This window comes from Podarcis pityusensis (genome assembly GCF_964106645.2).
Source record: "Podarcis pityusensis genome assembly, chromosome: 13".
Classification (NCBI taxonomy): Eukaryota; Metazoa; Chordata; class Lepidosauria; order Squamata; family Lacertidae; genus Podarcis; species Podarcis pityusensis.
In genome coordinates this window covers 31,174,361-31,282,308 of record NC_138038.1, presented here as the reverse complement: position 1 = coordinate 31,282,308, position 107,948 = coordinate 31,174,361, and the positions used below count along the sequence as shown (strand labels likewise).

Sequence of the window (107,948 nt, the reverse complement as noted above, 5' to 3'; positions counted from 1 at the left end):
GTTGTCAAAGGGGTGTGTAACTGAGGGGAAGTACCACCTTGTTTAAGAACCAAAGTATTAAGCAGCAACAGCTGTGAAACAACTGAGAAAGAACTGAAGTGAAATAGCATTATAATCTGAAGTATCCTATGTTTTACCCACTTTGTGTCATAAACTTCCTTTGTTTAATAAAATCCTTATTGATTATTTGATCAAATCCTGCCTGAAACTCCAAATTATTAAGTTTTCCCTCACACAAGTCCCCCACAAGATAATCTGGGGTAGTTTGTAGGAATTCGTGGAATTGGTGTTCTGTGAAGTGGGTGCACTATATTTAAGTGGAGGCAGGTCCAACAGCACCGGGGGGAAAGTGCCATTGCGCTATCACACAAGTCTACACAAATATTTAGAGGATTGATGTGAATTTTATTGTTATTTTAACTTTCCAAAGGTTTTAAATTATTGTTATCAATTCTTGGTATTGATAATTTTATTGTCTTAAGCACTTTGAGGTTGTTTTTACAATCAAATGGTGTATAAATCTTATGAAATAAAGAAATATAGCAAATCTGGATGTGTATTTTGTGTAGGGGGTGATGCAAGAGCTGCACAACAAGCCCCATGATCTCTGAAGGGTAAAGACACAACTTCCTTTAGAATGGCTGCATGTTCAGTCAGTGGGAAAAGAACATAATAGGCGTTAATGGCAAAATTGGGGTGAGATTCATCCAGCCCAACTCTAGTCACAGAAATCTAAGGGTGGTTGTTTGCTTATCATATCTCTACCATCAACATTTGCAAATAAATTTACACAATAGATGAATAACAATATGATCTTACTTACTTTCTCTATTTCTAATTATCAGTTGCTCCCTGTTGTTCAGCTCAGGCCTCAAAACAATAATATAACATTTGGGGAAAAAGATGCAGCCCAGTAACCCAGCACTGGAAGCCAAGATGGAGAAAATCTCCACAGCCACCATGTATTTTCCTTTGGTGCTCAAGTAGGTTGGAACAAAGGACAACCAAACACTGCAAAACACCAACATGCTGAAAGTGATGAACTTGGCTTCATTGAAACTGTCAGGTAGCTTCCTGGCTAGAAAAGCCACCATGAAACTGAGAATGGCCAGGGAACCCATATAGGCTAAGACACAATAAAACATGGCAGCTGATCCCTCCTTACATTCCAGTATGATTTCCACATTCAGTGAGTCCATGTTCCTATCTGGGAATGGCGGGGAAGTACTTAACCAAAAAATACAAATTGCAGCTTGAATAAAGGAGCAGGAAAAGACAATAGAATTTGCCAGGCCTTTCCCAACCCATTTTCTCATGCTAGATCCTGGTTTGGTTGCCATGAATGCCAGAACCACGGTGATGGTCTTTGCCAAGACAGAGGACAAAGCTACAGAGAAGATGATGCCAAAAGTCATTTGTCGGAGGAGGCAAATAATCTTTCCAGGCTGTCCAATGAAGAGAAAAGAGCAGAGGAAACAAAGGAGGAGAGAGATGAGGAGGATGTAGGTCAGAGTCTGATTGTTGGCTTTGACTATGGGAGTGTTATTGTGCTTCATAAATGTTCCAAGTACTAAAACTGTGATCAAAGAGAGAAAAATGGCCAAGACAACTAATATGATCCCTAAATTTTCTTTGTAAGAGAGGTAACTTAAAACCTTGGGAATACATTGAGTTTGGTAATTGTTGGGATACTTATCTTCTGGGCATTTGACACAGGCGTCCATATCTGAAAAGTACAAAAAAGGACACAAGCAAATTGAATAATTTCCCAAAATAAATATAAAGAAAAATAACAGTAACAACAGCAACAACCCCCACAACAAAACAAAAACACTACACAATATCACAGCCCAGCCTAAGTGATAGGCCCTGCCCTCCCCCATTTAAAAGTAGTCATGCTTCACTTAGCCATATAGCTTCTGGCAATGCACCTTTGAATACTGACTTCTTTAATCAGAACACTGGCATTTCCCAAGCAAAGAGCCTGAATCTTTCAAGCAAGGGTGGGAAATGGGATAGTAGTCTAGTCAACAAGGCTATGTTTTATGGGGGTGAGAGGTCTGGGGTCTGACACTATGCACAGCATCCACAGTTTTGATTTACCTCATCTTGCTGACCTCTAACCATAGACAAATAAAAGGGGGGTGTTAATTTTATAGTTATTTTTAATCTTGCATATTATAAAAGGTAAAAAGGTAAAGGACCCCTGGACAGCTTTCAGGCCAAGGGAACCAGCATTTGTCCATGGACAGCTTTCTGGGTCATGTGGCCAGCATGACTAAACTGCTTCTGAAGCAACGGAACACTGTGACGGAAACCAGAGCACATGGATAATCCTTGCATGCAACAGCCACTGTTTCAATACAACTTATTTCACATTATTTTCTCATGTATAATGAGAATATGTATAATGTGCTTTTGACTTGCCATTTATATTATTTGTGGAATATGTTTCCTTTTTCATCAACTAAAACTTATTCACTGGTGTTCTGTTGATATATTGCAAATAAGACAACCCCGTAACGAGTGATTGATTGTTAAACCCTTCTGGGAATTGTAGCTCTGGAAGGGGAATAGGTGTCTCCTAATAAATCTCTGCACCCTTAAATTTCAGTCCCAGAATACTTTGGTGGAAGCTACAATAGTTTAAATGGGACACTGGTGGCTCTGTGGGTTAAACCACAGAGCCTAGGGCTTGCCGATCAGAAGGTCGGCGGTTCGAATCCCTGCAACGGGGTGAGCTCCTGTTGTTCGGTCCCAGCTCCTGCCAACCTAGCAGTTCGAAAGCACATCAAAGTGCAAGTAGATTAATAGGTACCACGCTGGCGGGAAGGTAAATGGTGTTTCCGTGCGCTGCTCTGGTTCACCAGAAGCGGCTTAGTCATGCTGGCCACATGACCTGGAAGCTGTACGCCGGCTCCCTCGGCCAATAAAGCGAGATGAGCGCCGCAACCCCAGAGTTGACCACAACTGGACCTAATGGCCAGGGGTCCCTTTACCTTTACAATAGTTTAAAAGGCTGTAAATGTGGTCGTTGAATGTCTTACATTGTATCCTATCCATCAGGTAGCAGATAAATGAAAGAGGACTTTGTCTAGATAGCATTTGAAACACAGGTTGGTCTGGTTGGAAAGAGGAAAGGTAGCCTCTAACCTAGCCATGTAGGATATATGTTGAAGATGTACTATGGCTTCAGATAGGGCCTTCTCAGTGTTTATGGCACTCTCTGGCAAAGGAGGTCACCTTGCCACTTCTTATATAGACAGGCACCACCACAGCTGTTGAATTCCAGATGCCACGATCCCTTAGTCCTATTTACTTACTTACTTTACTATTTCATTGATAGGCTCCCTTTCTCCCAAGGATCTGGAAAATTCTGTTCTGTGAACTGACCTCATAAATACTCAGGGGATATCCAGTACATTCTCCAAGCAAATATAATACATATGTATGCTATGGAAATTTATTGGGATCATGCATCCTACCTTTCTGGCTAGAGATCATCCCTTCTGGACATGGAGCACAATCATAGCAGCAAAATTTCTCTCCTTCCCTCTTTTTCCTATTGTAGCCAGGATAGCAGTGGTCATTGCACACAGAAACAGGCATCACCTTTATGGGATAAGCAATAAGAGTTTAAGTGCTCTTCACTTTCCACCTACTTCAAATATGTGAGTAGGTCCAGCTCCCTCCGCCCCACTCCTGCAAGCCATTTCCACCACCTCCATCTTGTTGGGGGGCTTAATGTATACAGCTAGGAGTCTTCTCTAATGCATTTCTAGTTATATCAGCCATGTCAATGGATTTAGAAGCACACATGAATAGAGAAGGCTCCCTGCTGCACCAAGCCACCAAAATATGTCATAGAAAGCCATTGAGAGCACAATGGACGATTGCAGCCAATAGACTTATTTCCACTACACCCATCAAATGATTCCATTCATGGGATTAAAAAACCGAAAAGGGTCCAAGTATCTTGAAGACTACTGTTCTGAAAATAATGAGCTATTGAAATTGATGGTATTAGAGAGTCCAATCGTGATTTTAAAAGGGGAGGTGAGATGAATTTGGAAGGGAACTTGAGGGGCTTGTCATAGCCTGCGTCAAAGATGAGACAAACTCGAAATAAGAATCTGCAAGAGAAGATATAAACTAAGAAAACCGAAGCAGGGAAGGAAGGAAGGAAGGAAGTCTGGGCGTGAACTTACGCATTGTAAATAAGATGACATAAAATGATGATTGTAAAAGATTAAGTTTTATTTATGTTTGTGAAAAAAACTAATAAAAATATTTGGGGGGGGAGATGAGACAAACTTTACATACTATCAAAAAACAATATTTATATAGACATGAAAAAGATGTCTAATAACACATCAAAGTCTTTTTCACCCAGGGATGATCCATCCCATTCTCGCTCACAGAATCAGGAATGGGGAAAGTATATAATGTAGAGACATTCTTTCCCTATAGGATAGCTTTATATGCAGAACAGCAGGAAAGTTACAGAATACTTTTTGAGCTAAAATAGTGTCAACTGCCAATGGGATTTTTAAAAATCTAAATTATTTTGGGGGACTAAATTTGGGGGCACAAGTTGAGAGAGAGAATCTCTCCAAATGCCCTATTCCTTGAGCACAACAAACAGAGTTCAGTTTTAAACAATCATAAGGTTGGATAATATGCAGGTCTGAACACTTGATATATTTTAACCTAGTCTTTGAGTGTCTTGTTATTTTTTAAGATTTCTATTGCAAGGGTCATTGGTAGCAAACAATAAGAACTGGACATTCTGAACTTTGATCTTTTTATTGCATAGTTACAAAGAAAGATGGGAGCTATGCATTTAACCAAATGTCTCACTTGATTGAAGGTTGGGTGCCATGTAATTTCGTCTTCATTAAGGGTTAACTCTTTGCCAGGAGGAGCCTGGGGTTCAAGTCTTCCAATTTTTACTCTTACCACTGAGCCATTAGAGAACATCATCCAGTTTGTAACATCAAAACCAGCAACTAATTCTCCATTGTCATCAAAATGCACAGTGTCCCCTGCACTGTTGTTGAATAATAGGTTACTCAGAAAGTGATGGATCTAGTTTGGAAAAACATATGAGCAAAGGGACAACAAAGTCTTGAAATGATTTCAACGAATGTCACAAAGGCTTATCTCACACTTTTAAATAAACGTATTTCTGGTGACTTCATCTACCTGCAATTCTAATCCATTTTTGTTTGTTTGTTTGTTTGTTTGTTTGTTTGTTTTTAAACCCACTATTTTATTATATGAATGCCTATAATCCAAAATAAAATAAAAATACAGCTGCAAACATTTTTGTGTGGTAATGAATTATTCAAGTATACAGCTCCTTTCTCCCCTTAATCTAAAGTTATCTGGGTTTTATTATTCTTGTGTTTTTAAAGTATTGGGTTGTAATTACCTGCCATGGTTGCACATTTTGAAATACCAGCCTCTCCCCTTCTGCTATTCTTCTCCTTATGGAGTTCGATTTGTATATGGCCTGCAAAGCATGTGCCACTGCATAGACAGCATTGTAGACATTGTAACTATGGCCAGTCATGTGCATTTCAAAGAGAATTCCGGGAAGGGTCTCCAGCTTCTCCTCTCCAGTGCAGGTTTTCATTTCATCTTCCTCCTCCCTCCCTTGAGAAATGTTTAACGAACAGCTGAATGCTGGTTCCCAGAAGTCTTGGATAAAACCATCTCCTTTGGCCCATGTAGGTCTTAATATCTGAACAAACTTTTGGAATCCTAATGGCTGGTTTGAGTGAACTGTGAAGGATATGGAACCATGGAAAGTTTGCATATCCCAGTTCTTCTGTAGTGCATGTGCCGCAAAATCCCAGTGGGATGTGACAATCCACACTTTACCCAGAGGTGGAAAGTCACTTAAGGGTGCTACAAAAAACAATGTTATTAATATCTGAAAGCATGGATGTTCTCCATAAATAAAAAATACACTGGGGTTTCTCTCAAAGACAACTATATAATTTTTCCAGTTCTGGAAAACATAGTCTATCATCTCATCCACATAATTCCATTTTGGTATTCTTATGGTGAAGGCATGGCAGATGCCATTCTGGGAAAGGATTGGCACAATTGTCTGTAAAAACCTGTCCCCTCTGTCATCATCCACAGCCATGAGCCCAATCCATGTCCATCCAAAATGTTGAAGTAACCTCACAACTCCCATTTGCTGGTGAGCTTCATTTGGGACCATCTGGTACAAAAATGGTAACAGCATATTAACACCTTGTAATGGCAAAAATGATCCATAAGTGAGCTGGGGGCGGAAATGTTAACGTTAATTTTAAATCCTAGAGTTGCAGGAAATCTGGTAGGCAATCTCTTCCAACAGCCCATGGAAATCCAGAGTTCAATGATCTGCCCGAGTCACTGCGCACCCTCTGGTTGAAGAACTTCACTGAGAACACACACCCCTTAGTAATTATGTATTGCAATGGGCCACTTGGTTCAGATGCCAGATTGAGAGGTTTGTTTTGATAACACACTGAGCTGCCACCAGCGTATGTCTACTCTCCTGCCACTGCTCTGCCTCAGCCCCAATTGCACTGTCAGGAGAAACACCTGCCACAAGGTGCGACTTCCTGAGTTAATGCAGCTTGTAGCATCCATGTTAGGTGTGCCATGTGGACAGCTGACTAGGCTGGTGAGCACCTAGAGCACCAACTAGGCACCAGCCACACAGAGATTTAATAACAGCTATGTTGATAGAGCCCTCTGTTCGTTCTATCTATCTAATTGAAAAACAAACAAGCATTACAGCCCTTAATGAATCACAGTATATAAAATCTAATTGTGAGTTTGGCGACAATTCTGTCTACCAATAGCTTTGCTTACTTTGACTTACTTTGACCCATTGGCTCTGCCTGCCCCTGATTCGGCTTGCTCTTAGATGCCCCACCTGTACAAATGAGCACCACCATTATTGCACATCTGGAGTAACAATGTTTCTTGTTAGCCTCCTGTTCTAAACATGCACTACTTCTTCAAATATTTCTTCTATAATTTATTTGGTGTACTCTTGATCATCGCTGTTGCCCTCCTCAATCTCCTCAAATATGTCTCTAGCCTTCTTTTGCTACACCACAGAGAACTGCGCAAAGTACTTCACATGATGCTGACTAGTGCAGAGCAAAGTGGTATTATTGCATTTTATAACATACAATCTATGGTTCTGTGAATGCAGTCTAAAATTGCAGTAAATCTTTTTGCAAGCATGATATGCTTACTCATATATCACTTTTGATCACCTGTTATTCTTGGGGGTTCTCCTTCATTTTCCTAAATGAAATATGTCTCATTTGCCTCTATTAGATTTCCTTATGTTAGTTTCAGCCTAGTTTTCCACTGCATCAACATCATTTTGAATATTATTCAAGCCATCCAAAGTGCTAACTTTCCCTCTCAGGTTTAGTCATCCACAAATTTATAAGGATTATCAACTTTGTCTGGCTCATTGAACATTTTTTTGAAGATGAGCCCTGAAGCAGCCCAGTTTAAATCCCTCCCAACGTTGATGAGGAACCATCAATGCACACTCTTTGTGAACAGTTTTTTGATGTGGTCAGAATCCACCAGATTGTATGGTTAATTTACATGTAACCTATTTGATAACCAAAATAAGATGGAAACTTAAATCAAATAGTTTGTTGAAACCCAAATAGTGTACAGGCAACAACCATTTTGTGCAGGGGTTGTGTTTCTGACCCATAAGCCCACTCTGCCCCACTACTCCCCATTATGCCCTTGCACCCATTCCACCCCATTTTCTGGTTGTGGCTATGCACACAGTTGCACATCAGTTGGATGTGTGTTGATTGGCCACACTTTTATTGGTTCTTGCCTGTACCACGGTTGTGAAATCTCATTCACACAGCTTACTTGTGGAGTCTTGTAGATTGCTGAAAAGATGGCCACACTGGCAGAGATTTCAGAGATACACCCTCCAATGAGTGCTATCAAATTGTTCTGTTTGTCACACTTGAAGTTAGGGATAAACCCATGTTGTGTGGAAAGCAGGTTCATTGTCACCTTATAAGTCATCCTTGCAGCATAATAGCTATTGAGGATGTGGAACCCTAAAGAAATATTTGATAAAATGTTGGGATTCTCATTGATCTCCTTGACAGCAAATGCTAAGGCCAGGATGTGCTGATAATTCTTTGGGACTGAACTGTAATGAGAGTTAAAGCTGTTTAATAAAGCTATAATAAGAATCACAGCAAAAGCATATTTGCACCCTACCTCAGCACTCAACTGCAAACGACCAAGTTTTTGATTGCTCCGGATTATAGTTTTGGGCTAGCAAACCATTTCAAATTTTCCCCAGATTTTGGCACCACACAGGGCACTGATGAAATTTGAGACCCTGAGGTCTGCCACTGGGGAAAAGAAACATGTTGTTATCTCTATAATATGGCACTTAGAAATTGAAAACTAAAAAGATGTGGGGTTTTGTGGTAAAACTGAATAAAGGTTTAATCCACCAAGTTTTCTTTTCTATAGGAGTAAAATAGAAAAAGCACAGAAGCCATTCATTTTTACTTGGCTTCTGGAGGAATCTTACAAGTTTAGGGGGTCCAACAATATATTGTAGAAAATGATAAATAACAATTCCAGTCACACTTTTTTCACACTACAACTAAAGCACATCATTCCTCGATGACTTGCTCCAATCATGACCAAGTGAGAGATAGAGATGTCTTACAAAGGTTCGTCAATCATCGTCTGTGAAGGCTGTTCCATGAATGAGAGAGTATTATAGTGGAAGAAGACTTGAGAAACTATCTCACCGATGAGAAGGTCTCCGGACTGATAAAATCCATGAGGAGTAGGGAGCGGATCATCAAACATGCTGAGATTAATACAATGTGTGTTGCATACAGTATGACACAGCAAGACAAGAAGGAAGGCCACCACTAGCACGATCCTGTTCATAAAACTTCCCCTCCAATGATAAATTCCCATATTTCAAGTGTTATCAGTTTTGTTACAGTCTTGATTGAATGGTGGATGATTTTGTTGCTACATAAATTTACAGCATGACTAGTTAGGTAAACTGTGAACTGGTATCCTATTTGTTTACTTAATAATAGCTCCTTGTTCATCAGTGTTTCAAACAGTGCTTTTTCATCCTGAGAGAGAGAGTATGAATTACAAAGTTATTGCTGTTTTCTTTCTTTGAAAAATACCACGTGAATCTCTTTTGGTAACTCATTCCCTTGATGGGCAAAGAAGCAAAATTATAACCATGTGAATTCTCTTTCGGTTTGCCCAAGTCTGTGAGGTGGAAGTCAGCAAGGAAAAGGAAGTATGAGGAACAAATATTCTCACAGGATCACTTTTTCTGGTTAAAAATCATGGTGGAATCAGTTGTTGAAAGCATAACCTAACATATAAAAGGGTATGGTAATGTCTGACCCCTACATAGCCCTAGATCCAATTCTAAAAAGCACAAGGGTTTTATTGCTCTTTTCAGGTGTTTATTTTTGGCCTTGCTTACTGGCTCTGGGTGTCCATTGCGTCAGAGAAAAGCAGCAATTTTGATAATGATATGCATGGTTATCATTTCTCCAGTGTGTTTGAAGTTGCAGCTAGCATGACAAAATTGCTAATGGTTATTTTCCTGGATTCTGCAGCTATTATTATCTTCCTTAAGAGATAATTAGTTGCCAGTGAGATTTTGCTCAGATTGTATTGCCTTTGCCAAGAATCAGCTAAGTTCACACAAATGTAATTCATATTTGGCATAAATCTCACTCTGGGCATCACTGGTGGTTCAGGGCTTCGAAAGTGGGTGTCAGGGACTGGGTGGACAAGGAAGAGTGGTGGCAGCCAGTGGTCAAGGAGGCACCGGAGGGGGGAGGGGACTTTGAACCAGGTTCAGATGGATGGGACAGCCTGAGGGTGAAGGCTTGAGCCAACCATGGACACTGATAAAGAAGAAGCAGGGGCTGTGTCTCCTGCTCTGCAATACAGTCCTGATTAGGCTCCTTCCCCTCCCCCATTCTCAGCACAGGGACAAAGAGGAGAGAAAAGCCTAAAACAATTAAGAAAAACTGAGTCACAGTGAAAAAATGCAATGATGGAGGCATAAATAAGGAGGAAGAGGGGCTGGAATTTTAGCTTCTGCAACTCACTTGCTTATCTGATAGATGTGCCTTGATTACTGAGCAATAAAATTAATTACTGCAAGCACTGTGTCTGGTTCTGCTTACAGTGTCGGACCACAGACAGAAGCCCTTTTCTGGCAGCCTGACAGTGGGATCTCAGAAGCCTTCTATCGTCTGAGATCTTGGGGGCAACAATACACTGTGGCATGTTGCAAGAGGGAGGAGGTGAGGCCTTAAAAGGTCTTGCTCACATTGCCCCTAGCAAGCTTCACACCCACCCTCGGTGTTACAGCCTCACTAGAACATTTCAGTTGCTGGTTGACAGGGTCAGAACCGATTCCCTCCCCCCCCCCCCAATAGGTTCCTTGGTTGGTGTTTTTTCACATTTCCCTCTGTGACTTAAGGCTTACTGCTGTTAAATGATGACTGGACCTCTGTATATTGGTGGAACCAGCATTGGGCAGAATCAGCATAGAAAAGGGTGCCTGCAGGATAGATTAGCCATGGCTGGGCTGTCACATAGTCAGATCCTGGACACCTGACCTACACCACACCAGGGCTCAATGCTGGGTGATTCCCAGAGAGGGCATTTAGGCCATTCCCAACTCTGATAGAGGACCATTCCTTCAGGAAGGGCAGGTGCAATGGAAAATTGGATTCTTGCCTTACTGCCATGCCAACCCCACTTTCTGCTGCACTCAGTAAATATTTGGCTGGATTGTGGACCTACGCACAGTGTACGACTCATGGGGAAAGACTGAAGTATTAACAGGATAACAAATTAACACAACTATTTTATGGAATTAAAATTTTATTTGATTACAGGTGTAGATAGGCTTTGGTTCAGGAATTGTGCATGTATCCTGAATTAGCCTTTGGGTTGAAGGTGGAAATTTGCTTAAGGTTGTGCCTGGGTTAAGGACCACCTCAAGACAGGTCAACTAAGCTGCCTACTCACCAGGCTGCTATTAGAAGTTCTATAGCCCATCTGCCCTCCACTTGGCTTCAGGACAGAAACTTTCACCCAGACCCCTGTGATATTATGCCTGCATGGGGTCAAGGTGATGCTCCAAATTACCACCACATCCAAAATTGAACAAGGACTCCACCCAATGACTTATCCGCCAAAGGACTGGGAGGTGGCTTTGTAAAGAGTCTTCACTATGGCTGACCATCACTTGCCAACCAGAGATTATGGGAAATTAATGATTTTGCTTTTACTTCCTATGGTACCATGTCAGGCCTGCCACACCTTTACAATACTTGGAATAGCAGTAATTCCCCTCCCAAAGGATTTTCATCTTCAGCAGATGACTTGCCAACACCATAGTGCATCTGAAGAGAGACAGAGGCTGCCTACTGCAAATTCACATGGAGGAAGAGTTGGAGGAGGAGCAGGCTTCTAAAGCCAAGTCCCCCACCCATACTTCCCTATTGGCTGTGCAGTGTTCACATCATTACCCTTAAACACTTCCCTTCAGAAGCAACTAGTGCTCCTGAGTCATGTTTATTAAGAGAAGGTGAGGGGGAAGCTCCCTTACATGCAGGACAAACATTATAATGTGCTATGGAAACGACAAATCCAAGGGATAAGAGCACCTCTGTTTAATAATTATAGCTTTAAACAAGCTTTCCAACTAGTGTAGACATTAGGCCTGTTTCCCGGTGCCAACTACAATTTTTTAAAAAATTAGAGCTGCGTTAGCTACCATATCTTGCAAGAACACTGGTTTTTAGTTGTACTGTGTATGGCAATTGGAATGGTGATTTATGAAATCATCACATGTCAATTAGGATGTTATCTCTTATCAGATCCAGTTGACTTATTTCATCAGATACACTATTCCAAAGCAACACATGGGTAAAATTTTCCAAACCATGACAGACAGAGGGGAAAAAAGAATAAGCATTTTTTCCAATTCAGTTTCAACCCACTGCAATAAAGGCTGGTCTTGAATACAAAACAGAAATTGGCTTCAAGGACAGATGAAGGGAAAGCAGAGGACATCAAATTGTTCCAGAAATAATTCTGGAACCCTGTGGAACTAGAATAATCTATGTCAGCTAATTTACAAAGCAGATGCATTAGTCATCTCCTACTGCAAATATATAAAAGCCTGAGAGTGGAAGTCATGTTGGAAAGTTACTCTGCAACTTTGGTCCACACTAAAGGTTGCAGAATGTCCACAAGCATCAGTGAACATTTCTCTTTATTATGTGATCTCTTTTGTTCAGTTCTGGCCTCAGCAAAATAATGTAACATTTAGGGGAAAAGATGCAACCCAGCAGCCCAGCACTGGAGGCTAAGATGGAGAAGATCTCCACAGCAACCATGTATTTCCCTTTGGTGCTCAGATAGGTGGGGAAAAAGGATAACCAAACACTGCAAAACACAAGCATGCTAAAAGTGATTAGTTTGGCTTCGTTGAAACGGTCAGGTAATTTTCTAGCCTGGAAAGCTACAGTGAAGCTCACAATAGCCAGGAAGCCCATGTAACCCAGGACACAGTAGAACATAGTCACAGACCCCTCATTACATTCAAGTACAATTTCTTCAGTCACTGAATTCATGTCAATATCTGGAAATGGAGGATTAATTGCCAGCCATATGGTACAAATAATTCCTTGAACAAGAGAGCAGAGAAGAACAATGGAGTTGGCCACCTTTTTCCCTACCCATTTCCTCATGCTACTTCCTGGCTTGGTGGCCATGAAAGCCAGAACCACCGTAATGGTTTTTGCTAGCACAGAAGAGACAGCCACTGAGAAGACCATGCCAAATGCAACTTGACGGAGGAGACACATCACCTTCACAGGATGGCCAATAAACAGCAAAGCACAAGGGAAGCAGAGCAGGAGGGAGATGAGGAGGGTGTAGGTGAGGTTCCTGTTGTTGGCTTTGACAATAGGAGTGTCACGGTGCATTATAAAGGCTCCTAGCACTAGAGCAGTGATCAAGGAAAAGAAAAGTGCAAAAATAGCTAAACTCATCCCTAAAGGGTCCTTATAAGACAAGAAGGTTATTAGCTTTGGAATGCAGTGATCTTTTTCCTTGTTTGGATAATGATCTTTTGGGCACATTGTACAAAATTCTGCATCTGAAAAAAGAAGATGAAAAACATTTTCAGATCTTGCTTTTTGCAGTTGTAGCCAAGAAGCTAAGAATTGCATTTAGGAATAGCATTTCCTATTTTTAAAATAGGATTTCCCATTTTTCAATTTTTCCCTTTTTAAAATCAAATGTGATGTCTTCCTTTTAAGACAAAAGTGTGTGTTTGTGTTAATGCACAACTTTCAAGGTAAGCTCTGCACCCAGCTCCCCCCCCCCCAATGTCCTGACATCACACACTCAACGTTTGCCCCCACAATCATCCTCACAACCTGGTGCCTCCAACTTACTCTAAAATATCCTCACAGCTTGCACTGCCTAGGAAAAGAAAAGGGCTGCAGAAAAAGACATTACTCATTTATCTGGTCAAATGCAGCACTCGAGCTCCTTCTTTTGGTGGTGAGAATCACCATGAATTCAAAAACTATTTCCCTTTAAGAAAGGTACCTAGTATTGTGCGCGGATGCATTTCTTTCATTTATTTGTTTCCATGGTGAAAAGTGCCCATAACTACTATTTTGAGTTGGTTGATATCAGGATAGTTTCCAGGAATACTAGGTAAAGAATTTCTCGGCCAGTAATAACTACTATCTTCACCTACAAACCACTTGAACTAAGAGGACCTTTGTGCCATTGCTACCATACTCTTGACTAGATATACCCAACGGTGCAGAAAGCTAGACGACTCTAGGTGCTGCATATTCTACCTTTCTCATGAGATATCTTCCCTTTTGGACATGGAGCACAATCGTAGCAGCAAAATGGCTCCCCCTCTTTTTTCTTCTTCTGGTAACCAGGTTGACAGTTGTCGTTACAGAGTGAAAGGGGCATGACCTACTCAGGAAATGTGAATAATTAGCATTGAGAATATGTATTTATCAAATAGCATGATAACATCACTATCCTCACAGTATTCTCCTTGGATTCTGTCATATTAGTGCAGGTGCTCATGAGGTGTTAAGCAGTGTCTTGAACTGGGATAGCCAGTCTTTGTACCTTCTGTGCTGGTAGCATTCCCTGTCTTCATTAACCGAGTCAGACTAGATTCCATAAAAAGGAAGTTGGAATAAAGTAGGGATGAAGAGAACTTAGAGGAACTTTCTTGTTTTAAACAATGGCAGGGGTTTGTTTGGGTATATTGAATGTATATGCACAACACACCCAAAGCTTCTCCTTCTCTAACTGAACTAGGTAACTGAAAGGCTTGCTCTCCAGACTCTATTCATCTTAAAGATACAGTCATATGTATCAGCATAGGCTGCAGAATAGAAGAGAGGAGGAGTCAGGGAAATGTGTGGTGGTTTGTGTGCAAGGGAGAGTAGAGAAAAGAAAGGTGGAGGGTGGAGAAAAAAAGGAGTGAATGTGAAAATTGAGGGTTAAAGTGAGTTGCAAAAAGAAGGGAAAACAAGGAGTGTGAATGAGCTTGAATATGAAAGCTGGTGTATCAGGGTCTGAATAAAAGCTCCCAATAAGAGCAGTCTACTTGAAGAATGGAAACAAAAATGAAATGTCTTGTCTTTGTCTTTTTGTGTCACAAGTCACCGATAAAATAAACACAGCATTAATTAAAAGCACATATCATTGTTATAATATAATATCTTTTAAAAATGTACAGAAAAATGTTTATATTTTCAACAGGAAAATTGGAATATCCTATACACACTCCATTCATCACAGTGGGACTTCTTTGCAAGCATAAAAAAAAGCTTCACATTTTGCCAATATATACATGCTGAGATAAAGACTACAGAAACATACTGAGGAACTGACAAACGATTGTTTCTCCTCTTCCTCCCTCCTTTTGTTTTATGGCAGCTAAAGGCAATAGTGATGTCCTACCTGGTTAAAACTTCTAGGCCATACAATGGCGTCTTCATCAATGCTCAAATGTTTGCCATGAGGAGCCCAAGGATTCATTCTTCCAACTTTCACTCTAACAAATGACTTATTAGGGAAAGTAATCAGATTTGTAATATCAACCCCCATTGTCAATTCTCCATTGTCATTCAAGTGCACAGTTTCTCCTGCAGTGTTGTTAAATGACATGCTCCTCAGAATAAGATGAAGCTAGGTGGGATGGAAAAATAAATCAGTGTTGGAATTGCATTAGTATCCAAGATATTTCCTCTAAACTTGCATCCCATCCCATTCACTTAGATTTGTGGGTGGATATTTGTTCATAGGGTTAAATACACCCTGTGAATCACAAATGCATTTTTAAATTTGTGACAAAAGTTCCCCAGAATTCTCTTCCCTTAGAAGGAAAGCAAACCCTTCTAATGCATTTGACATTTGTTGAAAAAAATTCTCTTCTACCTTGCCTTCCCAAGATTTCAGCACTTTATAATTCTTCATTTTAAAATGTTTTTATGATGTTTTCTTATCTTTATTATGTAGGGAAATGATGCTCCACTCATACTACTTTGTTGTTGTTCATATTTTGATGTTTTGTAATATTCAGGAAAGGGTCATATATGTTGAAATTTAAATGAGAGAAATTCCATTGGTTTCTGATGTCCAAATGTCAATTTCAAATTACACAATTAAATTCAACAGCATTGAGACTTCATGAGGAATGGTTACAGATCACATACTCTTGACACTTACAGCCTTCTCCAACTGATGACCTCCAAAAGTTTTAGAATACAGTTTCCATAATTTCTGACCATTGTCCCTGCAGACTGAAAGTGATGGGAGTCATGGTATACACATCTGGAAGACATCAGATGGGTGAAGGCTGCATTAAGATCTTGTGCTCTCATGGTGAAGGCAGATTGCTGTGAAAACTACTACCTTCCATGGCTGCATAGTTTTAAGCTGTAGCTTCCTTCTTTCCACCGTGACTTTAGATTTGAAAATGGATGAGTACATGGCATGTACTGAATTTGCCAGAGCCTGTACAGCATTGTAGATACTATAGCTATGGCCAGTCATGCTCATTTCAAAGAAAGGCCCAGGAAGATTCTGCAGCCTCTCTTCTCCAGTACAAGTGTCCACATCATCTCCATTAAAATGGGAATTTGGAAATGAACAGCCAAATGCTTGCTCCCAGAATGGTCGGATGAAGCCATCTCCCTTCATCAAATGAGGGTTTAGCTTTTGAAGAAAATTTTGGAATCCTGGCACCTCCTGTGAGTGGGCTGTGAAGGCTAAGGCACCATGGAAGGCTTCTATATCCCAATCCTTGTGCATGGACACGGCTACAAGGTCCATCTGGGCTACCATAATCCACACTTTACCAAATGATTTCCCATACTCAGATTCTCCTTCATGCAGCAGTCCTCTCAATGTTATCATGGTCAAAGTTTCTCCATAGACAACAATAGTGTTGGCTTTACTTTTTGTAACATCTGCAAATATTTTGTTCCACTTTTCTTGCAAATTTAAGAAGTCACCAAAAAAGGCATTTATAGGAATTTTCTCAGTGAAGGCAGCACAGATGTTGTTCTGAGAAAGTATTGGTAGTAGATAGCTCAAAAATAATTCTCCTGTTTCGTCATTCATCGTCATTAGACCCACCCAAATCCATTTGAAATGAAGAAGTAGCTGGACAATTGCCTTGTACTGATGGGTTTCAGTTGGAGCCAACCGATACAAAGGCAGTGAATGAGACTGATCCTTCAGCATGGGGACAAAATCACCGTAGGTGAACTAAAATGGGGAAACATTCAGGAAGTTGTTTTACAAATTGATTTGTAAACCTATAGATGTGTTTGTGTGATTTTATGGAAAACTGAACATTCTCTTTAAAATTAATATAAGATGTGAGTTGCTTGTGAAGACTGCTCAGAGACTTCATTCAATGTAAAATGCTCCCCTATACTTTAAGGAATGGATTTAAGGAGACGTGGATATATTTATTTATTTATTTATTTATTTATTTATTTATATTTAATAATATTCTATGCTGCTCAAAATAAGTATTAAATTGATTTACAGAAGGAAGAATAAAATGCACATCACGAAAATTTAAGAGCAAAAGCAGGGCTTCTTCTCAGCCAGAACTCAGTTCCGGTTCCTCTAAGGTAGGCACCATTGCCATTAATAGAGAGCAAGGGAAGTATTCGTGGTGAGTTCTGGCACCTCTTTTTCTGGAAAAACAGCACTGGTTTCAGCCCTGAGAAACTTACACTTTATCCATTTACAGTTACATTACTACTTAAAAATGATTTATGAAACTTTTCTAACTGCCCACCTTTACTTTCCAGAATTCTTTGAATACTGGCTAAGATTTCAATGTTTGTGCTACATTTGTTTTAATAGAATATACATCTGCACAAGCAACCACACGACACCCTCCCAGAAAGGCAATGGAAAGACAAATAATTTGACCCAGTTCTAAAAACCTGTGGAAATTTGTAGATGTCCAAGATGGCAGCCAAATGGTGGGATGTTTTAGCACCTAGTCCTCCTATGACTCCCATTAGGTTGTTCTGGACATCACAGGTATAATTGGGGACAAATCTGTACTGTGTAGAAAACAACTTCATTGCAACATAGTAGTTCCGCTTCTGACTGAAGTAGCTCTCAATGATGTGGAATCCCAAGGAAACATTAGGTAATATCTTGGGATTTTCATTAATCTCATTTACAGCAAATTCCAAAGCCAGGACCTGCCGGTAATTCTTTGTCACAACACTGGGGAAAAAAATAGATGATATGTCACCAGGAAATTTAATAAAAAGTAAAGTGGCTTGGTAACTGTTGTGCTTCATCAATAACAGAGTCGTACCTTGGTTCTCAGATGGCTTAATTGTCTAACAAATCGGCAGCCAAACATTGCAAACCTGGAAGGAAGTGTTCCGGTTTTCCTGAATGTTTTTCCAAAGCAGAACATCCAACACAGCTTCTGCAACCAATCGGAAGCTGCGCCTCGGTTTCCATATGGTTTTGGGAGTCAAACAGAATCCCAGAATGGATTAAGTTTGAGAACCAAAGTACCACTGTATATGAATTAGTTGATAGACTGCTGAGAGGATTGCAAACTTGCAGGACCATATAGAACTGCAATATATAGAAAGTCATAGTCTGTATACATTATTACACCCTAATCCTGAGGCATTATATTGGGCATTTTGGGATTAAAAGACATCAGTTTAAAAGTCATTTTAGAATGATCAGACTATATGTGAGATTCAGCAAATCATTTGTAGTTGAATGGATATTTTAAAAATGATTAATAGTGTCCTCTGAAATACACTATGTGCATCAGCCCCTCCAGTGTCTATTGATAAACATTCACATGTGCGCTATAAAATTCCTTTAAGGCTGCAGATAGTTTAGCCTCAGGTGACAACCGTTGGCATAATACAGAAAAACAAAAGAGCCTTACATGGGAAAGCTAGTATCAAGAGTAGGGTATTCAGTGAAGGAAAATGAATCAAAAAACAGTATCATCTGAGAGACAGCCCCACCAATTATGAGATCGCCTGACTTATAATACTTATGAGGAGTATAGAAGGGGCCATGGACAGCACATCTAGCAGCATGTTCCTGGAACTCACTGTGAGGTATCTGCAACAGCATTAGAAACATCTCCAATAACACTGTCCCAATTATGGTCATTCCCCTCTCAGTGCAGATGCCAGATTTTCCACCTTCTTTCATAACAACAGGTATGTACAGCAGTCTGTCTTGAAAAGCAGCAGCCTCTGCTGATGCAATATTTGGAGCCTGTATCCTCTATCTATATACATATACCAGAAAGCTATATAGAACTGGAGCATGCTGGAGCTTACGTCCTTAGCTCCAGTTTTGAACACCAAGCAGGGTTTTTGAAAACATAGCTTGGCCTTTGTTTGCGTGTTGTTATGATTCAGATTCTGGAAACCAGGAGGTGGCTGGTCAAAAGGAGAAAAACATGGCACATCTCCGAGACCTTAATGACAATCACAATGTATGCAATTGAGAATGGCAAAACCTGTAATTAGCCTCCCCAGAGGAACCAGACACTTGGTGACATTATGTCTAACATACTTGCAGGAGGGGGGGGGGAATGTTGGCCAAAACAACCACAACCTTCCCTGTGTTCCTAAAGGTAGCTAAATTTCTGCTATTTTCTTGTCATGGTTGGGCAGGGAGATTCCACAAACTGTTCAGAAGACTTAATGTACAGTAATGGTGGAAAATTGAATCCAGCCAGTGCAATAGACATTCGCCCTCGCAGGCCAACTTTGACAGGGGCCACCCACATGTCCATCAGCTGACATCATAACAATAACATGTGTCATCTTCAAAGGGTCCACTGAAAACAGAGCTTCACAGGAGCTCAAAAATGGGTACCTGACTGCACTGATTCCCCCACCTAATGAATGTTTTTTGGGGGGGTGGATCTTTAAATACTTCTATTGGCAAAGCTCTACTTATTTTAAGAACATCTGTGTATAGTTGTCAGACTGCTCCTGTGGCTGCTATTTATTATATTGACAATTTATATACCACTTAATTACAACTGTCTCTAAGCAGTAAATAGCAGACTCTGCATAATGTACCCTCATTGATTTGGCATACCTTTGACCTTCATCCTTGCTGCCACTGGAAATAGTGTGTGATGGCAGGGCTGACTGCTGCCTTACCGCCTGTTTCAATCTAAGCTTTGGTCATGTAACCATGTGATCAAAGGAAGTCAGCAGTTTGTATTAAAATTAAGGTCTTATTAAAACCCTCCCTAAGTGCTGCTATATTTTCCCAGGATTTCAAAGGCGGAATTGTCATTCAGAGGGAATTCATGAAAGGTGGCACTTTGTCCTGGATCTTGGGCAAGCCAATTGAAAAATTGCAGGGGTTTTTTGGCATTTTTGTTAAAAAAAAAAAAGGCTCAAGAACTTTCAGAGTGGCCTGGTTTTTACTTTTTGAAATATGGCAACCTTCCCCTCCCCATCCTGGCCAGTTTAGTGATGAAATTTTGCTTTATCTGAAAACGGTACAAAACCAGGCTTCTAAACACATCACTCTGTAGCCCCCCCCCCCCCCCACAGAAGGAAGCACCAAATAATCAAGTTGTAGTGCTTTTTGCTCTGTGGAAATTTCAAGAGGTTGCCTGCTTTTAGCATTCCAATTCAGATACCAAGGATCATTGTGTAAGTTCTGCGTTGCCACAAGTACACCTGCCCAATGCGCAGATTAACACACTCAGATATCAGATTCAAACCTCAGCTTCTCCTTAAAGCCCACATGGTCACCTTGAGCCAATTACAGCCTCTCGGCCCAACCTACGTACCTCACAGTATTGTTCTCACAGTGGCAAACCCAGTGCCTACAAGCAGGATCTGAGCACAGGACAGAACCCAGACTTGGATCTAGAGTAGTGAAAGTTGCACTCTGCATATACAAGATGCTTTTCTGTCCCCTTCCACGTTATAGCACCCTAGGCCTTGAAAGTGGCACAGTGAGATGCAGTAGTAATAAGAGTTGGTAGAAACTGAATGAGGCACAGCCCATACAAGTTGACATGCCCAATTTTTTAACACATCCTAAGCAGTTGGAAGGAATCCCCCAAAAGTACAGAGTAGCTTTTATGAGACACAAGGGACTGTTCTGGGGAGAAGACTGGCACTCCCATCTAGGGCTTGGTTAGCTTTGTGACTACAGTGGTACCTCAAGTTAAGTACTTAATTCATTCTGGAGGTCCGTACTTAATCTGAAACTGTTCTTAACCTGAAGCACCACTTTAGCTAATGGGGCCTCCTGCTGCTGCCGTGCCGCCGGAGCACAATTTCTGTTCTCATCCTGAAGCAAAGTTCTTAACTCGAGGTAATATTTCTGGGTTAGCAGAGTCTGTAACCTGAAGCGTATGTAACCTGAAGCGTATGTAACCCAAGGTACCACTGTATAGCAAATGCAACAATAGCTAGTATCTCTTGCCATTATGTGAGTGTCTGCTGCTACTCCTTTGCTTCCCTCGCTGCCTGAGAAGGAATTATGGGTATAAGTCACTTCCAGATGTCTACTGAACATTCATCCCAGTGGCTGCTGCCTGGCACCAGCAGTGTATTGTGCAGTGCCACAACTGCCGCCCACAAGAAGGTGAGCAGTGTTTCGCTGAACCATGCCTCACACAGTAAAGCATAAGAAGACTTCCAGTAGCAGGAAATAACAAATATGGCAGCCACTTGTAACATCAAGATGAAGTTCTTAGAACACTCCCAGACTGCTAGAATTAAAAGGGAGATGGAGGCTAAAAGTAAAGGGAAACAGACTTTGATCGTTGTCTACAACAAGGCTGCCAAATTAGGAAAGACACTCAAGCAAAATGCATTGGGGCCAAACTGGACATGACATTACACACATAACTTTCCCTGTGTGATGTTATATACCGGTATATAAGGGGGGGAGGACTAGGGCCTGTGCTCTTGCTGCTTTCCAATGCCACCTAATCCTAACTAACCCCCACACCCCATTGCCAGCCCCAACCCCCTTCCTTTACACCTCACACAAACTTCCATATCCTCACAGCTCCTTCAAGTTCCCTCATATCTGCACAGCACTTCTGTGTGTCTCCAGATCCTGCCTTATTCCACCCTCTGCTCTTGTTTAAAACCTGCCTTCTCATTCCCTCCACTCGCCTCCCCTGACCTCATGCAAATCCAGGACTGTGGTTCAGCACTACAAATCCTTCAAGGCAGACTGTTTCATGACAGTTATACATTTTTATGTATATAGGAAGAAATGGCAGCTATACAGGGACGACCCAGATAAGACAGGGATCGGTGCCAGACAGAGGGTTTTTAAAAACAAAACAAAAAAATCTAGAGGAGCAGGGCTACCTAGGAACTACGTTAGGGACCCCAGACTTCAAAGTACAAACCCAGATCCTCTGGAGGAAGAGGTTTTCAGGCCAGAAACAATTGTACACATGATTTCTAGTTTTGTGCTGCATGAGAAAGTGTCCTTTCTCCAGAAGTTATGAAAGCTGAGGCTTGCTCAATGTTTCAGAGAACCGTCCATTCCGTTCGGGGGAAAACAATGCTGATAGTGCAAAGTAAATTGAGGACTTGTGAAAGATGGAACTTTCATTTATGAAAAGAGAAGGAAACGTGACATTCGTCATTGAATTTGCCTTTATTGAGATGTTACTGGGTTTCTTTGTCTTTCTTAAGAAACAGTCAAAGGAACACAAATGCAAGCAGGCAAGTAGGCAAGGATTCTTCCTGCTTTGAAATGGTATGGACCCCTTTAGGGCAGTAATAATAATAATTGTTGTTTAATCGTTTAGTCGTGTCCAACCAACTCTTCGTGACCCCATGGACCAGAGCACGCCAGGCACTCCTGTCTTCTACTGCCTCTCGCAGTTTGGTCAAACTCATGCTGATAGCTTCAAGAACATTGTCCAACCATTTCGTCCTCTGTCGTCCCCTTCTCCTTGTGCCCTCAATTTTTCCCAGCACCAGGGTCTTTTCCAGGGAGTCTTCTCTTCTCATGAGGTGGCCAAAGTATTGGAGCCTTAGCTTCACGATCTGTCCTTCCAGTGAGCACTCAGGGTTGATTTCCTTAAGAATGGATAGGTTTGATCTTCTTGCAGTCCATGGGACTCTCAAGAGTCTCCTCCAGCACCACAATTCAAAAGCAGCAATTCTTCGGTGATCAACCTTCTTCATGGTCCAGCTCTCACTTCCATACATCACTACTGGGAAAACCATAGCTTTAACTATACAGACCTTTGTTGGCAAGGTGATGTCTCTGCTTTTTAAGATGCTGTCTAGGTTTGTCATTGCTTTTCTCCCAAGAAGCAGGCGTCTTTTAATTTTGTGACTGCTGTCACCATCTGCAGTGATCATGGACCCCAAGAAAGTAAAATCTCTCACTGCCTCCATTTCTTCCCCTTCTATTTGCCAGGAGGTGATGGGACCAGTGGCCATGATCTTCATTTTTTTTATGTTGAGCTTCAGACCATATTTTGCGCTCTCTTCCACCCTCATTAAAAGGTTCTTTAATTCCTCCTCACTTTCTGCCATCAAGGTTGTGTCATCTGCATATCTGAGGTTGTTGATATTTCTTCCAGCAAGCTTATTTCCAGCTTGGTATTCATCTAGCCCAGCCTTTTGCAAGATTAATTCTGCATATAAGTTAAATAAGCAGGGAGACAATATACAGCCTTGCCGTACTCCTTTCCCAATTTTGAACCAATCAGTTGTTCCATATCCAGTTCTAACTGTATAATAATAATAATAATTTATTTAAACCCTGCCCTCCCTGGCCAAGACCGGGCTCAGGGCAGCTAACACTGTATATAAATACAGTAAAAACAAAAATAAAGAAGTTGATTAAAATGTAAGTTAAAATACAGTTTAAAATGCAGCTTAAAATGCAGCTTAAGGCAGTAGATTTTTAAACCAGTTTTGCTTACCACAGAAGAGGTTAGAGAATTCAATATACAGAGAGATTCATAAGAAACTGAGTTTATTTTTAAACCTTTGGAGTAGTTAATTTGATTATTCATTACTCTAATTTGATGTCCATCCATATGTTGTTATCTCATTTAGGGAGCTGTCCTATGTTCCCCTAGAGCAGGGGTCTGCAACCTGTGGCTCCGGAGCCGCATGTGGCTCTTTTACACCTTTGCCGCGGCTCCGGGGCAGATACTAGCGAGGGGAGGAGGCGCATTGTGCGCCCCGACACTCCTCACTGTGGCGGGCGCTGTACTGGCTGTGATGTCGCATGGGGGCGGTGCGTGCGTTAGTCACGCACCGTCCCGATGTCACCTTCCCGCCCGCTGTCAGATTGTGGCTCCAGAGATATATTTGTTTTAAATGTCGCAATGGTTTTGTGGCTCCCAGTTGTTGTTTTTTCTTCGGAAACGGGTCCAAGTGGCTCTTTTTGTCTTAAAGGTTGCAGACCCCTGCCCTAGAGGATAGCTGAGGGGCCCTAGGACACTGTGGACTTGCCTTGCCATGGGTGGTCAGTGGGTGAAACTATTTGTTAATCACACAGGCATCTTCAAGGCCCTGGTGGTACTTTTCATGATGTGTGGTGTACATTCTAGTTGAGTTTCTAATATACATATAATTAAGAATTCTCGAGAGACTTGGTTCTCTTGATTTGCTTTAATCCAATCACTTATTTGAGATGAATTTCCCTTTTCTGGAGTGAATTACCCATTTGCCTATATATTGAATTAGATAATACTTTTGTCTCCATTCCTAATTGCTTCAACAGCACATCTTGCACCAGGTCCTGGGTATCACTTAAAACTAAGCCCAGTGTCACCACTGCTCAGTTTAACTGTTCTAGGGCATAGTTGTTTAGGGTATTTAGAAACTGTATGTCTTTGTTGTGACTGGAACACATGGGTAGCCAGTTTATGTGAGAGTAATTGCAGTCATTCTGTGGAATGCCCTTCCATCAGATGTCAAAGAAATAAACAACTATTGGACTTTTAGAAGACATCTGAAGTCAGCCCTGTTTAGGGAAGTTTTTAATGTTTGAAGCTTTATTCTGTTTTTAGTGTTCTGTTGGAAGCCGCCTAGAGTGGCTGGGGAAACCCAGCCAGATGGCCAGGGTATAAATAAATTACTACTATTACTATTACTATTACTATTACTATTACTATTACTATTACTATAACATTTGCTTTCTTGGATGCCTCATTTATTTCCTTTGCCTTTTCCATTTCCATTTCAAACTGAGCATTTTGGTCATGGAGATGATAACACATATCTGGTACTAAATTACTCTTGGGGCCCAGTACCACTACCAACCACAACAATTCTGTGCAGGAATCTGCCCTTTCGGGATTTTTAGCTCGTTGGACTCTGTCCTCTGTGACATGCAGAACAACATTACCTGCAATAAACCGTTCCCTGCCCTCCCTGTAGAGCTTGTGTCCAGAGATAAGCCTGTCCCAGTGGTTCTCTCCAGCTTTCCTTCAAACTTTTGTCAAAAGTGCCTGAACGCTGTTGCCGTCAGAGCATGTTTGTGGTGATACAGAATCGGTATCAGTTATGTTGACTGCAACTCTTGATTTAGGGTTGCATGTTAAGATGTGGACAAATTTGGATTCAGCAGGCTGAAAAACATTTTAAAAAACACAAGCTAACAAATCCCACTCAGCCTCAAATCTTGGGAAATAATCTGTCTACATGTCTTTCTGCCAGGGTAAACAAAAAGCAATTATTTGTTCAGAATTAGGAAATTTCTTGCTTCCTGTCCCATCCCCATACAAATCTTTTATTTTCCAGTGAAAAAAAGATACTTGTCTACATTGCAGCATTCTCAGCTGAAATTTGCACAATGCTCTGTGAACAGCTCAGGATATGTCTGCTCCTAGCTGATTTCCTGTTTTGTATAGAACTACTAAATGCCATACAGATCTTAGATTTCAATGTTTGTGCTACATTTGTTTTAATAGAATATACATCTGCACAAGCAACCACACGACACCCTCCCAGAAAGGCAATGGAAAGACAAATAATTTGACCCAGTTCTAAAAACCTGTGGAAATTTGTAGATGTCCAAGATGGCAGCCAAATGGTGGGATGTTTTAGCACCTAGTCCTCCTATGACTCCCATTAGGTTGTTCTGGACATCACAGGTATAATTGGGGACAAATCTGTACTGTGTAGAAAACAACTTCATTGCAACATAGTAGTTCCGCTTCTGACTGAAGTAGCTCTCAATGATGTGGAATCCCAAGGAAACATTAGGTAATATCTTGGGATTTTCATTAATCTCATTTACAGCAAATTCCAAAGCCAGGACCTGCCGGTAATTCTTTGTCACAACACTGGGGAAAAAAATAGATGATATGTCACCAGGAAATTTAATAAAAAGTAAAGTGGCTTGGTAACTGTTGTGCTTCATCAATAACAGAGTCGTACCTTGGTTCTCAGATGGCTTAATTGTCTAACAAATCGGCAGCCAAACATTGCAAACCTGGAAGGAAGTGTTCCGGTTTTCCTGAATGTTTTTCCAAAGCAGAACATCCAACACAGCTTCTGCAACCAATCGGAAGCTGCGCCTCGGTTTCCATATGGTTTTGGGAGTCAAACAGAATCCCAGAATGGATTAAGTTTGAGAACCAAAGTACCACTGTATATGAATTAGTTGATAGACTGCTGAGAGGATTGCAAACTTGCAGGACCATATAGAACTGCAATATATAGAAAGTCATAGTCTGTATACATTATTACACCCTAATCCTGAGGCATTATATTGGGCATTTTGGGATTAAAAGACATCAGTTTAAAAGTCATTTTAGAATGATCAGACTATATGTGAGATTCAGCAAATCATTTGTAGTTGAATGGATATTTTAAAAATGATTAATAGTGTCCTCTGAAATACACTATGTGCATCAGCCCCTCCAGTGTCTATTGATAAACATTCACATGTGCGCTATAAAATTCCTTTAAGGCTGCAGATAGTTTAGCCTCAGGTGACAACCTTTGGCATAATACAGAAAAACAAAAGAGCCTTACATGGGAAAGCTAGTATCAAGAGTAGGGTATTCAGTGAAGGAAAATGAATCAAAAAACAGTATCATCTGAGAGACAGCCCCACCAATTATGAGATCGCCTGACTTATAATACTTATGAGGAGTATAGAAGGGGCCATGGACAGCACATCTAGCAGCATGTTCCTGGAACTCACTGTGAGGTATCTGCAACAGCATTAGAAACATCTCCAATAACACTGTCCCAATTATGGTCATTCCCCTCTCAGTGCAGATGCCAGATTTTCCACCTTCTTTCATAACAACAGGTATGTACAGCAGTCTGTCTTGAAAAGCAGCAGCCTCTGCTGATGCAATATTTGGAGCCTGTATCCTCTATCTATATACATATACCAGAAAGCTATATAGAACTGGAGCATGCTGGAGCTTACGTCCTTAGCTCCAGTTTTGAACACCAAGCAGGGTTTTTGAAAACATAGCTTGGCCTTTGTTTGCGTGTTGTTATGATTCAGATTCTGGAAACCAGGAGGTGGCTGGTCAAAAGGAGAAAAACATGGCACATCTCCGAGACCTTAATGACAATCACAATGTATGCAATTGAGAATGGCAAAACCTGTAATTAGCCTCCCCAGAGGAACCAGACACTTGGTGACATTATGTCTAACATACTTGCAGGAGGGGGGGGGGGGAATGTTGGCCAAAACAACCACAACCTTCCCTGTGTTCCTAAAGGTAGCTAAATTTCTGCTATTTTCTTGTCATGGTTGGGCAGGGAGATTCCACAAACTGTTCAGAAGACTTAATGTACAGTAATGGTGGAAAATTGAATCCAGCCAGTGCAATAGACATTCGCCCTCGCAGGCCAACTTTGACAGGGGCCACCCACATGTCCATCAGCTGACATCATAACAATAACATGTGTCATCTTCAAAGGGTCCACTGAAAACAGAGCTTCACAGGAGCTCAAAAATGGGTACCTGACTGCACTGATTCCCCCACCTAATGAATGTTTTTTGGGGGGGTGGATCTTTAAATACTTCTATTGGCAAAGCTCTACTTATTTTAAGAACATCTGTGTATAGTTGTCAGACTGCTCCTGTGGCTGCTATTTATTATATTGACAATTTATATACCACTTAATTACAACTGTCTCTAAGCAGTAAATAGCAGACTCTGCATAATGTACCCTCATTGATTTGGCATACCTTTGACCTTCATCCTTGCTGCCACTGGAAATAGTGTGTGATGGCAGGGCTGACTGCTGCCTTACCGCCTGTTTCAATCTAAGCTTTGGTCATGTAACCATGTGATCAAAGGAAGTCAGCAGTTTGTATTAAAATTAAGGTCTTATTAAAACCCTCCCTAAGTGCTGCTATATTTTCCCAGGATTTCAAAGGCGGAATTGTCATTCAGAGGGAATTCATGAAAGGTGGCACTTTGTCCTGGATCTTGGGCAAGCCAATTGAAAAATTGCAGGGGTTTTTTGGCATTTTTGTTAAAAAAAAAAAAGGCTCAAGAACTTTCAGAGTGGCCTGGTTTTTACTTTTTGAAATATGGCAACCTTCCCCTCCCCATCCTGGCCAGTTTAGTGATGAAATTTTGCTTTATCTGAAAACGGTACAAAACCAGGCTTCTAAACACATCACTCTGTAGCCCCCCCCCCCCCCCACAGAAGGAAGCACCAAATAATCAAGTTGTAGTGCTTTTTGCTCTGTGGAAATTTCAAGAGGTTGCCTGCTTTTAGCATTCCAATTCAGATACCAAGGATCATTGTGTAAGTTCTGCGTTGCCACAAGTACACCTGCCCAATGCGCAGATTAACACACTCAGATATCAGATTCAAACCTCAGCTTCTCCTTAAAGCCCACATGGTCACCTTGAGCCAATTACAGCCTCTCGGCCCAACCTACGTACCTCACAGTATTGTTCTCACAGTGGCAAACCCAGTGCCTACAAGCAGGATCTGAGCACAGGACAGAACCCAGACTTGGATCTAGAGTAGTGAAAGTTGCACTCTGCATATACAAGATGCTTTTCTGTCCCCTTCCACGTTATAGCACCCTAGGCCTTGAAAGTGGCACAGTGAGATGCAGTAGTAATAAGAGTTGGTAGAAACTGAATGAGGCACAGCCCATACAAGTTGACATGCCCAATTTTTTAACACATCCTAAGCAGTTGGAAGGAATCCCCCAAAAGTACAGAGTAGCTTTTATGAGACACAAGGGACTGTTCTGGGGAGAAGACTGGCACTCCCATCTAGGGCTTGGTTAGCTTTGTGACTACAGTGGTACCTCAAGTTAAGTACTTAATTCATTCTGGAGGTCCGTACTTAATCTGAAACTGTTCTTAACCTGAAGCACCACTTTAGCTAATGGGGCCTCCTGCTGCTGCCGTGCCGCCGGAGCACAATTTCTGTTCTCATCCTGAAGCAAAGTTCTTAACTCGAGGTAATATTTCTGGGTTAGCAGAGTCTGTAACCTGAAGCGTATGTAACCTGAAGCGTATGTAACCCAAGGTACCACTGTATAGCAAATGCAACAATAGCTAGTATCTCTTGCCATTATGTGAGTGTCTGCTGCTACTCCTTTGCTTCCCTCGCTGCCTGAGAAGGAATTATGGGTATAAGTCACTTCCAGATGTCTACTGAACATTCATCCCAGTGGCTGCTGCCTGGCACCAGCAGTGTATTGTGCAGTGCCACAACTGCCGCCCACAAGAAGGTGAGCAGTGTTTCGCTGAACCATGCCTCACACAGTAAAGCATAAGAAGACTTCCAGTAGCAGGAAATAACAAATATGGCAGCCACTTGTAACATCAAGATGAAGTTCTTAGAACACTCCCAGACTGCTAGAATTAAAAGGGAGATGGAGGCTAAAAGTAAAGGGAAACAGACTTTGATCGTTGTCTACAACAAGGCTGCCAAATTAGGAAAGACACTCAAGCAAAATGCATTGGGGCCAAACTGGACATGACATTACACACATAACTTTCCCTGTGTGATGTTATATACCGGTATATAAGGGGGGGAGGACTAGGGCCTGTGCTCTTGCTGCTTTCCAATGCCACCTAATCCTAACTAACCCCCACACCCCATTGCCAGCCCCAACCCCCTTCCTTTACACCTCACACAAACTTCCATATCCTCACAGCTCCTTCAAGTTCCCTCATATCTGCACAGCACTTCTGTGTGTCTCCAGATCCTGCCTTATTCCACCCTCTGCTCTTGTTTAAAACCTGCCTTCTCATTCCCTCCACTCGCCTCCCCTGACCTCATGCAAATCCAGGACTGTGGTTCAGCACTACAAATCCTTCAAGGCAGACTGTTTCATGACAGTTATACATTTTTATGTATATAGGAAGAAATGGCAGCTATACAGGGACGACCCAGATAAGACAGGGATCGGTGCCAGACAGAGGGTTTTTAAAAACAAAACAAAAAAATCTAGAGGAGCAGGGCTACCTAGGAACTACGTTAGGGACCCCAGACTTCAAAGTACAAACCCAGATCCTCTGGAGGAAGAGGTTTTCAGGCCAGAAACAATTGTACACATGATTTCTAGTTTTGTGCTGCATGAGAAAGTGTCCTTTCTCCAGAAGTTATGAAAGCTGAGGCTTGCTCAATGTTTCAGAGAACCGTCCATTCCGTTCGGGGGAAAACAATGCTGATAGTGCAAAGTAAATTGAGGACTTGTGAAAGATGGAACTTTCATTTATGAAAAGAGAAGGAAACGTGACATTCGTCATTGAATTTGCCTTTATTGAGATGTTACTGGGTTTCTTTGTCTTTCTTAAGAAACAGTCAAAGGAACACAAATGCAAGCAGGCAAGTAGGCAAGGATTCTTCCTGCTTTGAAATGGTATGGACCCCTTTAGGGCAGTAATAATAATAATTGTTGTTTAATCGTTTAGTCGTGTCCAACCAACTCTTCGTGACCCCATGGACCAGAGCACGCCAGGCACTCCTGTCTTCTACTGCCTCTCGCAGTTTGGTCAAACTCATGCTGATAGCTTCAAGAACATTGTCCAACCATTTCGTCCTCTGTCGTCCCCTTCTCCTTGTGCCCTCAATTTTTCCCAGCACCAGGGTCTTTTCCAGGGAGTCTTCTCTTCTCATGAGGTGGCCAAAGTATTGGAGCCTTAGCTTCACGATCTGTCCTTCCAGTGAGCACTCAGGGTTGATTTCCTTAAGAATGGATAGGTTTGATCTTCTTGCAGTCCATGGGACTCTCAAGAGTCTCCTCCAGCACCACAATTCAAAAGCAGCAATTCTTCGGTGATCAACCTTCTTCATGGTCCAGCTCTCACTTCCATACATCACTACTGGGAAAACCATAGCTTTAACTATACAGACCTTTGTTGGCAAGGTGATGTCTCTGCTTTTTAAGATGCTGTCTAGGTTTGTCATTGCTTTTCTCCCAAGAAGCAGGCGTCTTTTAATTTTGTGACTGCTGTCACCATCTGCAGTGATCATGGACCCCAAGAAAGTAAAATCTCTCACTGCCTCCATTTCTTCCCCTTCTATTTGCCAGGAGGTGATGGGACCAGTGGCCATGATCTTCATTTTTTTTATGTTGAGCTTCAGACCATATTTTGCGCTCTCTTCCACCCTCATTAAAAGGTTCTTTAATTCCTCCTCACTTTCTGCCATCAAGGTTGTGTCATCTGCATATCTGAGGTTGTTGATATTTCTTCCAGCAAGCTTATTTCCAGCTTGGTATTCATCTAGCCCAGCCTTTTGCAAGATTAATTCTGCATATAAGTTAAATAAGCAGGGAGACAATATACAGCCTTGCCGTACTCCTTTCCCAATTTTGAACCAATCAGTTGTTCCATATCCAGTTCTAACTGTATAATAATAATAATAATTTATTTAAACCCTGCCCTCCCTGGCCAAGACCGGGCTCAGGGCAGCTAACACTGTATATAAATACAGTAAAAACAAAAATAAAGAAGTTGATTAAAATGTAAGTTAAAATACAGTTTAAAATGCAGCTTAAAATGCAGCTTAAGGCAGTAGATTTTTAAACCAGTTTTGCTTACCACAGAAGAGGTTAGAGAATTCAATATACAGAGAGATTCATAAGAAACTGAGTTTATTTTTAAACCTTTGGAGTAGTTAATTTGATTATTCATTACTCTAATTTGATGTCCATCCATATGTTGTTATCTCATTTAGGGAGCTGTCCTATGTTCCCCTAGAGCAGGGGTCTGCAACCTGTGGCTCCGGAGCCGCATGTGGCTCTTTTACACCTTTGCCGCGGCTCCGGGGCAGATACTAGCGAGGGGAGGAGGCGCATTGTGCGCCCCGACACTCCTCACTGTGGCGGGCGCTGTACTGGCTGTGATGTCGCATGGGGGCGGTGCGTGCGTTAGTCACGCACCGTCCCGATGTCACCTTCCCGCCCGCTGTCAGATTGTGGCTCCAGAGATATATTTGTTTTAAATGTCGCAATGGTTTTGTGGCTCCCAGTTGTTGTTTTTTCTTCGGAAACGGGTCCAAGTGGCTCTTTTTGTCTTAAAGGTTGCAGACCCCTGCCCTAGAGGATAGCTGAGGGGCCCTAGGACACTGTGGACTTGCCTTGCCATGGGTGGTCAGTGGGTGAAACTATTTGTTAATCACACAGGCATCTTCAAGGCCCTGGTGGTACTTTTCATGATGTGTGGTGTACATTCTAGTTGAGTTTCTAATATACATATAATTAAGAATTCTCGAGAGACTTGGTTCTCTTGATTTGCTTTAATCCAATCACTTATTTGAGATGAATTTCCCTTTTCTGGAGTGAATTACCCATTTGCCTATATATTGAATTAGATAATACTTTTGTCTCCATTCCTAATTGCTTCAACAGCACATCTTGCACCAGGTCCTGGGTATCACTTAAAACTAAGCCCAGTGTCACCACTGCTCAGTTTAACTGTTCTAGGGCATAGTTGTTTAGGGTATTTAGAAACTGTATGTCTTTGTTGTGACTGGAACACATGGGTAGCCAGTTTATGTGAGAGTAATTGCAGTCATTCTGTGGAATGCCCTTCCATCAGATGTCAAAGAAATAAACAACTATTGGACTTTTAGAAGACATCTGAAGTCAGCCCTGTTTAGGGAAGTTTTTAATGTTTGAAGCTTTATTCTGTTTTTAGTGTTCTGTTGGAAGCCGCCTAGAGTGGCTGGGGAAACCCAGCCAGATGGCCAGGGTATAAATAAATTACTACTATTACTATTACTATTACTATTACTATTACTATTACTATTACTATTACTATAACATTTGCTTTCTTGGATGCCTCATTTATTTCCTTTGCCTTTTCCATTTCCATTTCAAACTGAGCATTTTGGTCATGGAGATGATAACACATATCTGGTACTAAATTACTCTTGGGGCCCAGTACCACTACCAACCACAACAATTCTGTGCAGGAATCTGCCCTTTCGGGATTTTTAGCTCGTTGGACTCTGTCCTCTGTGACATGCAGAACAACATTACCTGCAATAAACCGTTCCCTGCCCTCCCTGTAGAGCTTGTGTCCAGAGATAAGCCTGTCCCAGTGGTTCTCTCCAGCTTTCCTTCAAACTTTTGTCAAAAGTGCCTGAACGCTGTTGCCGTCAGAGCATGTTTGTGGTGATACAGAATCGGTATCAGTTATGTTGACTGCAACTCTTGATTTAGGGTTGCATGTTAAGATGTGGACAAATTTGGATTCAGCAGGCTGAAAAACATTTTAAAAAACACAAGCTAACAAATCCCACTCAGCCTCAAATCTTGGGAAATAATCTGTCTACATGTCTTTCTGCCAGGGTAAACAAAAAGCAATTATTTGTTCAGAATTAGGAAATTTCTTGCTTCCTGTCCCATCCCCATACAAATCTTTTATTTTCCAGTGAAAAAAAGATACTTGTCTACATTGCAGCATTCTCAGCTGAAATTTGCACAATGCTCTGTGAACAGCTCAGGATATGTCTGCTCCTAGCTGATTTCCTGTTTTGTATAGAACTACTAAATGCCATACAGATCTTAGGTTGACCCAAACTTAAGTCACGATGAGGAAGCACTGTATTCCATAATTGCAGATTCATCATAATCCACTCTGAAGGGAACAATAATTGCAAACTCAGGAACATCTAGTGCATTTAAAAAAATACATGTCACTGGTTAGGCACGTTTATCAAATATATATATCAGTGAAATATACGTCAGTCTCATCAATTAAAATTTAAGCAATTAAAACAATTTTTTATTGCTTTTCATATTACATGGAGATGCGCTGACAGCCTCATTCTACATGTACTGCAGAAAGTAATCTACTAGCAGGCATTATCTGAGGTTTCTGAGTTTTGGTGTTTGGTGCCTACTGATTTTACTTTATTCGTTTTTTTTCTGGAGTTTTAGCATTTCAACAGTACAGGAATGAAGGGCTGCTTCCTGGTGCTGTTGGTGTGAATAGGAATGTGTTTCTCTCATTCTGTAAGAGATTGAACTGGATGTTTCCAAGTATACATCTTTGATAGAGTTGCAAGTTAGGTGGATAACTGAAATGCCATGGACAATAGTATACCGTAACTTCAGCAAAGCATTTGACTATGTCTCCCATGAATCTTCTCCTTGAGCGTCATTGCCTGGCTGGAATGGGTCCTTGAATTCTGATAAATATTCTTTTTTTATATATAAATTTTTATTGGTTTTACAAAAATTTTTAAAACAATACAAACATATAAAAAGACATACAAACACGTATAGTTTCATGACCTTTTTTTCATAAACCTTCTTTCTCGGACTCCCCCATACCTCCCCTTTCTGCATCCCAATGTCCAAAATTTTCCAGCAACTTCTAAATAGTTCTGTCAAACATATGTCTTCTTAATCTTTCCTTCAGTCTAATCTTATATCGCTGTAACCCTTTCTTTCTCAAAACCTCGACATTCTAACATTCATCAAGTTTATAATAGTCCTTAAGATAGATTTTAAATTTCTTCCATTCTTCTTCCGCCGTCTCCTTCCCCTGGTCGCGGATTCTGCCAGTCATCTCAGCCAGTGTCATATAGTCCATCACTTTCATCTGCCATTCTTCCAGAGTGGGTAAGTCTTGTGTCTTCCAATACTTTGCGATGAGTATTCTTGCTGCTGTCGTAGCATACATAAAAAAGATTCTATCTTTCTTTGACACCAATTGGCCGACAATGCCCAAGAGAAAGGCTTCTGGTTTCTTCGGGAAAGTACATTTAAGTACCTTTTTCATTTCATTATATATCATTTCCCAGAAAGCCTTAATCTTCGGGCACGTCCACCAAAGGTGATAGAAAGTACCTTCAGTTTCTTTACACTTCCAACACTTATTATCAGGCAAATGATAAATTTTTGCTAGCTTGACTGGGGTCATGTACCACCTATAGATCATTTTCATAATATTTTCCTTTAAGGCATTACATGCCGTAAATTTTATACCGGTGTTCCACAACCATTCCCAGTCAGCAAACATAATGTTATGACCAATGTCCTGTGCCCACTTAATCATAGCCGATTTAACTGTTTCATCTTGTGTATTCCATTTCAGCAGCAAATTATACATTCTTGATAAATTCTTGGTATTGGGTTCTAACATGAATTCTGATAAATATTCTTACCTCCCTGGATGGAAGATAGAGGAGGGGGGTGCAGAAACAAACGACCTATATAAAGGTGAATTTTACATTCAAATGATAAATGGACATAAATCTGACACCAGGAATCACAAGACAGAGAAACCAGTAGGAGAACACTTCAATCTCCCAGGACATTCTATACAAGATCTCAAAGTAGCTGTCTTATTACAAAAGAATTTCAGAAATAGACTGGAAAGAGAAGTTGCTGAATTGCAACTTATTACCAAACTTAAAACCATGGAGAGACCTGGTCTGAATATAGACATTGGATTCTTATCTCATTATACATGATAAAGCTATTTTTAGCCATCTCACCCCTTGCTTTTTCCTGTAAGACCAATTGCAGTCGTTAACAGTCGTCAACAGGTTTACCACACCTATCAGCCAATCACCCATTCCCATCACCCTTCTGAGTAATACCCCTCCCCACTTTCTCACTATATATAAGGGTCTGGTGACTTCTGTTTCACTGTATCTGAAGAAGTGTGCATGCACACGAAAGCTCATACCAATAACAAACTTAGTTGCTCTACTGCAATGAATTTTTTAATTTTGTTTTTACATTCATTGATCTGCTGGCTTTTGCCTCCAGCAATCAAAAGGTTGCTCAGAAGGAAATGTGTCTTAGGGCTCAAAAAGGGTTGCCAATCGTACAAAAGGTGGTACTGATTTCATCACACACCATATTGGCCTGAATATAAGTCACACGTTTTTCCCCAAATTCCGACCATGAAAAGCTTAAATTTGCGGCCTTACAAAAATGGGCTTTTACGATATCACTGCTAAAACAGACATACAGTAAAACGGAACCAAATGTTTTATTGCCGATTTGCGAGTCTGAGACTGTTGTGAAATTAATTCTTATGTCATTCATCGCTTTCACTTGTGGGTCCTCTCTAGTACCCATAGGATTTTCTTCTACATTTGCCATTTACGAGTGGGAATGCCTGCGGAATTTTAAGGGAGCGGCTTATATTCGGGTATTCTCCCCGCCCCCTTGAATTTTAAAGGTGCGGGTGCGCCATATATTTGGGCCAATGCATTATTTTCATTGCCAGATTTATTGTTTCTCCTGAAGCAGGGGGGAAAATGGAACCAGCAGCAAATAGGCCACTAATGAGCAGCTTTGTTAAGAACACTGGTAAGCAGCAACAGAGATCAATCCATTAAATGTCCGGCATATTTCCCTAGAAGCCCTAATTGAAATATGGTCACATTCACACAATACATTTAAAGCATTCTGGTTCGCCAGAAGCGGCTTAATCATGCTGGCCACATGACCCGGAAACTGTATGCCAGCTCCCTCGGCCAATAAAGCAAGATGAGCGCCGCAACCCCAGAGTCGGTCACGACTGGACCTAATGGTCAGGGGTCCATTTACGTTTTTTATACCACTTTAACAGTCATGGCTCCCCCCCCCCCCAAGAATCCTGAGAACTATAGTTGGTTGGCGGGCTGATCTCACTGACCTACAGTTGCCAACACCCTTAGAATCATAGAGTTGGAATAGACCACAAGGGCCATCGAATCCAACCCCCTGCCAAGCAGGAAACACCATCAGAGCACTCCTGACCTATGGTTGTCAAGCCTCTGCTTAAAGACCTCCAAAGAAGGAGACTCCACCACACTCCTTAGCAGCAAATTCCACTGTCGAACAGCTCTTACTGTCAGGAAGTTCTTCCTAATGTTTAGGTGGAATCTTCTTTCTTGTAGTTTGGATCCATTGCTCCGTGTCCGCTTCTCTGGAGCAGCAGAAAACAACCTTTCTCCCTCCTCTATATGACATCCTTTTATATATATTTGAACATGGCTATCATATCACCCCTTAACCTCCTCTTCTCCAGGCTAAACATGCCCAGCTCCCTTAGCCGTTCCTCATAAGGCATCGTTTCCAGGCCTTTGACCATTTTGGTTGCCCTCCTCTGGACACGTTCCAGTTTGTCAGTATCCTTCTTGAACTGTGGTGTCCAGAACTGGATACAGTACTCCAGGTGAGGTCTGACCAGAGCAGAATACAGTGGCACTATTACTTCCCTTGATCTAGATGCTATACTCTTATTGATGCAGCCCAGAATTGCATTGGCTTTTTTAGCTGCCGCGTCACACTGTTGGCTCATGTCAAGTTTGTGGTCAACCAAGACTCCTAGATCCTTTTCACATGTACTGCTCTCAAGCCAGGTGTCCCCCATCTTGTATTTGTGCCTCTCTTTTTTTTTGCAAAAACAAACAAACTACACTTCCCAGGATTCTTCATGACTGCTAAAGTGGAATAAGGGTACTTTAAATCTGTGGATGTGAGCTTAATAGTAGCCCCAGAAATGCCCCAGGGCACTTGAGAAGCCCAGCGAATGTAATTAACCTCAGAAAAATGTAGAGGTTAAATCACCCAGAATTTTAGAAAGCCGCATAATGGTTCAGGGTCTCTGCAGTCCACTCAAAACCTTTTGGCAGGCCATATTTGGCCCGCTGGCAGTGGGTTACCTACCCCTGCTTTAAGTACCAAGAAGATGTGCCCTCTGTAATTTGAACCAATGACCAGTTTTGTTGCTGTGTCCTTAACCAAATGAAGCTTCTAGCCCTACATTGCAGTGGCATAGTTACCAGGGTTTATACAACTGTAGCTGCTTCACACATTTCAAGGAAGGGCAGCAGCTTGCCTAACAGCCCAAGCTGGTAAAATGTGCTACAAAGCACAGAAAACACTTGAGCAACCAACTCAAGTGAGTCTAACAGCACACCCATACTGTGAGCCTCCTTCTTCAGTAGAAATGAGTTGCCGAGCTGCCTTTGGGCATTGCCTCCACAAGTACAAGCAGTAGATTTCTCTCTAAGACCATTTTAGTTGAAGAAAGTACCCCCAAGGATTTTAGCACTCTAGGGAGTTGCCTAGTCTGCCATTTTAAGTTAGGCTGATCCTACCAAGAGTTGAGTCCTTGTGCTCAAGACAGGTTCTGGGCTCAAGTTCTGTTTCCATGAGCCCTTAGCACACCAGTTCATACTGTGAGAGAAGAAGGAGAAACTGTTGACTAGGATTGGTCTTTGCCAAAGCATTTGCACACGTCCCATTCATGTGATAGGTGAGAGAATCAGCTTCCTCCTGTTGGGCAATTCCCTCTGCCATGTTTGTGCATGGTTTGAAAGTTAGAGTTGTTGTTTTTTGACTTGCTTCTGCAAACAAATGCCTCGATCGCCAGGAGTTCCCTGTTTGATCACACCGCTTCAAAAAATGTCAACATGTTCGTGTTTAAGGCACTTTGGCTGACACAGTTCTCTCATCATCCCGTAAGCTACGGATACAAAGGAAGATCTCACTGGTCAATGAATGTGTGCATGAATAAGTAAGTGAATGAATTAACAGCTGCTTTTGTTTTGGTCCCCCTCAAGCAGATGAACTAATTTACCCCTTCATTCCTTATGCATCTACTTTTCTTTAATTTTATCTTTTTATTAAAATATCATGATGTGGATATATATCATCACACGTGCTGGTAGTGTTGATAAATGTATACTCTGCCTTTCTACAAGTACAGGAGGCAGCTTACACAAGATCAACACAGTACATGCAAAAATAAAAATATACCCTAAAAACAAAGCAAACAAGTAAAACCAAAAAGTGTTAAAAACAAGCAATGAAAAGCAAGTGTTTTAAAAGCAGATCACACAACTGAATATTCGAAATCATAGGACTGTACTGTCCTCCCCTCCTTTGGCTGACGTTTTCTCCTTCAAAATATGCGAGCAAATAGTTTGTTTCAATATCACAGCAATCTACCTTCATTTTTCATTGCACTACTTCCAATATTTAAAAAGTGGTGCTCACCCTCCAAAGAAGAAAAGGAAGATTACATCCTCTATCAACCTAATCTGTGTGGGAGAAGGAGTATGTTGTTCTTCAAGATACACACAAGTGTTTTACAACAGATACACAAATGAAATGTAATCAGCTGGTGAACCTGCAAGAAATGGTTCAGGTTGCACTTTTCTTTTCCTAGCTCCCCCAGAAGAAAGTAATAAGGGATGGGGAGAAATTGATTTCAATTTTCATTCAAAGCTGGATCTATCAAATTTGCCCTTTCTGAACAACATGAGAACCAAAAACTCAAACATCCTTCAAAATTCACCTATATCTGAATTTTGTGATGCAGTTCTCCCATCAGTTTTTACAAAAAATGCAACTCTTAGGAGAAAGTGTGCATACAAAGTGAAAATAACATTAAAAATGCATTATATGAGTTGAAATTACTTTACAAAAATGTGTGCATCAATCAGAACAGTATACAAATATGTGTTTATGGGGAGAAATTCACACCAAAAAGCTGAATAGTTTTCATGAGGCTTTAACAACAATAAAAATAGATTGCAGGTTGCTGCAGAAATTTGGAGAGCTGAATTTAAGGTTGGAAAAACAAGAAACAGAGAGGTGAAAATAACAGATCCTTCTATCCATGGTCAGAAGGCATACTGGAGTTGGCAGTCAGCAGGACCAGAGCCAAAAGCCAGTGGGGAGATCCCTTTTGTTGCTCTCCTTCCCTCTCTGTCTGTCTGCCACCACTTCACCTCTTTACTCCATCCTCTCTCTTCCTAAGCAACCAGCACAGGGAGCGCTTGGCTTCTGAGCAGGTTGCCAAGAAATGGACTTCACTTTCTCAGTGCCCTGCATGGAAATATAGTTAGTTGGTGGTTCCCCACACTTTCCCTAGAAAACCCCACTGGTTCTCCTAAGTTTCAAAGACAGCACAACTTGTAGTGAAGATGACTGAAAGTTATTGAGTGAATGAATTGGTGGGTAAGAAACATAGGAAGCATCTTGGTCCATTGGTCCATCCAGCTCAGTATTATCTACAGTAACTGGCAGAAGTTCTCCAGGGTTTCAGGCACAGGCCTTTCCCACCCCAACCTGAAGATGCTACAGCTTGATCCTTGGATCTTCTGCATACAAAGCAAATGATCTTCCACCTCTGAGCTGTAGTCTTAATATGGTGCAATACTAACTGAATAAGGACTATTACAACTCCTCATACTCTGGATATTGCTACATATTGATGTTGGGCAATACTGGTGTTTAAGCTTTCTTCAAAGCTGCAAGCTTCCCTCATTCCTCAAAGTATGGCACATGTTATTTCCTAGAGGGAGAAAGGCACCCTTCAGATGCTCAGAGGCACTTGTGTTATTCCTTCACATATTCCATAAAGGATCCCTGGCACTAGTAACAGGGCTGAGACTTGACTCAAACAAAGCCCCAACGATACACTCAGGATTCAGCTATAAAGACCCTTAGAGAAACACTGAAGCCTTGCGAGAAACCAGCCATTTGAGGGAACCGAAAGTTGTTTCACAATGTCAAAATGGTAAAAACAGCAGTGTCAGCTGTCAGCCAAGTTACACTGGATTATGCTCCTCCCTCTCAGTTTCCACCAGCCCCTTCCGAGCATTTTGCCTCCCAACCTTTGCCCGTGGCATTGACCTGTGTGCGTATCTCATCAGGACAAGCTGCAGCCCAAATGTTCAGGATCTGAGCACTCCATTCAAGTGAGAAACCTCCTCTCACCTAGTTGAGTCCCTAGGACCTATGGCTGCCTGCACTCTCCCCTTTTCGGGGAACTCTCTAGGAAGATGGCTGGGACAGGTGGCGATGGTCCTTATTCTCTTGGTATCTCTTTGGGGTGAGTTGAGCCTTGTCGTCTCTTTTAAGTTGCATATTAGCAAATGGGTGCCTGCAACTCTTTCTGTCACTGCTGTTGTTCCACCATCAGTGCCTACAAAATCCCACTGCTTGGCTGTTAAAGATCCAACTAGATCAGCAGTGGCTAGAAGATGGTTGCAAGGGGAATGATGATCCACTGGACTAATTCTGGTGGACCATATGGTGCCTGCTGGTTGCTGGAGCTCTTGGAAAGAAAGATGAAGTCGGTAGCTTTTTGTCTGATCCAGCAAACCTGATAGGATGAGAAATTGGATTGTGGTCTACTTTTGGCTGGTCTGGTGTCTGATAGTTATAGGGATTCTTGCAAAGAATGCTTGACTTGATGAATGAAACTTTTTTTTGTACTTAAGCACAAATCAATACTCTGGATTCAGGAGTGCTTAGTTATACCCTACTATTAATAAATCTTGAGTATATAATCTGGCTTTTTGCAATGCATTGGTAGACTGCAAAGGCTCAATCATCACAGTATATAAAAAAACCAACCATGAAAATCTAAAGTCAGCCCTCTCCAGGTTTAGTCTTATTTAGTCTTATTTCAGGATAAGTGAAAAACAAACTGATGGGTATATGAGCATGTGCAGCGTGTTCTCACCACTAATTAACTTTTGCTCCTGTAGGATTCAGATAGAGCCTTCATTAAGTGCTGCTGCTATAAACTGAAGACTAGGACATGTTCATTTTATCTCCAGTTATAGAAAGGGAGACTGTAGATTAGTACAGTGGTACCTCGGGTTAAGTACTTAATTCGTTCCGGAGTTACGTACTTAACCTGAAATGTTCTTAACCTGAAGCACCACTTTAGCTAATGGGGCCTCCTGCTGCTGCCGTGCCGCCGGAGCACAATTTCTGTTCTCATCCTGAAGCAAAGTTCTTAACCTGAAGAACTATTTCTGGGTTAGCGGAGTCTGTAACCTGAAGCGTATGTAACCTGAAGCGTATGTAACCCGAGGTACCACTGTATGAGGAAAAGTAACTTGTGTGTTCCTTCTTAACTGGGGGAAGAGGGAGAGGTAGACCATATACGCTAGCCATGTAAGTCGTTCATAGGGTGGCTACATGTCCTTACATGTCTTTTCCCCAGGCACATTATGAGAGCAGCAAAATAACCAGACTGAACAACGGTGATGGCATAAAATCAGGCCAATTCTTTATTGACAGCAGCAGTCAAGGCAAGGGTTGGCATGGCATCAGGTCCCAGGATCAGTTCATCATTCCACAAGCCCCATGTTGATGGAATGGATCTGCTGGTTTTGGATCGCTCCAAACCTGTATAATGGGAGTCGTCCAGTGTTGAACCTTGCCGTGGTGCAAGTCAAGCAAGCAAATTCTCACTGGGGGACCAGGGTGCAGATTCCAATACTGAACCCACGCTTAGGTTTGCCATGGTCAATTCTCCCCTCAGGCCCCTTATGGGGGTCCCCCATACAATGCTGATCCTGACCAATGCCATTTCTGCCCTCATACAAACAACGTTCTTCCACCTAACAAAGAAAAAACATAATTTCACTGAGGGAAAAGTGGGAAAAAACAACCCCAACCAAGTGCCAATCAGTTTGAGAGAGAAAAGTTCCTTTCTGGCCCTGTCAACAAGTGACTCAGAATTGCTCAACAAAGGCTCTAACCTGAGGGTGGGCAGATGGGAATCTCTCAAAGCAAAATGGCTGTGAGCTCCAGCGGAAGCAGCCTTATATATGCTTTTCCCTCCCCTCTTCAGCAAGGGCTCATGGGACAGCTTTTTCCCATGAGCCCATCACACAGAGAAGATACTGGGCAAAACCTTGCCCAATGGAGTATATAATGGGTGAGATTTTCTATCTCACATACCCCACAAATGCAAAGTCTTAAAGGGATTTAGCATCTGCTCAGACCAACCATCTGTGTCTGGTCAAGCATTCTGACAAAGGGATGTTCCAGACATCGGCGAACTATGTCTCACATGGTAAAGCATCAGAGCCAGTGTGGTGTAGTGGTTAAGAGCAGTGGACTCATAATCTGGCGAACCGGGTTTGCTTCCCCGCTCCTCCACATGCAGCTGCTGGGTGACCTTGGGCCAGTCACACTTCTCTGAAGTCTCTCAGCCTCACTCACCTCACAGAGTGTTTGTTGTGGGGGAGGAAGGGAAAGGAGATTGTTAGCCGCTTTGAGACTCCTTAGGGTAGTGATAAAGCAGGATATCAAATCCAAACTCTTCTCTTCTTCTAATGGGCTATAACAAATCTGTCAGCCACTAGTGACATTTAGACTGGCTTCCTGGGACACTTGCTGGGATAGAAATAAGGAACACCACACAATCAGAATGGAATCAGATCAGGCCACAACTTTGTTGACTACAGATGAAAAGGTTTAGCATAGGCAATGGGTAACCATTTACTTCTGGCCAGCCTGCCAGAAATGACATCAAGGGTCAACTCAGCAGTGGGGATTCCTATGACTTGCATCAAATAGTGGGATCCCCACAGGGGAGCACTGTGGCCCAAGCCCCCATCTGGACATATGGACAGAAGCAACTCCTTCCCAGATCCCTTTAATGGGGTAGCCTTGTTCAGGTGGGGGAGGCAGAAGCTACAACCTCCCCTCCATCCAAGACTAAGGTCGCCCAATGCCTAAACCACCAAAAGTTGTGATGATTGCTATAAGATAGGCAAAACCATTCAGACCAGTGCAAATTTGTCTGATGGGCGAATTCCAACCAAGCCCTGAATACAGCAACCAACATTGCCATAGCAAGGCCAAAGCTGTTAGGAAAGTATTGTTGGGTTGGTTGATCCAATGAGGAGAACCAGGTGTCAGGACTGGCACAAAGTGCCTTACATCTCCAGGGAGCAGACCTGAGGGAAATCTAACTGCTCTGTCAGGACATCCCCCAAGGGCAGTCATATAGGGAGGACCCAGATAAGACGGGGATCATTGCCAGAGGGAGGGTTTTTAAAAAACAAAACAATCTGGAGGAACAGGGCTACCCAGGAACTATGTCGAGAAATCCAAACATAAAGGTACAAATCCAGATGGAAGAGGTTCTCAGGGCCAGAAACAATTGTACACCTGTAGTTGCTTTCTAAAAGGGAGTGGAAGGCTCCAGGGAACAGCGCTGGTGTAGAGAAGAGCAATCACCTCTTGTTGGAGCTCACCATTGCACTAAAGCTTTCCGGGTTTGCTACTAGTGTACTAATAATGTTAGCAGGGTTTCAGAGCAAGGTCTCTCATAGATCAAATCAGTCAGTGAGCTATGCTCATCTTTTTCTAGTTTTGCACTGCATGAGAAAGTGTCCTTTGTCCAGAGGTTATGAAATCTGAGGCTTGCTCAATGTTTCAGAGAACCATCTATTTTGTTTGAAAAAGAACAATGCTGATAGTGCAAAGTTTTTTGAGATGTTGCTGGATTTGTTTGTCTTTTTTTTTTTTAAATAGTCATAGGAACACAAATGCAAGTCGGTAAGAATTATTTCTACTTTGGGCAGTAAGCTTATAAACCAATCTTGCTTACCGCAAGGAAATTAGGAAATTCAATGTGCAGAGAGATTCCTAAGGAACTCAGTTTATTTCCAAACCTTTGGAATAATAAATTTGATTGTTCATTATTCTAATTTGATGTCTATCCATATGTTGCTATCTCATTTAGAGAGCTATCCTTTGTTCTGTTGAAGGATAGCTGAGGGGCCGTAGGACACTGTAAACTTGCCTTGCCACTTGCCTTTACAGAGGCCTTCTCAAGGTGGTGGAGGAAAGCTCTGTTGGTGCTTTTCTATGCATGCAAAACCAGAAATGGGAGCAGGACAGAAGAGGCTATGAATCTGCCTTACCTTTCTCCAGACTGGCCCCAGGCCGATTGTGAAAAGATGCCAGACCTAGAGCCGTTGTTGTGAAATCCCTCCAATTGTCATCAGTGGGACGAATTTTTGAGAATGGATGGAAAAGAGCAGAAAAGGCTGCCTCCTCACACTCCACCTGGCCTAGCTGGTGTGAGCCATTGCAACTCTGGATGTTGTGGTGGTCCTGTAGTAATTTTTCCCCCAACCAGGAAGCTGGTTGGATTGCTCTACCCATTAATCAACTTTTGGGGGGGGGGCTGATTTTCCTCATTTAAACTCTGCATTTTTTTCAAGATGTCTCTTTTGCCAATATTTATCCATAACATCCTTATATTTGTCATCTTTCAATATTTTAAAGCTAAAGAGAGATTGAAAGATCAAGAAGTAGGCAGACAACTGAAGGAAAAAACTCAACCAAAGAGTAAATCACAGTTGACTACCACCCCATGACTTTGCAGATTTTTTGCAGTTTCGACTATATACATATGCAATTAGCAGAGGCACATATTGGCTAAAACCCATTACAGTACAGTGGTACCTCGGTTTTTGAATGTCTCCATTGATGAATGTTTTGGAACTCAAATGCCATAAACCCAGAAGTAAATGCTTTGGTTTTCGAACACTTTTAGAAGTCAGACGTGCCACACGTTTTCCATATTGAGTTTTCCATTAAAAAATGCTTCCGGAAGTAAATGCTTTGGTTTTTGAACGTTTTGGAACTCGAACAGTCTTCTGGAATGGATAACGTTCGAAAGCCAAGGTACCACTGCAAGCCAAGGCAGCCTGAGGGAAGCCTGCCATAACCACTGCTGGGAGGCAAGCTGAGGAGAAGACAGAAAAATAAGAGGGAAGGTGGTGTTGAATTGTTTCTTTAAATGTAAAGGTTCATCATTGTTCCACCTGATGTGTATGTCTTTAAGGGGCCAGAGCAAGGGCCAGAGCAAATTAACGAGACCCAGCTTTGCAGCTGTGAAACATAGCAGGTGCTGCTGAGTTGTATTGATTAAGCTGTGTCAGCAATTGGGTGTAGTATATAAGGAGCAGCACCTAGCTCTCCCATTACCCTGGGGGATGGGTTAGTGGTTGGGTCTGGTTTGTTGTTGATGTATTTAGTGTATAAGGAGTTTTTGTTTTTGTAATTAAAACCTTGTTTAAGTTATTTTTGAGTCCCTTTTTAATGCATGGTCTCCCCAGCAAGCTCTCTGCAGCGCTACCATACTGCAAAAAGCCAACAGGTGGTTCCTCCACCACACATGGAAGGGAGCTAGGCAGACAGGAATTCACCTGTGAGGGGTGAGAGCAAGTGAGCAGGTGGGTGAGCTGAGGCAGCCTCTGGGGAACTTGCTGTGGCTGTTGCTGCCTTGGGAGCTAAGATGAAGGTAGGGTCAGAAAGGCTGAAGGGGATGGCTGGTGTCCACAACAGGAAGGGGGCTAGGCAGGCAGCAATTCTCTTGGATAAAAATACCTCTGCTGCACAGAAACTGCTTCCCAAGATGGGCCTCACCTGTTCCCCCCCTCATAACACTTCAATTATATCATCTTTTATATACGTGTGTGTGTGTGTGTGTGTGTGTGTGTGTGCAAATTGGACTTCAGAATAGAAGCAAAAGTGTGTGTGAGAGAGAGATAAGTGGAGATAAGTTGTCTCTGTGTGTGTGTGTGTGTGTGTGTGAGAGAGAGAGAGAGAGAGAGAGAGAGAGAGAGATGCAAATGTATGGATGTGTGCCTGGGGTGGGGGAATACATGTTCAGTGTGTATTAAGGAGAGAAAGGAAGGGGGGATGCATGCATGTTTGTCTGAGAAGCAGGAAGAGATGTAGTGTGTGTGTCTGTGTGTGTGTGTGTGTGTGTAAGAGAGCTAGAAAGTTAAGGGGAAGTAGTGTACTAAGAGAGAATTCCTTGAATACAGGAAGGAAAGTGTACCATGTTAGGCTGGCACAATGTGGTCAAATGATTCATGATAGCAGGGAGCAGGGGGGAAGTGGGGTGTACCAAGGTTACAAAATCACAGTGGGAAGGGCTAGTGGGTCTGTACCAAATGGGAATTTCAGGGTGGGGTCCCAAGTAGGGAAATAAGAAATAAGAAGAAGTGGTATACCAATTGTGAATCACCCAGTAAGAGAGGGAGAGAGAGGAAGAGGGAATGAGAGGAAGAAGGAATGAGAGGGAGGGAGGGAGGGAGGGGGAGAGAGAGAGAGAGAGAGAGAGAGAGAGAGAGAGAGAGAAGGAGGAGGAGGAGGAGGAGGAGGAAATGTAGTGTACAAAGGATATCAGGCATGGAGTAGTGGAAAAGACAGTGGGGCAGGGGAAATCATGCTGCACGTGTTCAGAGGAGCCTCTTAAGCAAAATCACATACAAAATGTGTGTGTATTATGAGAAATTTGCACTGAAATGCTGGTAAAATTACATGACTTTTTGTTTTATTTTTGGTTGTTTTTGTTGTTGTTTTTTTTTTAAAAAAATCAGTGTGAGGTGGAGGAGTGAATTTAAGATTAGAAAAATGAGAAACCGGGAGTAACTGAAATTTACCATTTGCCTGTCCCTACTGGAAAAGTAGATAATGGCATAGTGTGGATAAATGCCAAATGTCTATGTTCTGTGCTTTGGAAACGAATACTGTGACCTCTCCTGATGTCAGAGTGTAACTGTCAAAGTTCGGAGCCTTGTGCTGTTAATATGTTGCAAGCCTCTTTAGCAGCAGCTACTTGCTGACAGTTTATCAACGGGGGTGGGGGCAGAGCGAGAAACACAGGACAGTTAACTGTCAATTGGAAGAAATGGTCAGTTGATGAGGGACATGGGAAGTGAAAATAAGAGAAAACTGAGTTGGATATCTGAAGCCTGAGTATTAAGCTATTCCATCCTGGTGCCAAAACTTCATTATTATTATTATTATTATTATTATTATTATTATTATTATTGAATTTCATTTATTAAAAGACTGAGAAAAGAGGAAAGGAAAAAAGCAAGTGAATGAAAAAAAATACTGTTACAATACCATCCTTTAATATACAGATGTGTATGTTCTTATTATCCTAATATACATATAATTATCAACAACTCAGTATATTCTGTGTAAACTCATTCTAAATGTCATTGTATTTATCCAAAGAAAGTCTGCATCCATAAGCTGTCAATATATGAATCGTGCAAAAACTTCACTTTGTTGGTGAAGGTCAGCTAAAGTCAGCTAAGTTAAGGGGGGAAGGCAGGGCTGCATTCAGACCATTTCATTTTCCGGATGTTTACTTGCCTAATAATTTTCATGTAATGTGCAATCTTCCACATGATATAAAAGCTGCTTCTGCAAACCCAGCGGAAATTTCTATTCCACCTTAAAGAGCAGACATGGAACTGTTACATGTCACATGTCTGTTTACATTCCAGCACTGTTTTGGTGTCGTTAGAGGAACTTCCGCTGTGTTATTGCTTTTGCTTTTGGACTCTCTCGCGAGAAGACAAAGAGGCGACTTGTTTCTTTGTCTTGATTTATGATTAATAAATCCATAGTTGTAGTATGCTTCCATAAGCCTCACGCCTATTCTGTGTGCGCAGTTTGCTCTGCTAATATAATGTGCCCTGGCTTTGAAGCCTGGGTCGCTGATTTACTTCGGAGCAGAGGCCGATGGGTCTTCACAGCGGGGCGGCTGGAAGGAGACGACCCAGCTGGGGCTAGCCAGCTGGCCTCACGGCCCTCTGCATGTCGACACTATGTTCATTGCTTCCAGGGGGAAAAAAATCCATTTGCAACCCTGTTAACCTCAAAAAATCATGGGATGAAAATTGGGGCCGTATGCTGAGCACACAGTTCTTTCCCACCATTTTCAGGGGTGAATTGCAGAGAAACAGAAGCACACATGTGTCACACGCCACCCACTGGTGAGAATGAAATTTAGTGCAACATGGTATAGCGATCAAAAAGACATCGTTCCACAATGCAACAGGAAACGCAGTGTAAAAGGAATGTTGTAGAATGGGACAGAAGCACTAGCATTATAACCTCAAGTCTGAATGCTGAGAAAGAGACAGACAGACAGACAGACAGACAGACAGACAGACAGAGAAGCTCAGCTAGGTTAAAAGAAAGAGAGAGATAAACAATAAAATAAATAAAATAGAATCATTGCTATTCATCTCATTGTGTAGTAACACTCCAGCCAACTGCTCGCTACTGCTACGACACCTTATTTATTTTGCAGCAGTGGGAAAGGTGTAACTAACTGAAGGAAAATATATTTTGGAGCACAATCTGGATCATTTGACTGAGAAATTAAAATTAAAGTAAAAGTTAAAGTCAATTTAAAATTAATTAAAATGGCTAATCTGTTGGGATACTGCTGGGGAGACGGGGGCATCAGGCAGATCCCCAGCTGGCTCCAGCCACCGGCCGGCAGCCGGATGATTCCAGTCTCCCTTGGAAAACATCAATAAGCAACACGAGCCTCAGATATGTTTAGCGACCCGTGCACACTCTATCAGCAGAGTGTGTAAATCTTCTCACAGCAGAAGAGGCGGACAGAGAAATGTGTAAGCATAAAGTACAGCATTTTATTCAGCATAGTTCAGCAACAGAGGAAAACATGTCTGTTTCCCTTCGTCTCCAGCAAAACAGCAGTAACACAAAAGCTATATACAAATGGAAGTTCCCAGCGAGTGCTGGAAGTAAATAGGCATGTGACACACAAATGTCATGCCTGTACCCTTTTAAGCAGTGGGAAAGGTGTAACTAACTGAAGGAAAATATATTTTGGAGCACAATCTGGATCATTTGACTGGGAAATTAAAATTAAAGTCAATTTAAAATTAATTAAAATGGCTAATCCACTTTCTGAAACTTGTGTACCTAGGTGGTGGAGCTTGGAGTTCACCTCCTGAAGAACCAGCCCAAGCTGAGATCAGGCTGGTGAATGGTTCGAGTCGCTGCAGTGGGAGAGTCGAGGTGCTCCATAATGGAGAGTGGGGCACTGTTTGTGATGACAGCTGGGGTATCGAGGAAGCCAGAGTAGTATGTCGGCAACTGGGCTGTGCAGCTGCAATATCAGCCCACCGTGAAGCATATTTTGGAAGAGGAGTTGGTCGCATCTGGCTAGATGAACTCAGATGCACAGGGACAGAATCAGGCCTCAGTCAATGCCCAGCAAGGGCTTGGGGAGACAATGACTGCCATCACGGAGAAGATGCTGGCGTTCTTTGTTCAGGTAGGTTATTCAGCAAGGTAAACACATGTCCTTGATCAGATGTGCATCCCTACATGCCCATGGAGGTGTGAATTTCAAAATTTGTGTTCTAGAGTCACAGCGCATCATGGGGATGTTGCAGTGAAATGCAGGGTAGCAATCAAATGCAGAGTCCAATCTGGGTAAAAAAGTAGAATTGCATTTATTGTTACAAAATCAAAATGGGGTTAATCAGTGTGATTAAAATGAAAGCTGCCTGAGACCTTTCTCAACATGCAGCCATAGGGATAGGATGCATGGTCTGTATGCCCCTGAGCACAGGCACCATCTTTTCTGTAAACCATGTATTTTTTAATCTAGACGTCTATTTTGCCTTAATCAAGTCTGCAGCTTTATGTAAGTAAACAATAGTTTTATATTGTTACATTACAGACTTCTGTGTTGCTATTTTATTTATATAGGGATAAATAAAGGGGAAGCTCCAGTCTCCCAAAGGCATCCTGGATAATTTTAGAAAGCTGCACAGCTTTGTCCCAAGTTTCCACATTAATGCTGCAAAGGGTGGTATATATTTTTTAACTCTGCTAAACCAGATGCTAATCTTACTCAAGTGAGTAAGAGGAAGAATAATAAATAAATCATATATCCTAACCTACCTTCCAAATCCATCCCAACACATGAAGCCACTGACTCCACCCCACCCCCTTAGTCATAAGGTGGTGAGGATGGTTACCTTTTTTGCCTTCAAAATGTAAATAGAGCTGGAGGAATGTAATGTAAATGTAAATAGAGCTCTTTCAGCTCTATGTGCTTTTCAAAGCTCAGATTAATTCTAATGAGTCTCATTTTTACCCAGACCCCTTGGACAGTGAGGTGTGCATGCATCCTCTCTCTCTCTCTAACTCTTATGGGAGGGCTCTGATCTGGGGAGGGTGGAAAAAAGTGAGGGGGGAAGTCACACCCACAGCATTCATTCAATATAAAAAATTTGCCTTGGACCTAGAAAGGTTGATAACCCTTGAGTTACTTCATGGAGGAGATACGTCAGTCAGGGGTGATTAAAAATGGCAGATAGAAACCAAACAACAGTGTCCGCTGGTGATGCTATGTCTCTAGAACTCTGGGAACACACCAAAGAAAATGGATTCCATCAACACCCCATGTTCAACATGCACAAGGAATCTGATGGGTTACTGACAAAGGTGAAATACTGAAAGGAACATTGGTTTTGCTGAGAAGGTGAATTATTATGTTTTTCCCTTTTCTCTCTAAACAGAGGTGAGACTGACAGGTGGTTCGTCTCCATGTACTGGCAGGGTCGAGTTGCTTCATAACCAAAGATGGGGAACAGTGTGTGACAATGGATGGGACTTAGCTGATGCCCATGTTGTGTGCCGGGAAGTAGGCTGTGGAGCTGCTCTAAAAGCAACTCTTGCAGCTAAATTTGGACAGGGATCTGGCCCCATCTGGATGGATCAAGTGAATTGCACAGGGGATGAAGACAGTCTAAGGAAATGTCCACCAAAAACATTGACAGAACACAGCTGTGCCCATAGCAAGGATGCTGGTGTGGAGTGTGAAGGTAATAATCTATGGATTTGTACAACTAAGGAACTATGAAAATTTAAAATAATAATCACATACTCTGTCCCCGAGCCTGGAGAATATATATTTCAGCTACTCATTTAACCATGGGAAAGTAGTGCCTAGTCTAGAACTAGCAGCTAAATGACATATAACCTTAACAGCATCAGGAACCCAAACTGGAGTGAGACCATAATATGGGTTGTGGTAGGAGAGCTTTAATACTCAGATGTTTGAGGCCCCTGCACTATGAATTGCTTTGCAAAAAGAAGAAGGGGGAAAAAGAGGGATATATATATATATATATATATATATATATATATATATATATATATCTTCAATGCTAATTGTTGGAGAAATCCTTTAATTCCCGTATGCCATGAAGTTTGGGCCAAGTACTCTTTGGTGAAAGAACCCCAACAGAGATGTAACATGGCAAAACATGTAACAAAATAAAGCATGGAAATATAGGCTGTAAAACCTTTAAAAATGTGCCCCTCCAAGTAAGCTCCAAAGATGACCTGCTTGAAAGCTTCTTCCAAAGTTTCCTACTAATCCTATCATAGAAAAAACAAACATGTTTTTAAAGCTATGAATTGGTTTACTTACAAACTTTCCTTAGGTCACACTCATGTGCTTTTCCATACAGCAGTCAGATGGGTTGCAAAGGCAGTAAAATGTAGCTTGGTTACAAAATGGTAAAAGCTCCTAAACTATTGGCATAGGGAAATGCTAATTTTGGACTCCATTCTGGTCTGAAAGAAAAGAGGCTGGTGAAAGCCATGCGGCTAAGCTGGAGCAATCAGCTCATATGTCCTCACACACCGAAAAGGTAGACTGAAGGAAACAAAGACTTAATTGCCCATTTTATCCCAAGGTGAGGGGAAGTGACATAGCTAAGTCTGGCTTTAACTTCTTTGTGCATTAATTAGACTTAAGCATTTGGTTAAATGAGGCTGGTTATTCCACACTCATTACAGGCTTGCTCCTCAAATCTAAATGGGTACCAGAATGAAGGGCAAAGGGTGGCTGGCCTGTCTTCATTAGCTTCTTACACTTGCTGATTCCAGGAAATTAGTTTCTAGTACACCACTTAATTCACACAGTTAATTAACACTCCAAGCATTGATTAAATGCCAACATATACTAGATCCAGGAATTTAGGGAAATACAGCACTCACAAACTCTGGCACCCACAGACTCATAACACTGTGCATATCTGTAGGCATCCCAGAGAATCAAAATAAGATTGTGGTAGTAGCAGAGGACAGGGAATTGGTGGAAACAGTTATGCATGAAACTAACTCAAAAAAAAATTGCCCATTATTTCTCAATGTTTTCCTCATTCTCAGAACCCCCTGAGCTCAGATTAATAAATGGCCCCAATCACTGTTCTGGGAGAGTTGAGATCCTGCACGATAAACTCTGGGGGACCATATGTGATGACGATTGGGACCTTGATGACGCTGCAGTCGTGTGTAGTTATCTTGGCTGTGGAACTCCTATATCAGCCCCACGAGGTTCTCGTTTTGGAGCAGGAACTGGTCCCATTTGGCTGGATGGCGTTAACTGTACAGGGTCAGAGACTGCCATCAGCAAATGCCAAGCAAAAGACTGGGGAGTACATGATTGCACCCATACAGAAGATGCCGGTGTTGTATGCGCAGGTAAGGCACACTTTCCCCCAATCAGAAATGAAGCAAAGAGCATGGGAGGATATTATTGTTCAACTATTTTGTATTAGTGGATAATCCTCGCCAATAAGAGTCCAACAAGTCTGTACTTCAAAGAATGGAATCATACAGTGGGGAGGGGTCTCTTGTAAGTCATCTAATCCAAACCTATGCTCACTTCCCCCCGCCCCAAGGTGTTTCAGTGATATTATCCACCTATTCTTGCTCAAGGAATTCTCTGCAGGATTACTTTTTTGGTGTTTAAACTCTTTTTTTGTCCCATCAGAGCTTCGCCTAGTGGACGGCACAACTCGCTGCTCAGGGCGGGTCGAGGTGTATCACAACAAGCAGTGGGGAACAATTTGTGGTTCTGATTGGGATATGAATGATGCCCATGTCGTGTGCAGGGAACTGGACTGTGGACAACCCGTAACAGTGTCAGGCAGTGCACGGTTTGGCCAAGGATCTGGTACTATCTGGCTAGACAGAGTTAACTGCACAGGAAAAGAAGCAGCTCTGAGTGAATGCCAAAAAAGACCCTGGGGAGAGCATACCTGTGACCACAGCAGGGATGCAAGTGTGGAGTGCTCAGGTAATTTTGTACTATGTGATGTAGTTCAAATCCATTCTTCATTACAGTCGGGTACTCTACCAAGGTAAATTATCTAGATGAAAGCTCTGAAGGAAGTAGGTTGTGGCCTAAAAAGATGGCAGAAGTGTTTGGCAATCACCCTGAAAGACAATGCAAGTATTTAAAATAGTGCCAGTTCCACCAAAAGCAATTGCAAACTTCAGCTTCTTTTCACCTCCCTACCAGCCAGTGGCAAGGACTAGCTAGACTGAAACTTCCATAATTGTTTGTCCTAGTCTTTGTCCTAGAAGACGTGTCTGACAGAACAATAGCTCATAGCAGCAAGCCATTAAAAACCATCTTGCATCTTCTAGTCTTCGGTGTCCACTGCAGGAGTTGCTTTCCAGCCACTAGCAAAATGAAAGCCTTAAAATGTAGCACTCTTTAAGTCAAGAGTGGGGAACCTTCAGCCTGTGGGCTTAATTGGGCCAAATGGTTGGTTGAACCAACCATGCTCACCTGTTCTACACACACACACACACACACATATATATATATATATATATATATGACATCAGGTGCCAGGTAAGTTCAGTTCAACCTGGTTCAGTTGAAATAGCGTTTTCAGATGGCACCTGCAAAGCCCTATAGAAAGTGCTCTTCATGGGGTGTCACAATTATTATTATCAATTAAATTTGTTGGTCACTTTTTCTTGCCCAAGGCAACTCAAAGCAACTTACAACCAAACAACACCGGCCCCACCCCCCATTCATTAAAGCCAAGGTGAGGAATACATTTAAAACATCCCACCCACTTCTAAGTTTGAAGCCAAAGGCCAAGAGATAGAGGAAAGTTTTTGGCCGTGATGATGAGGACAACAACAACAACAATTTTGATTATTTATACACCGCCTATCTGGCTGGGTTACCCATTCACTCTGGGTAGCTTCCAACACCTATAAAAACATAATAAAATATCAAACATTAAAAGCTTCCTGATGCAGGGCTGCCTTCAGATGTCTTCTATATGTTGTGTAGTTCTTTATCTCCTTAACATCTGATGGAGGGTGCTACACATGGTGGGCACCACCTCTGCCTGACTCCCTGTAATTTCACTTACCGCAGTGAGGGAACTACCAGAAAGCCCTCGGAGCTGAATATCAGTGTCCAGGCTGAATGATGTGGGTGGAGATGCTCCTTTGGGTATACAAGACCAAAGCCGCTTAGGGCTTAGGGCTTTAAAGGTCAGCACCAACACTTTGAATTGTGCTCAGAAACGTACTGGGAGCCAGCGTAGATATATAATGATGGTGCTAGGAAAGCCTTCCACAAGACTTTCAGGTCTTGTGGGGCATGTTGCAAACAGCTTTGCCAAGGTCTTCACAAAGTCCAACAATCAGCTGATTGTCAGGTCTTGCAAAGGAAAGACCCTTGCAAAGCCCTCTGCAAGTCCCAGCGATTAGCTGATTGTTGGTGATTTTCCCATCTGTCAAACTTAGACTGCAGTGGATGGGGGAGATAATGAGCTGGGAAACCAACCAGATACAAGTCCTTTTTGCTAACAACTGATAAAGCATCTGCAGTGAACAGAATGTTCCATAGTCACATGGAGAGGGGTCACGATGATGATATAACAGCTTGCCTAAGGCTACCACTTAGCTACTACACATAAGTCTGAGGAAAATCAGCCAATCTTTTCCAGTTGAGCCTAGACATCAGCTGTTTGAACCACTATTTGTCCTTTTGGAGACAATAGGGTTTCAGATTTCCAGAAGCCAACCTGCAAGGCCAAAGACACAGTTGTAAAGGAGAGAACCTCTTGTTCACATTCACCAAGATGACCAGACCCATGTACTGCACCTGCATTGCTTTCACAATGATCAGTTACACACTTGAGTAACCTCAGTATTACTGGATGGATTGCCACAAATGGGAACAAAAGCAAGGGAGGCTGGAGAACTGGAAAGTGGAAAAAATAACCATTCCTTTGACTTTTTCAGACCCCCATGAGATCAGACTGGTGAATGGTACAAGTCGCTGTGCTGGGAGAGTTGAGGTGCTCCACAACCAGCAGTGGGGGACAGTGTGTGATGATGGCTGGGATCTGAACAGTGCCCAAGTCGTGTGCAAGGAACTTGACTGCGGAGTAGCCTTGGCGGCTCCCCGAGGAGCTCAGTTTGGAAGAGGTGAAGGCAACATCTGGCTGGATGACGTCAAATGTAAAGGGACAGAAGCTGCCCTCAGAGACTGCCGCCTCAAAGCCTGGGGAGAACATAATTGCAATCATGGAGAAGATGCTGGTGCTGTGTGCTCAGGTAATGGGAGACCACTAGGGAGTGCCATACTATGGCCGTAGAAAGTGGCTAAAAGTTGAAGGAGCTGTTTTGTCAACAGTGGGTTTCTCTAGAGCTCTACTACTGATAATAATTATAGAAGAAGAACAATCTTCAATGGATCTTTCTCCCTTTCTTCTTTCCTTCCTTCCTTTCCACATCCCTCATTAGATAGGCTCAACAGGACACCTTGCTAATTTCATCCACCCCTTTAAACTTCATCTATTTGTTTTTGTTTTTATGGATACATACACAATTTGTTTTCTGAGCACATGTTCCACACAAGAAGTTCACAACATAAGTAAACAAGCTTGCTATTTCAGCACTCCAGAAACCAGCTAACTTTTTGTTCATGCTTCTTTGTTCCCTGTTTTATATTCAACAACTACACAGGAAGTTGTCCAGTTTCCAAACAAGGAAGAGGAGCACTCTGTCTGAGACATAACCAAATGATACATTACAATTAGGGATGGATAATCCTTTTTTCTCTCAGGGCCATATTCCCATGGGAGTAACTTGTCAGGGTCTGCATGCAGCAGTGGGTAGAACCAAAATGGGCCGGGTTTTACAACATTGTAGGATTGCATAACTGTCCTTCTCTCCCTCCCCTCCCTCCCCTCTTCTCTCTCTCTCCATCTGTGCCACCCCATATCTATAGGCTGAGTTAAATTATGCCAAGAACCACAAGTTCCCCACCCCTGCAATAAGTGCACGGTGATATTTCTTTAAAAGAGAGGAGGAATAGAGCCAGCTGTGGAAGGCCGGTCCAGATTAGGGCTGTCTGAGGGGGTTTCAATTCTTTCCTCCATTGTGTTTTCCTTATGAAAATTCCCTCCTCATAGATGGTACTTAAGCCCTGTAAAACTCGCAAAGATTTATCATAAGAGTGATAATCTATGTTGGAAATGAAAAAGAAGGTACTTTTTATCATATGTGGTGGACTTGTCCCAAGGTGAAAGACTTCTGGGGAAAGATTTATAATGAATTGAAAAAAATGTTGAAATATACATTTATTAAGAAACCAGAGGCCTTTCTTCTTGGAATAATAGGTTTGGAATTGCCCCCCAAAAGATGTTAGATTGTTTTTGTATGCCACAACTGCTGCTAGAATTTTGTTGGCCAAAAATTGGAAATTACAAGAAGTACCAACAGTGGAGGAATGGCAGAAGATGATGGACTTTTCAGAGCTAACCAACCTGACTGGAAGAGTCCGCGACCAGAAGGAGGAGGAGTATCAAGAGGAATGGAAGAAATTTAAAAACTATTTAGTTAAATATGTTAAGATAACTTAAATAGAATTACTTGTGAGTCTCAAATCAGCCTAGGTTTTAAGTATGTGATGTTGTAGAATATTATGGATAAAAGTTAAAATGAAGAGAAAGAAAGATGTTAATTGGACCAAGTAAATTTTATGTAAAATTAGTTTTGGAAAACTACTACAATGATTTATATGGAAACTCAGTCAGGGGGAGTTGAGGAAGTCATCAAACAATGTTAACAAAAGTGGCATTTCTACAGTTAGGATATGTTTGTTTGTTTGTTTGTTTGTTTGTTTGTTTTTTGATGTTTTCTTTTTATGTTTGATATGTTTCTTTTAAATCTGGAAAATTAATTAAAAAATTGGGAGGAAAAGAAAATTCCCGCCCCACTCTCAATTTGATATTCACCTTGGGAGGATGTAAATGGCCATTTCTGAGGCAAACATCAGCATTCGTTGAGGGAAATGGTATGGGGAACAGCTTCTCCTCATGGGAAGAAAAATGACTTGATGTATTCATGCCCTTTGTGAGATGAGGCGCAGCCTCCTTAGCTATTAGACATGAGATGTTCAAGAAACTTGCCAATAATGTCTTGGCTTAATGAGTGGCGTCCTTCAATATTTTATTTCCCATCAGAACTCAGGCTGGTGAATGGCTCAAGTCGTTGCTCAGGAAGAGTGGAGATCTTCCACAATCATCAGTGGGGCACTGTGTGTGATGATCGCTGGGGCCTTAAGCAGGCTGAGGTCATCTGCAAAGAGTTGGGCTGTGGCGTTGCTTTGAAAGCTCGTACAAAAGCTGCATTTGGACGAGGAACAGGGCCCATCTGGTTGGATGATGTGAACTGTCAAGGAACAGAAACAGCCCTCAGTCAGTGCCCAGCAAGCCATTGGGGGATCAATAACTGCAATCATGGAGAAGATGCTGGTGTTGAGTGTGCAGGTAAATTATATTCCATGCTTAATGGTTTGGAACATACATGTTCCTATTACATAAACCTGCGTCCCTCTTGCATGAAGCTTTGGAGACCTTGCACTGCAGGCCCTTGTCTTCCAATCTCGGGTTGGCTGGGATGCAGGACCAAGTCTTCTTCTTTGCCTAGACTATGTATATTGGAGAAGGAATAGCAGGGGAACATGGCTCTAGCACTTTAGAGCAGGAGCAATGAGCACCAGGGAAACTGAAATACTTTCTTTGATGTGGCGACCGAATGATAACTAAGCTTTCAAGTTTTACAATGGTTTGTACTGTATTTGCATAGAGGAAGACTGAAAATGAGGTAAATAAGCAAAGGGTACTTTTTTCGCTTTGAAGGAATTTGTCCTTCATGCTGCCTGTTTAAATGGTAATCCTTCTTTGCAAGATTTTTTGCATTTCTAATTTAAAGCTAAAAGTTGTTAAAACTGAACTCATTTTACAAGTTGAACCTATGTAATTAGAAGTGAGCATTACTGAGTTCAAGGGAGCCTATAAATCAGGGATGTGATTCCAAATTTCCACAGCTGAATTCCAGCTTAACTGCTACACCATCCATTGCCAGCTTCCTATTTTATGACTGTCTGCTGACTCTCATAAGCTGGGTATTGTGCTATGTACCGCTGATCTATCTCCCTCTTAAGTTTGAGAAATTCCCCGAAAGGCATTTGCAGGAGATAATCAGCAGGGACAGGAAACATCTGTGCTTAAATAACTCCACTGGTCACCAATATGTCGCCAGGCCACATTTAAGGTCTTGCTGTTAGTATAGAAAGCCCAGAACCAACTGGGATCAGCTTACCTCTGGGAGCATCTTGCCTTGTATATCCCAGATACTTCAATCCTTAGAAGAAGTACTCAGAGTAGTGTCATAAGTTCTCAAGGTTCATCTTATGTCTACTAAGAGCAGGGTCTTTAGCACCAGTCCTTTGAAATGTGCTTCCAGTGAACATCAGGTAAGCTCCTATAGTTTTGGCATTTAGGAATCTGCTTAAAACCCATCTGTTCACCCAAGCTCTCCTTGAGGTGTGATCAGCCATGTTGATGCATCAGTTCTGATCTACTGATGGCTAATGTGTTTTGTACATATCTAAAATGTACTTTTATTATTACTTAATGCTGTTTACCACCTTGATGGTTTCCCTTCCCCCTAATGTGGGCAGCATAGAAATTTTGCAAATAAATAAAAAGAACTAAATGTATTTATTGGCAAACACAGTTTTGGCGAAACCTTTGTCAGAGTAATGGATAGCACTAGCCTCAGTCCAGATGACATTAGGTATAACCCATACTAGCATGAGTAAAATGAAACATCATCTTTCTTGGGAGTCTTCTTAAAATATCTGTGGCTTTGTGTTTCCATGTTATAACTTTTACCATTCCAGATCCGGTGGAGCTAAGGCTGGTCAATGGCAGTCATCGGTGTTCTGGTAGGGTGGAAGTGTTTCATCTCAACCAATATGGAACTGTGTGCGATGACAGTTGGGACCTAAATGAAGCAGTCGTTGTGTGTAGGTACCTTGATTGTGGATCAGCCATAGCTGCCCCCCGTGGAGCTCAATTTGGGCGAGGAGTTGATCCCATCTGGTTGGATGATGTCGAATGTACAGGAACAGAAGCTTCTCTCACTGCTTGCAAGGCCAAGCCTTTGGGAACCAATGACTGTAACCATGGAGAAGATGCTGGTGTTGTATGTTCAGGTAATCTGCTCTGGTGCAATAAAGGTAAAGGGACCCCTGACCATTAGGTCCAGTCGTGACCGACTCTGGGGTTGCGGTGCTCATCTCGCTTTATTGGCCGAGGGAGCCGGCGTACAGCTTCCGGGTCATGTGGCCAGCATGACTAAGCTGCTTCTGGCGAACCAGAGCAGCACACGGAAACGCCGTTTACCTTCCCGCCAGAGCGGTTCCTATTTATCTACTTGCACTTTTGACGTGCTTTTGAACTGCTAGGTTGGCAGGAGCAGGGACCGAGCAATGGGAGCTCACCCTGTCACGGGGATTCGAACCGCCGACCTTCTGATTGGCAAGTCCTAAGCCGTGTCCCTATGCTCTGGTGCAATATCCTACACAAAAAGGAGGCAATGACAAGGCAAGCGGGTCATTCCTAGCCCCATAAATCCTCTCAAGGATTCCTGATCTTCACAGCAATCCCTGATTTGAGCCATTCTTTTAAAACACCAAACCGCTGTCCTACATCTTCCTTACAAAGTCTCCTCCTGGTGATGGTGGCTCCTTGCTTGAGACAGGGAGATTATATGACTCATCTACCATGAGCAGGACTTAATTTTTGCATGCCACCCTTTGTTTCACAAACAAGAGGTATTTGATTGCATGTTTTAATTACACATACCAGCAGTGAAGTACTAAAACAGGTCCGAGCTCATAGTGGCAGCAGAGTAATGCAGTTTGTCATCTACAAAGTGAAACAGGATCAACTGACAAGTCTGTTATTTGTTTCCCCTACAATCTGAAGCTGACTGCATGTTCATGATGGGGAGCCATCATCAGATCCTGCTGATTTCTGCCAGCTGTTTAGGACAGCCAGGATGAAAAGGGAAAGAATCCACCCAAGTCCTGACATTGGTTTTTTTAAGAGCCACTTGGAGTTGTTCTCTGTGGAGTTAATCATTTGACCCTCCCGTTTTATTCTTAGATGATCTCAGACTAGTAAATGGCACAAATCGCTGCAGTGGGAGAATCGAGTTCCGGCCGCCCCACAGTGATCAGTGGGGAACTGTTTGTGACCGTACGTGGGATTTGCAAGATGCTGAAGTCATCTGCAGGCAACTGGGCTGTGGAAAGGCTTTAGCAGCCCCAGGCGGAGCTCATTTTGGACGTGGATCAGGATCCATCTGGCTGGATAATGTGAACTGTAAAGGCACAGAAGATGCCATCCAAGAGTGCAGCTCAAATACCCAGGGGAACAATAACTGTAATCATGACCAAGATGCGGGAGTTGTTTGTTCAGGTAACCTGCTATGGCCACCTTGTTGTTTCCAGAATGGGAATTGGGAATGACATGCCCAGGGATGGGGTGAAGTGATGGGGGAAAATTCTCTGTTGGATGTGATGGAGGAGCAGAGGGACTATTAGCACAAGGCACTTTGACTTCCTTCCCCACCCCCATTTGTGTTGTATCAAAGTTCTTAAAATTCTTGTCAGTGTCTCTCAAGGACACCAGCTCCTGGGGGCTGAGGTACTTTGCCCTCCCCCATCTTTTTTTTTAGGGGTGGCCCCCCTCAATATTCAGAGGACCCCACATGCAGTGCCAGGACACACAACATTAGGACGCCACATTGCTTGGGAACATTTTTCAGCCTGAGAGGCACAATCCCTTCTGCATAGATTAGTTTCTACACACACCTCACTATTCTTCCTCTTATCTAGGCAAGCAAGAATTCAAAGACATGCTGCAGTCAGGCAAAAGCAGTGAGGGGTGTGGCCTCGTAGGGCTGTATTAAGACATCCTGAGGCCCTACTATATGCCAAGTTTAAGACACCGCATAGCATTATCAAAAATGTGTGTTAGTCTAACAGAAGGGACAATGGAAACAGTCCTTTCTATTTGGGGCTTCTCTGGGAGGAAGCACAGCTTATAAATTTAACAAAATGAACAATAAGGCTTTATATTTGCATATGCTGGTACATAGATGAGGATGCAAGTAAAAACTAGCAATCAAACTAAAACATAGATCTTGCAATAAGCTTGATGTAGTCTGCATTTGACCTGAACCAGAGGTCACCTGCCATTGGTGCTGTTTGACAACTTATGGACAGATGGCCTAATGAAATTTCCATATAAATTAATAGTTGCTGCAACTGCTTTGCAGCACCTAAACCTGTGGACAGCATGGATTTATAAACACAATATAGAAAATGACAAATAACTGAGTAGCCATTAAGTATATTTTTGCTATGTCAGTATAATGTCTGTTTCAGAGCCTGTTTTATTTTTTAACCAATTGTGTAAAAAGTGAAATTCAACACAGACACCCCTTCATATTTGGAGGGATGAGCAGAGGCCCAAAATAATAACTTATTTCGTTTGTGCATAAATCTGGCACTGTGGCCTGGGGATAATTCTGAGGCCCAGATAGATTTGGAGACTTCTGGTCTTGCAGGGAGAATGTCACAAAGAGACATGTGCTAAGATGTGGAGTGAAAGGTGCACAATTTCAGCTTGCCTAAGGTCAGACAGCAGACTTGGGGCAGCAGCCATGTTTTTCCACCTCCTGCTTTGAAATTGTTTTCATTGAGCTTCTTGCTTTCCTTGTTTTTTCCTTGGTCATGAGATTCTTGGTGTTCCCAGTTGAAGTGATGGGCCTGCATTTCCTGTGTTTTAATTTTCAGAGCTTGGCAGTTGCTGCAGATAAACTCTTATGCTCACAGACCCCCATCCCTTATGTGGATGGGGAACTTTCCAGTCACATCCTTACACCTGCACTGATTTTTGTTCATATTGGGTTCTCTATAGAGTCATCCACCATCAATGTGATTAACATCAGACTAGAAGATGGCCCAAACTCCTGTTCTGGGAGAGTTGAAGTCATGCACCAGCAGCAGTGGGGAACTGTGTGTGATGATGGATGGGGCCTTCCGGATGCTAGCGTTGTGTGTAAGCAGCTGGGATGCGGCATTGCTTTGGAAGCCCTACATGGGGCACACTTTGGACGAGGCCCTGGCCCCGTCTGGCTGGATGATGTGAACTGTACAGGCACAGAAACATCCCTGAGAGACTGCCGGGGACGTTCCGTAGGAGAACATGACTGTGATCACTCAGAGGATGCTAGCGTGGTGTGCTCAGGTAACTCTTTCGGGGCATATAGCACACATATAAATCCTTAATTTGGAATGAATCTCCAACTTTAAAAAAACAAAATTAAAACAGCTTCAGAAAGCTGTGATTGTGAGAAAAATATTATCATTTAGTTTGTTGCACTATTTATAAAAGTATCTCCATACTGCCATATCATGAAATATCAGGGCGGTGTGCAAACGATTAAATATAAAACAGGAGGAGGAAATTCTGTAGTGACCAATGCAGCATTTGTAAGCTTCTTTACATAATATCTCATATTTTGGCTAATATTATTCAAACTCTAATTAACATTCAACTTTTTCTGTTAACTGGACTGATCTTCCCTAAAGCATAATCAATAAGTTTAAATTTTTTTTCTAAAATTGTGTTTAAAAGAAGATATCACCAACATAAGAGTTTTGCAAACTCAAAAATTTATCTGTAACTTAGACAGACTTCCGGGTTGGCGCCATCGCCGAATGGCGGACTCCCTCCGAGCTCCGGAGGGAGTCTGCTCGGCAGGGGCTGGGTCCTACCGCACCGGCGATGCGGGGACCCTTAAAAACCACGGCCACGAGGGTCGTGGACATGGAGACTCGGCTGGCACCGCTAGCGCCCTCCCGACTCGTGAAGGAGCCTTTTTAAAGGCTAAGGATCGGGTGCCGGGGAGAAGCGTGGTGCTTTGAGTCCTCTGCTATCCCTGCCGAGCGCAGCCGCATGCCATCCGGCGGAGAGCGCTGACTTCTTCTATTGAAAATTCGGACTTTTAGACAACAACCCGTGAGTAATTTGGAAACTGGGTTTAAAAGGAGGAAAAAAAGAATTTCTTTTTGAATTGGATACGAGCGGTGGGGGATCCAAAAAGGAAGTCAGTCCCCCCCCCTATTGTAAACCTTTCAAGACAAGGACGGGGTAACCAAGGTCCAAAAAGATTTGTTTGCTGATAAAAACTAAGAATTTCACGATGGGGAATTATAAGAACTGTGCTGGAGGATGAACTGAGGGAGAAGAAACGTAACCCCCCCCCCCCTGGGAACCGGGGTGATTGAAGAGAGAGCCTGGTGAAAAGAGTCGGAGATTTTGACAGCTGTCAAAGTAGCTGTCAAAGTCGGAAAGCAGAGAGGATTTTATTATGAGAACTTTGCTGGCTAAATTTGTTACAATTTGCTACAATTTGTTAAAACTTGGATACAAAATGGCGAAAATATGGATAACAATCGGACTTTTGGACTAGAGAAGACAAAGTTATAACAATCCCCCTAGAGGAGTTTCGGGACATTACAAAGATGGTCGTAAGTGAAAAAAACACCATTGGAATTTTACAGGACTGGTTATCTTCTGGGAAAGCTGCGAAACGGAAACAATATTTTGTCTACAGGGTGTTCAGCTAAAGGAGACAATAGAATTTTCTATTGAAGAAAGGAAGGGACTGAACGCAAGTTTTTGTTCCTGAATAATAATAATCCCTGCAGACTTACTAAGCTTCTGAATTAGAACGTTTCAGCAGCGGAACAAGAGAAAACTGGACTACAATTTGGAAAGAACAATGGGGGGAGTTTTATTATAGTTTTATTACAGATCTGAAGTTAAGTGTCCTAAAAATGTTTATGAAAGGGAAAAAAAAAAAAAGAAAGAAAAGAAAAAACCAGCAAGGAGTTGGGGGAAATAGGTGATTTATGGATTGTAAGAATCCCAGGCGGATAACATGGTTTGGTGGTCAGGGGGAAATTAAACCGGGGACAGGGGGGGAGAACTATAATCCAAAGGCTTGTTAACTTCTTTTTTTTTGAATTAGCTTTGTCTTATCTATTATACTCTTTATTTCTTATTTCTGATACTTTTATTATGTGGGGAGTTTTTATTATTAAAAAAAGGGAAATTGTGGAATGAAAATGGGGTGGGCCTTGGGAAAGAAATTTTTTGTGTTTTATTAAGGGTATTGATGTGGAGTGCAGAAATTTTTAAATTCGAATAATGGTTTAACAAATTAAGTTTTTAATTAGAATTGAGAGCTTGTGGAGCCAACAATATGAAAAAGGAATATGGTAGGGGTGGGGGAAGGGGGGAGTCCCAGAAAGCGGATATATGAAAATAAGGATATATGAAAATATGTAAATTCTTGCTTTCTGTATTTTCTTTTTTTTTTTTTTTGAAAATTTTAATAAATATTATTTAAAAAAAAAAAAAAAAAATATCTGTAACTTAGACAAATTTTCAAAGTGCTGAAATGGCATTGAAGTGGGTACCAAGGAAGCCTTTCTGGGCAGACTGTTGCACAAAGTGCATCACCTCAGTAGGGAACAACCTGTGACTTCTTCCTCTTTCTTCCTGCAGGTCCTATGCAAGTGCGATTGGCTAATGGCCCCCATTCCTGTGAAGGGCGAGTGGAACTGAATCAAAATGGCACTTGGGTCTCTGTTGGTGACTCTGGATGGGGTCTTAAAGAAGCCAAGGTGATATGCCGGCAACTGGGTTGTGGTGAAGCATTGTCGGCACCGACGGGAAACCAATATGGCAACAGTGTTGGCCCAGCTTTTCTGAATGAAGTGCAATGTATTGGAGAAGAAGCATCAGTCACCGAATGCTATGCCGCCCCCACAGGCCCCCATAAGTGCATCTGCAACTCCTACGCTGGAGCAGTGTGCAAGGGACATGCAGGTACTTCTGTGATCCAGCCTATTCTTAATGAACACTTTAAGGGGTTTAGGGGAGCAAATCTGACAATTTTTACTCTCTGCTTCTTTCACAGCCTCTTCTACAGCCGCTGCAGTGATCCTGAGTCTCTTGGCTGCTGCTGTGCTCATAGGTGCTGTTGCTGTGCTCTACCTGAGGAAAAGGAGAGGAAAATCAATTTGGGTTAACCCTTTAGCTGGAAGAGGAGGTAAGAATGTGCCAACCAATTTTCCAGTCTAGCTCACCTGATTGCCAATCCCAGGGCTAGTCTGCACTGATGTTTTTGCAGAAAGTAACCTGTGCAGTTCCCACCTGATAGCCATCTCCTGCCCTGAATAGCTCACCTCTTCCAGGTTTCGTTTCACTTTCAGTGCACAAGTTATAAAATAGTGTTTCTGGAGTGTGTCCCAAATGCTACACACAAGAACAAGAATTCCGCATTATATACATTTATTTAAATTCAGTACAGTTGTACCTTGGAAGCCAAATGCCTTGGCTCCCGAACAAATTGGCTCCTGAACAATCGAAACCCGGAAGTGAATGTTCTGGTTTTCAAATGATTTTCGGAAGCCGAATGTCTGGCTGTAGTTCCTGTGGTTCCAATAAGAAGAGAGTGCAAGGATCTGTTGCTGGAATATAATGGGATTTTGGAGTCTTGAGATCACTAGTCTGGGAGCTCAATCAATTCACTTTTTTGTTTTGTTGCAGAAGCATTTATGGAAAACATCACTGTTGGATCGGATATGGTCAATGGCATTCGAGAGATGTATACCAGGGGAAGAGAGCAAATTGCATCTGAAGGTGACTCTGATGGTGACACCATCCACCTGGTGAAAAATACTTCTGACTCAGCCACAGACGACGCCAACTGAGAGACAAAGAGCAGGCAATGGTTCAGACGCTTGTGAGAGATAAGTTTCATTCTGGAAGACTGGTTCTTCCTTCTGCCATCCCCTTGCAGAAGGACATATCCCTCCCACCAGCTCTTGTGCCATCACCACAAATGTTCAGAGACTTGCTGGGATCCCTAGGAATATTCAGATATCCCAATTTCTGGGAGTAAGGGACATTAGGAAGGGGCAGAAGACAACAAACTAGAAGACCTTAGAAATATCAATGATGCCAAAGCTTGGGGGGTGGGGAGGTTGTAGAAAGTTTGTTTCAAAACTTTGCCTTTCTTGTCATTAACCTTGCATTATAGCACATACTGATCACATAGTAAATAGTAAGACCCAGGAACTGTGCCTTCTGCTGCTATTCTAACGCATTTGCAGGGATTTTTTCAGTACAATTTTCCTATTGGGAAAGGGGTCAGATTCTGACAAGTGTCTCTACAACATTAAAAGTGAGGTGATACAGTCCTTGCATGAGGACTGTACCACTTTGTTGATCATAGACCTTAATTGCCATTTCCTCCCACCATCCAAGTGCTAACCGGAACCAACCCTGCTTAGCTTCTGTGTTTTTATGGGGCAGCACAGCCTCAATGTCCTTGCTTTAAAATCTAACCCATAGTAAATTGGCCAGTTGTTCAATGAGGGAAATTGCTCAATTGCATGTGCTGTTCCAGATGAGTTAAATTTTTGGATTTGCCTGTTTATTAAACATTGATACTAGACTTAAAAGTTTGTCTTGTAGCATGACCCTAAGCACACCTACTCAGAAGTAAACTGCAATCAACACAAGTAGGATTGCAGCCTTAACAGGGAAAAGCAAAAATGGGACAATACTGATTCCCAAGAACCCAGGATGGTTTTGAACATAATCATTCTTCCAGCTATACCAAGAAGAGGAGCAACAATATTGTGCTCCTATATTGCAGTTAATGTTGACCACTGTAGACTGTGTTCAGACACTGTTTCAGCAGTGATCATCTAACCAGGAACCCAATTTAGCAAGATGTGGACATGATGCAATAAGGTTGCCAAGCTGGCACCAAACCCCAGTGGAACCCATTACTAGAAATAGCCCAGTCATAGAAGTTTGTCCAATACCTTTCTTTAAAAATGGGGGGGGGGGGGGAGAGATTCTGCTTCAACTCTTGCCCAAAAAACATGATGCACATATTTTTATTTCAGAACCTGCAAACTCTATAGGACACACTTATTCATTCAAAATCAGTTTGCATAATCAGTTTACATAGTCATCCCCACTCCTGGTTTAATATACCTTGTCATAAACCAGAGGGGTGCTTGCGTGTTTCTTGTTTTCTCTCCAGCTGAACTTGCTGTCTCTCCCTATTGCAGATGCCACCACACAGAACCCCCAGCCTTCTTACTGGAATTCAGATTGCCTCCATATATGCATTTATATTTCAATCCAAGGAAGTAGATTAGAGGAGAAGCAGCAGAAGCAGGAAAGTGCCTGGGTAAACAGCAATTCCCCCTTTCCCCAGTTTACTGTGCCTCTCTAGGGGTCACCTTTACTTCTCCCTTGTTTTTTTTTTAACCCTTGGAGTTGCTCGGGGTGGGGTAGGGTCACCAAGAGCTGCTTGACCTAGCCAACTTTTTTTGACAGAGGCATGAAGCGGCAACAAGAGGCAGAAATGCAACTGGTGCAGTGCAACAAATGTAGGGTTGTGCAAGGGAGGCTGAGTATGGCTACTCTCCCCATACGTCCTAGGAATATTTATGTATCAAGTGAGTTCAAATCCACGTTGGTGAATATTAGCACAGAACAGGGAGTGATTCTGGATTAGCTGATGCAGAGCTTGCATATATAATGGAGCACGCGGGTGAGGCTAATACATAATCAGAGACTTCCCATATAACACAACCTTTCTTTCTTTTTAATAACCACACAGAATTCTCTCTGGAATTATTGGTGCCGAGGGTTCATTCTGTATTCATAAAACCAGTGCTTTTTTTCCTAAAAAAATGTTTAAGGGTACTCTCATTTTGACTCAAGAAAATCACCATTTTATACTTCAAATCGGGAAAAATAAATACAGTAAATGGACAAAAGTAGAAAGATTCACAAAATGTTTAGGGGTATGCGTACACCTGCATACCCCCAGAAAAAGCACTTCGTAATACAGTAATTAAACAGAACAAATCACTGTTTCACACATAAATGTTATTAGACGAGAATGGGTGGTTGGGAGGGCAGGATAATTTTTTCTACCTATTCTCAGATGATCAAGATTACATTTTTAAAAAACTTAAAAAAATTATTGAAATGCTAGAGCAGTAATAGCATGCAGCAACCAGCAGGTGGCAGCCATCATTTTCAGTGCTAGATTCTCCTTAAATAAAATGGGTGCTGGGGTGGAATGCTATTTTAAGCAACCACATCTCCTTTCTATCTGTCCCAAATCACAGCATCCTGCACAGGAAGTATTGACACCTCCCAGTATCCCAGGGATTCAGTATTCTCTCAGTGCCTGCAAGGAAGGATCATAAGAAAGGGAGGAGCAGAGGGGGCCTTACTTTGGGGGTGGCCACTGGCTGCTCTGGGTCCATCAAGACCAACTAACCCTGCCTTCAAAATATTTGCCTGACTAGCACAAAGGGCTGCAGTGGCGGGTATTCAGTAGCAACAGGGTCCTGAGGACATTTCGCATCTTCCTTCTATGAAATGTACAGACAATTAACCTTGCCAGTACAGTGGTACCTCTGGTTACGAACTTAATTCCTTCCAGAGGTCCATTCTTAACCTGAAACCGTTCTTTACCTGAGGTACCACTTTAGCTAATGGGGCCTCCCACTGCCACCGCGCAATTTCTGTTCTCATCCTGAGGTAAAGTTCTTAATCCGAGGTACTACTTCCAGGTTAGCGGAGTCTGTAACCCGAAGTGTTTGTAACCCGAGGTACCACGGTATGTCTTTTTAAGTTAATTCACTAACTCAGGCTGGTTCTCTGCAACAGCGCCAGGTTGAAAAAGACAGCAGGGAACTTTACTTTTACACACACACACACACACACGGTGAGAATGTTATAGACTATATTGTGTGCAACCATGAGTAAAGAACTTTACAGTGGGAGAGCAATTGGAAAGCAACCTTCAGCCTCTCTGCTTGGAGCTAGTGTGCTTTCAGGGTATCATGAAGGACATGCTGCATGAGATCTCCAATGTACAGCAAGGGAAATGCAGGCCGAGGTAAAAGTAGAGCAATGTTGAATCTTAAAATAAAGCGAGACACAATCTTTGTATGTTAAGTAGGCTCACTTATGCAAGCACAGACAATCTGAAGGTGAGGGAATGGACAGAGAAGCATCACTTTTATAGGAGACTGCTAAAATATAAACAAACCGTGTTTTATATTGAAATGCAGTCAGCTATTGAACAGGCCACAATTGGTAGGGATTTCACAAAAGTTTGACACTCGGTGACCTGTTAGCTTAATGAAACAAAATATGGGATTGGTGCTTACTTTATGCCCAAATTGTGAGTCATTCATTTGAAGCAAGTGTTGTATTTTAATTCTGGACCAAGCCAGGAGAAGAAAAATAAATAATAACAAAGAGACAGATTCCTGGACAATTTGAATCGGTGAGCTCCAAAACTAGCAAAACTCTTTACAAATGTCAACTCTACAGGCAACCCTCATAGAGACTGGGAGCAAAGTATTGTGGTCCCGATCTTTAAGAAAGGAGAGAAAATCTAACCTGGATCACCCAATTTATTGGACATTATATCCAAACTCTATGTTTGTTACTTATTGTTCTGCTCTGCTCAATTCTCAAACTTTTCCAATATCATTGGGGATCAACAAGCATGCTTTTGTCAGGGGAAGTCAACCATAGAAAAATGCTTTGTCTTAAACTATTTAAGACAGAAATATGCAGGTGCCCTCAAGAAATATCTATATGCTGTCTTTGTCGATCTGACCTCAGTCTTTGATAGAATCAACAGATTTCTAAAATTATGGAGGCTGGGGATGAATAGGTGACTGTTGACCTTAATTAATATCCTGTACACTAGAAACACAATGCAAGTTAGAGTAGGCAGAGATTACCTGGGGCGGAAGTTTGAAACAAATATAAACACTTCAACAATCCAATGATGTCTTCATTATGTGACCACTGTAGTTGGTGCTGCTTGGTACTGTGGCATCGCCTGAGAACCACAACAAGGTAACAATCCTCTGTGTTTCAGGCTTCTGGTTTGCCTGCTCCTCTCAGCCATTCTGTCCCTCACGACACAAGCAGTGTATTTATTTAAACTACTGTTATTCTACTCTTCAGGCAAAAGGGGCTCCCAAAGCGGCTTGTAATAATCAAGAATAAGATGGTCCCTGCTAAAAGGTGTGGCACAAAAGGAACAAGGATTTTGAGAGAGGAAGAAAAAAGTAAACTTGAAGACTAGATCTTAGCTACAAAGGTCTTGTAAGTGTTCCTTCCGCCAAGGAAGGGCAAAGCAAGTTCCCTGCAGCTGCTCCTTTTCTGACCAATGGATGTGGCCAGGTTGGTCCCCCCCTTGCTTTGTGGTTCTTCCTGGAATGATGGGGTCGCAGCCCCCCAGTGGCACATAGACCCCTGGATAATGGCAGAGGCCAGAGTGTGCTGCCCGGTCTCTAGCTCAAACTCTGTTACCTACCTTCACTGTCAAGATCACAGCTCCCATCTCTACAAATTCACTCTCAAGAATCCAACAACTCTTCTTCCTTCTCTCCAGTTTCCTGCCCTCGAGTCCAACTGCCACTCTCCAGTTTTAACTGACAACATTCCAGTCTCCTTGGCAATGGTTTCCTAGAGCAATTCATGGTCTTCTGTTCTCTCCAGGAACATCTGCCCACATGGTCTTAGTCCCCAGCTTAAGTGTGCATAGGATGCCTAGTTTAGCACACACAGTCACACAATGCATTTAAAACACATTTAAAAAACATGACTGACTCCAGCTGCATAACTAAACATTGATTTATTGCTATTTCATTATTATTTACAAAGCAAATCTAAAAGCTGCCAATGGTTTATTTAAATCAGAGGATCCCAAGGTATCCAGGGTGTGTCAAGGTTATAAAAAGTTTGAAGTCTTTAAACAACTCCTAACATTAATCAATGTGTACTTCACAGAATCTTAGTTTTCAGTCTCCGAAATGAAGAGCAGTGATTCCCTAGACTGTGGAAGATGTACAACTCATACAGGACACAGAAATGCCTGTAGATTTGATCACATGTGTGTGCACGTGCTTCAGTTTGGGCAGAAGTACATGTGAGATCCATAGGTGAAGAGTATGTTTGTGTGTGTGTGTGTGTGTGTGTGTGTGTGTGTGTGTGAGAGTGTGAGAGAGAGAGAGAGAGAGAGAGAGAGAGAGAGAGAGAGAGAGAGATGTGGGGAAGGGTACTGACAAATCAATTTCAGAATATGCAGGCCAGAGCTCCAGATCACACCTAATGCTGCTAATTCAATGAGCCCCACTGTGCAGATGCATGAGCCATGTGAACATGGCAGGACTTTTTAAGCAGAATCTCCCAGACATCACTGCTGATGTTTCTGACACCTTCGCTTCTGTGGCATCAAGGGAAAGATGCCATTATCATTAAGCGATGGCTGGTTGGTGGATGTATGGATCATGGCATATAGATCTCTGGATATGAGTCATTTACCCTGGTCCTGCAATGGGATTCAAGCATGCAAATAAATTGCTATGTATGGCTCTCCTTGGATTTGCTGAAATGTGTTTGGGTGGTGGGGGAGAGTAAGGAGCCACATCCAGTACAATGGGGCTGTGCGGTGTTCCTATCCCACAAATGCACAGCTACACAAAATGGTCAGCTTTGACAATGCTGAACAACGGTTGAAGAAAATGAATCTAGGTGCTCCTGTCCCTCAACAGACCTTATGTTACTCACTTATTTCATACAGATAAAAGGTAGGAGACCCCTTTTATGATGCTTTTTATTTGTGGCTATCTCTGTGTAAAAAGACACATCAAGTTTAAATACTAGACTTGAGAATTCCCAAAGATTTTCAGCCATTAACAGCAACCTCCATGTTGTTCCCTCTGCTCCTACATACTCATCCAGGGTAACTTCTACTCTGTGGCTGCAATCCAAGACACATTTACCCAGGACTAAGGCCCATAGACCTCAACGGGATGCGCTGCCGAGTAGACATGTAGAAGACTACTCTAAGGTTTAGGGACTATTCTTCTTCAAAAATATAACGGACAGAATAGTCTTTCCACCCCAAATAAAATATATACATACACACAATAATTGCTGTATCAGCTTGAACTAAAAATGACTATATATAACTAACAAAAGAACAAGTAACATTAATGGGAAGAGGTTCACCTGCCCATCTCGCAAATGCTGCTCTGCATTCGACAATGGCTCAATACATACCCTTAGGAAACCCACATGGGAAACATGATGGCAACAGTCATCTACTGACTATTTGCAGCACCTGGAAAAGCAGATCTCCTGCTGCCTTTGGTCCCTCCTTCCTACAGGTCCAGCTATGCAGTGAGAAACGCAGTCTGAAGACCTTTTGTGGGCAGGCCCTTAATCTCTATATCCACAGAGATTTTGCTTAAAAAGCAGAGAAGCATGATGACACAGATCAGCCCTGAGAGGACTTCATCAGAGTCCTCTGCTTGAGCTCCATCCTGGGAAACGTTAGAGCAGTACAGTACATGGAGCAAATTCCCATTCGCCTTAGCTGCATGGTCAACAATGTCCTCTGAACAAGCCTTGCAGGCAGAGCCAGCGACTTCTTTTGGACAAGAGTCCATCTGACAGGCTGAAAATCGGAAGAAAGCAAGGAACTGGGCTTTGAATTATGTTTCCAGTCACTGCAGAGTGAAGCAATCTTTCCTGAATGCCCTGGCGAGTCTGTCACAGTAGCCAAATCACAGGGGACAAGGAAAAAGCAGGTTATTCGCACCTTCTATTATGTCCTGAGCTAGGTTGTCCCCAAACAAAGTCAAGCTATGTCCTTGAGAGGGGCCAGGCATGGAAGAGGAATGAGACCTATCAGCAAACCCAGAAGAAACCTCAGCACAACCTCTTGCATTTGCCTTCCTTCGTAAGGTTGAAAGGAGTCAGGAGCTGGGAGAACACCCTGAGCCTGGCTGCTTCTAAGCTCTTGACACATCCTTCTTTTCTTTATCTGGAACGTCTACCTTCTCTTCAGTCTCGCTTGCTTTCAGTTTGCTCTTTGCCTGCGACTCTGTGGATACCAGAGGCTTGCTTTTCTCGGCCGCTTTCTCCTTTGTGTGGATCCTCTGATGCGTCACCAGAGCGCTCTTCTGCCGGAACCTTCTCCCACACTCGAGGCAGCGGTATGGCCTCTCCCCGGTGTGGATCCTGCGGTGTATCAGAAGATCCGAGAACCTGGTGAACCGCCTCTCGCACTCGTCGCAGGGGAAGGGCTTCTCTCCCGTGTGGATTTTCTGGTGCCTGGTGAGGTCTGACGGGTAGCTGAACCTTCTCCCACACACGCCGCAGCAAAAGGGCTTCTCTCCGGAATGTGTTCGCTGGTGAGAGATGAGGTTGGAGCGCTGGATGAACCGCTTCCCGCACTCCGCGCAGGAAAACGGCTTCTCTCCCGTGTGGATCCTCTTGTGTATCTTCAGGGTGGAGGAGGAAACAAACCTCTTCCCGCATTCCAGGCAGATGTAGGGCTTCTGCCCCGTGTGGATGCGTTCGTGGACCTTGAGTGCCGACTGGTGGCTGAAGCACTGCTGGCAGTGAGAGCAGCGGTAGGGCTGCTCCCCGGAGTGGACTCTTTGGTGGCTAACCAGAGAGGCCCGCTGGGCAAAGGATGCTCCACACTCGGTGCAGATGTGTGGCTTTTCTCCTGTGTGAATCCTCTGGTGTCGGGTCAGGTGAGACAGCTGGCTGAATCTTGTTCCGCACTCCATGCAGCGAAAGGGCTTTGCACCGGTGTGGATGTTCTCGTGCTTAGCCAGGTCAGATGGACGTGCAAAGCATTTGCCACAGTCGATACAGATGTGGGATTTCTCCTTCCTAGGAACCAGCCCGGAAGTAGAACGTGTTCCCTCTTCCTTGGCCCCTTGATGAAATGGACCACCAGCTCTGTTTGCATTCTTGGCACCTGTAAGATTGGGGAGGGAGGGGAGAGAAATCCTGAAGTCATCTGTGGGTTGCTCAATGCACTAATGTGACTAACATTTATAGATGAAAAACCATGTGCATTAACTATGTCATCAGCACAACTAATTCTGCTTCTGGCCAAGGCTGTGTGTATGCTGCAGTTCTGTCTGAGTACAGAAGAAATGCAGAAGAGTGTGGCTGTAGGCATGTACAGAATTCAAATTTCCCAACACTCAGCTTTCTTTTGTTCTAAAGCAAGTTTCTAGTCCTTATGACTCTGAAAATATGCTTGTAGGTAGATGGACAAAGCACATTTTTAGGGCCAATGTATATTTTAAGCAGCCAGAGAGGTGGCTGAATAAGATGCCCAGTGTCTGCAGAGCAAGGCTTTCACTTCCCTGCACAGTTCATTGCCCCCTCCCTAAACCAGAATAAATTGTTGTAATATGTTGTGATAATTTATGTAATTTATACATACAACACCAATAAACTATTCATGGTACAAGCTTGCAATTAGCAAGGTATATATTTTAATTTTTTTAGTGGGCCATACCAACAGCTCAGCTTATAGCACTCTTGCAGAGTAAACAGCATGATAGAACTGGAAGAAATCTAAACAGCCATCCAAACAGCACAGCCCTCCATGAAATCTTTTCCCCCTTCCCTGCAACAGAAACCTAAATAAAACCGGAGGAAAAAAATTAACCTGCAGAACAAATAGGTTCACATGATTTGTGTAAGTAAGCCAGGCTACAAGCTGAAGCAGAAATCGTACCCCAAAAAACCTTAGAGTAAGCCAAGTCCATCCACTGCATATTCTAGAGAAATGTTAGCTGAGACAACCCCATGAACTCCTAACATCAGCTTTAACCACCTTGGTGCTTACTTTCCACTGAGCAGATGAGTGAGGCTCAAACTGCACGTGTTAATTACAACATCGCCACAGGAGTGGGAATATGCGGCCCTTCAAATGCTAACCGACTCCAACTCCCATCAGTCCCAGCCAATGACCAGGGAGGACTGACTGCTTACAACAGCTCTGGAGTTTTTAATCTTTTTTGCTAAAACAGCTGACCCTTCAAGAATGTAGCGTTCGCCACTAAATTCTAGAATTTCAAACCACTCCTTTGAATACTTTCCAACTCATCTAAATTCCTCCCTGAACTATGGCACTCAAATTGGGAATGGAAGTTAAGCTGTAGCCTTAAGCTGTGCCAAAGAGCTGTGCCGTGTTCGCAACAGCACAAGTGCAAGACATACCTAATAAGCTGGTCTTCCCATTATCCTGCTGTCGGGCCTCCTTAGCAAGATGCCTCTGTCTGGCATCAGACACAGCCCTCTGGCCTTCAGAGAGATTCGTGGCTGTCTCCCGGAACGAACCAGAGTCCTGAAACAACAAAGAAAGTTGACACTGAAGGCCCTACCTGCCCCACCAACAAAAACATCATGGCTAACAAAATGAAGCAATGTTAAGGCAAAAACCAGAGCAGCAGCACACCTGGCTTGACTGGCTTGCAATTCAACTCAACCCACCTGTGGTTCGTTCTGCAAACTCTCCTGCTGCCTCAGAAGGAATCCTTCGGCCAGGGCCACTGCCTGGGCACAAGTCTCGGGTCCGCGTTCTCGGACCCGGTTCTGGATTTCCTTTGGCAGGACGGTCAGAAACTGCTCCAGGATCAGCAGTTCCAGGATCTGCTCCTTCGTGCGGCTCTCCGGTTCCAGCCAGCAATGGCAGAGTTCCCGTAAGCGACTGCAGGCCTCACGAGGCCCCTCCGCCTCCTGGTAGCAGAACTGGCGGAAGCGCTGGCGCTGCGTCTCGGCAACACTGGAGCTGCCTCGCAAGGCAGCTGCTTTCACCTTCCCGTGGTCCCCTCTGTCTCTGGCATTCAGGCTGCTCAAGGCCTGCTGGGCTTCGGCGCTGAGAGTGGGCATGAGGCGGCTCATCCCTTCTCTAGACCACTGGCAGGCACCCACCACGCGGTCAAAGGTGGCCAAGTCATCCCACGAAGCCAAGTCCGGCAGCTGTGGCGTTCCCCACCCTGAAGAGGGATACTGGACTGTTTTCAAGTACTCTTGCCACTGGGCTTCCAAGCGCTGGGGTATCCCTTCCTGCCGCGGCGTTGCCCATCGGGACAAATCCCGGGGAGTACCAGACTGGACTGGGAAAGCGCCTCTTCCTGATCTCCCAGATCCTTCTCCTGGCTCGACGCCTGCTCGGGTTTGTTCCTCCATTTCCACAAGGTGTTGCCCACAGTTTAGCTCCTCATAAGTAGGTCTACACCTGCCCCCTCATCTTCCTAGGGTTGGTTCTCTCTCAATTCAAGTGCTCAAGCCTGGTATCCCCTTCAAAATCCCAAGTTTTTTACCTCAGATCAGGTAAAAGGATAGATCAGCACCTGAGCATACGTAACACCTCCGGCCACTTAACATCTGCCACTGTGGGGACTGGATAGACACGCTTTCTCATGCAGCCCAGCAGTCATGGCTAACTGAAAGAAACCAGCTGAACCTGCAGCCAACAGGTTTCCCATTCAAGCAGCTTTGTGTTGTTCCTGAGGGAAGACAAAGGAAATTAGCCAAAGCTAGATTTTGGGCATGGAAAAACAAACATACCAGCCCATTGGTAAGCAACTGAATTATAATCAGCCAAGCTTATTGAAACTAAATTGGATCCAATTACATTAAGAAACATAAAGAATGTCATGAAAACACAACAGTGGTTGCTGGCAATTTCAGCTAAAACACCAGAAACAGTTTAGATGGGCAAGCAAGGGGTAGAGCATATACGGCAGTGTTTTTCAAACGTTTTATCTTGAGGCAACAGACTCCCCATGGATTTGTCTGCCAAGGATTCTGGAGAATGTCATTGGCTGGACTAGTCTGCTTGCCCACAGCTATGGCAAAGCCTATTGGGCTTATTGTTGCTCAGTGTGAATTCACAACCATGTGCAGAACCCTTATTCCCCTGCTCTGTGCTTTCCACAAGGAAAAGCCGCCTTTCAAGGAAGATGTCCGCCATCACTGATCTCAGACAGAAACCTCAGTAAGCTCTCAAGAATCCTGAAGATGCCTTGCAACATTTGAAAACTGCTGAGTTTGCGCGACTTCCAGCCATTCTTCACACCTCTCCTGCCCACAATCCCTCAGAAACCAAATTTAATTGAAGTGTTCCCCTTCAGTAACACAATACAGATCTATTTTTGCCGGGGTGGGGATGGGGAGAGGGATTTTAAGAGCAAGTCTTTTTGTTGTTGTTGTTGAAATTCCTATAGGGAAAGCTTTCTTTCATTTATTTTCTTTAAAAAATCTGTTAGCCATATTTGGGCCTTGGAATCAATATCTAAAGTATCTGGAAAGTGCTGCAAAGATTGGCCAACTCTTCTGAAAAAATAGAATCCTAATTGCAAATATAAGATTGCATTTGTGGGAGCCTCCAGAAAAATAATTATGATACAGCATCTTGCAGTACAAGCAAAGGTGGGCATGGGAAATATAGAGCGGGGAGGGCCCAGGATATGTCAGGGGTATTTTTTCACTAACGCTTTATTTGAAACTGCAGCCTCAGAACATGGCTGGCTGCTGCAGGGAGAAGAGAGCCTCTTCGGAAAGAAAACAGAGATGTTGTTGTGCGGGGTCCAGAGAGGGATAAGCCGAGCTCTTAATCGGCTCAGGAGTTAAACACATTCTGCAGAGAATCAGCATCCACAGCGCTTGCTTGCCCTTCCCCCACAGGCCTTGATTCGCTGGGGGTCTCTTAATCCCCCACCCCACCCCTTAAATCCTCAGATGCTAACAGAATGGAAAGGCTAGCTAGAGCTCCTGCTAAAGTCTGCATTTTTCTCCAGGGTCTCTCTTTTTTTCTCTCATTCTCTCTCTCTCTCTCTCTCATCTGTTTCTCTTGTCCATCTTGACAAAAAGGTGGAGGTGAAACTGCATTCAAGAACTAAAAGCAAGTGGAGGGGCTGAAAATCGGTGACTAGACATACACAAACACAAGTCCTTTAGGAAAGCTACAGCTTCCTTAATTATGCTGCATGTACAAAATCCACATTGATTAATCCACACCACATCCTGATCCCATGCTCACAATCATTAACTTGGATTACAAAACCTTCATCAACCCACACTGGAGGGATGGCAGCATTCCAGTCCTTTCACCCCTGATTCTACCACACCCTTCCTAGAAGGAACTCTGAAGTCCTGGCTCCAAGTATTCCCTAACCCACCTCACCTCCCAATCTTCTAGTTTTTCTCAGCGTGGGTATAAACCCAGAATCTCAGCCTCAGTGCCTCCACCCCTCTGCCCAGACACTCTGTTGCCACATACACTTAAGTCACACCACTGCATTCTCTTAATTAATATGAACTAAATGCTAAGACTCCTTTGCCCCCATACAAATGTAGATGGGGATCCCCCACTTTACACACAAGCCTAGATTGGAAGGGTGGTACAGAAAGCCACTCTTTAAGCACTCCTGTTATGGGTAGAATAAGGAGGCTAAAGGATGTCGAGGGGCAAGAAATCTAAAGAGAATAGTCACAGTCCCCACCACACAAAAAAGAAAGAATCCTAAGGCAGGATGTGAAGGCTCCCCACAGGTCTCAAAGTGGAACCTGGCTTGATCTTTTAAGCTGCAAGCTTTCAAAAGGAGAGGAATAGTGAGTTAAAAAATGGGAGACAGAAAGTTAGGGAACGCCGCTGCTTGTGACCTCTGGGTTCAAATCCAGCCATGGAACCCCATGTGCCCTAGGGCAATTCACAGGCTTGCCTCTTCAGCACTTTCTCTCCTCTTCGGAGAAAACTGAGCACTATTTCTTCACTTAGCTGAGGATAACGGATGTAGGAGGGGACTCAGAGATGGAGGGGGGCCAGGAGAATCTGGGTTCAAATCCCTGCTTAGCCCGGAAACTTGGGCCAGCCATTACGTCTTAAACCTACTTTATGGGAATTCCTAAGGCTGCCTCTCCTGTCCTGAGTGCCTTGGAGGGAGGGCTTGGCACAAAATCATTACCTCGGATAAAATAACGGTTTCTGTGCCATCGTTTCGTCCACTATACTTTGCACAGAAATCGTTGCAAATTTGGACTGCGGCTCTCCAGCCAGTCGGATTTCACTCGGAGCCAACCCTACAAAGGCCTTTTGGGAACAGGCGCACACCCTGCAAAAAGCTCCCTTCCCCCTCTCCCGTTTTGCTTTCCCACCTGCCTTGCAGGCTCCTCCAGATGTTTCTTCCTTTCCTCCTCGGCAGCTGGATCTGCCTGCGCCCTGCTCGGACGCCTCCAGGCTCCTCGCCCCAGCCGGCGCTCTCGCTCGGCGCTTCTCCTCCGCCCAGCCCCACGGCACAAAGCCCCGCTGCGGAAGATCTGCAGCCCTGCAGAGGCAAATCCCCCCTTATTAAAATTCAAATCCCAAGTTTTTGATCCTGGGAAGGGGAGGAGCAGGAAGGTGCCCTCGGCTAATGCATCCCCCCTCTACTCCGGCCGGGTTTCCTGAGCCTCTCTAGGGCGGAGAGCGCACACTCGGCTTAACCCTTGGCGTTGCGCAGACCTCGGCTGGCTCGGCAGCAGGAGAGAGAGGAGACGAGGAGAATAATAATTTTTTTAAAAACGGAAGTCGTTTCCTTGCCAGGCGCGAGAATAGCTCAGCTGGATAGAGCTTGGTGCTGATAGCGCCAAGGTTGCAGTTGCATATTCCTGCATTGCAGGGGGCTGGACTAGATGATCCTCGGGGTCCAAACTCTTACAGATCTAGGAAACAGCCTCCCGCGTCAACACTCCGCAGGGACGCGAGATTCGTGCCAGAGGCTGTTCTCACGTGAGCGACAAGCCATCAAGTGATGTGAAGCTAAAGCGTGCAAAGGGGAGCAGGTTGTTAGATGGCAACTTCTATCATTGCTTACCTTGGAAGAAGGTCACAGGTTCCCTGCCCTAAGGAAAAGATGCAAGATTGAAAATTGTATTGCCACATCTTCCAGGGTGGTGTCCTGGTCTCCATCCAAATAGAACAGGAAGGAAGGAAGGAAGGAAGGAAGGAAGGAAGGAAGGAAGGAACAACCTTTGCCCAAAGGCTCAGTATTGGAAAAGTTGGCTGCCTACCCATCATGTAGCAGTAGACATATCTGCAGAACATCAGTCAAGGGGGGGGGGGGGGAATGCAAACTTTGCTTTCATATGACAGGCAACTTCAACGTGTGCAGTTGCACACTAGCTATGCTCAGGTTGCAGTCCTGAACACACAAATTAGACTGCAGCATAAGTCCCATTGAACTCGGAGTTTACTTCTTGGGCTTCCACTGTCAGACACAAAAGGAAAACACCAACATCCTTGCAAACCTCCCAAATGAATCTTAATTAAATACTGGTCTTGAAATAGAATAGTTCTCTCTCTCCCCCCCCCTCCCTTTGTTTCTTTTTTAGGTCAGGTATTGGAGGGGGAATATTGAGTTGGGAGTGAATGGGAAAGAGGGTCTTTGAAAATGACAGCAGGAGGAGGAACTAGTTTCCGTGTGGTTAATCATTATTTGTGACAGTTCAATAAGATAAAATAAAAAGTTATAAAAACCAATAAATTGGCCTTTTTAAAAGTCTGTTACTCCTAATATTTAACACTCTCATTTTTACCAAGTGGGATTCAAATTAAGTGAGTTGTACTTGATAACGTTTCACATTGATTTCAGTAGGACCGAAGTGCAACTAACCTGGCTTGGATCCAGACTGTTGAGTTGGTCTTGACAAGATAAGAGCGCTGGTGGATCACAGCTAAGGTTGCTCTAGTCTAGCATCCTGTCTCCCAAAGGGTCCAGCCAGATGCATCTAGAAATATCCAGTGCCCTGTGCCCCCCCCCCCCCAGCAGTTGACTGTTGACAGACCAACTGCCTATGAGAGATTCCACTCAACTATCATGCCTAACGGTCACTAACTGGCAAATCCTCTGCAGATTCGTCCGAACCTTTTATAAATGTGTCTATACTTGTGGCTACATTTTGTGTAATTGTGAGGAAGTACTTTTGCGTGACCTGAATGTACTCCAATTCATCTCTCCGAACCCAATGTTCTGATATTATCAGAGGGGGAGAAAACAGTCTTTCAATCCATTTTCTTTTCTCACCATATAGAATTTCAGAAACCTCTATTATGCCTCCACATCACCCCTTTTATTTTTATTTTAAAAATGAATTTTCATTGGTTTCCAGCTAAAGGAGAAAAAAACCCTTCAAGCTTTAACCTCCTCTTCTTGGGAGGATATTCCCACCCTGCAATCATTTAAGTTGCCCTTTACTACATCATTCCACCCCCCACCCCCTTATTCCAGCTCTACAATATCCTGTTTTTAGGGTGGATGACTAGAACCGTATGTAGTATTCCAAACATGACCACATCCTGCGAGGTAGCTCACTATTCAGCACAACCTTGGAAGGTAGGCAGCCCATTATTTGATTCCATTTTACAGATCGAAGATAGAAGCTGAGAGTGGACTTGTATAGAGGCGAGGCAGGGGTTTATTCGCGTAGTCAAAGCCATTAAGGCAATGGGGGGGAAAGCCTGCGCAATTTTACTTAGGAGTAAGCCCCACTGAAGTCAGGGTGGTCTCCTTCCTGAATATATACTCGTAGGATTGCATTGTAAGCGTCCCTGGTGGTATTCTCGAGGTTTATGGAGCCTGCATCATCAATTAGTCACTGTTTTGAGCACTAAGAGAAAAGAGGCAATGTTGACAAAAGGGATTGTGCCATCTGGTCTAAAATGGGCACATCCACTGCCTTGGTGTCTCTGAGCCTGCAGCAAGGAGTTTCTCCTAGACCAGATTATGAAGGGTTAAATAGGTTGATCTTTCTGGGTCCTAGAGCCCCTCCATATCTTTAGAAACAGGGGGAAGGAATAAGGTACGGAGCTTCCTCTCTCTCACAGTCAGCTCTTGAGGTTTTTTTTCTCTTCTTCCCAGCAGCAGCAAAAGCAACAGATCGAGACAGTGGAAGCCCCCAAGCTGGGCAAAGCAGCAGAGGTGAGTCGATGGGAATTCTGCATGCGGAAAATTGCAGATCGCGAGATGTCTGGAAGTTGCGAGCGTCTGCTTTATTTGACTGACAGGGAAGATGTGGCTTCTGCTATAAGGCAGGGTCATTCTTTCAGTGGAGCGATGATCATCAGCTCAAAATATGGGATGCAAATCCACGAGGGACTAGCTGGTACTGATAATCCTTCAACAAACCTTGCTGGAGCTATTTTATGAAGCGCTTTGCAGTCTTTAGCTTGTTCCCTGTCACAACAGCCTTGTGAGATAAGAGTACACTTGTTCCCATTTTGCAGATGAGGATAACCGAGGATGTGTATAGTCCTTGCAATCCCCAACAGTGCTTTCTAATGCATAAAACAGCCTTCCCTAATCAGAATAGTGCAAACAGAGATTATGTATCAAGTACTGTAGAGGATGTTCACCTGTGGGTTGTAAGTCATTAACTACTACTACTACTAATAATAATAATAATAATAATTTATTATTTATTCCCCAGCCACTCTGGGCAGCTCCCAACAGATTAAAAACAGAATAAAACGTCATATGCATGACTACTGAGAAGCAAGACTCACTGAATTCAGTGAGACATATCCCAGGTTAGTGTTTATAGGATTGCACCTAAGAAATGCTCATGCATGTGTGTTAGCCCACCTTGAGACTGAGAGATGGTTTGTACTTTATTGTCTGCACAAACAATTGCTTGTGTGAATGGTCCACTTGCAGTGAGCAGTGGGAGAACAGAACACTTTGCTGAGTTACAAGCAGGTTGTCACTGGTTGTCTTTGTAGCTGTGTGTTCTGCTGCCCCATTGCTCAAGTGGAGATTAGGGTACCAGATGCAGATGCAGCATCCTGAGGATCGGCTGTGAAGATTGAAAGTATGTGAACAATGGCAGAAGATGCGCAGAAGTCAGAATGACAGGTGAGCAAGATTAAGGCCTAAGTGCCTTAAATAGCTCTTTGTCCATCTGCTCACAAGCAAAAATAAATAACCAAAAATAAAATAAAATTGCACTGGTTCCAGAAATCCGCATTTCTTTATGAATCCTGCTTATTTCAAATCAGTGTTTGAAATGTAGACTCTCTCAGTAATCTATGTCTTCTCTCTAAGATTATACCAACCATTCTGATTTGTCCCTCGACCATCTCCCCAGGCTCTTGCAGTGTTTAATCCCTCCTATTTCTAGTCCCTGTTTGACATTTTTGCACCTTCCAGACACAACTGCCTTCCATTTACCTCAGAGCAACGGCACTGATTTTTCAACATTCCGTTCCTAGCCCTTATTCTGTGACATCACAGCAGCTCAGCCAATGGCTAGGAGCGAGGAATGAAGTCAGTGGATAGCTGTGAGCTCACTATGTGTATAAATGTCTGGGTTCTCTTTCCCTCTCTTCACAGGTTCTTAGCACCTTAGATGGGAATTTTGCTGTGCTCTTGATGGTAGTAGCACTGTTGATGATAAGCCCTGTTCTGTTGAGCACAGTCCCGCCAATTTTGGCATGGGAGTTGAGAAGTTGAGAGCAGCATCAAGGCCAACGCCAAGGAGACAAAATGGCTGCAGTTGAAGGGAAGCAATAACACTACAGCTCTAACTGCCTTTGAGAGCAACCAGAGGGAAGAATGGAGGAGCCAAACCCAGGACATCCTGAACTGGGGGAAGGGGTAGGCAAGTCTCCTCGGGCTGTCCAGGCTGGGGCAATCAGTGAATTTCTGAGGTGGGCCACACCGCACCATGGTAGGGTTGACAGACAGGAGGGAATGCGCCCTCATGGAGAAGCCCAGTGGCAAGAAATCCTCAAAACGATACAGTCCTCTCACTCAGGTTGGGCAACTTCCCAGCTGCCGGAGTTGCCGCCTTGGGATGACCTGTCTACATTTGAGCGGGTGGTCGATGTTTGCCAGTGGCCACGAGGAGAGGGCATGGCCAAACTCGTGCCGAATCTCGCCGGAGAAGCACAGCAGGCCTTCAATAGCCTAGAAACAAGAGAAAGAGGAGACTACGGGAAGGTGAAAGTTGCCATCCTGCGGGAGGACTTTGTGAACGTGGAGGCCCAGCGCCAGCACTTCCGCCAGTTCCGCTACCAGGAGACCGAGGGGCCCCGGGAAGCCTGCAGCCGGTTGCGGGAGCTGTGCCATCGCTGGCTGGAGCCGGAGAGCCGGACGAAGGAGCAGATCCTGGAGCTGCTGATCCTGGAGCAGTTCTTGACGATTCTGCCGAAGGAAATCCAGATTCGAGTCCGAGAGCGTGGGCCAGAGACCTGCGCCCAGGCGGTGGCCCTGGCAGAGGGTTTCCTTCTGAGGCAGCAGGAAAGGGGGAAGCGGGGACAACAGGTGAGGTCTTTTATTCACAGTGGTCTTAAAGGGATAGGGGTGGGAGGACCGAATTGGAATTCTTCGGGTTGTTGAGTTTTAAGGAAGCACTGCTTCCTTAAAACTTTGACATGTGTCAATCATGTGACTACGGTGTCATAGGATTGGCAGGTGGGTGGTTTTATCTCCTGTCAAAGTTGGCCTCCAGTAGTAGGGGAGATAGTGAGGGCACTGTGACCTATGGCTTGAGAGTCATGACCTCTCACCTGGAAGGTCTGTCCCCTAACTTGACAGCTTGCTGTGACTACCTTGCAGCAGCGTTCAAACTTAGCCTGGGCACCAGGATGGCACCTCCACCGTCTGAAGGTGTTTGCCTGTGGATCCTTGGATCCTGACTGTTTTCACACACTAGCAACATATCCTGTAGAATTCTATCTGTTACATTTTATCTGCACAGCCAGAATGAATTTCAGAAACCAAAAAGTTAAATTGAAAAATACAACTTTCGAGCCATCTGGCCCAAGAATGGCAACCAGGCATTCTGATTTTGCATTCTATTTTGTAACCCTGGCTTAAGGAGCCATTTAATGCCTCAGTTTCTAACGCTGCCTTGCAGTGAGTAAAATGCACCCTGTACATACTCAGAGGCATATTATAAGGCTGAGCCCTAACGCTGACAACAGATGGCTGATCTAATCACAGAATATACTTCGGATAGAGGGGTCATTTTCTCTTCTCTGTTGCCAGGCCACCATCAAGTCCAAACATAGAAGCAGAATAAATACTGGAGCTAACCTGAGGCTTAAAGCAGACCAAACTTTACACCTAACATCACAGAATTTGTTCACACAAAAAAGCAAGTCTGCGGTTATTGTCATATGTATGATTTGTGTGGGGTTTGATTTGTAGGGCAAAGGTTTATTAAGTGGTCCATCAAGACACTCTGCCATTTTTGAGTGGCGGGGGTGGGGAGAAGAAGATACTTGAGAACTTCTGTCTTATGGAACAATCCTGAAGCTGTAGAGAAGAGAACTTTGCAGTTTCTTAGCAACAGTCTACAACAGTTAGGGAAGTGCATCCATAGTTGCCCAGCAACCACTCACCTGCTATCTCCCAAGCCTTCAAAAGTCTTTTGTTCTGGTCTGTTGTGAGAAGGCAGCAGCAAAGAGATCCAGCAGGGGTCTCTACAGAACTTCATGAAGAAGTTTATGAAGTTGGCTAAGGAGAGAAAGCTGTGGCTCTGCAGATGTTGTTGGACTCCAATTCTCATCAGTTGTAGCCAGCAAGGATCAAAGGTCAAGGATGCTGGGAGTTGCTCCCCACTTCTGATCTGGACAGTGGCCAGGGCAAGGCAGAAAAGTGATTTCTGCCTGGCTGGCTTGGAATGAGCTTCAAATGGTTGTGTCAGGCTTCACTTTTGAGTGGTTGTGAGTTTATTGCTTCTCACAATGGATAAACACTCAACACCACCATCCCATTATTTGTTTCTCTCTTGATACCACAGAGGATGTCAGCCCGTGTAGGCCCAATATTCCTTCTTCACTTCCAGTGTGGTTATTGCTGTTGTTACAGGTATCGGGAACAGCCCAAGAAGGGCCTGCAAATTGCTCTGAACCTCATCGGCCTCTGGTCAACACCAGGCAAAGGCAAACCTATAAGGAAGTCAGGCAGCAGGACAATGGGAATGCCAGCTCCCCCGGTAAGGAACCACACCATTCCCTACATTATTTCCCCTCCAGTCTTCATTTCATTAAGGGTGTGTTGGTCTGAATGTGGCCCATAATCATTAACTCCTATTAAGGTGATGGAAAGAGTGATGACAGTTCATCTGCAGATGCTCTTGCAGGAAACTGATTATGTTTGACCCATTCTGTGATAGGAGCCACCACAGAAAAGGCCCATTCTCATCTTGCCACCCTACAGACCTTTCATGAAGGAGGCGTACGAAAAAGTGCCTCATATGATGATCGCAGGGTCTAGGTTGGTACTTACCTACCCAACACACCAGAGTATGCATCTGGATTGGCATGGAGGTGGGGGAAGCTCAGTGGGTCTTTGTGGAAAAGAATCCTGCATTTAAGGGCAAACCACTTGCTTAACATAATACAGTTGGACCCATATTTGGTGAACTGATGCTTGTAGCTAAAATGTGAGCTGGAAAGTCTCTAATTGAAATCACTCTGTGCAAGTTGTGTTGTGGTCTGTCAATCTAAATTTGATTTAAGTCTAGTTACATGCAGGAATTTCTGAATGTTAGATTTTGTGGATGTTGGATAATTTGTCAACATTTTGCATTGTAGCATCTTGAGTACAGTGCAGAATTCTTTGGTGTACATAATTTTTTGTTAGGGTTAAACACAGAGTGTGTATGTGTGTTTGTGTCTACCTAGTCACAGCATTGTATCTGGCTCTTCTTTCCCACTCGACAGGTGCCAAGTTTTTGGGAAGAGCTGGACAGTATTTCCAGTGTCCGGACTGTGGGAAAAGGTTTAGGGGAGAGGAGGAACTCCGAGCTCATGGCGGTATCCACAGGAAGGACCGACCTCATGCCTGTGCTCAGTGTGGGAAAAGATTCACCCGCCCATCGGGCCTAGCCAAACATTTGAAAACTCATTCTGGGGAGAAACCTTACCACTGTGCTCAGTGTCCAAAAAGCTTTATTCAGATGTCGCACCTCACCAGACACCAGAGAATCCATACTGGGGAGAAACCCCACCCTTGTGCTGCATGTGGGAAGCGCTTCAACTGCCCGTCGGACTTGGCCAAGCACCAGCACATCCACACGGGTGAGAAACCCTTCCGTTGTGCCGAGTGCGGGGCAAGATTTAACCAGTTCTCGCATCTCACAAGACATCAGAGAATTCACACAGGAGAGAAGCCCCACGCCTGTACAGAGTGTGGCGAAACCTTTAGCCAGCGAGCGCATCTTATCAGCCACCAGAGAATCCACACGGGAGAGAGGCCCTACCGCTGCACCTATTGCCAAAAATGTTTTAGCCACCTCTCGGCTCTTACAGTACACAAGAGAATCCACATGGGACAAAGACCTTACGGCTGCCCTGAATGTGGGAAAAGATTCATTGCCTCATCTGCCCTAACCAGGCACCAGAGGACCCACTCAGAAGAAAGGCCCCACACCTGTGATGAGTGTGGCAGGAGGTTCAACCAGCTCTCTCATCTCCACAGGCACCGACGGACCCATTCAGGTGAGAGGCCCCACAGCTGTGCAGAGTGCGGGAAAAGATTCAACCAGCTCTCATCTCTCACCAGACACCAGAAAATTCACACAGGGGAGAAGCCTTATCCCTGTGACGAGTGCGAGAGGAGGTTCGTTCGGCTGGCCGACCTCATTATTCACCAAAGAATCCATACGGGAGAGAAGCCGTACCGCTGCACCAAATGTGGGAGGAGGTTCCGGCAGAGACAAACGCTCGTCAAGCACCAGAGACTTCATCCAATAGTGAATTCATAATCTGTTAACATGAAGCAAAGCAAAGCCTTTCCTGCTTTTGGGTTTATATCCAAGCTATTGACAGTATAAAACTGGATTTTTTTTATTAAAAAAAAAGAAGAAAGATGAGGGAAGACATTTAATTCCAGCATCCCAGTTTCCCGTTACTTTATCTACTGCCTCTCTCTATTCCTCCCAAGGAAACTGATGCAATAGTTTATAAAGCCTTGTTAAAAGAGGATCTTCCGGTAGAATTCTCCCCCAGGCACAAAATAAATTACAATTAAAAAGACAGGTAAGCATGCAGACACACATGCATGCTGGAAATGGAAGCTGTTGGATTTGGAAGCTACCTTCTGCAATGTTCCAGTGTTGTGCAGACATTTGGATGAAATCAACAGTATGTTATAGGCATGATGAAGATACTTTAGTGTTGGGGAGAATGGATTTCTCCTTAAAGAATTGGAAATATAGAGATCAAAGGGGTTGAATGATCTGAGCCAACTCTTTCAGCATAGATTTTCTGGTACTAAGATGAGCATCTTCTTTTGTTAGCACCATTTTGTCCCTCGACCATCCCCCCTTGCCATCTTAATACTATGAGGAATGCCACACCATCTCAATTGCTGCTCAGTTGTTGATTTCAGGCAAATCTTTTCCTCCAGCTTAGATGGAACTTCTGTTTTTATTTATGTATTCCTTTGAATGTAACAAAGGGCCTTACTGTCTAAATCAACAACCCTCGGGTGGGTCATTATCACTCCCACTTTTCCAGATGAAGGGGCTGAAATAGACAAAGCCTCATGCCCAAGACCATAGAAGGGAATTCATGGTGGATCTAGAATTTGAATCGGGACGCTGCAAAAGGTGGCTGGCTCTCTGCATATATTACATTGTACCAGCTCACATTCCCTCCCTCCCTATTTTCTCATCGCACCCTTAGCAGAAGTAAACAAGAGAAGAAAACAGAGATATGGCACCATCACAGGATTGTGATCTTTACTTATGTAAATTTCTGTGGTTCCTGTTTTCCAGATGAGAAACTGTCTGAGACAGAATGGTTTGTCCAAGGTCTCCCATTGAGGCATGGCAGAGTCAGAGCTCGAGAACAGGTCATGCTTGCTTTCTTGATCCATCTTCATAGGTTTTAGCTTGGAGACGTCAGAATAGAATTAAGGTCTTCTCCAAGGTGTCAGTATTTTGCAGGAGGGGTTCAAGTGTGTATTAAAAATTTACTTCTTTGTGCATCCCCTGCCAACCCCCCCCCCCAACAGACTGTTTGCATTTAGAAAGGTGATGGGGAAGTGCACTGCAAACCAACCAAAATGAATGCTGAATAAGGATTGGGCATAGTCTAACCTCCCTGTAAGCCTTGTGGAAGCAAATCATGATGAATACTCAATAAACACATCATCTGGAGGAGCCCCAGATTTATTTATTTCGTGTGTGTGCCATTACTGCAGCACCTGCATTGTGTCTTTTCTGTGGTCTTTCTCAATGAGAGCCTTTCCTCTTAAAGACAGATACTTGGAACTCTCTTGTGCTGTCAAAAGCCAAATTTGGAGGGGGAATTACAACCGACAGGCCTTTTTCTCCTCTCAAGCTGCATGTGATTTTCAAGAGAGCACCCTGGTCTGAAGAATGAACGACTGTGCCACTTGCTGAACTTGACCGTGTAAGCCAGGGGTAGCCAATGTTGTGCCCCCCAGATGCTGGACACCAACTCATCCCTGGCCATGTTGGTTGGGGCTGATGGGAGCTGGAAGGCACCATGTTGGTTACCCCTGATCTAAGTACTTATATTTCAACTCTTGTTGGGTTTTGTCATTGACTGCAATGCTTGAGGAACGCTCTAAATCTGGAGGTTGACTAGGAGCCTTCAGGTGTACCAAACACATGTTCTGTCACTATTCTTCCTTGTTCTCGCTCAGCCTCCATCCTGTCCTCAGATTTATCTCCAAGGCTAGAAGGGAACCTGTTTTGTGATGGTGGAGAGGGAAGCACTCTTGAAAGGAAAGCCATGGATCTCATCCATGCTTTTTGTTGACCGCCTTGGTCCTCAGATAAGGATATGCTTGGAAAATACAGTCCACTGGTAGCCTTCCATGTTGTGGCTGCATCTATAAAACTTGTGGGTGAATATGGAACATGGTGAGAATTGAATCTGGCCATTTGGTTGAGATAGGAAGTGGAGACTAAAGAAAGCATTGATACAAGCTTTCTCTTAGGAGGCTAGGAGCCATGATGAGAAACCTGCCCCCCCCCCCGCCCCGCTTTCTAGCATTGTGGCTTCCCATTGATTCCATGGAGACTGGTGCAATGACTGCAAAAGGCAATGCAAATATAGATTGTGCCTACCAGATCATCATTTCATAGATGCTGGAAGGGATGGTCCTGCTGCCCCCCCCCCCCCCCCGGTACTGCCTTGATCTCATATTGCAACTCCGGCATTCCATTTTTGCAAATTCCTTTTACACACAAGCTCCAATGGAGCATTGCGAAGATCAGAAATGATCCACAGTGCAAATCCTATAAAGACAAAATATGTTTAGATTGGAGCGGGGCGGGGGGAATCAAGTGTTTCAGAGGAAGGTTCTTCAAGGCAGACCATGATAGGCATCCTTTGCTTGCCCTCAGCATCTGCTCTGATCCAGCTTCCAGGCCAGAGGATGGGGTTTCTATTCCTGTTAAAAATTATTAGTGGAAGTAGGGGCTGGTTCTGGGAATGTGTACCCTCTTTCAGATCAGCTGATGCCTTGGTCTGAAACAGTTCTCATGCAAGTCCAAGGAAGTGGCTACCCATCTGTGTGCAAAGTTATCTATAAAAATGCTTTGGAAGCAGCTGGGAAAGGAAGAGGGGAATATCACTTTGCTGTTCTAGGGTTTGATGTGAGGGAAAGATGCAGGCCCAGCTGAAATACAGAATGGGGTAGGGTTGAATTGCCTAGCAATTATGTGAAATCTAAACAATACATCGGGGAAAATACTGGGAACAGTTAAGTATCTTTGTTAGGGGTAACACACAAAAATAGCTTGCTGCATTTCTGTGCTATGATTTTATTAAAGTACAACTTGCCTGATGATGAGGATTCCTTTTGTGGTGGCTCTCTTCATCCCTATTTACACGCATGTGCAAAGAAAAGCAAAACTTCACACCCAACTACCCATAAAGGAAGCATTTCTCGTGTTTCTCTCTGTGTGTGTTTCCACCTCACAGCACCAAGACAGGAATGCCAACTCTGAAGGTATTGCCCGTGTACTCAATTGTTCTTATTGGCAATGTGCAAGTGCCTGCATTTGTCACAAACAAAGTGATGTGGCAAAGAATTTAACTATCTCTAAAAATGGACGAGATATGATTTCAGTACTTGCCGGCCAGTTTTTGCCAAATTCTGCTTCCATTGACAGGCTGCCCCATAACACCATTTTGTGTCCATTAATTTTCAGCCACCTCAGGTGGCAGGGGGCTAGGGAGGTAGAAAGTTTGAGAATCCTTATTATGATGAGAGCACACCCTGCTTCAATATAAGTTACACTGTGGAAGACACTAACTTTCTACCTTGGCTCTGGAGGAGTGATACCTGTTTTCTGCCCTGCTCATGCCAGTTCTTCTTTGCTATCAATTCTGGCAGATAGGGATGACAACAGTGTTACACAGAAATGTGTTGCTTGCCACACTGAATATGCAAAGTCCGTTTTATAGCTCTAAAATGTGGCTTGTCATTGAAATGAGTTGGGAGGGTGCATATTTGGAGACAGCCCTTGAAACCCCACACATTAATGATTTCCAAATGCCATATTCACTACAGGAAGAAGCTGTATCAGGGTTCTCCTTGGATCACAACTCATTTTAAATGAGGAACAGTGCTTGGTATGCTTCCTTGAGATTAAAAAATGGCATCTGGACATGCATAAATATAGGATCCTCCTCCCCTTAAGGTTGTGATTTGACAGCAACAATCACAGGTAACAATGGCTCTCAAAGTGAATCATTCACAGTGGGATCAGGTGTTAAATAGGGTTGTGTTATCGCCCCAACTCTAGATATTATTTTCATCGCCATGATCCTACACTTTGTCAAAGGGAAACGTCCCACTGGAGTAGAAATCATATACTGAACAGATGGAAAGTTCTTTAATCTGCGTAGGCTGAAGACAAAGAGTAGGGTTACGCTAACTTCCGTCATAGAGCTTCAGTATGCTGATGACAACGTAGTGTGTGCACACTCAGTGGATGACCTCCAAACCATCCTAAATAGCTTCACAGAAGCTTACAAAAAGCTTGGCCTATCGCTCAACATCCAAAAAAACCAAAGCGCTGCACCAATAAGCACAAACAATCCCTCTGCAGCATTACAAATCCAACTCAATGGTGTAACGTTGAAAAGTGTCGATCATTTCTCCTACCTGGGCAGTTATCTTTCCACAAGGGCTGACACTGATGCCGAAATCCAGCATCGCCTGAGCTCTGTGAGTGCAGGTTTCTCCTGATTGAAGTGCAGAGTGTTTGAGGACCAGGACATTCGCAGGGAAACCAAAATGCTTGTTTACAAAGCTATTGTACTACCAACCTTACTGTGCTTCTGAAATGTGGACTACTTATAAATGCCATCTCCAACTCCTCGACAGATTCCATCAATGGTGTCTCCCAAAAATTCTACACATCACTTGGGAAGACAGGCAAGCTAATAACAGTGTACTGGAAGAAGCAAAGATCACTAATGTCGAAGCAATGATTCTGTAACATCAACTTTGTTGGACTGGTCATGTTGTGCAGATGCCTGATTATCATCTTCCAAAGAAACTGCTCTATTCTGAACTTAAAAATGGAAAGCGTAATGCCGGTGGTCAACAAAAGAGGTTTAAAAACTCTCTCAAGCAAATCTTTAAAAATATAGTATAAACACTGGCAATTGGGAGACACTGACCTGTGAGCACTCCAGTTGGAGAACAGTCTTTACCAAAGGTGTCATGGGCTTTGAAGACACTCAAACTCAGGACGCAAGGGAGAAATGAGCTAAAAGGAAGGCACGCTTGGCAAACCCTCACCATGACCAACTCCCGCCCGGAAACCTATGTCCCAACTGTGGAAGGACGTGTGGATTCAGAATTGGCCTCCACAGTCACTTACGAACTCACTGTTAAGACCGTGTTCATGGGAGACAATCTTACTCAGCTACAAGTGGTCGTCGAAGAAGAGATTTTAAGTACTGTATCCTGTGAAAAAAGGCAACAGGAAGCTGCAATTCTGTGCTCATTGACTCAAAAGTAAAATTAATTAAATTCAGTGGGACTCACATCTGAGGAAATATGAGCAGGACTAGGCTATGGGTGAATTTTCCTTTAAACCCCGCTTTAGGAAATGGCTGTAGTTCTCTGCATTGCCAGCTTGGGGAGCCACAGAACTGGTACATAGCACTCTATTGTATGTGAGTAATTTTCTGTTTTTCCTTTTGGTGCATCTGACAGTTGCAGCAGCTGCCTAGTCAGTTTCTTAGGTGGTGCAGCAGTTGCAGACCCTTCAAACATCAAAGCTGACTTGTTGCATAGTTGGCCAAGAATGTGTGAAGCACTTTCCATTGTTGTTGTTGTTGTTGCTGCTGCTGCTGTGGTGGCATTCAGGAGAATTTTAGCAAACCCATTATGATTTACATTTATAACCTGCTTTTTGACCATCTTGAAAGCACCTAAGAAAGGAGAAAGAAACTGGAAAGCAAGTATGATGTGGGCAATAGCAGTAGGACTTAGGAGAAATCTGTGTTCAAATTCCTTTATTGTTGTGATGTCTGGTCACCACTTTTCAGCATAATAAATTTACCTCACAGGTTTCTTGTGAGGATAAAAATGGGAAAGGGGGAGACCACATACACCTAAGAACCTTTTTCTAGAAATATTACTTGAGGTAAAGTTGATATGAGAATGTAGAAAAATAAAAACAGAACATTAATTCTGAATCCTAAAGTAAATTAAATATAATTATTACACAGTAAGGAAATAATTAAATTTTTCAGCTTTGGTAGGCTCAGTGTGCTTGTATAGCTAATGTATGCATATATAGTCATAGCTTCAGCCTCCTAAAAGAGCCAATGAGGTTCTTCTTGCAGGCTTCCCATAGACCTCTGTGATAACCAGATGCCTGAATAGATAAGTTTTAAATGTTATAACCGTGTTCCTAATGACAGGTCTCCCTTTGAAGCTTGTTTCACTTTATGTTATCCATGTTTTTGTATACGTAACCACTAAACAGTGGTTTCATTTTCACTACAATCAAGCACTAATGATACTTTAGTGTTTTCCTAGAAATGCTACAAGCGCTCAGATTCCAGTAATACAATACTGTGAGGTTAGCCAGTATTTTTAATCCCAGTAGCGCAGATGAGGGGGGCCTGAGAGTCTGAGGCCGGTCTGAGGCCACACAGCAAGTTCTGGTTGACCTGAAATTCAAACTGGGATCTCATGCTCTGAATAACCATTGCTAGAAGCAGAGGCTAGAGCACATTGTGAACACAGTGGTGGTTTTAGCAAAATAATAATAATAATCAACATCATCAACAACAACAACCCCCCACAGCGTACCACATAAAGTCAGTGGTTTATCTTGGTCTATACATGACGCTAAAACTCCAGCTCAAAATACCAGCTGAGTGTTGATCCCCTCATTACTGTGCCAGGATAATGACCAACAGAAAGCACCCTTGCCAAGGTAAACAGCGCCCAAGTCTGCAGCTGTTGCCTGGAGGTTCATTAGGCAGGAATGTGCCACCCGCCAGCTGGATGGGCTCCAGGGCAGCAAGACTGACGGTTAAGGAGGATCAGTCATGGAATGGAACAATGGGCATCATAATGGGTCCAGTTCCTGACCCATTCTGGACCCCCCCCCCCCGGATGGAAGCTGCATGAGCCATCTTTGGCTATGGCAACGGAACAATCTTGACTCTAAAGGAGCAAAAGTGTTTATAGGGAGGGGGTTGCCATGGCTGCAGTACCCAGAGATGACTGGCCTGGATAGTTCACAGGTCGGTGACCAACCTGGGTGAGTTTATGTAACCCACATCAAAGATGGAGGTGAGGCAATATTAATCAAATGGAGTGATAAACCTCCTGATTAATTAGGCACGGTGGTATCAATCTGGGAGGTTTCTGACAAGGCTCACACCCTAAGGTGCAGCTCAGAGCTCAGGAAAGTCTTCAATTCGGTTGGGAAGATGTTATACACTGCCCACCAAGACACTTCGTCAAATAACAAAAAAGAACCCTATTTCCCATACTTTGGGCAAGGCCCAAACATACACACTGGATTGTGATGTGGTAGACCATTGTGGGGGTTTTTTAGGTGTGTTGCTTATTCACATGTAAAGTGGTACAGGTGGTGGTAGGGGTTTGAGTCCTACTTTTCTACAAAAAGAGGTGCTGAAACTCACCATTAACACCTGCCTCATTCTCTTAGAATGGCAATGGCACCCACCTGAGAGGTGCCAGAACTTAATCCCAGCAAACTCCAGCTGAAAAAAAGCCCCCCACGTGGGAGAGAGGAGCTAAATTTCTCTCTTCCTGCATCTTACCTTTCCACTGTTGGTTGTTTCAGGCACTTTGCTCCCTTTTCTACCTCCATTAACTGAAGAAAGGGAGAAAACGCCTGGAACAACTGACTGTGAGGTGCTAAGATGCAAGAGGGGGAAAGGTTTAGTGCATGAATGGCTGGTGCTCAGCCTGCGGGGTGTTTGTTGGACTACGGCTCCCATCATCCCTCCTGACCACTGGCCATAATGGGACATGGAGCCCAACAACACTGAAAGCAGGCTCCCTCAACCTCAGCCCTCCAGTTGTTTTGAGACTACAATTCCCAGCATCCCTGACCACTGGTCCTGCTAGCTAGGGATCATGGGAGTTGTACGCCAAAAACATCTGGAGGGCCAAGGTTGAGGAAGCCTGATTTAGAGGGCCATTGGATCCCTACCCGGGTTCAATGGATTTCTCCTCCAAGCTTTTACTGTAAAAACAGCAGCAGCATCAACAGCCTTGATATGTGAATGATGTCCCTTTCGTGCGTAATTTTACATACTGAAGTTGACACTGGAGGGGTAAAATTTCCAATTCCCTCTTGAATCTGCCCCCTGAAGCAACTGTTGTACTTTCCTTCCATTAGTTTCCATAACACCATTACCTAATGGTATTATGGATGGGAGGGGGAGAATGCTCTGTTGATGGCAAAGTGTTTTACTTCACTTACTCCAAATTGCCTCGTGAGGGGTAAGATAATGTTCTTTGAACGCTCGTAAGCCAGTCCAGCTGCATATGAGGGAGCTTTTTCTGAGCAGGGCTCTGGACTTCTGCCCTCAAATCCTGCCCTGACAGCACATCTGACAAGCCCCACTAAGGAGGAGAAGTTATTTGCCTTTTTCTAGCTTTATGCTCCCAGACAGGCAGTAGTGCCTGCTGAAAAAGCTGAGCTCTGCACACCAAGAGAACTTTTCCTCTGCTCCTCTCTTTGCCCCCTTCTCTCCAAGAGCACTAAAGAATTTCAGCGAGTGACTCTCTATGGAAACCCAGACCAAACAAACAGCGCACTGCCCATCTGCCTGTGTAAGCCCCCCCCCCCCCAGCCCTTCCCCAGAGGGAGTTTATTGCATTTGTACATCAGTAAGCCACCACTGGCAAAGGGCAAGCCACACGCTAGGCAAAGGCTGCCAAGGAATAAGCAAAGGTCAGGACAAAAATCTGTTCAGGGAAAATACACATATCAGCAGGCCCTTTTGCAGAAGGCTTCCTGTTGATGCACATCAGGTAAATAGATCTGGTGAGAAGGGGTACTCAATTCTAAGCTTTCAGGGTTCATCCTCAAAATTGCTTAACAGTGGCTGTGTACGCATCAAAGTGTTGATGTACACATCAGTCACATGGATCCGATTTTTCTGCATGAGCTTTTGTGCATGTTCATCTACACATGACTGCTTTCAGTTGAACACTATCTCCAGTTTCCTACCCACTACAGGAGCAAACCCCCAGGGGCCAAGGGGTCTTTGGCCTCCCTAATAAAATAGAGTTGATGGGCATTGCCATTCAAATGGTGCTCATGCACTGTGTCTTGTGATCAATTATGCTGGGCATGGCTTACCTGACCCCTCTCCCAATATTTTATTCAAGTTGGCACTCCTGCCATCCACGCTAATAGGTAGCCCTTTGATGGGATATATTTGTGCAGATATATTGTGTGAAAAAGCAACTGCATAGTTGCCATATAACATCACCAGCCTTATTCTTCATTACGCAAAGTAGCCCTTACTGTCTAGGTTTTTGTATGGCCTGTTATTTGATGGGCAATGGCTATTCCAAACTTATGGAATGTGTCACACCCAGATGACTTGGGTGGAGCTGGAAAGGAACACTTTGTGCAATTTGAATTTAGCCAGGGGAAAACAGCAAGTGTATATATTCATATACCAAATATATAATATTCTATTCTAGAATATTCTACTCTATTCTATTCTAGAATAGAATATATTCTATATTCTATATTCTATATTCTATATTCTATATTCTATATTCTATATTCTATAGAATATATTCTATATTCTATTCTATTCTATTCTAGAATAGAATAGAATAGAATAATAGTTATAAACCACCAACTCAGAAAAAATATCAAGGAAGTATATAAAATCATAAAATACAGAATGACCAAAACCGAATCAAATTACGTGCAGGTCTCGCTTTCTGAATGCTTGCCATGCGAAAATTCACTTATCTGAACACAAGGCATCAGTACCCAAACCTTACCATACACACCACCAATTCAGATATCTGAACAGCTGAATCCCTTACTTGTTTGTGCTTTGCTGGTCAGTGGCAGCCATTTTCAGGCTTAAACCAGGCAGGGAGGAAGTGGGGAGAGATTGAACAAATCAGCTTTCCCTTTGTCTCTCATTTGATGGTTGGCTGCAGCTGTTTCAGAAAGAAACCATGGAGGGAGTGAGGAGGGATATTGGACAAATCACAAAATAGAAATGTTCCTATAGGAAAGAATGGAAATTGTCAGCTCGTTAAGCAAACACTTGCCTAATGAGCAATTTCCTGGGAATGCATTGTGCTTGGAAAATGGGACCCTTGTGTCAATAATATGAACCAGAAATGGGCAGATCAGGATTCTTTTGATGACCCTTAGATGTTTCTGATTCACAAACAATTGGTGATAGTAAGCCATTTTGTCTTCTTCCTTGTGCCTCAATATTATAAAAATGTAAGAATGTATTTCTGAAGCCCCCATTGGATGATTTGTAGTGTCACACCACACCCCTGGATTTGCACAAAGCCAGGGAGGGATAGAGGAGCAAAAATGAAGGCAGGTTGTACAACACTAGTGGCCATTGCATGGGAGAAGGAAAGGATGGAAACTGAGAGGGGGGAAATGATGGTTTGAAAGAATGGCAGAGGTTTGACTAAAGTGGGAGTGGAGAAACACCAAGCACCTTTAAACAACAGGAGTTTGAATAAAGCAGGAAGAAATGGAGGGGGAAATGGCAATACTAAATGGCAGAGGCTTGAGTATAGCAAGCAAGGGTGATACTGAGGGAAAGAGGTGGCAGTTTAAAACAAGGTTTGAGCAAGAAGGGAGTTGTGAAAGACTCTGTTGTGTTAGTTTTTTGGTTTTAGTTTTTAAGCCTCAGTGTCTCTCCATCCCTGCTTTTCTCAATCTTTTGCATTATTTAAGTACAGTGAGATTGTGGGAGGGGCCCCAAAATTGGTAAGACTGGAAAAAGGAACTCACAGAAGCCTGTAGCTTTAAGAAAATGCCAAGTAAAAGCTTAGAAACTGCTGAAAAAGCTTTTGTTATGCAAGTGTCCTTTCCCATGGGAAGAGAAGAAGCAAACATTTTCATCACAGAACATACGCAGCTATATGCGTAGGTTCAACAAAGCACAATCGATTTTGCTATAAAAATGTAACACAGGGTTTCTATATGGAGAATAGAACCATATACATGAGAGCAAAACAGCCGGTGCTTATGCTTAGCTTGCGCAAGCGCACTAACATGAAATGTATCCAACAATTAGAATGAGGTAATGGGAAAATGTTTCTATGCATATGATTGGAGAAAATTGAAATGTTTTCTGTAAAAAATCTTATAAATATCACCCCCAGGCATCAGAGTCGCGGTTGCAGCTTTTTCGGAACGATCCGACTGTAACCGATTGCTTGGAAAGGAATAAATCAATGGACTCTTTATCTCCTCCTGGCTCCTAAGTTTTATTGGCCTCAGACACAGGAGTTTTAATAGCCTTTGAGGGCTTGCAACAAGATGAAAGAGACCTTGAAAGATTGGAAGGCTGTTTTAAATTTCTACTTCTTCTATTCCACAGCTCTCAAATACTCCATAGTACTATCCCATAATCATGTATTTCACTCCTGGTATCATGTGTTGTCTTCAGCATGAAGTTCCAGCTTCAGTGTAGTAATTTAAAACAGATACTTTGTCAACAAGCAAACACCCATATATGCCCAACATCCATCAACTGGACTTAACATTTTCTAACTGAATAAGCTAACTGACAGGAGTGCTCTTAACTAAGATTCTATTCTAATCATCTTAAAGATGCAATGACTTATATCAGCATGGGGTGGAATGCCCAAAGGGAGTTGCAGAATATGAGAGAGGAGGAGGCATGGAAATTGAGGGTGGTCTGTACGCAAGGGAGACTTGAAAAAAGGAGGAAGAGCTAGGGAAAGGGGGTGAAGGTAATTGCATGTGTGTGAGCCTGTGTGCATGCTCACAAATGGGACTGCACAACTCTGGAAGGTGTGGAAATGAGAGCTCTCTATCTGCAAGGGAGAGTTGAGGCAAGTAAGGAGGGTCGAGAGAAAAAATAATGAATGAGGGTGCAAAACAGGTTGCAAAAAAAGAAGGCAGCAGGATGCATGTGGCTGGGTTGAAGATGAAAACAGGGGCATGAAGGGGTCTGCAGAACAGGAAAGGAAGGTAGCTTTATAAATAGGTGGAAGAGAAAAGGGTGTTTAGTACAGTGGTACCTCGGGTTAAGTACTTAATTCGTTCCGGAGGTCCGTTCTTAACCTCAAGCACCACTTTAGCTAATGGGGCCTCCCACTGCTGCCGCACCGCCAGAGCACAATTTCTGTTCTCATCCTGAAGCAAAGTTCTTAACCCGAGGTACTATTTTTTGGTTAGCGAAGTCTGTAACCTGAAGCATATGTAACCTGAAGTGTATGTAACCCGAGGTACCACTGTAGTTGAAATGGGTGGGAAGAGGAAGATGCAGGGTGGTTTTTGTGCGGGGGGGGGTGCACAAAAGGAAGAAGGGAAGAGGCATGGACATGGAGGTGAAGTGGGAAATGGGTACAAAGCAGGACTGCCGAATTGAAAAGTGGCTTTGGAAATGGGGTTGGGCAAGTGCAAAGCAAGGGAAGCTCTAGGGGTTTGGTGTGGGAGGCATGATGGGAGTTAGTGAGCAGAGTGAGCTGGTGCACAGCCCCTAGTAAGTTATATATTATCTCTCAGGCTTAGTGCTTGTCACCAATAATTATTATTTGGTTTGATGTGCTCTGCAATGGGTTGTAGGTTGAGGCTGGGGCTGGGGCAGTGACCAGCTACCTGGCAAGTTATGAAAAGATGGATCTCTAAGGGCACAGTGGCCTTTCTTCTCTGGCCTGATACACTTTGTCTCATCAAAGCTCAGCTACCACCGGGCCTTTGAAGAGCGAGAAGAGACAAGCACTTCTTTCCAGGAACATCTGGGACAAATAGACATATGCGTAGCAGCAGCTGGGCAAGCGTAGGTAAAAATAACCTTGTTAAGTGGCTGCTAATCCTGCCCCATGGAACTGCCTGGACTCCAGAGCCCTGACCTTTTGGGGCAGAGAAGAGATGAGAGGGGGTGGCTTGGCCGCCTTCCCTATTTATGCGACTGGACTGAACCAGATGGGAAGTGGCTGCTATAAAAGGCTCTATGAGGATCTCCACATGGCAGGTCCCAAACAGACAGACAGACAGCAAGTCAGTCAACAAAACACTCTGAAAGGAAGAAGCACAAGTGCCCCAGCACCATTGTGGCAGGTAAGTGTGTGTCTTAGAGGCCTGGCAGGTAGGTAAGCCAAGTAGGTTTAGAGTGCTCTTTGCAATTCCTGTAACTGTAATTCAGGTGCAAAACTGACAGGCTAGGGAGTGCATTTGACTTTAACTGTGTAATCAGAAGCATGTTCCACTGAATTCAAGACTCACTCCTATGCATGAGATTGCAACCTAAGTGTCTTTCTCTTGCTTTATACCCTGCACCAAGGGAGGAAGCCAAATAGAGCCACTTGCAGAAAAATGCATTTTTTATAGGCAGCGCTATTTTTCTAGAAAATGAGGTGCCGGAACTCACCCTAAATGCCTCCCTTGTTCTCTTATAATGGCAACAGCATCTACTTGAAAGGTGTTGGAACTGAATTCTTGTGAGTTCCAGCTGAAGGGGAAAAAAAGGCCTGATTATAGGAATGATTTGTGTTGTTTGTAGCTAAAACATCCTTAAGTTATTCCCCACCCCCGCCATCCCAGTCCTCACAGTTTTGTCTAACGTGAGGAGTACTGAGACTGAAACACAGCTGCCTGTTAATCAAACTCTCTGCCCCCTAAGTGTTTCCCCCAGATCCCAAATATGTAAGCATTGGTTGTGGTTGCTGTGAACAAAAGCACTCTGCACACTGTTAGAAGTGCTCCTTTCTTTACACTCACCAGGTCAGAACTCCAGCATCACAAACCTTTTTGCAATCATCCCTCATCTGGCACAGGACTCTGCACTGAGTCTCATTTTGTGTCTTGCTCCACCAGAGTTGGGCAGCATCTGGCTGTCCATCAGAGGCAGCTGATGCAAAGCCCAATACCTGGGGTGTCTGGTTATGTAAACACTCTGGTGTCATCATTTCTGATTCCATGCCAAAAAACGGAATCATTGCTCTCACATGGCAATACATGCTGTTTCAGGAGCAAGGAAGTGTGGGGAGGGAAAACATCATGTTGGGTAACAAATGACCCCCCTTTCTATAGAAAGGAAGGGACCATCTGCAGTAGTGAGATAACATAATTACGGTTGCCTTGTGCTGTCTGAACCTATCAAGGTGAATGGGCAATTGTGCAGTCTTTATAGCGTTGCAGGCCTTTCCCCCTGTGTTATGCAGAATGGTCCAGTTTCATGAGAGTCTGTTTCATGGAAATGGCTATTCCTAGATCTACTGTTTACTTCGGAAGGCACAGGAAAAATGCCTCTCCAATTATTTCTTTCTCATTGGGCCTTTTGCCTTCAATGCAGAAGGGTGACCGCTGCCCCAATTCCTGCTATGCATTTTAGTCACCTGGCACCCACAAAAAAAGTGTACATGCAGAAGGGTACATTGGCAGTTGGTCAGTGGTCTTTTTGCATTCACCCCAAGTCTCTTCTGTCGCTCCTCCTGAACAGCCATGAAGCTCGTCTCTGGTGACATCGCAAAACGACTTGAAGAGATGGTGTTGTTGACTTCTCAGAACCTGCCCCAGGTGGAGGTGGCTACGAGTTACACTGTCCTCCGAGAGCTTGGCAGTGGCTCCTATGGGCATGTGCTGATGGCAGTCCACCAACGCCAAGGTAGGTCAGAACCCAAGAGGATGGAGAGGCAGAGAAGGCTACAAAACAGATCACTGAACTATGAGAGAACTTAGGTGTAAGATATGTGTGTAAATCAGTCCATGTTATTCTACCTGAAGGGGCCGAGAAGGTTCTTCTAGAATGTTGGTGAAGTGGCCGTTAGAAAGTGTCAGTTGAATAGATTTCTGGGGTGAGAGTGGAGAGTCCATCTAAAGAGAGTTAACAGGATCCTTTCTGAGGAGAACAGAACTCATCCGTTCCCAGCTCTGGAAAGCTTGCATTCTACTCTGAAGAAATGTAGATCTGTCTGTCTCCTGAAAAAGAAGAAATACCAACATCTCTTTTTTTGCTAGTCTACACAAGGAAATGTACGTGCCACTTGCATTTTCAGAGAAAATAGGGGATGTTGTTATACCTGCAGAATGGTGAACGTAGTCTCCTATAATCTTTGAATTATTCTCTCCATTATTGTTTCAAGGGTGATTTTCAAGTATTGGGATGGACCCTATCTATGTAGTTGCAATTATACTTTAATCCTGTACTTGCTTACATCATTTGGATTTATTTCTGGTACTGAGTAGACATATATAGGATTTCTCTGTAGATCCTTCTAAAATCAATGGGAAATGAAGTCATGGTTGAACTGTCTGGTTGAAATAAGTTATACTGGATCTAAAGCAGCATCATTTAAATTGATAGCATGTTGTTGTTTTGCTGAAAAGAATTGTGTTCGCTTTTGCACCACAAGAGCAAAATGTGAGACTAGCTTGTTTGATGTGGAATGTCCTTGGGGGGCACTCAAGTCCTTTATATTTTCTCCTCTCTTTCAGGGGCCAAGGGTCTCTTGGCTGCCTCCCGGTTGCCATTGTTTTGTGGGAGGGATCCAAGCACATTTCATAAATTTAGTTTGGCACATTTAGGTGGACTGAAGCACTCTGTTGCCCTAGCACAATAAATCCACTTTAAATAAGAAACTGACTTTTTCCCACTATGAAAGTGGCAGGGAAGAACATTGGAGAGTGTAGGATAAAAGAACAATTAATGGGGAGGCTGATAAGGACTCCGTAAGCAAATCAAGATGAATGCAGAATAATTGCTCATTGTCCTATAACCGCCCTGCAAACAAATCAGCACAAATGCTTAATAAGTAAAAATCAGACATAGTCTAACCTCCGTGTAAGCTTTGTGTCAGCAAATCAGGATGAATGTTTAATAAATTGGTCATCTGGAGGAACCACTTCTCTTCTCTCTTGCAGGAACACCCATGGCACTGAAATTTGTACACAAGAAGGCTACAGAATTGCTAGATTTCGTGAATGAATACTGCATTGCGCTGACTTTGGGGGCCCATCCCTGCATTGCCACTGCCCTTGGGATTGCTTTCCAGACCCCCAAACACTATGTCTTTGCACAGGAGTTGGCTTTGGCCAGTGACCTCTTCTCGCTCATGGTTCCACAGGTAACAAACCCACCAGGCATGGACACAGACCACATGCCTTCTGTAGTTGGCAGCTTCCCACCCCATTCCATGCTTTTCGAAAAGTTATGGTGGAGGAGAAAGATGTGAGAGAATGGAGTTTCTTTGCTTGTAGGCCCCTTTCCCCCCTACTCCCACGTCATTTCAAATCATGGAATAGTACCAGGCTGGTTTTCACTGCCAGGACCACCTGTAGTAATAAGATTGCCTATGAGTTGCAGCTGATTACTCTGTTGGTTAAATCTGCATATAGGTCAAAACAATATTTCTGAAGCGAGATGCATGCTACCTTTAGTTTTCAGCAGAAAACATCTTTTAAGAAGAGGCATTCCTCCTGCCTGAGAAGAGACAATGCCTCTTTGAAGATGGTACTCACCATATGAAGTTTTTATAAACACTTGTATTTTTTGCATTTTTAAAAAGTCTTCTGCTTCTTTAATCAATTGGGCTTTTTAGTCAAAGGTATAGTTGAGCTTTCTAACTACTGTTCATGCCTGAGAAATTAGAAATGTATTTTAAAAGCTTCCCTGCATGCTGTCTTTTTTATGTGATATCAAATGCAATACAGTGGCACCTCGGGTTAAGTACTTAATTCGTTCCGGAGGTCCGTACTTAACCTGAAGCTGTTCTTAACCTGAAGCACCACTTTAGCTAATGGGGCCTCCTCCTGCTGCTGTGCCGCCGGAGCGCGATTTCTGTTCTCATCCTGAAGCAAAGTTCTTAACCTGAAGCACTATTTCTGGGTTAGCGGAGTCTATAACCTGAAGCGTATGTAACCCGAGGTACCACTGTACTTACAACACATGATCACAGAAACACAAGATACAGCCAGCCTTACAAGTGCATATGCACTATTTTATTCCTCACTGGCTCCTTTTCAAGTTCTGGAAAGCTGCCTGAGAGCAAGTGCTTAAAAAGACTAGATAAGAGTGCATCCACTCATCTTGACTTAGGCAACTGAACTGAATGGAAGTTGTTAATGCAAAGGGGATCAATCATGAACCTCGAAAGAGGACCCAAGCATATAGCTGCCCTAAGACTTCCAACAATATAATCTATCCCTGCTTGAGCACACCAGAGAATGAAGTCCATATCATGATATTAGTTTCATAATTTTTGACATGAAAATATATTGTGAATCATGATGTGTGTTTGTGTGCTATGCAAAAATCACGATGTGGGAAAACCCATGATGCCAGCCAATGCCTCTACATATATTTCAGACACTGTGATATATTACAGTGTTGAAAACCAGGTATCCCCCAGCCCACTGTTTATCTCTACATAGTTTCATCCTTATTCCAGACATTGTGATATATTGGTATATCACAATATTTAGCTGGTGATATATCATGATGTTGAAAAGCAGTTAGCGCCTAGCCCTATCAGAGAACTGAGGAATGGAGCCTGGAGATGTTTCTACCTTCAGGGAATTTGTGTGGCTGCACATGTGACTTTCATCTCTCCTTTACTTCCTCCAGGTTGGTGTGCCTGAGCAGCGGGTCAAGCGCTGCGCCCTGCAGCTTGCCAGTGCCCTTGAGTACATGGAAACGAAGGGGCTGGTGCATCGCGATGTCAAACCAGAGAATGTGCTGCTGTGTGACCCGGAGTGCCGCCGCATCAAGCTGACCGACTTTGGGCTGAGCTGCCCGCGAGGCCGGGCCATTGAGGCTTTGCCAGAGAGCCTACCATACACGGCCCCCGAGTTGAGCACGCTGGGCCCCAAAGCTCGTTTGGAGGCCCAGCCCAGCCTTGACACATGGTCCCTGGGAGTGCTGCTCTTCTGCGTGCTAACCGGCTACTTCCCCTGGCTCACAGCTGTACCTGCTGACCGGTACTACCGCAAATTTGTCTGCTGGCATCGCAGCCCCCGCTTTTCCCCGCGCCCACCCCATTGGGGGCGTTTTACTCCCCAGGCATTGGAGATGCTGCGGGGACTGTTGATGCCCGACGCGTCTCAGCGTAGCCCAGCCAAGGAGGTGATGAATTATATCAAAGTGCCTTGGTTGCTCCCAGAGGCCCAGAGCTGTGTTCGGCCTAGCAGAGATCTTCTTGGCACCAGCCGGCGCTGCTAATAATCTAGGCCATATGTGTGAAGCAGGGAGGGGTGGCACCAATCCCAAACCTAGCCTTAGCCATTGAAGGACCAAAGACACCATGCACATCACCAAACCAAGTCACCTCATTGTTCCTGAGGGAAAAGAGAAAGCACAGTCAAGCTAGGGAAACAGAGAAAAAGACTGTTATCCTCAGAAAACAGAGCAAGCTGTCGGCAGGGCAGGAGAAACTTTAGGGAATCATTCCTCTCCCACATATGTGATTTTCATCTTAGGAGGGTCACTCTCTAGTCCCGATTCTGGATCAGAGATTAAAAAGACTTGATTTTAGTCCATCCTGGGTCAATAACTGGCCACTTCATTGAATGGAAAGGAACCAAATAGACTTACATCTAAAAGGCAACGAAACCTTGGTGTCTATCACTCACCCTGAATTAGACGAAATGGGGGTGGACTAAAATTATGTGTGACTAGATTGGGAATGAGGGGCCAGCAACAATGGTCAGATTTACAAGACCTCTGTATGGTTGTCAATCATGGTGACCACAAAGTCTGCTGATGTGACAGTGGACATTGATGAGCAGTTAACGCTGCTCTTTGTGCTCTTTCCAGCCACCATGGATGGACTGTCTCTTGACAAGTCATATCCAATGGAGAGAGAGAGTGATGCAGAAGAGATGTAAGGAGCAGTTTGATCTTTGACTAGCAGAGTCACCAAGGAGATGATTTGGAGGTCTAGAATTGATGTTGCTGTGGGTCTAGCAATGTTTTGCTGGAAAGTCACCCAGAGCGGCTGGGGCAACCCAGTCAGATGGGTGGCATATAATTAAGAGTATTAGTAGTATTGCCTACCTATATGCTTGTTTATATGCTGCTGTAATACCCATTCAACTTGTACATTTGTAAATAAAGAGATTATATTATGAAAACTTTGTATATAGTTGGTGCTCTCATTTTGCCAAGAAACACATCCTGTAATGCAGCCAGCAATGGTGACCTCCAGCTGCTTTGGACTACAAGTTCCATGAGTCTCAGCCAGCTAGGGCTGATGGGAGTTGTAGTCCAAAACACCTGATGGGCACCAGGCTGGGAAAAGCTGCTGTAATAGTTGACTTTGACTTCCCACTGCTTGGGAACTGGGGAGTGCAGAATTAGAGTTAGAAACTGACAGCCAAAGA

The 107,948-nt window shown here is 43.3% G+C and overlaps 5 protein-coding genes across 7 annotated transcripts; 3 read left to right on the top strand and 2 right to left on the bottom strand.

The window, feature by feature from the left end:
• Nucleotides 1-815: 815 nt before the first annotated feature.
• On the bottom strand, nucleotides 816-8,892 carry LOC308460848 (vomeronasal type-2 receptor 26-like; the record flags this gene model as incomplete). Its single annotated transcript, XM_080977382.1, has 6 exons — nucleotides 816-1,726; nucleotides 3,486-3,612; nucleotides 4,861-5,088; nucleotides 5,435-6,298; nucleotides 7,921-8,117; nucleotides 8,832-8,892. The coding sequence occupies 6 exons, from the start codon at nucleotides 8,890-8,892 to the stop codon at nucleotides 816-818; spliced, it is 2,388 nt and encodes a 795-aa protein (XP_080833508.1).
• Nucleotides 8,893-40,733: 31,841 nt separating this feature from the next.
• SSC5D (scavenger receptor cysteine rich family member with 5 domains) lies at nucleotides 40,734-67,471 on the top strand. 2 transcript variants are annotated; one of them, XM_080978390.1, is made up of 13 exons: nucleotides 40,734-40,948; nucleotides 49,649-49,999; nucleotides 51,255-51,560; nucleotides 52,915-53,229; nucleotides 53,522-53,827; nucleotides 55,807-56,121; nucleotides 58,035-58,340; nucleotides 59,759-60,073; nucleotides 61,029-61,343; nucleotides 62,850-63,179; nucleotides 65,508-65,831; nucleotides 65,923-66,054; nucleotides 66,555-67,471. In XM_080978390.1, the coding sequence occupies exons 1-13, from the start codon at nucleotides 40,855-40,857 to the stop codon at nucleotides 66,716-66,718; spliced, it is 3,573 nt and encodes a 1,190-aa protein (XP_080834516.1). In that variant the 5' UTR covers nucleotides 40,734-40,854; the 3' UTR covers nucleotides 66,719-67,471. The 2 variants fall into 2 exon arrangements, with proteins under 2 accessions (XP_080834516.1, XP_080834517.1); XM_080978391.1 differs by lacking the exon at nucleotides 40,734-40,948 and adding an exon at nucleotides 47,802-47,820.
• Nucleotides 67,472-71,689: 4,218 nt separating this feature from the next.
• LOC308461462 (uncharacterized protein) lies at nucleotides 71,690-103,179 on the bottom strand. Its single transcript, XM_080978422.1, has 7 exons — nucleotides 103,040-103,179; nucleotides 102,001-102,081; nucleotides 80,750-80,777; nucleotides 80,052-80,221; nucleotides 76,383-77,401; nucleotides 76,110-76,236; nucleotides 71,690-74,850 (listed from the first exon to the last, which is right to left on the bottom strand). The coding sequence occupies exons 5-7, from the start codon at nucleotides 77,079-77,081 to the stop codon at nucleotides 73,871-73,873; spliced, it is 1,806 nt and encodes a 601-aa protein (XP_080834548.1). The 5' UTR covers nucleotides 77,082-77,401; nucleotides 80,052-80,221; nucleotides 80,750-80,777; nucleotides 102,001-102,081; nucleotides 103,040-103,179; the 3' UTR covers nucleotides 71,690-73,870.
• On the top strand, nucleotides 82,794-89,883 carry LOC308461459 (uncharacterized protein). Its single transcript, XM_080978418.1, has 4 exons — nucleotides 82,794-82,852; nucleotides 84,263-85,195; nucleotides 86,747-86,873; nucleotides 87,604-89,883. Exons 2-4 carry the CDS (start codon nucleotides 84,485-84,487, stop codon nucleotides 88,644-88,646), a joined length of 1,881 nt encoding a protein of 626 aa, XP_080834544.1. The 5' UTR covers nucleotides 82,794-82,852; nucleotides 84,263-84,484; the 3' UTR covers nucleotides 88,647-89,883.
• On the top strand, nucleotides 103,074-107,699 carry LOC308461499 (serine/threonine-protein kinase SBK1-like; the record flags this gene model as incomplete). 2 transcript variants are annotated; one of them, XM_080978493.1, is made up of 3 exons in its annotated part: nucleotides 103,074-103,236; nucleotides 104,493-104,695; nucleotides 106,195-107,699. In XM_080978493.1, 3 exons carry the CDS (start codon nucleotides 103,074-103,076, stop codon nucleotides 106,786-106,788), a joined length of 960 nt encoding a protein of 319 aa, XP_080834619.1. In that variant the 3' UTR covers nucleotides 106,789-107,699. The 2 variants fall into 2 exon arrangements, with proteins under 2 accessions (XP_080834619.1, XP_080834620.1); XM_080978494.1 differs by lacking the exon at nucleotides 103,074-103,236 and adding an exon at nucleotides 103,461-103,604.
• Nucleotides 107,700-107,948: the final 249 nt, after the last annotated feature.

What these genes read in the sequence shown, in the direction of transcription:
- LOC308461459 (XM_080978418.1), top strand. Translation starts at nt 84,485, where the DNA reads ATGGAGGAGCCAAACCCAGGACATCCTGAACTGGGGGAAGGGGTAGGC. An exon ending in GGGGGAAGCGGGGACAACAG is followed by an intron (nt 85,196 to 86,746) that starts GTGAGGTCTTTT and finishes CTGTTGTTACAG; the next exon opens with GTATCGGGAACAGCCCAAGA. An exon ending in TGGGAATGCCAGCTCCCCCG is followed by an intron (nt 86,874 to 87,603) that starts GTAAGGAACCAC and finishes CCCACTCGACAG; the next exon opens with GTGCCAAGTTTTTGGGAAGA.
- SSC5D (XM_080978390.1), top strand. Translation starts at nt 40,855, where the DNA reads ATGGCTGCCTGCACTCTCCCCTTTTCGGGGAACTCTCTAGGAAGATGG. An exon ending in TGCCGGTGTTGTATGCGCAG is followed by an intron (nt 53,230 to 53,521) that starts GTAAGGCACACT and finishes TTGTCCCATCAG; the next exon opens with AGCTTCGCCTAGTGGACGGC. An exon ending in TGCTGGTGTTGAGTGTGCAG is followed by an intron (nt 58,341 to 59,758) that starts GTAAATTATATT and finishes TTACCATTCCAG; the next exon opens with ATCCGGTGGAGCTAAGGCTG.
- LOC308461462 (XM_080978422.1), bottom strand. Translation starts at nt 77,081, where the DNA reads ATGGAGGAACAAACCCGAGCAGGCGTCGAGCCAGGAGAAGGATCTGGG. An exon ending in GTTTGCAGAACGAACCACAG is followed by an intron (nt 76,237 to 76,382) that starts GTGGGTTGAGTT and finishes TTGTTGTTTCAG; the next exon opens with GACTCTGGTTCGTTCCGGGA. An exon ending in TGGGAAGACCAGCTTATTAG is followed by an intron (nt 74,851 to 76,109) that starts GTATGTCTTGCA and finishes CCAATCTTACAG; the next exon opens with GTGCCAAGAATGCAAACAGA.